The sequence below is a fragment of the Gossypium arboreum genome, chromosome 5, assembly GCF_025698485.1.
Source record: "Gossypium arboreum isolate Shixiya-1 chromosome 5, ASM2569848v2, whole genome shotgun sequence".
Classification (NCBI taxonomy): Eukaryota; Viridiplantae; Streptophyta; class Magnoliopsida; order Malvales; family Malvaceae; genus Gossypium; species Gossypium arboreum.
Genome location: NC_069074.1, coordinates 4,508,223 through 4,635,390, shown reverse-complemented (window position 1 = coordinate 4,635,390; position 127,168 = coordinate 4,508,223). Strand labels below are relative to the sequence as shown.

Sequence of the window (127,168 nt, the reverse complement as noted above, 5' to 3'; positions counted from 1 at the left end):
GCGGATTTCTAGACATAGGTAGCCACCCTGTTTTGGAACCCTTGATGGACACCGACGATATATCCCCTGCACCTCCCACTTTCGTTATCAGCACCAGGTTGAAGTAGGATTGTAGGAATGTCCATCCATGGTGGACCTAATGCCTCCATCCATGATGGACCTAATGCCACCTTAAAGATCGTGATGATTTGAATTGGGTTGTACCACCTTCTGAAGAGAACAGGAATAATTTTAGCTCGATATTCCGCAATCTGCAAGAATGCCGGTTCGACCAAATCGAAGTGTTCTCAAGGGGACTGCACCACCCGCCATTGTCACTAGATAAAGCATAGTTAGGGGGACAAAAGTTGGTGGTCGTCACGGTTATGGTTCAAATAATGCACCGTTGAGGATCATCGTTGCACCGGAGCTTGTAGTAGGCACCGCAGTTTTTTCCTAATAAAGGTTATACGGAACACATCCAAACTGATATCAAAATTATCCGTAATCATTCTAATCACTATCCATAACTCATATATCAAATAATACCTTATATTTACTCACCAAAACGCATAAAACACAATTATAAGAATCAGTTAGTTTCCTATTTACTTACATAAACATTCATATAAGTACATGTCATTTATTTAAAACAGAATTAGTGGAGATAACATATTCTTCTCCAAACTCTTAAGATGAGATGACATGTGAAAGATCCTCAATAAATTCTCAGCTCAGGTCTTTACCTATGCATTAAATATAACACGATAACCATCTTAAAACTTAGTAAGTAAAACAAAAATTAAACTTACTTTTTCATTAATTAAAGATAAACAAAATAAAAATAAATGTTGTAATAAATAAGTTTAGAACATATTTACAATAAAATTTCTATCCTATACAACATTCATTATACTTGGGTTTACTATCATTCCAATTAATTACACTTAATCTCGTCACAACATTCGTAACGTTAATTTTATCTTTTAAAATTTATCTAATGCCCCATGTAAAACGTGCAAGATATGTGAAAATAACACAGAGATGCATCGAAGTGCAATAACAGAATAGAGTAGCACCGAAGTGCAATGCTAGAACAAAATAGCACTAAAGTGCTTAATCAAAATATAGTGACATCGAAGTACAATAACAAAACAAAGAGCGCGTTAAATGCTTCCTAATAATATTACATCTATGTCCTACTAGTTCATATTGGGCAAATGTAACAAAATCAATTTCTCATTTACATTTCAAAACAGAAATTATATACTTTTAATTTCTTTTCAATTTAATCCCAATTATTTCAAAACTCAACAATTACCATCATAACATTTCCATATCATTCCATATGTAATTCAACAGTATATATCACTTCATTTATACATTAAATCATAATATTTGCCTTTTTCTATAAACTTTTATATATTTTATAATTTAATCCTTTTCTCACTATTCTTTCATTTCACTTTAACAAATCACTTAATAAATAGAATTATATAATTAATTCCATCATTCTTAATCAACTTCTTATTTATGCATACCATAATATTTAATAATTAAAAATCATGTAAACATTTATACATCTAATTAAACTTGCTCATTAAAATTATTTAAATTAAATAAAATTCTAGTTGTACTTCTAAAGGGTTGGGATTAAGCTTTCTTCTTCTTCTCCTAATGATCACTTCTCTTCTCTTTTTCTTCATTTCCATATCAAAACATACAAGATTTATTTATTAAAATTATAATCAAATACCATATTTATAATCTTTAAAATAAAACTAACATGGAATCAAACTCTTGTAATCAAACTAATCATGCTTACCTTGATCTCTTGTAATCAAATTCTAATTCTTATTTTCTCACTCCTCCAAGGCAACTATGGATGTCCTTCTCCTAAAACTAAGATAACTACTAGGCTTATCTATTGATTTTAGTAGATATTCATGAAAGAAATTAGAGGAATTAAACTTGAAAAGCTTGGAAATAGTGAATAAGGACTAAAATGTAAGGTTTGCAAAGTTTTTTGTTTCTTTCTTCATGGAAGGATGACACAAAAATGATGATAACCATTTTTTTTTCATCTTTTTATCAACTTAAAAATTAAGCAAAATAAAATAGTTCTAAATTATTCCAACTAATCATAATTTAATACAATTTAGTCCTTAATCATTATTTATGTCATTTTTATCTAAATTGAACATTGACCATTTATTCTCTTAGTTTTCTCTACAATACCATTCGTGAGTCGTATTTTTTTTTAGTAAAATTTCACCTCTAGTCTCTCCTGTTTTTCTCTTCAATTCAATCTAATAATTCTAACTTTTAGTTTTCTCACTTTTACCCTAACACTTTTCACTCTCTTACAATTTAGTCAACACCCTAAATTTATTTCTCATAATATACGAACCTTTTCAATTGCCTTCAGTATCTTTTTTCATCGTCAACTAACACTGATAATTTCTACTTTATTACCTTTTCAAATTCTAACATATTGACTCAGTTCCTTGATTCAAGGAGTATAGAGATGTTACTCAAACCAAATATTTTTTTATAATACTTTTCGAAAGCAAGGAATAACTAACCCTTAGCGGAACACTTTAAAATTTTTTTCCAAAAAAAAAAAGGTTAACATTATACAAGTGGAATGTTCCATAACGTTTTTCTCTTTCATCCGGCATTTCTTCACTTTATCCCATATAAATCAATTACTACTATCTCCTTTTTTAATTATTTTCTATTTCAAAAAAATGATTATAATTTTTGTAAAGACAATAAATTCAAAGATTAAAAATAATTAATGGAAGTTGTGATTTCATTTTCCTTTTATAAAAGAAAAAGGCTAAAGCCTTGGCATAACTTCTAAGCACAAACGCTCACATGTAATGCCAGAACAATCATAGTGCTTCACAAAGGAAGCATAAATCCCTTGTAAACATTCTCAATGTTGATGTCCCATTGACGACCTCGTAACTCCATGATGTTGCGTACTAAAGCAATGCTATTATCATCTTCATCACTACTGTTAAGCATACAAACCGCTTGCAAATTATTAATTTAGAGTAGTACTTTGCAATAACTTCACTCCGAGCTAATGAGAGCCTATCAAATATGGCTCACAACTCAACTTGCAGTGAAGAAGTGACATCTAAACTCATGAAAGCTGTGATTTTAAAAGCAATGATATTGCTTTGATGATTCTGCAAAAGTTTTCCTTTAATAGATTGGCTATTAAAAGAACACTCTCCATGTTAGTGATGGTCACCATCTCATCAGGAATTGGAATATGTGCAAACTTTTTACAAGAGAATGGATATCTTGTTATAAATGATTCTTTATGTTTTATAATGCATTCAACCATAAATTATACAAGTATGTAAATATGTAATGATGAGAAGAAGCAAATTGGAATTTGGTTTTCCTAAAACTAGCTAACGTTGTGATTCTTTTCTTGAAAGCATTCAAAATAGTTTCAATGATTAGTCAAATTCAAAACTGACTCGTAAGTACATACGTTTTGATCTACCTGTATCTCATAATAGCATGAGTTTGAATTAGGGTCAATAGGCAACTCATATGCTTCAAACTGTTTTTTTAAATGAAAATTATTTTTGTTCCTTGTGATGATTGATTATATGTGGTTCAGTGGACACAAATGGAAGGTATAAACATTTTTTTCGCCTTAAAACTTTTCAAGATAATTTTGTAAGAAGGGCAGTAAAGATTCAAAAGTCGAATTATCTTACCTTTTCACTCTTTTATTTCCTTCATTTTGTTAAGGTTTGTTGTTGTTTCTATTAGAAAAAAAAAATTAAGAAGAGATGGATAGTAACCAATATACAAAGCAGGGAAAAAAATTATTTAGAATTCACTTGTATAATTTTTAATTATTTTTTTGCATATTGAGTTTTAGTTTAGTTGGCATCGATATTTTTATCAGTACAAGAAGACGTAGATTCAAGTGCGCTAAAGCGTATTATCCCTTTATTTAAGGGTCGAGGAAGAATTATGGATTGTTTTAAACTTTCATATTGTATGAATAAGGGGTGCAATGTTTAATTAAGGATTATATATCTTATCTCTAGTCATTAGTAACAAGATTTTTTCCACCCATCATTATAGATTAACTTAATATGTGTACTTTGCAGAAGACACATGATTTTCTTTTTCCTCGTAACTGGTCGGATTTCCATGGTGATCTGATCACCTTTTTCAGCTAATGATCATATTGTCCTTGTTGGGCAGCTTGACATGCAGCGAGGTTTTGGGACGACGATGAGTTCCTTGCTGCAGGTGCTGGTAGTGAAGGAAGATGAGCTCAGCTTTAAGTTTGTTTTCGTAGGCCGTAGCACCTGTAGCAGCATAACCTTAGTTTACTCGATGCTTTAACACCGCACAAAAATGAAAAATGAACGTCTGCATGATGTTATGCCCCCATATTTTATGTTTGGTTAAAAGGCTACAAGTCCCTTCAAGTTATGTACATTTAGAATTCTGTCGTATTTTTATTTTAAGGAATTTAGTTTCTCTATCTTTCAAATTTAAAAATACAAGTCTAATTGTTAACAATGTAAATTTTCTTTTGTTAAATTTAAATTCATTACGTGTATTTTTTTGTTACAATGCTACAAAATGAACTTTTTTAATTTCAAAACTTCACGTTAACGAATTTAATAGAAGAATTTTAACAATTAGAGCTAAAATTTAAAATCTAGAAATAAAAAGACTGAATTCTTATAAATGAAATTGATAAGACTAAATTTCAAATGCATAAAGAATACAAGGACTTAGAGCATATTTTAACTTTATGTTTCTATACGTTTTCCTTCCATAAGTTATTTCATTCATAGCAGCAAAGAAGAGGCCCAAGCCCATTACAAAAAGGAAACCCTAGACCTAAATTATCTCTCTTGATTATTAATAAAAATAATTTAGATAATCGTATCGAATTTTTATGTTCTTATAAATAATACTCAAGCCGGTGTCTGCTCAGCCCTCCTCCGTTTACTTCTCTCTCTCTTCTTTGCAAATTATTTCCTTACTCCATGCTTTCGAATGAATAAAACTGGGACCTGTCCACACTTCCTTTTCTTCAGCCTCCGGTCATCAAGTAGCGGTTGATTGGGTTCCCTTGCGAAGGTAGGCTTGCGACTCCCTTCGGTCGGTTGTTTGATGACGCTCCTCCACATTTTTTGTTAAGGTTCATGGATGGGCTTTTCTAGTTTCTAGCATGATTTGGTCGTTTGGCGCCACAGCGGCAAATTTAAGGGAATTGGGCCTACAGGTGGCATGGCCCAATAAATGAAAAATCTGCAATTTAATTTCCTTATAAGTAATGAAATTTTAAATTAATATGATAAAATTATATTTTAATCTAAAAAATAAAAACAAAATTGCTTAACCTTAAAAAATATGAAATCATAAAATGATAAATAATAAAATTATGCTATATTTTTAAAAAACTTCTAATCTAATTTCTGACAAAAAAAAACCTTGGATTCGCGGTTGAGCGACATCCTTTCCATAGGATGGGCGACATTGGTTTCCTAGAGTCAACGCATTATATATGAGTTCATAGTGGCCGAAATCATGATGTAGGCTTGGCTTCTCCTCCATCGGTTTTGGGTTTCTTCTCTTTTTTTTTTTTCCTTTTGTACTTGTTCCATTCTATCCTTAAGCATTTTCCGTTCATCCGTACCAACGCAAATAAGAATTAGGCTTCATTATATCCTTACCTTAAATTTAGTGGTCTCATACAATGCAAATAATACTCAAATTTCGCACTGACAATTTTAAAGTAGCATTTCTTTTTCATTTTTACGATAACTGCTACATCACATGAAAGTGAGGCAGCTTGGCAGAAAAGCAAGTATTTCCTACTGTCAACATTGAAGATATTCCTAGAGCAGAAGAAACGATTATGATGGTCTATCGCTTGATTTGTTTGATACCTACTAAAATGAGACCATTGCAAAAGAATTATGGACAAACTGCAGACAAGATATATGATCAAAGATGCTACAAGCAAAACATCTCTTAAGCCATCTCTATAATTACAACTCATTTAGAACACAATTTCTGTTCCCACTATATGAACTGCAACGCCGACTCTCCTTTCATCATCATCATCATAAGTCATTTCATGCCCATTATTTCATTTCTCTACTGTATCATCCTATTACAACAAACGGGAAAATAGATGATTATAAAAACATGAATAGTCATGTAAAAGCGCTCATCAATGGATGATGCAACAAAGGTAAAATAAAAATAAAACGCTGCTACACTTTGTTGTAGAATTAAAAGGGAAATAAAAAATCTTTTCCGCTCTTATGTACAATGGTTTTTCTTTATGGGTATTTGTAAGGTTTGTATAACAGTCATTCAGTAAACTCAAGACGAACAAGATAGCATACACACACCAGGCCGGTAAGCCCATGCTGGTGGCAAGCGAGCGTATTTTTCCATTCCTGGTTGCTCATCATACGGCCTCTCCATTACTTTAAGCAGTCTTCGGACCTCTCCAAAATCACCAATTTCGGCTGCATCAATCGCACTCTGGCATAGGTAGTTCCTCAGCACATATTTAGGATTCACCAAGTCCATGGAGGCTTTCCTCTCCTCATCCGAGATGCCACTGGCAACAAGCTGCATAAAGAAAAAAGAGATTTTGTGAGATTACAGCAGTTGATACCAACAAATTAGAAGATGAGGAACGCACACAGAAAATCATTGTTTCCTTGTCAAATACCATAATTATAAACTGTTAATGGGACATGATACAAAGAAAAAAATAGTTATACATACATATTTACGAAATGGAAACATATGTAGGAAAGCTGGTCTTTTTTTTAACCGCCGCAAGTAGGTTTATAAGGTTACCATGGGTATTTGGCTATGATTTATTTTCAGCCAACAATGAAGGAAATTAATAAATAAAAATTAACATCACTACTGACATGCACATAATCATTGGTGAGTACACATTCATGACCAGGAACATATTGTACCTCTTGTATATAGGACTGTACCCAACTGGCCCATGCCTCCTTGCGTTCCTTGCCAATATCCAGTAGAACAGCCTTCAGTGGCACTAACAACTCACCTTCTGGAATGCCAGGATCTGCTTTGATATTGGAAAGCGAACGAAAGAAGTTTGTGTAATCCACTTTATCCACAGCCAAATTATTAAGAAGTTTGTTGACAAGCTGTTTATTGTACTTTTGGAGGCCAAGCTTTTGGGTAATTATAGCTTGATATTCGTCCATAAATTTTGTCCCATACCTGCAGCAAAACAATGTATTAATGGTCTACCATGGAAAACTTTACTATTACAGTGAAAGAGAACTCAAACCAGACATACCTTTCCACGGCATAACTGGCTTCTTTATCACTTATGAGGTGTGCAGCCATCAAAGTCGAGGCAAATTGTGTAATATTCCACGAGCAAATATCAGGTTGATTTGCAAAACAGTATCTTCTCCCAGGAAGATCTGTAGTATTTGGTGTGTAACTTGGATCAAAAGCATCCAGAAATCCGAAAGGACCATAATCGATCGTGAGACCTAAAATGCTCATATTGTCAGTGTTTAGCACACCATGAGTAAAGCCAACTCCCTGCCATCTTGCAACCAAAGAAGCAGTGCGCTCAGCAATCTCCACGATCCATGCTGGATGTAAACAAAAAAGAAGTGAAAACTAGAACTATTACCACAAAATCAACAAATCCTAGCTTACAGACAAACATGCTCAAGGCAATACTCAAGACAACTACCTGCAGTGATTGACAATAATAATGATAATTAGTAAACAAATTCAAAATTTGCATAAAGGATTGCAGGGAAGCTCTCATGCCCTGCATGGATGGGTTTATGTAAAGAAAGTCAATTCTTATCAGGTTCCTGCTTTCAAACTAAATCTAAGCTTCCTCATTGACCCAAAACCGTGCACTATGCAACAAGCAAGGTATTCTCCAAGAATCCTGGTTTGGCCACTGTACTCTATATAAAGGAAATTTAGGAATATCCTTACCGTTTCTGAATGTCACAAAGCTTACATCAAAAGCAATACAAAATTGTGTGCTCAGGGCCACTAGATAAATAAAAAAGAAATCCAGAAGTAAAAATGTAAGAACAGAGAAACAAGACCTACTCAATTCACAATCTGATTTTTCATCTATCCACTCTAATCTCGCCAAAACAACTCTATTGCTCAACATTTACCCTTAATACCACATATGATAACAAATCCTTATATTTACCTGCATACTTGTTTGAAGTCAAATCCACAACCGATTGGCCATTGTCACCAGTGCTAAAAGACAAGGTCTCACTTTTACTAATGTTCTCAATATGAGGGAAGTGATGTCTGATGGCATAGTCTGCCAAAGAACATACAATACCAAGGTCCTCTTCTCCCTTAGAAGCATGTATTTGGAATGAACCAAACCGCAGAAAAGACTGTGCAACTCTGCAAACAATTGCACCAGGCTCTTCCTTTGGATTACCACTGCAGTAGAAGATATAAACAATTATAACTGAAAATACACCCCAAAAGGTTATACATTTTATGCAGGAAATGTCTAGTTAGCCCATGGTTATCTTAATTAAAAAAAAAAAATGAACATACTCATAAAACATGTCTCGAGTTACTAATTTTCCAGTGGTGACAAGACAGAGAGCACGAGTAGTTGGGATTCCTAGAAAATGCATTGCTTCACTGCAAAGAAATTCACGGATACTACTTCGTAAAACCGCAAGGCCGTCCGCAAATCGACTATATGGAGTCTTCCCAGCCCCTTTAAGCTGCAATTCCCACCTTTCGGATTTAGAATTCAGAATCTCCCCAAGAGTAATAGCACGGCCATCACCCAGTTGGCCAGCCCATGTGCCAAACTGATGTCCTCCGTAGCATTGTGCATATGGCACCCTGTCAGAGAGAAAATCAACTAAGATCAAGAGGAGAATAAATAAGAAAGAAAGTGATAGTAATTTGTAAAAAGTTCTAGAGACAAACACTTACGCTCCTGCCAAAGGAGAAGCCCCAGAAAATTTCAGAGGAAAATCTGGTCTTTCGAATCTGCAATTCCAGTGAAGAGCTGTAAGGTTAATCACTTGGACAACACAATGCAATACTAGGGGATACAGAAAACAGCAGTCAATAACAATCAAAGCCAAGGCATGAAAGACAAAATTCTCAATACTGTGGCAATGAATTAATCCTATGGGTTTTTCCTTTTTATTTGGTATAACAAGGCAAAGTTGATAGGTACGTGATACTTTTTTTTCTTATTTTGGGGCATGCATAACAAAATGCCCTCACCTTATTTTTCATAATCCTATCTATATAGGCATTACCAATCCTCTCCCTCTCTTTAAGATGATGTATTTTATCATATATGATAATTGATCCAACTGACTTTCAAATTCTTCCATTACAAGACTCAAGACAATAACAAAATAACAAATATCGCAAGATATAAGAAGTCATCCAATACATAAGCAAACCTTGAGAAACATCTTGGTAAATCAAAATGGCATATAATCATCAGTAGCTTCAAATCCGTATATGTTCCCTCCACCCTCCCCTTCCTTCTATTTTTTCAATCAGATGCTGAAAATTAAACATTCCAAGGATAACCAAACATAAACAAACAAAATGTTTTATGGCATATCCGAATTTTGAAATAAAAATCACATCTCACAGTTTTAATAGTACTCAAGTACTATACCAAAGTCAATCCAAGGTCCCATATGCAAGCTCATAATAACAACAACAGTAACAAATAAAAAAAGTGAGAAGTAAACAGGGATGCAAATGCTAGCACGGTTTTCCTACAGAGAATCATTTCAACTAGGGTAATTTCGATTAGCATTTCAGACACTAAATCTAATACGTATAAAAAGTATAAATACAGATTACTTAGATACCCATCACCATTCATTTGCTACTGTTTTTTGAAGGACGAGTACAGTGCAAGGCAATACTTACTCATGAGAATCCAAATCAAGCAAGCCAGCCACGGAGTCTGACCAAGCAACAAGTTCCGGATTCTCTACTTCAGCCGATGGTAAAACTTTCGTATAACACGCGTGAAAAACCTGCAAATTCATTAGAAAACTTTTTTTTTTAAATGTCCATCTCAAATTATACAAATCACAGATACAAACTTTTCGCTCCTCGCTCTTTAAACAGCATAAAGATCATTTTTATCTTTCTTTAAACAGCATAAAGATCATTTTTATCTTTCTTCCATTCTGTATATTAAATTTATAAAAATGAAATTTAAACTAATAGTATAGTTTAGCCGAACAAACACTGACTACATAATAAAAGACCTAAAAATTCCAAATTTAGGACCGAAAGATATGCTTTCAACAAATTTCTATTCAACTAAGAAGAAACAATAAAACTAGAACATGGAAAGGAATTTTAGAAAAAGGTAGAAATTAAACCTGACGTGGAATAGAATCGCTTTGAGGGTCCCCAGGGAGCTCTCTAACGAAGGAATGATCCCAATTGAGATCTTCAAGGCTCAATTTAACCTTTTTGTTTTTATTTTCTTTGTTTATGCGATCATTACCTTGTTCTCTTAAGCTTTGACTTTTCAAACTGTCGGCGACGGAATCGACAGAAAGGGAGGAGGCGGGGTCGGGTAAAGAAGGGTCCATTCTAAGGCTGCCGCCGATATAAACGTGGCGTGCAAGGGAGAAGTGAGGCTCGAGGAAAAATGAATAGGTGAAATAAGTAATACGGTGGAAGAGGGAAAGAAGCAGCGGAGGCAAAAGCAAAGCCTAAGGAAGCAGAAACTGAAAGTAGATTTCTCAATTAAGTATTTTCATTCGGGATTTATATTTATATTGGAGCATGGATTAAAAATATTTTGGGTAAATTTCACCAACAGTCACTTAACTTTGAGCTAGCTAACAAAACAGTCACCCAGATTTATTTCAATCACTCAACTTTTGAAAAATAATAAAACAGTCACTAACGATATAAAAAAGTGACAAAACAGTCACTGATTAATAGTTTCTGTTACTATTTTAACAGAATTGCTGATGTAGCAAGTAAACTAGCTGATGTGGCCAGTTAACTTGTCACGTAGGTTGTCCACATCAGAAATTGAAAAAAAATCCTAAAAAAAACCCTTAACAGAGAAGAAGAAGAAGCAGCAGCAGAAGAAGAAGACTAAAAAAAAAAGTCTTATTTGCTTAATTTGTCTGGGTTTGATTCTTTTTCTATTGAAACACCATGTTTTTGCTCTTCTTCTTCTTCTTGGCTCTCTACCTCTGTAACTCTGTAACCTTCTACCATTGTTGGCGAGGTTTTATGATTTTTCTAGATTGGGGTGTGGTTTACTGTTCGAATCTCATGTGAGCAGGAGGCGGCTACAGAAGTACATTGGGGCGCCTTTTCTTCAAGACCAATGACATGGTTCAGGTTGTTGAAGCTCCTGACTCTGCACGAAACAATGTCTCATTCTCTGTTTTTGGGTTTCTTGATATAGAGGTCTCCTTGAATGGTAAGGCCACTCCCACCCTACGTTAACTTCACTAGTCATCACTTTATATAATTTCGGCATGTTTATCTTTAACTAGCACTACCATGTTGCCACATTGTAATTTTATGACTAATAACCAAAATTGACTTATGGGTTGGTTCATGCATTAGCACCTAGAATCCAATTTATTCATCTTTTGTGTGAAACTCAATTAATGTGATGTGAGATTGTGGATATCATCTCCACTGATACATGTTCCTTCATGCATTTCACAGGAAAGCTGAAGGCCTTGGATCATCAATGGATTCAAGTCATTTTTGAGCCACTTGAATTCTTTATACTGAACTCTTTCATGCATAGTTTGTTGTCCATTGTATCTATATCAGTACAATCATTGGTTTATTTTATGGAAGGAAGGCTCATGCTTTTTTCCTCTGAATTTTCATGTTCGAATCTCAAATATAAGGAACAATTATCAAGTGGCGAACGTTACCCTGTACCAAACAAATCAACTCCAATTTACATCACTGTCGGAGATGGTGGAAATCAAGAAGGTCTAGCTGGAAGGTTAGTTTGATGGCATATTGCAACAAATACAGGAATGATATTTAGCTACTTGTTTACAGTTAATCTGTTACAAACTAAATACCTCACTAAATTAAGCAAATGGTTTTTTGATTCTGCAGATTTTTAGATCCCCAACCAGAGTATTCTGCATTCCGAGAAGCTAGTTATGGTCATTTGACACTGGAAATCCAAAATAGGACCCATGCATTCTACCATTGGAACTGCAATAATGATGGGAAAAAAGTGGCAACTAACTCATTTGTATTTCACAATCAGTACTGGTGAGTACAATCAACCTTAATATGCCTAAGATTGTATGTTAAATGAGGGAGTATCAAAGTCTACAGTGAAACAATTAATGATAATTTCCAATAATTTTGCTAAAATTATCCCAGTGCACGAATCATTTTTAGAGTGTTTGAATGATATTATTAGCAAACTTTTTAGAAGAAAATATGCAGTGAGTGGTATATGCTGTAGGAGAATTGATTCACTTGAAGATATGGTTGTGTTTCGTTGAAGGTCAAGCAATCTGAGATGAAGAAAACCGAAGAGGCATCATTTGAGTAGCGTGCTTAAGTGTACTGCTTCTTATTGAGAAGATGAACTTTCGACTAAACCATTTCATCTTTGGTACATATTTGGTTGATTAAATTTCAATAAGAAGGTGAAAATGCCAAAATTAATCAAATCGAGTAAGCAAATTGTAATGCCCTGTACCCGAGACCTTCGCCGGAGTCGAACACGAGGTGTTAATAGACTTAATTCATTACTTAAACAGCTCAAACAATTTATTTTTAAAATTTCCAGACAAGCTGGCTAATTGCATCACAGTCGCTTTAAAAATCATATCTCGAGTTCCGAAACTCGAAATCCAATTCCGTAAATTTTTCCTAAAACTAGACTCATATATATATCTAGTAATTTTTTTCTAGAATTTTTTGGTCGGGCCAATTAGTACAGTTTATTAGTTAAAGTCTCCCCTGTTTTAGGGTTCGACTACTCTAACCTCTGTGTATTACAAATCAGATATCTCCCTGTACAGAGCTTCAATGACTATGCCGTTTGTCTCTAATAAAACTAGACTCAATAATGAATCTGTACATATAAATAATGACTTCTAATTATCTTTGTAAAATTTATGGTGAATTTCCAAAGTCAGAACAGGGGATCCAGAAATCGCTCTGGCCCTGTTTCACAAAAATTTAAACATCTCATAAAATATAGCTCATATACCTGTTTCGCTTCTTCCATATGAAAATAGACTCATTAAGCTTCTTTTCCATAACTTATTCATTATTTAATTCCATTTATACTATTTTTAGTGATTTTTCAAATTCATGTCATTGCTGCAGCAATATTCTGTTTTAAGGTAAATTTCATCTTTTCATGAGTTGTTATGAACTAGATAACCTATTAAACTTCCATGATATCAAACATGATCTAAATTTAACAATCACCATGACTTATCAGTATCAAACATTTTCTCAACCAATCATGGCCATATCATAAAATTATTTACACAAAATAAATATATTGCTATACATGCCATACTTAAGTTTTACAAGCCATTTACCCAGATGAAAGTCCTTTGGATAGTGTGATCGAACCTTGACCCGTCCCGATTCCCGAAATGGCTTGTTCAAAACTACAAGGAATAAAAGGAGGAGTAAGCATAAATGCTTAGTAAGTTCACATGCAAATAGCAAGTAACATAACTATATAAGCGAACATAAAACATCATTTGCATAATCATCACCGAGACATTCATATCACATTTTCATTTATCATCTTACCATATTTTTGTTATATCGAGTTTTCAACCCGAGGGTTAAGTACATACCTGTTCAAAGTATGTAATACCCTGAAAATCTTTACAGTAATATATTATCCTTGATATAATAAAATAAGGAAATAAAGTGATAAAAAGGGGAAGTTTTGAGTTATGGCAACATTGGGAAGTAAATTATGATATCTTGATTCAGGAAAGGACTAAATTGTAAAAGTTAGAAAAGTTTTGTTGTCTAAGAGTAAATACTCAAGACTTAAAGGGTTAAAGTGTAAATATGAAAAAGTTGAAGGACCAATAGTGTAAATATTTTTAAGGGTAGAATGATCTAGAAACTAAGGAAAATGGATGAATTAGGACCAAATTGAATAAGTGAAGAACTATGAGGGACTAAATTGCAATTTTACCAAATTAAATGATGACTCAAGGATGGGATTCTAAAAGATCATGAAGGGCAAAATGGTCAATTAGTAAGAGAGAGAATTCTAGAATGTAATGATTATGTTAATGATATTTTAAATTAATTAATTAGATAAATATTATTTTATTAATATTTTATGTGATATTTAATATTATTTTATTATTATTTATTTAGTATATAAGGAAAGAAAGATGAAGAATTTTCATCATCTTTCCTTTCCATGCAAACTAACGTAAGAGAAAGAGAGGAAGAAAGAAAGTTTTACTTTCTTTACAATTTGGTCCTTTACCAAAAATTCACCATTTTCACCCAAAAATCAAATGAATTTCCATAGCTACCAAGAGAGAAAAATGTTAAGGAGAACATGGGGAGTTAGAATATCAAGTTGGATTCAAGAAATAGAAGCTGGAGGAGAGAGAAAATCAAGTTAAAGATTGGTATCAAGAGAATAAGGTAAGTACATCAAGATTTCAATATGTTTTTAAGTTTGTTATTGTTGATAAATCATGGAAATAATGTTATAGTAGAGTTTTATTACATAAGGTCCTATGTTCTTGATATGTTAGTGAAGAGAAAATAAGAGAAAGTGATGAGAAATGGTGTAGAAAAAGAAAATAAGGGTGTTATAACATGGTAATTAATATCTTACACTAAAACAGTTATGACAGCAGCAGTAGTCTAACTTTGAAAAATCACCATAAATTTTATAAATTGAATTAGAAGATGAAAAAAATATGGAATTAAATCTTAATGAGTCTAGTTTCTCATAGAAGAAACAGTGTAAGCAATGAATTTGTAAATTTTGATATATAATGAATTTTGTGAGACAAGGTCAGAATGAATTCAGGTTCCCCTGTTCAGATTTTGAAAAATAATAAAAAAATTAAGAAAAATAATTAGAGGCTTAAATTTATATTTATAGAATCCTGAACGAGTCTAGTTTTATTAGAAACAAACTAGAACATCATTTGAATTCTGTAAAAGGAGATAACTAATTTTTAGTGAAGAAGGGTCAGAACTGTCAGACAGCAGAATAGGGGTGACTTTAATGAATAAACTGTACTAATTGGCTAAACCAAAAATTCTGAAAATTTTATGATAAGAATACATGTGAGTCTAGTTTCAGGAAAAATTAACGGATCTTAATTTCTAGTTCTGTAGCTTAATATATAAATAATTTAGTGACTATGACGCAAATGGACAGTTTTGAATGTACATATAAGTAAATAGTGAAATTATTGATAATGTTACTTGTTGTATGTTATATAAATTAAGGATGTGGAATGGAGAGGAGGAGGAGGAAAATATGTATGAATATTCATCTAGCATGGCTAATTTGCATGTTTTAGGCTCAGGGACTAAATTGAATAAAAGTAAAATTTTATGGGCAATTTTGTAAAAATGTCGAAATGACTAAATTGCATGAAATAGATTATTTTATTATTTAAATTACAAAAATTTAACGAAATTATCAATTTAGTTCAAGATCGGGAAAACATGTTTTAGGGATTAAATTGAAAAGTGTTGAAATTATGGAAAATTTTGATATTTTATAGAATTCATGGACTGTTATCAATATATATGAGAATAATAGTTGGAAATAAGGATTAAATTGCAAGAATTTTACTTTCCGTCCCTAAGGATGAAATCGTCATTAATTAAAGTTTAGGGGCAAAATGGTAATTTTGCCTAGAGCATTAATTAAATGTATTAGAATATGAAATGAATGAAAATGATGATCAAATTTATTTATAAAGATCTGGACGACACAAATACGAGACTTGATCATGGAAAAGAAAATATATCGAATAATGAAATAATAAACACGAGCAATCAATGAGGTAAGTTCGTGTAACTGAATTATATTCGAAATGCTTGAGATTGTATGTTATTGATGTGAATATGATTTGAATGTTCATTGTATGAAAATTTATAAAACATTGATATATTTGATAAAATGGGAAGAAATCCCGGTTGAATAAAGGAAAATTCGATGGATCTCGAAAAGGAATTGACGGTAAAAAGGATCTAGCCGGACGGGTGATCCTATCTGATATAGCCCTCCGAAGAATATGTGTAAAATGGATTTAGCCGGACGGGTAATCCGAATTAGGTCTGAATTTAGCTTTGATGGTAACTCGGATCCAAGCTCATTAGAGTAATTGTCGTTGCGGGATTTAGCTTTGACCGGTAATCCCGACAATACTCTATGAGTTTATATTGCGGATTTAGCTTTGACTGGTAATCCGCTGCAAGGATGAGGTTCATGGAGTGTGCTCTCGATATGAAATGTAAGACCATGGTTGAAAGATACCATGGCAACTGAGTGTAAGACCATGGTTGAAAGATACCATGGCAACTCGATATAAAATGTGTAAGACCATGGTTGAAAGATACCATGGCAACTGATATGAAATGTGTAAGACCATGGTTGAAAGATACCATGGCAACGTGATATGAAATGAACAAGACCATGGTTGAAAGATACCATGGCAACATGATGAAAATGAGTAAGACCATAGTTGAAAGACACTATGGCATCATGTCAAAGATAAATAAGACCGTGGATGGGAGACGCTCTAGCATCTGTTGAACAATTGATATTCGTGTAATATGTATCGATGACGAATGGTTATATGAAATAATTATGAAGATAGATAAACGAAATAAGTATAAGTACATGAAATATAATTTATGTTAAGTTTGATATAAGCTATTACTAGGAATAAATATACATAAAATATATGGAAATGATGGAGCATGAAATATTGATATAATGAAATGAATGATATATGCTTATGAAGAAACGGTAAGAGCATGATATGTTTCATGACATGTACATATATGATTATCTTTGATATGTTGATACAAGGAAATTATGTAATTGAGACTATTATTAAACTCAAGTGCGATATGTCGAGAAAATAGATATATCAGTGTTGAATTTATATGAGATATGTGCAAGTATACTAACAATGTTGCCGTTTGATATTTATACAACTGTCAAACTGTTGATTGAATGGTAATATATTTATTTATATGATGCATTGAATCGGTAAGTATTTAAATTTTTTTAGTGATCTGTAAACGGTAGTAATGCTCTGAAACCCTGTTCTGGCAGCGGATACGGGTTAGGGGTGTTACAAAGTATTCATTTCACAACACTTACCAATAAGTCCCTTTCATCTTGAGTATTCCTCCATTTCAGTAGAACTTTACCCGTTGAACACATCGGAATATAATTCGGATACATGGAAAGTTTGCACATAAGTGCCACATATGTAGCCAAGCTACCATGTAACCCGCCCATAAGCGAACTCGGACTCAACTCAACGAGCTCGGGCGTTCGCATCCATAAGTGAACTCGGACTCAACTCAACGAGCTCGGATGCCTAGTTACATCTCTCGAACTCGGACTCAACTCAACGAGTTCGGACATTCGCATCCATAAGTGAACTCGGACTCAACTCAACGAGTTCGAATGCTCAAACATCCTAGTGACATGTCACTTGTATCCTAATCCATTCCTAAGGTTCAACGGGACCTTTGTCCCAATTATGTGTCTCAACCATCTCCTACAGAATGTCGATACCGATACTCGGTAGTATTTCACATTTCATTTTCCAAGTATATCACATAATTTGACATATTATCAAACAATTGTCACAAGTATGATATTTCATAATAATTATCATATCATTTAAATAACATAAAAACATTTAAAATAATAACTATGTTACCAACATTTACATATGAACTTACCTCGTATGCGAAAATGACTACTTTTACCATTTCGTCCACAACTTGGTATTTTTCCCATTTTAGCCCGAATTTTAGTTTTCCTTGCTCTATCATTTAAAATATAGTCTAATTAGGACTCACATTATTCAAATTGGCCCAAAATCATATTTTGGCAAAATTATAGTTTTGCCCCTAAACTTTTGCATATTTACACTTTTGCCCCAAAGCTCGTAAATTAAACTTCAGTCTATTTTCTTATGTTTTATGAAATGCTGATCATTTTTCCCTTCTATGGCAACATCAAATTCTCACTCTAACATGTACTTATGACTATTAGGTATTTTTACCGATTAAGCCCTTTTGCTAGTTTTCGCTTAAAACCTAGTAGCACAAGTTGTCTAACATAATTTAAAACCTCATATTCTATCATAAAACACCAAAATACACAAATTTCACCTATGGGTATTTTTCCAAATATGAACCCTAGGTTGAATTATTGCTAGCATAAGCTTAATCGAGCTACCGGGACTCCAAAAACGTAAAGAACTTGAAAAACGGGGCTAGAATGGACTTACAATCGAGCTTGGAAGCTTGAAAAACCCTAGCCATGGTTTCTCCTTGCTATATTCGGCCATGGGGTTGAAGATGAGCAAAATTGGCTTTTAATTTTGTATTTTAATTTATTTTACCCCTAAATGACCAAAATGCCCTTACTACTAAACTTTCCAAAAATTCCTTCCATGTCCTAATTTTGTCCATGAACTTAAAATTGGTCAAATTGCTATTTAAGATCTCCTAATTAATATTTCAATGCAATTTCATAATAAAAACTTCTAGAATGCAAATTTTGCAACTTATTCTATTTAGTCCCTACTTTCAATTTAAGCACTTTATGCATAAAATTTCTTCACGAAATTTTCACACAATCATGCAATCATATCATAGACCTCAAAATAATCATAAAATAATTATTTCTATCTCGGATTTTGTGGTCACGAAACCACCATTCCGACTAGGCCCAAAATCAGGATATTACACAAATATGCAAATTCCTTAGCATGAAGCTTCCCTTCGGTGTATCTTTTTCTTCGAAATCCTGCTCTTTTTTGGCTAAACCACAAGACCCCGCCAACAATGGCGAAAGGTTACAGAGTTACAGAGGAAGAGAGCCAAAAAGAAGAAAAAGAAGAGCAAAGACATGGTGTTTCAATGGCAAAGAATCAGACCCCGACAAATTAAGCAAATCAGACTTTTTTTTTACAGTCTTCTTCTGCTTCTGCTTCTTCTTCTTTGTTAAGGTTTTTTTTAGTTTTTTTTTTCAATTTCTGATGCGGATATTCTACGTGGCAAGTTAACTGGCCACATCAGCTAGTTAACTTGCCACATCGACAATTACATTAAAATACTAATCAAAGCGTTAATCGATGATTGTTTTGTCACTTTTTTATAACGTTAGTGACTGTTTTGTTATTTTTCAAAAGTTAAGTGATTGAAATGAAACCTAAGTGACTGTTTTGTTAGCTACCTCAAAGTTAAGTGATTTGTTGGTGTAATTTACTCAAATATTTTTCCATTTTATTAAAAATTTAACTACTTCTATTATTAAAATTTATTTTCACAAATTAATAAGAATTACATACATTTTAATTTTCACAAATTAACAAGAATTACATATGACAGATAATGTGATGATGTTTAGTTATTTCATCAGTCATATTAATTTTTAATTATATAAATTAATAAAATTTTTAATCAAAATAATTAATTTATTCCTTAATTTAATATATAAAAATTAATTTTTTAATTAAAAATATAATTTGACATATATTAAAAATTAAATTAAATTTAATTTAAAAGTTAACTCATTAGAAAAACTATTAAAATTTGATTAAATAAAAACTGTGATTTTTGTTATTTTCATTTGAGATAATTTAATATTAGATAGTGTATTTAACTTTGGATTAAATTTGAAATTACCTGGAATTGGACTAGCCGACTTGGTAAGCTCTTCCAACTTTTATGTATACACAATCTCAGCAGGAAATTTTTTAAATAATACTGAATTCGTTACTTATTCAACCATAGCTTATGGTGCACTTTTACAGAACCATGTTTTTCTAAGAAATACTCGGATTAATATTATGGTGACTTTTTATATATTCAAATTTTATTTTCTAAATTATTTAATAAATACTATATTAAGGCAAATTCACGATATAATGAAAACAATTATATAATAAATATATTTATTAAAATTTTATGCAAAAATTAAATATTGTTTCAGTTTAAATGGAAAAATTAAATATTCAAAGTTTATCATACAAATTTTATTATAATTAAGATATTATTGGTTTATAAAATGTAAAAATTAAAACATAATTATAATTATATAACTTACCTTATATATAAGAAAATATTTTGATGACTTGTAACTAGATCTATTCATAGATCAGTTATTTGTCCGGGCCAAAAGGCTCGTCGAAATTCGGGAGGATTTGAGTAAAAATATTAATGCCCGAAAAATAAAATTGGACAAAACAATTAGGTCCGTTTAAAATATGAGTTGGGCTTAGGCTTGAATATTCAGGGCCTAAGTCTAGCCCGACTTGACCTATTTTAAATTTATAATATTTTATATTATATTATTTTTATATATTATATATTTTAGAAGACATTAAAAAATTTATATTAAATATATAATACTACTCTAATGTAAACATTAAAAAGGTTAAGATGATTATAAAATTTTCAATAAATAAAAATATATGAAATTATTAAATATTAAAATAAAATAATATAAATATTTAAAAATAAAAATAATATAAACAAGTATAAAATAAAATAAAATTAATCTTTTATAAATATGGATAGATTTAAGTAAAATTTTAAGCTCAAATATAAAGGCAAACCAAATTTAGGCAATATAAAATAATATCATAGACCCAACCAAAGCCAACCTATAAACACATCTACTAATAAGTTAACTCAATCATATATTTAATATAAATACATAAGTTGACTTTTATTTTAAATGTACAAAGACCAAAATTTGTATTTGAGAGATAACGAAGAGAAAAGAATCGTCAATTAACCGAAACGGCATGCAGTATGTGCGTGGAGAGCGGAACTAAAACTGAATAAAAATTAACGACATTAAATTAAAAACAGATTTCAAGTCCGTGTTCTTTCTCTATGCTCTCTCAAGCACACTCTCCCGCGATCCCAACCAAATATACTCACAAAAATTCACGTGCTTAATCATAATTTTATCTCTTATTCCCATCTCCATTTCTCCCATTAATCCCTCTAAATCTCAATTTCTCCCTTCAAATTTCAATCTGAATTCGAAATATTGAAAAACAACTGTTGTCCCTTTTGGTATCTTATATTTTATTCTCTTTTTGCTTGGAGTACGATAAATTTGTTGGAAAGCATCGTCCTTTTTCATATTGGAGCTGCTCGGAGTAAGACTGTGGAAGAGTTTGGTTGGGTTTTATTGATCTCAAAGCCGACCAGAATTGAACTTTTGGTTCAAATTTGAAGAATTTCGCTGAAATAATTGGCTTTCGATCCTCAGAATGGGAGGGGGTTTGACGGGCAAGGTTAGCTTGTTAGATTTCGTGATTTTATTTGAGTAACTTTAGGAGCTTAATATTGTGAATTTAGGGTTTTTCTTTGATGAACTTGACTTAAAATTGATTTTACTATATGTTTCCAGTTTGATTTTAAAGCGGCGAGACTGGTTTAAAACTCGTGAAGCTTAATTTAGAATCGATAGTTCGTAGCTTTGCATTATTTTCTTATTTATGATCGTGCCCTTGGGAATTAGGGTTTTTTTAACGAAATTGCTTGAATAGTTGAATTGATGTTTCTATTATATTTATGATATTGCTTTTTGAAATTAGCCTTTTGTTTCGTCAAAGCACGTTGTTTTGTAGTAAACTGTAAAAGTAAATAGTAAAAGCAAAATCATAATTGTTCCAGAAATCAACAAGTGAAAAAAGTACAACGACAATTCTAACATAAATGTTTTATTTGAGCGTTAAAATATCACGTATTTTCTTTCTTAAAAAAGAATAAAAATTTTAAATTTTCAAAATATTATTTGCCTTTGTATTCAAACGTGCATATATTATATATAAGCAAAAAGCAAGTATCGAAAGTGACAAGTGGTTCCTCTTAATTGGCATTTTGATGCATAATTAGGAGTTCTAAGTAAGACAAATTTCTCTAGCCTAGAAACCAAATCACAAAATTTCACTTGTCAAAGACCAAAAACTCTGTAACGTTGTTTTAAAGTCATTAGTTTCGTACTGGTTTGCAGCAATAGGTTGCAATTGAATTTCCATGCTTATTATATATATTTGGTACCAACTGTGCTTGATGTTTAGAGGTTTTTGGGTTCAGCTATGGTGTATTTTGACAAATCCATCGATCTAGATTATTGTAGCAAAATAAAAAATAGATTAGCAAGGTTATAGCTAGTTTAGTTGATTGAAGTTCACATTTTAGCTGAAGTTTATGCATTCATTGTATTATTTATTGTTTCCAGGTAGTTGTACCTTGTCTTTCTTAACAACTTATCAGTTTGCTTCTGTTGGTTCAGAGCATTTTCATAGACTTTTCTTAAGATTGATTTTGAAGGATCTTCATGGACTATGGGCTTTCTGATAGCAGTGGTGAGTTGAGTTAAACATTTCGTTTCAAGTTCCCTTTTGTCCCTGTAAATTTGATGATTTTAAGATGGGAGAGCACATTTTTTCCAGCTTGGTTAATTGATGATAAAGTTACCTGCTTCCTTTTTTATCTTGAGTGAAATTTTGGGGTTCATGAAACTTGTACATTGCTAGGAAGTGTTCTGTAATGTTTTTAATGGGTGGCTTGAAGAAACAATATAACTGCTGGTAACTGTAGGAAACAGTATAACCTCTAATCAGCCTTTTTCTTTTTAATCAGTTTTGTAAATGATTTTGTTATCACTTCTGAACCCTTGCAGGAACAGATGATGACCTCCCTCCTTCACATCAGAACAGGTTTCAAAGAGGGGGTCGTACTGCTGCCGGGAATGGAAGATCAGCAGTTATAGGCTCTGCTCCTTTGCCTAGAATGCATGGTGACATGGAAACACAAATCCATCTCATTGAGCAGGAAGCATACTGTTCGATCTTGCGGGCCTTCAAAGCTCAATCTGATGCTTTAACTTGGGTATTTGTCAAAAAAAATTATCAATGAATTATCCCATAAAAATCATGTAAAGCAGGTTATAAAGGTACTTAAACCAAATGTGTTTTACCCCTCAGGAGAAGGAAAGTTTAATTACTGAACTAAGAAAGGAGTTGAGAGTATCAGATGAGGAACATAGGGAGCTTCTATTGAGGGTTAATGCTGATGACATGCTTCGGAGGATAAGGTCTGATATACTGTGCCATGCTCCTATGAGCAGCTTTTATCATATAATGACTTCTGGTCATCTCTCCTTTTTAATGGGAACTATGATCTTTCATTGCTGTTAGGGAATGGAGAACGGCAAGTGGCCTCCAGCCTGGAATGCTTAGTACAAGTCAGCCTATGCTTGACCCTGTACCTAGTCCTTCAGTATCAGGATCATGCAAGAAAATGAAAACATCACATTCAGTAGCTTCATTATCCATGGGTGCACCATCTCCTGCATTGCATCCATCTATGCAACCATCTTCATCAGCCTCAAGACGAGGTCCTATGCCAGGAGCAAAGAGCAAGAAGTCAAAATCTGTGAGTTAATTCATTTTAAGATACTTAGAAGATATAATGAATGGGATATGCGTGTTCTTTTCATCTTTTATTTATGTCTGTTGTTTTGCTGCATCCCCAACGAAGTTGATGCAGCATCCTTCCAGAGGCCTTCCTGGAAAGCCCCAGGCTCCTAATCGTACCTCAACAGGAGCATTTGCTGCAAATGTACGTGCTGAAGCTGCACCATATGATCCATTAATTGGAAGGAAAGTTTGGACAAGGTGGCCTGAAGACAATCATTTCTATGAGGCTGTTATAACAGACTATAACTCAGTTGAGGTATGTTTCTTAGTTGATTATACAATAAGCTGTTAACTAATGGAGCTGTAATCCTATGTTTCTATGTTGGTAGGGGCGGCATGCTTTGGTTTATGATATAAATACTGCAGATGAAACCTGGGAATGGGTCAATCTCAAAGAGGTATAATTGTTACTTTGTACAGCTTGATTTACCTTCCATTAGTATGTTGTATACCATTTTTTACCAAAATCAACTTTTAAGCTTGTAGCATATGTGCCTCAAGAACTTTTATGTCATTCATCATACGCTGCAGAATTTATGTGCATGGTCTAGCCCTCTATCTTGAACCATATTCTTCTCTAGATAGGGTTTACATCTCATAAGGTTACAGTATATTGCCAGTGATAAATATAATTTTCATGAATTTTCAAGCAGTATATGTCTGGGAATTATGAGATTTAGGAGGCTCCCTTTTTACTCTGATATGTCTAATATGACAAGGGTAATGTGATAGAGTAATATAATTCCTCATTGTTGATCAATATATTAACTGAATTCAAGGTTCATGTCTGTATATCTTGACAACTTTCTCCCACTACTTCCATTCTTTCAAACTTGTTAGGGTTATTCATCAATTATAAGAGTCCACATTTTTAACTATTGTACTTCTGATCGCCATACATAACTTTGCTCAAGCATAGTGAACTGGTAATTTTGTCATTTGTAACAATGCTGCTCTTTTTGTTACTTATGCTTTCATGCCACACACTGATTTCTTATAAATATAATGATAGATATCTCCTGAAGATATTAGATGGGAAGGTGATGATCCTGGAATATCCCGTAGAGGTGGCCACCCTGGTCCAGGCCGTGGGATTAAGAAGTCCATGGCTTGCAGTGGTGGGGTGGCTGGAGCTGGAAGAGGTAGGGGGAGTTTAAAGGGTCAGGCTAAAAAAGATTTTCCTTTGATGCAAAATGGTGTTGGAAAAAAGGTTTTGGCGGATATTGAGATACTTCATACAGATACTCTAATTAAGGAGGTATAATTGCTACTGGAAGATCATCTAATAAACTGCAACTGTCAGATGTGGTGTGTACTTCCTAATTGTGGAAATGTTGAACAGGTGGGAAAAGTTTTTGGTGCAAGCCACCCTGATTCCATAGAAATTGAGAAAGCAAAGAAAGTGCTGAAAGTAAGTATTGTCTTCTAATGACGTTGCATTGTTCCATATTAGCTATTGCAGCAGCAATCACCATGGATATTTGTCATTACAGGAGCATGAACAAGCCCTAGTTGATGCAATTGCGAGACTTGAAGGTGCATCTGACGGTGAAAGTGGTAATAACTAATTACATATAATTATGTCGTAGATTAGTTAAAATATGGATGCTCCATCTTTTGTTGTACAATTTATTTGTAGCTTTTGGATGTTCTGTTTACCTGTCACAAGATTGTACGAGTTTTCATTTGATTAATGCTGTCCACTTGTCCTGGCCATTCCAGTTTGCATAAGAATGAAAGTACTGGTTCAAATTAACTTGTATGGCATAGCTTCTGTCTTAAGCCTGCTGCCACATTATTTAACTTGTCTTAAGCCTGCTGCCACATTATTTAACTTGTCAAGTAACTGCTCTACCTGCAACATCAACAGTAGCAAGATGAATACATACTTGCAGTATTATATTACATATGGAAATGCCACCAATTCCGAGGGAGATATTTATCTCAAATAATAAGTTATATGGCTGAAAGCAGTTAAGAGGCTGCCATTATTTATATTTATATATTTATTTGATTGGCTTCAAAGCAGATGGAGAGCATCCGTTCTCACAAGGACAGTCAATGGATCAAGAAAGAGCATGGAGAAAACGGCAGTACAATGATGAGATGGGTGAGGGTAGAATAATTGAAGGGTCTGATGGCGCAATCAAATGACGAGCGTAGGTTCTGGGTAGCGAATAACCAGCTTAGTATATCCGGTATAAATAGCTGTAGCCGTGGCCTTAGCAGTGACTGAATGAAGAACTTTTTGTAATGGCCATTTCTTTGGTTCCTAATCTTAGCAGGGTATTGTAACTTTAATCTAAACGTAGTCTAGGTAAATGCTTTGTATAAAGTTTTAAAATATATTACTGGTGATATCCCTGAGTGCTGACTATGTAAAAAGTTTATTATATTCATTTTGTTTGCAGCCAAGTTCAGTGGAACTCAATGTTCTTTTTTTCACTTTGACAGACAGGATGGAAACCGAAGGTCTAATTTCCCGCAAATTGCACAAAATAACATTATATATTATCACATAAAATTGGCATCTTTTTCTACAAACAACAACAGAGCTTAAGGAAGCAAATTTAATAGCAATTCATCAAGCACTAATCTTTTTAAAGAAGTGGCTACATGTCTTACAATGAGGAAATGAACTTAAGGATAAGCTTCACCATCTCAGCATCATAAGCAGGGCCTTCCATTTCAAAGTGGCTAACTCCTTCCATTAAATATATTTCATTGCGCCCGGCTGCGGAACTAAGCTTGTTGTTGAGCTGCTTGACACTGGTAAATCCATCCCGAGTTCCCATGACGAAGAGTTTGGGTTTTGAGGATTGGAGGATGGCTTTGTGGTGTCTTCCAAAAAGGATGGAGGCCATCATGCCAAAAGGGTACCCCAAACTTACGTACCCCACAACTTGCTCGATTTGATCAACTGCAGACCCCGCAATTGGCGCCCCTAAAAACACACAATGCAAATAATAAATGATGATGAATACAAATAGTGCACACAAGTTGCCTTTTCTCAGAAACCAACTCAACCCTCGCATCATTAATAGGATTGTCTCTGGTTAATAACTATACCAATTCCTTACAGTATCCAATTACACAATAAGTACAAATATTTCATAAAACCCACAACACATTAACAAACTATATTTTTGGCATGTTTGGTTACTAATATAATAGTACGAAGACAAAGCTTATTTAATAAGTATGTTAAAATAGTTAGACATAAAATAAAGAATAATAAGTAAAAATTTAAACTTGAAATTAAAAGATAAAAAAAACCTCTAGTAAAAAATATAAGCAAAAAATTTTCCTCTTGTTTGCCACCAACAAGCCATGTTAGTGGCTAAAATAACCAATTATAATTAGTTTATTGCTAACTTATGTACTAAAACATATGGAAAAAACAATACTTATACCAAACCTAGTATTAGTGAATACTAGGAAGAAAAACTACACATCCAATACCATATCTATCACCTGAGGGAAAAATTCAGTCCAACTTATATAATAAGCGAGTAATTTTATACATAAATTTTGATTTAATAGTATTAGTGAAACTCAAGCTTCTCCAAAACCAAATGGAAAAGAGATAAATCCCAAAATTATGAATTTTGATTTAATATGTAATTTTATACAAAAATTTTAATTTTATGCAATTTCATACATGAAAATAAACAATTTTCATAATCTTTTACATAACTAGACCAAATCAAAATTTATAGATCATACTGCATCAAAGCTCATATGTAATTTTGAGCTTTAGAAACAACAATAAAATTCCTAAAACAACCTCCAGCATTTAGAGTACTGATCTACATATCCAGAGATTTTTTAGATACTGATCATAAAGTCTGAAAACATTATTTTCCTAAAGAAGCTCAGAAGTGACCCTGAATGAAAGTTTTTGTCAACAAATAACACTGAGATCGTTTTAACCCTCTTGTAATCACAGAAACAGAACTTTACCAATCAACATCCCTTTCAATGCTAGAAAGAAGTTGCATTTTATTTTAACCTTCTTCCTTTTCGAAGTAAATCATGAATGAGATCTGAATTTTAAACAAAGGATTCTAAACACTACCCAAAACCTAACAATAATTTTTCACGCCCAAATCAAAGATATTTGCAGAAAAGAAAAGAGAGAGAGAGAGAGAGAGAGAATAATTATAACATACCTGCAGAAGAACCCACCAACAGGATTCTGTGAGAATCAAGATGTTCAGAAACCCAATTGCAGACAGCAATAACATCCTTGACTTCAGCAAAACCTGTAAGAGAAGCTCTTCCAGTGGACTCTCCAACTCCCCTCATATCAAAAGTAACAGCCCTATGACCATTTTCAGCTAATCCAGAAGCAATCCCCTTCAAAAGAGCCTGACGCCCACCCAGGATCGAGTAGGGATGGACAAGGACTACCACTAAGTTGTCTTTGATCTCTTCATTAGGTTTAAAAACTTTTGTCATCAGTTCCACTTTATCAGGAGTTGCAACTTTGATGCGTTCCACTGTGTAGTTTGACATTCTTGGAGAGAGCTCAAGGGAAAGGTTGATGGTGAATTGAATCCGGGAAGAAAATGAAACGAAAAGATGCTATGTAAATGCGTGTTTGTGTTTTTAACTTTTGAAAGAAGGTAAAGGAAAAAACGGCCCACGGGATATTGGAAGTTTGATGAGAAAAGTGGGGAATTTAATTCTTAGTTAAAACATGTTGTTTGAAATATTGGAATTTGGTTTTTATATTTATATTTTTAATTATATTTTAAAATTCATATCTAACTATTAACATTATTATTTATTTTTATTAAATTTTTAGAATATTAATTTTTAATTGCTTTGATTGGAAACTGTTGAGGTGGAAATTGTTTTGGTTATTTCCAATATTTTTATGTTTCTAATAATAATGAGGTGGTTTTTATAAAAATATATAATAATAAAATTTAATTAGTCGTGATTCAAATTTTATATTTTAAAATATGATAACTAAAATAATTAAATGAACAACATAAGCACAATACGATGATTAATAATAAATTTTGATTTTTTACATAAATTTTATGTTTACGACCTGAAAAATGACACAGGAAATTGATTGTAGTGAAGTTAAAATTAGATGGAACTATAAAGTTAAAAAAAATTAAAAATTTTATATAAAGTTAAAAAAAAAAATTAAGCCTAGATTTATTATAGAGTTGTCTACCGGTCGGGCCAAATTTAGTTTGGTCTAATAAAAATTTAAGTTCGATTGTTAGGCTGTCCCAGCAAGAGAAATAGGTTTAAATTTTTGTTCAAATTCAACCTAAATAAAATTGTTAAAATCTAGGCTTGGCCAGTATTAATTTTTTGTAATTTTTATTTTTTATATAAATAATTTTAAAATATAATACACCAAGGACACTCAAAATACTAAAACTTAACAAGCAAATGTCTCAAAAATAATAGTAAATTTAATAATAAAATAAGTGTTATATAATATCTAAATATTAAAAATAAAATAGTAATAACATAATAGTGAAATGATAACAAAACAGTGACAAAAAAAGTAGAAAACATCTGCAAAACCTGGAAAAACAACTAGAGTTTTTTTTATTAAAGATTTGAATTAGATTGGACCTAGGCTAAAAAACTTACTTGAGACCCAATCCATTTTCTAAACGAACTTTTTTTTACCTAAACTTTTTTTCTAGACCTATATTTTTTTCAAATCCTTTTATTTTTCGAGCGACTCGATCTATAGACAACTCTAAGTATAAAATGGAACTTAGCACAAGTTAATATTGTGAAATGGAATTAGATCATTTTTACCTCTCGCTGAAAAAATAAAGATTCAATTGACAAAACTAACCAAACATCAATGTGTAATGAATTTGGAGTGAAAGTTACCTTAAGAACATTCAATGTGTTAATGTGTTTTTTGTATCAGAATGAAATTAATGGTGGATTTGGATGGACGACGAAGTGCGGTGTTGTGCGTTTAACTTACTTTTTATCTCAGTTACAGTATCAAATCTCACTATCATCGTTATTTTTACATTAACCGCAAGTAAACACACCGTCTATCTAAACCACCCTAAGTTAGCAAGGAACTTGGAAGATAGCAAGATTTGTAAATGTAACAAAATAAGTTAATAGTGAAATCTCTCTCCAATAATTTAGTTGAAAATTCATAGTTATGAAGATAAAATGTACTAATTTAGCGAATTAGATAAAAAAATAAAAAAAAGATAACATAGAGATAATATCACGTGATGATATATTTGGTCCTAAGCTTGTTTCTTATTAGTTGTTGGTATAATGAGTTGTCTTATATTGTACCAAATAGAATTGGTAGTGCTCATGCTTATTGTTTACTGATTATTAGTTTAATAGATAGTCTCACATTGTATGAAGTAGAGTTGATAATACTTCGATAACTAGCATATTTATCTTTATTCATATTATGATCTACCATAATAAAATTTAAAATAACTTTTAATTAAAATTAACATATGAAAATAGTTAAAAGTTATTGAAAATTAAAAATAACTCCTAAAACCTAAAAAATTACATTTTAAAATTAACATTTAAATCCCGTTAATGACATTCTGACATTCAATTTTGTAATACTTGCACTGTAAAAAGAAAATACAGGTGATTGAAAATTTTGAGTAACTTAAAAATGTAAAAATGATAATTTATAGATTTTTTATTTTACATTAACTATGACCGGGGCAAGATGATACCACTCAGAAACCTTGGTCCATCAATTTGGTGCCCAAAGCCGAAGCCATGTTGATATATATATATAAGAGAGTACTGAAAAATTAGTAGCGGGAAAGTGAGTATCGAAAAGAAAGAATGGGAGGGAGAAATTAAAATGTTTTAAACTGTAATCATTTTCAGTTCTTTTTTTCCCCTCTCTTTCTCTCTGTTTTTTCTTTTTACTGTTGATTTAGAAAATCTTCTTCCGTTGGTAATTTCTTTGTCTAGGGTTTTGGTCTGTTCGTTAGTTTTTTCTTCTTTTAAGACTCAAATTCTTTGAAATTATGAGGAGAAATGTGAAGAAAGAAAAGCAAACAGATAAGGGCGATGCAGCTGCTGAACTGGTTCGAGCCAAGGTGGCGGGAGTTGCCCGAGATGAGTCGGCGGATGTTGAGTCGAATCAACCGAATCGAGAAGAGGATGTGGCAGATAGGAGGGTTCTTCGCTCCAAATACCTTGCCGTGATGACCAAAATAAACGGTTTTTCTTTTTTTTCTTCTTCTTCTTTTCCTAAAAGGATATTAATCTCCTTTCACAAGTTATTTTTTTTTGTTTTAATTTTCTTTCCAGATTTTAGCTAATTTTTTTTGCTTTTTCTAACTTGAATTTTTGGCGGTGCAGATGCAAGGGATGAAATATCGAACGTGGATTCTAATAAATTTAACATCATCATTAATGAAGTCGACAACTTACATCAACAAGGTTTCCCTATGCTTTTCCTTTAAGTTTTAGAGAATTTGTTTTCGTTTACTTGTTATGTCTCATTTTGTTGTTCTTGAATAGCTTTTTAATTTTTGAACATTTTCATAAATTATCACATTTCTTTTAACTTCTTAAAGGAAGTCCGTTAAGCGTTAATTCGTTGAATTTGTTTGAGATTTTCTAGATTTTAGTTTAATTAACTTAGTAGTCTTTGTTCGTTTTTTTTTATGTGGAAAAGTCGAAAGAATTTAATCTGCAAAACTGTTGCTGATAGACTCACATTGGTCATAAAGAAATATATATATTATTGTAATTAATTTTGGTGCTTCTCTTTTTCGTGCTTGTAGTGTCGAAGCCACGTGAACAAGTAGCCGATGCGGAGGCATTGTTAGACTTAGCCAATACATTGGCAACTTCTGTTAAGTCCATCTCTTGTGAAGGAATCAGCCTAGCAGACTTCGTCAATTGTTTAATTAGGGAGTTTGGGAAATCCACCAGGAGCCTTGAAACACAAGAAAATGAGCAGATATCGATTGATTGGAAAGAAATTGGGGTGGCTGTTTCGCCATTCTTTAGAACCTGCAAAGGAATTTGCACTATGTTAGTTCTTTTATAGATACTGTTTTGAGTTTTCTTTTTGGTCTTTAATGGGTTGGGTGTTAAGGATTGTTGGATTCTTGCTGAATTGTTTTGCTTTGTGCTGATCTTTAGGCTTGGACCTATGAGTAATGAGTTAAAGCAACGGAAGCCTATGGTTACTAGAAAGCGTGCTGTCAGACCAACTGATACTACTCGGCCTGATGAGGTGAAGTGTGTTCTCTGGTCTTTAGTTTTTAGGCATCATTTAGGGTTGTGAAATATAGTTGAAGAATCTCAATAAAATCATTGTGCTCGTTTCATTTTGTTTTTTGGTCTCTTAGTTTAAATTTCTTTTTTCAAGTTATGATAAAACTATTCAGTTCACTTTAAAGTTCTTGTTATTAAAAACTGAAGTATGTTCATGCCATGCCTAACCTAACCAACTTGACTTTTGTTAATCTATTTTTTTTTATGAAATAAAAATAGTATTTATTCTTTGTGTCACTAGGTGAATTATATTATCGAACTCTTAACTATTTTTAAGTCTAAAAACTGAATAATGAAACAGAACTGTATTCAATTTGTTGTGGCTTACAGAGAGTTTGGTTTGATTTGTTTTCTTCATTTAACTACAATAATTTGATTCAGTATAAACTTCTGTTAAAATCTTGCTGAATTTAACGGAATACACTAATTTTTAAGTGAACGCATGATCAGGAAGGTGTATAATTTGGAGCTGAGTTACTTGGTAATAGCCATATCTCATGGAGATGGTGTGTTTTTGAGTTATTCACACCCTATCTTTTGGGAATATTCAAACTTCCCTTTCTTGTTTGGTTTCTATTAATTGATGGTTAGAGATGTTGTGGAAGTAAATGAAACGTGTATCCTGATGTGCAGTGTTTAGCGTTGTGTGGTTGAATGTTTACTGTTTGGTACCATAAGCTTAGCAATCATAATTTGTATTGTGTCTATATACTCTTTTAACAACCATTGTTGACAAAGAGTTATGTCGTTTTCTACAGGTTGATGAAACTGGTGCTGAAGAGAAAACTGATACTGACAGGAATATGGCAGTGATGTTTGAAATTTTAAGGAGAAAGAGACAAGTGAAGCTTGAAAGTTTGATCTTGAATAGAAGTTCATTTGCACAGACTGTCGAGAATTTATTTGCCCTTTCGTTCTTAGTTAAAGATGGAAGAGCCAAAATAGTGGTGAATGGATCTGGTTCTCATATTGTCTGTAAGTATATATCAAGACAATTGATAGACAATTCACTTAGCATTATACCTTGATAATGCTATTGTCTCATTTACTGTTTTCTTTCAGCACCTAAAAATGCCCCTGCTGCCTCGTCCATAGCAAGTGGTGAGGCTGCTTACAGCCATTTTGTGTTCAGATTCGATTTTAAGGACTGGAAGGTATGGAATGTGCTATCATCATATATAATCCCAATATTGCAAGAACTATTGAGTATTATGTTCAGTGCTTTTGCTTTATCAGTGTAACGAACTATTTTAATTGGCTAGAATAAATTATTATTTTCTTGTATAGTGTTTATAGGTTAATTTCTTTCCTTTTAGTTCTGGTTTTGAATGAACTGGCTTTCAGTTATTGATGAATGTGGTACCTGTTGGTGAGGAGCTAATGCCACATAGGGAAGGTAATGGAGAAATAGTGTATGGGTATTGATATTCTTTATAATTAAATAGTGAAGTATTAAGTTGACTAAACTCTATACATCAGTTGCTTGTTTTTACAAAAAAAAATTGCCAGCACAGTTTTAGGCTAATTTGTTTTACCTTCTAATTTACATTTTTGAATGAATGGGATTTTAGGTAATGATGAATGCGGTTCCAGTTGGGGACCAGTTGATGCCTCACAGGGAAGATTCACACCCGACTTTGTCCCAGGCGGAACCAGCAGCTAACAGTTCAGGAGCATCAACCACAACACCAATCCGAAAATTATCTAGGAACCGAGGGTTGATTTTGCAAGAATCCATTGTAGACGACTCGCCTGAACCAGATGATGCCAACAAAGGCCCTGGTATTCGCAGATGCCGGCGTAAGCTCAATTGACCAACTGACTTTCCTCTCGAGAGCACATTGTATACAATTATTTGGAATGTTGTAATGTAAATAGCTGTAGCTTAATCTCAAATCGGTAACACTCATCTTTTTTGTAGTAGATTCCTCTGCTGTACGAGCCCGGAGCAACTCTCTGACCTATTTACTAACTAGGAGCATGTTCACTTTTGGATTCGTAGATACGTGAATGCATTTTCGCTAGATTATGCTGTTTTTGGAGTAGACTAATTAAGTAATTTGATTATTCTACTTCACCATGCATTTGAGTTGCTTGTTTATGTCTGTCTCTTATTACCATATCTTAATCTTGAGTATTATGTTGGCCTTGATATTTTGAGAATTTTGACCTTCTAATATTACATATTTGATGTATTGATGAATTTGTTTTTTAACATATACACGTATTAGTTATTTGTAAAATATTTTTGAAAAATTAACTTTGAACATCTTAAATAATTAATGAAAATATCTTTACCTACAGAATTATTTATTTATCAATAAAGCAATTTTTCTGTTTTTTTTCAAATAAAATTTGAGGATCTCAAATTCGATATTGAAATTAGAAAGATTATTTCAAATTTTCTTCAAATTCCGTCACCTTTTTTCTTCCATATGGCACACCATAAGATACAAGTCTCAAGAAACTATAATTTTAATAATAATATTGTTTGCTTTTATACTATTAATAATATTTATAAATTCTTACAAACAAAGGTTATACTTTTTGCAACTAAGAGTGTATTTTAGATGAAAATTTTAAATAATTATAAAAATATATTTTAACGTTTTTCAAATATTTTAAAATTTTTATATATTTTAAAATTTTATCGAAGTACACTCTTAATATTTGCTATGAATTCTCTTTTATATTTCTTTTCCCATTCCTCTTTTGTTTTTTTTTTTTGTTTTTTTTTTTAATCTTAAGAAGTTTGTTATTTTTCTGAAGAAAGAAAAAGGAAAAAAAATTGCGAAGTAATGATATCAGTCGTAGCACGTGAGCAGTCACGTGATCATCAACGCCACTAGTATTTTCTCCCTGTCCTTTCGGGATTATAAAAATCATAATTTTCAGACACATCATTCTTTCATTCATCACCATCAACCACTTTTAAACCTATTTCCACCCTTTTCCTTTCTCCTCCCTCCGCGCTTTCCCTTCTTCTCCGAACCCTAGCTTTCCATTTTCTCTCACTTTTGTTTCTTTCTCTTGGATTTCGTTGCTCGCCCAATGGAGTTTGGTGGTGGACGCAAGAGAGTGAGGCCCGAGGCTGCCTTGAACGGCAATGGCGGCTTCAAGAAATCCAAGCAAGGTGCGAATTTTCTGCTACTTATATGTATGTCAAATTGTTTATGTTTATGCTTATATGACTTGTTTGTGCTATATTTGTGATGAAATTGTGATTTCTAGGGTTTGGAGAACTTTCCTTTCACTTTTATTTTGCCTTCTCTTTTTTATTTATGATCTTTCTTCGCTTTCTTTCTCGAGGTACTGAGAAAGTGGGAAGCTTGGAATTTCCGTAGCTTAAGAGTGTTTGATTACTTGGGAAGTAACTAATGGAGATTTGAATGTTAGATTTAGTTTTGGTAAATGGATATAAAAAAATTTCTGGGTATGCATGATGATAAATATCAATTGATTGATTTATGCTCTAGTTTAATTCTACTATCGGAACTTAGTGAAAGGAGAAAATAAACTTTATAAAAAAAAGAAGACATTTTGAGTTCAGATTTAGCTTATTTTTATCCCATTCAATCACAAACACAGTTGTGGAGTTCTGAAACTCTACGAGCAGCTTTATGCATGCTGCGTGGAGTTATAGAAAGCAATGTAAAAAGTATTGAATTAGCAAATTACCTGGCACTGGGTAGACGTATGAACTCTTTTTTTTTTTTGGGGGGGGGGGTTACTGCAAATTTCCTTTTCTTTAAACATAAAATTTAAATACTCCAAAATGGGTTGTTGATTGTCAGATTCATTTAATAGCATGTGCTGTTTACTTATTCATGGTTGTAGCAACCAGTTAAACTTGCTTGTAGACATTTTGAATCCTTTGCCAATGTGTAAGTTATCATCCACTCCCCGTGTGTGTTATCTCCTGTAGTTTGGGTTTCCTGAGCTTAAGCAGTAGTGAATTTGCATATGATTGCTCTTGTATTTTGGTGATGATAATTAGCATCTTGTGTCGTTGCATAGCTTGGCTTGTATTGGTTGTGGTGATGAATTTTTTTCTGTCCCTTGTTCCTTTATCCCTCTATTATTTGGGTAAAAGATTGAATGTTAAGTTCATTGATCCTTGTCATTATGGTTAAGATTTTCTTACTTGATCATCAATGATGTCTTACTTTGTTAGTGAATGTAGTATTATATTTATACATGATTTGGCGCATGTTATAGTCTTGATTTTTCATACATAACATTGTATTTGAAAATTTAGAAGATTTCTCTTTCATGGTTATTCTTGTTGAAGTTTTTGGAATTAATGTCTGAAGCGAATAGATATTTGCCTTAAATCTGATTTCTCCATCATGGAAAAAGAAAAAGAACAGAAAGCTGTTTTCTTTAAATCATCTGAAACTCAGTTCTTGGGAAAATAGGAAGCTCAACTTACTTTCAAAGTCACAAAGTTGAGTTTTTTTTTCTGGGAACCAAAAATATAAAACAATGTGTTAAAATATCTTTTTATCCCTTTATTTCCTCATTTTCTTGAAGGAAACAAAGTATTTACTCAGTGGACAGAACATTTTTAAAAGTATGTAGTGGGAGTAGTTGCTAAGTTGTTAGCTAACTATCCAATAATTTCAATTTATTAGTAAGGTTAATGACTCTAAAAATTATCTAGACCAACTATTCATATTTAATAAAGCGCATTTTTTCTTTTATAGTAGGATAAGAAATGTCAACAGGGTATTAAATACTTTGTAAACTTTAAAAATTAATTATCTCTGAAATTGTAACTGAGATAAATTAATTAATGTTCTGCAACAGAAATGGAGTCCTTTCCAACTGGTATAGGAAGCAAATCAAAGCCATGCACAAAGTTTTTCAGGTTCAAATCTTAACTTATACAAAATAATTAGCCTAATGCACTTCCATCTTTTTCTAATTTTTATAAGTTACAAGTAAACTTTTCCTTTGACAACAACCTTCTGAAGTAAAATTTATGTGATTATGACTAATTAATTGGTCAGTTAAGTGATGATCATACAGGTAACGCTCTTGGCTCTAATCATGATAAGAAAGACTATGGGACAAAAATGGTTTGTTTCTTGGTGAATTCTTGGACTAACTACATACTGGCCTATATGTAAACAGAAAGAAACCATGCAGGATTCAAAACTTTTCTATTATAGTGTACTTCTATAATCTTTTCAATTAAACATAGGTGTTACGTGTGGAATATTTAGTAAGTACCAGAAAATTTGGTACATGGTAGTCTATTTTCTAGATAATGGAAATAGAATGGCTTAAGCCTAAATTTACTCTGGAATATAATGTTGCTTCTTGTATTTGAGGGCTCCTTGTTCTGATGCAAAATTATGGGCTATTAAGTTCTAAACAGCATATGTAACATAATAAGGTATTTCATGGATTTGATAATGGGCTTTTTCCAACTAAATATTTGGAGGCTGTCCTCCAATTCTTTGCTTGAGTAAGCTTTACTTAATTCCTTTCTTTTACTTAATTGGTTTATAAATTTTGAGGATTTTCTTATTGAAGAGGGAAGGAAAAAGTAGGAAACGCTTGTTATTATATATATACATATATTGTTGTGTAATTTGAGATTTTTTTTTTCTTATTTGATTAATAATTCATGCCCATATAGAATTTTGTTTTATGTTATGAGTATTGTTTTCCCATCTTGATTAAATTTTCTTTGTCAAAAAATAAGGCCAACATTCTTGGAAAAACTTTTTTGGATGTACTCATAGAGTAGCATGTTTATCTAGGGCCTTTATTCATTTGTTGCATTCTTGTATATGTCAACTTATTTTAGTCAAGTTTGCTCTGGAAGGTTAAAGATTTAAGTTTCTTGAGTCTCATATATCCTCTGTAAAAGCCACACAGACTTCTTTCCTTTACTTTTCAAAATACATCATAATCATTTACATATTGTAGGACTCATACAAGACTTTTAAAAGTCATACATCTGAACAGTAATTAATGCTTTTATGGGAAACTATTGAAACAAGCTGGGTTTCTTTTTTGTAAGTAAGATTTGATACTAAGTGAATTTATGTACTTGGTTTTGTGTGCATTTATTTTACCTGTGAATCAATTTATATCTTTTTCTTGGGGGGAAAGATAATGCATATTTGCATTTTTCTAGGCACTGGAGCTTGTTTTGTTTGAAAATTTTGCTTATAGACAATTGAAGTTTGTAAGCAGTTCAGTTAATGAAATGTAATTGAATTTGATAAAACTCTTCTTCATTAATTTGAGGATGATAGTGCGATGGTATTTTTATGACTACTGTTATTACATTGAGGGCATCAATCTCTCTCTTTCTCTCTCCTAGAAATAATGGTAGTTATGAACATTTTTCTTGTCTGTGTCAAACAGTTTGGTAACTATTTATCCAGTGATAAACGCATTTTTAATTTTATAAACATGAAAATGCTTGAGAAATGACAGCTAGAGTAGGATGCAGAGTAGCTGTTTTTTTCTGGGTGTATGGAATTGGCAGTGCTTCAGTACACTAATATCGATCCGAACTTTACAGCAAATTAGAAAAAAGTGCATTAACTGAGATAGCTGATATATTTTTTATTTTTAAAGAGGAAAGTTATTAATTTGATCTTTACTGTGCTTGGAGGGGTCCTTGGTATATATTTTGCATGGGTGCTAATTGATGGTAAGATTAGAAAGATATATGATGAGTGGCTTGATTGATATGAGCTCTGTTTTTATTCTGGTTAAGCTCTCAAAGCATGGATTAAGATCAAAATATTTTGGATTGATATCACTGGATGCTGGGTGGATTTATGACATTTCTAATTGTTTATCCCCTGCTTCTTGATGATCGAATTATCCCTGATAAGCTGTCTCAGATAAGTTATCAAGTTCAAATCCCAAACAATCCAAGAATTCATAGCAATTTGCCGTTGGCACAATTAATTGTAACATGGATTGTTGCCACATTATTGTAAAAGAAGATATGATGTGTCCTGATCAAGTGAGTTGTGCATTAGGTTTAATGAACATATTAGTAGTGTAATCGTATAAGACTAGTGCTGCTGGTGAGATGTTGAGTAGGAGAAGAAAGCATTGATTTTAGGATGGATTCAAATGTTGAGTAGGAGAAGAAAGCATTGATTTTAGGATGGATTCAATCTGTCAAGACTATTTTTATCATAGGGATAAGCTTATTACTGGCTTTTCTTATTAGATGCACGGGAGATTATGAATTTTCCTTTAGACTGATATGGAAAACTTTTCTTCTAATCTCTTCAGTTTTAGGACTATATTAAGGGAGAGGAATTGATTGCTTGATTGAAGTGTCAATTAATATGATATGCTTTTTCTATATATACATTCAAGAAAGTGGCTTTGTGGAGAAAGGATTGCTGATTTGCTTGGTTCTGGGCAATAGTTAAGGGTTGTGTCATGTTCTTAGTGCTTGTTACTCAATGATGTAGTAATACATAAGATTCTTTTATGCGTGATTCCTGATGTTACATGCAGTAAGACCAATTTCATTGTATTGTATGAGCTATAGTCTCTGCACACAGAGCTTGAATAAATTCATAATTGCGTCTCATAGACTGTACTAGTACTTATATTACAGTATTAACAAAACGGTATTGCTTTGATATTAGCTTTGATATTCTTGAGTTTGTTGATTTCACAGCACTTCTGGGTGCCAATTTGGTGAGAGCTGCCACTTCTTGCATTATGTTCCGGGTGGCATCAAAGCAGTGTCTCAGATGCTCGGTAACAACCCAGCTCTTCCTGCCGCTGCCAGAAATTCAGTAGTCCCACCATCCTTTCCTGATGGCTCATCTCCTCCAGCTGTAAAGACCCGCCTGTGCAGCAAATTCAGCACCCCTGAAGGTTGCAAGTTTGGTGATAAATGCCATTTTGCTCATGGCGAATGGGAGCTTGGAAAGCGGACTGGTCCTCCTTACGAAGACCCTCGTTCCATGGGACCAATGCCTGGGAGGATGGCTGGCAGATTGGAGCCTCCCTCACCAGGTTTTGGTGCTGCAGCCAGCTTCGGAGCATCTGCCACTGCCAAGATCAGCATTGATGCATCTCTTGCAGGAGCTATTATCGGGAAAAATGGTGTGAACTCGAAGCATATTTGTAGGGTTACAGGAGCCAAACTTTCTATAAGGGAGAATGAATCGGATCCTAGTTCAAGGAACATTGAGCTGGAGGGAACATTTGATCAGATCAAGCAAGCCAGTGCAATGGTTCACGAGCTGATTATAAATGTTGGTTCGGCCTCTGGAAGTAGCATGAAGAACACCGCTAAGAGTGGATCCGGTTCAGGGAACAACTTTAAGACTAAGCTGTGCGAGAACTTTTCTAAAGGATCCTGCACTTTTGGTGAAAGGTGCCACTTTGCGCATGGGACAGAAGAATTGCGCAAGCCAGGAATGTAAATTCCTCAATAATGTTGTTTTGTGTTAGGTAATCACTCTTGCTTTAGCCGTTGGATTATATTATAATTTTGGTGTAGCTGATAATGTCTTTTTGCCGGATGCAAAGGTAGCTTGGAGTGCAACAATTTTTTCTTCTAGGATTTTTTTTTTCTTTCCTCTTTATATTTTATGGATAATGATTTTCTCTGTATGAATGAATGTATGCATGTATGGATGGGCTCTAGAGGTGCCTAATATGATTTTCTAACCTTACATCTCATTGTTTGAAACCAAACTTTCTCTCTGGCTTTCTCCTTTCTGTGATAAATTTCAAAATTGCCCTTTGTGTCCTATGTTTTGATTTTATGCAATTATATAATTCTAGTTTTAGTTGAAATATTGATTCAATTGTATTAATGCAAAATTTGTATAATGACAAATTGTCACTTTGGCCAATTTTTTTTTTTTGAGTCTGAAAAATTGAGTGAAGTTAGTATGTTTTTTTTTTTTCTTTTTTGTGTTTGTGTGTGTGTGTGTGTGTGTGTGTGTGTGTGAAACTGGAAAGTGTGTACTTATTAAATTATGATTTCCTTACATTTTTATTCAATTGTTTAGTTTGGTTAAAAATTGTTCTCTTAGTTTAGTGTTGTGACACGTTGTCTTTTATTTAAATAAATACATATTAAATTTAATATGAAATAAAACTTAAATTAAAATATCATTTAGTTCTTAAAGTAAAATAAATAAATAAATAAATAAAACCGCCTTGGATTTCATACTGCGCCACTAACCGTTAGCCTGGATCATAGATCATAGTGGATGAGGACACTAACAGTTAGCCTGGATCACAGGTCATGGTGGATAGTCCTCCTTGGTTAAGAGTGTACGAAGTCATGAAATAAGTATCCTAATGTTCGTAAATACAATTGATCTAAAGAGTAGTATTTTGTCAAAATTTAAGACGGTGGGTCATATAAAATAGCTCATGAGCCATATATATCATATTCATTAATAAAATGCCCTTACGCCAAGCAACGAAAATGCAGGAAACAATTTATCTAAAAATATATTTGTTTCTAGCAAGGACTGAATCAAAGGAAAGGACAATCCTCCAAATACATGGCCTTAACCTCTTTAAGGTATGTTTGGAACCGACACATCATTCCTATTTGTTCCAAAAATAATGGATTACTATATATTAATTATTTTAATTATTGGTCATTACAATTTAATATTTACTGTTAAAATTAAGTTATTAAAATTTTACTATATATTTGTTCAAAAAAACAAAAGAGATATATTAAATCACATTTTTATTTATTAAACTTTATCAATATAAAAATCTTTTTTCATGTTCTGAGAGATTTTTTATTCTTTTTAGAGACGTAAGTGTGGTTCTCTTGAAATCGACGAAATCTTTCAACAAGTCTTATATTATCTCCAATGAGAGCTTTGCCAATCCATTTTACCAAAAGCTTAAATGCTTAAATAGGTAATGAGAGCGAGTCTCATTATATGCCTGAGAAGGTGAATCATACGTAGCCCATGCCCTATAGCATTTAAGATATTTGGAGGGAAGAACGCTACCACCTTTTCAAGCACTTAGAATGTAACACCCCTAACCCATATCCATCGCCGGAACAGGATTACGGAGCATTACCAGAATATACATATCAAATACAAACATTTCATATTATTTAACATTCATGTTAGAAATTAATCATAAAGTCCCTTTTATGATCCCTCGAGGCCCAAAACATACATTAGAAACAAGACGAGACTAAACCAGGTACTCAGAGATTTTTCGCGAAATCTCAAAATTTTTCCAAGATGCAGAGTGTAACGGCGTAATTTTCAGTGGTGTCGAAAATAGTGATTTGAGATTAATAAATTAGACAAGTAGGATTGAACAAGATAGTAATTTAATATTTATGAGTCAACTAAGAATTTAGAAGAATTTGTAATTGGTGAATCGAGTGAATTAAAAGAATTTAATAGGCTAAACGGGTCAAAAATGAGGTATCGAGACCTTGAATTTGAAAACCGAGTCATAAATATTTTTATAAATATTTATGGAGTATCACTAAGTTAGTATTAAAGTTTGGTTGAGAAATTTTAACGTTTGGATAGTCAATTAAATAAAAAGGACTAAATTGTAACAAATGCAAAATTTGCTAGAAGGATTAAATAGCTCAAGTGTTAAAATAAAGAGGATTTAAAGGTAATTAAGCCTAAAAGTGAATAGGTTGGACGGAAAGGGAAAGAAAATCAGCAGAAAAATAAGAGAAATAAGGGCAAAATTGGAAATTTCACAATTTTAACATATAAAATAAGGATAAATTTGAATAATCTAGAGATCTCTTCATATTTTCTCAGCCAAAACGCCATAGGAGGTCTGGAGGAAGATTTTTTTTTCATATTTTTACATAATTTGAGTTTAATTCTTGCTTTTTCTTGATAATTTTTATGTTTTTATGACTTTTACAATTAGGTCCACTTATAGAATTCATTAGTTTTTGATTTTGTGGGTGAAATTGGAAGTTACCCTGGCTGAGTAAGGGAATTTTATGATGAATTATTATGAAATTTAAGTTCTAATTTCATATTAAAGTGGTTTTATTAAGTGATTTTGATAGAAAATAGTATTTAGGACCTAATTGGGAAAAAGTTGTGAATTAGAGGTTGGTGTTGAAATTCAGAATATAAAAGGTTTTGAAATAGTTTATAATGATAAAATGAAGTGTTAATTGAGAAAAATTAGTTCAATTGATGGGTGAATTGAGCAGGGACTAAATTGTAAAAACTATAAATTTTGGGGTACAAATGCAATTTCAAAAATTGAAGAGCATAAATTATGAAGTGAAATATAAATGAAATAAATGCTAATGAGTGAAAATATTTTACATTATAGATCAAGAATCCAAAGAAAAACGAAGAAGTGGAATAATCCCTAAATTTCAATATATTCTACAAATCAGCCGGGTAAGTTCATATGGTTGAATTTACATGTTTATTTTTGAATAATTGAATGATATAATATGTTATTAAATATGAATTTGCTGTGGGATTGTGAAAATTTTGATAAAATGAAAGAATAAAGGTGGAAATTTAAATTAGGAAAAACACAGGATTAAGTACATTTGCATTGTGACATGTGATGAATTGACGGATAAGACCATGTTTGATCCATGGCAAAGTGTGAAACATAGGTATGGTATTAACCATACTGAGTTGTGAAACGTAAGTATGATATTATCCATACTGAGTTAAGAAACGTAGATATGACATTTTTCATACGGAGTTGTGAAATGTAGGTATGATATTTCAATGAGGAAAACCATACTGAGTTGTGAATCGTGGCACTGAGCAACAACGTACTCAATTTCGTAAGAAGTTTCCTAATTTGATAATAAGTAATATATGAGGTGTGAAATAAAATGAAAAAGAATCGTGTAGTTGCTAATGTTGAGCTCAACTATGTGAAGTATTATAACAATGGCTGTGAATGGCAGGGAACTTTAGTAAATATTTTGTTATTGTTTGGAAATATTATGGGTAAGCATTACTTTTAAACCTATGAACTTACTAAGCTTCAACAGGCTTATTTGTGTGTGTTTGATATTTTTATGTAGATTGAATTAAAGGGAAGTTGGTAGATCGGATCATCACAACAAAGCTCACTATCCAGATCAATTTCATTAGCTTTTGTTTTATGTTTAAAGATTTATATGGCATATATAGGGTTTATATGAAATGAAGTAAAGATGTTATAAACTAGTTAACAATATTTTGTACTAAAATAGTTTTTGGTTAGTAGCAGTAGTTCGACTTTGAAAATTCACCATAAATTATGGAAATAGAGTTAGAGGTTGAATAAGATATGAAATTAAGTGCTATTGAATCTAGTTTCATATAGAAGAAATGGTGGAAGCAAAAGACTTTCATATTAGGAGATATTTGAATTTTTGTGAGACAAGGTTAGAGTGATTTCGAGCTCCCCTATTCTAACTTTGGAAAATCATTAAAAATTGTACAAAAATATTTATGGGTTATAATTTATATAAAAAATCCTTAATGAGTATAGTTTCAAAAGAAAAAAATGGGAACATCACCCAAATTCCATACTATGAGATAATTAATTTTTAGTAAAGAAAGGTCGAAGTTGTCAAACAGCAGAACATGGGTAACTTTCAAGAATAAACTGTACTTTTTGGCCAATCCATAAATTCTAAAAATTTTATGGTAGAAATTTATATGAGTTTAGTTTCAAATGCTTTTACAGATCTTAAGTTATAATTATGTAGCTTAAGATATAAATAATTTAGTGTATATGACTCAAGTGGAAAGCTTTGATGTGACTATAAGTAAATAATGAAATTTATGTGTAATTATTCTGTAAATTTTAGTAACATCTTGTAACCCTGTTTTGACGACGGATGTGGGTTAAGGGTGTTACATTTATTGGTATCAGATTTTTTGTTTAGTCGATTCTCAGGACGAATGTGATATGTAAAGTGTCTGGAAATACATGCCATATAAATCTGTGATAATGTGATGTGAATGATCCGATCTAACTAGTAATTTTTTATATAGATTGTAAAGATGTCTGATAGACCCGAGGGTGCTGGTTAAGAAGAGGAAGTTAATAGTAGAATACAGACTTCTAAGCAAGGAACAAGTAGTAATGTTTCGATTTCTTTGATGAGAGAGAAGGAACTTAAAAATATGATTTACGAGTTAATGAATCAGTGGTATAAAAGAAGAAATCAAGTGCAACCACCTCCTCCTCCCCCTACTGTACCACTAGTTACAACTCCGGTTGCTCCCCCTTTAATAGATAATCTAGCAAAAGAACACCGATTGAGAACTCAGAAATTTTGGAGTTAAAGAATTTCGAGGGAGATCAGACGATGATCTAGTTAAAGCAGAGTATTGGTTAAAGAGTTTGGAGAGAGTTTTTAAACAGATTATGTGTTCTCCGAAGGATTATCTAAGGTGTGCGGTTTCACTATTGAAAGAAGAAGCGTATAATTGGTGGGAAACCATTGAGGCAGTGGTACCTGCAGATAAACTTACCTGGGAATTCTTCCAAAATGAGTTTAAAACGAATTATGTGGGAAAGAGATATTTAGATAAGAAGAAGAGGGAATTTCTTGATCTTCGACAAGGGAATAAAACAGTGGCTGAATATGAAAGAGAATCTGTGTATCTCAGTAGATATATTCAGGAAGTTGTACCGATAGAGGAAGAAATGTGCATTAGATTCGAAGAAGGGCATTATGATGAAATCAAAATAATAATTGGAGGCATAGAGATTCGAGAATTTTTGGTTCTGTCTGATCGAGCTCAAAAGATAGAAGAAGTGTATAACAAAAAGATGCAAAGAGAAAAAAGAGGTAACGAAGTTTCTCTAGACCAATTTTGACTTTTCTAGCTAAAAAGTTCAGAGATGATTCTAGTCGACCTGTTACAATTCCAGAACAATCGAATAAAAGTAAAACAACTCAACAAGATATCGGAGTAACTAATAAACTAGCAGCTAGTGCTAGTAGTGTGCAAAATATTCCAAGACCTAGATGCAAAAATTGTGGTAGATTTCAAATTGGTGAATGTTGGGGAAGAATTGGAGCTTGTTATAGATGTGGTGAAACTGATCATTTTATTCGGGACTATCCTCAATTGTTAAAAGAAGATAAAGAACAAGGTGAGAAGCAAGCTAATACTCCTAAAAAAAGTAAATGTTTGAGTCAAAGAAGTACTGCTGGGACTGCTCATTCGGGAATGAGAGATACTGTAGTCCGATCAGTAACAAGGGCACCTGCACGTACATATGCTATCTGGGCAAGGGAAGAAACTTCTGCTTCAGATGTGATAGCTAGTATTTTTTATCTTTTTAATGATTCTGTGTATGTTTTAATTGATCCTGGATCTACGCATTCATATATTTGCACTGCATTAGTGTCAGAAAAGAAAATAACTGTTGAGTCGACTGACCTTGATGTGCAAGTCACTAATTCGCTAGGGCAAAGTGAGTTAGTTAATTTAATATGTCAGAATTATCCACTGAAAATAAAAGGCTGTGAATTCTCTGCTAATTTAATGTTGTAACCTTTCTGAGAGTTTGATGTTATTCTTGGAATGGATTGGTTAACTAAACACGATGCCATAGTGAATTGTAGAGAAAAATGGATTGATTTAAAATGTCAGACAGGGGAAATAGTTTCAGCTGAGTTTGGAGATAAAAAGAATGATGTCAGAATTATTTCAGTCTTTACGGCTCGGAAATTGATTCAGAAGGGTAATGAATCATTTTTAGCTTATATTCTTGATACTTAGGGTTCTAAATTGAAGATGGAACAATTTCTAGTTGTTAATGAGTTACTGATGTGTTTCTTGAGGAATTATATGGTTTACCCCTAAATCGTGAGGTTGAATTCGTAATTGATGTGATTCCAGGTACAACTCTGATATCAATAACATCGTATAGAATGACACCAGCTGAGTTAAAAGAGTTGAAGACACAATTGCAAGAGCTATTGGATAAAGGGTTCATTAGATCGAGTACATCACCTTGGGGCGTACCTATCTTATTTGTGAAAAAGAAAGATGGCTCGTTGCGATTGTGTATTGGTTATAGACAGTTGGACAAGGTAACAATTAAAAATAAATATCCATTACCTCGTATCGATGATTTGTTTGATCAACTGAAAAGTTTTGCAGTGTTCTCAAAGATAGGCCTTAGATTTGGGTATTATCAATTGAAGGTTAAAGAGTGTGATGTGCCAAAGACTGCTTTTCGAACTTGGTATGGTCACTACGAATTTTTGGTAATACCTTTTGGTTTAACAAATGCCCTTGTTACATTTATGGATTTAATGAATCATATTAGAGGTTGAATAAGATATGAAATTAAAGTCTATTGAATCTAGTTTCACATAGAAGAAACGGTGTAAGTAAAAACTTTCATATCAGGAGATATTTGAATTTTTGTGAGACAAGGTTAGAGTGATTTTGAGCTCCTATGTTATGAATTTGGAAAATAATTAAAAATTGTACAAAAATAATTATGGGTTATAATTTATATAGCTAAAATCCTTAATGAGTCTAGTTTCAAAAGAAACAAACGGAACATCACTAGAATTCTGTACTATGAGATAATTAATTTTTAGTAAAGAAAGGTCGAAAGTGTCAAACAGCAGAATAGGGGTAACTTTGAAGAATAAACTGTACTTTTTGGCTAATCCATAAATTCTGAAAATTTTATGGTAGAAAGATATATGAGTCTAGTTTCAAATATTTTTTACGGATCTTAATTTAGAATTCTTTAGCTTAAGATATAAATAATTTAGTGAATATGATTCGAGTGGATAGCTTTGATGTGAATATAAGTAAATAATAGAATTCATGTGTAATTATTATGCAAACTTCGGTAACATCTTGTAACCCTGTTTCGGTGACGGATATGGGTTAAGGGTGCTACACAGAGGATAGACGCTCATGTGGTCAGGCCATGTGGGCATTCGAAATAGGGCACACGGCCGTGTCCTAGCCTGTGTTCGTACCCGTGTAACTCTCTGACTTGGATCACACGGCCAAGTCACACGTCCGTGTGTTTGGCTGTGCGTAGGTGCAGCAGACACACGGCCAAATGCACGCCCATGTGCCAGGCCGTGTTAGAAATTTTGAGCATTCTATTTTGAAATTTTTAAGAAGTAGGGGACACACAGCCAAGACACACACCCATGTGCTAAGCTGTGTGTCACACATGGCTGAGACACATGCCCGTGTGGACGAAATAAGGTTATTTCTAAGCCATATTTTTCAACCATTTGGTCTTCCACCTAAACTAACATTTTAACACATTCAATAACCAATCCAAGACATTTAAACTCAACCAAAACCAAGTCATAATCATGTCATATACCTCATTTCTCAACATTCAAATTTACCAGATTAATCAAAACATCTATTTGCTTACTTATACCAACTATACTATCTCATCTCATACATCAATATGCCTATAACTTATCCATCACTCAACCACATCAAACACAACAAACATGAAGAAGCCACACACACATATATATATATATATAACAAAAGTATGCCCAACTCAAGCCATTCTAATGGCTATTTATAACCAAAACACATATTTGTCATCAATGACCCAATTGCACCTATACATACCATTACACCAAAATCTAGTTTTTTACATATACCGATTTGAGCCGAAGAAGAGTGTGATGATGCTCCGACCAACTTCCAACCACTTCGTGTAACGCCCCCTAACCCTATACCGTCATCGGAACAGGGTTACGAGACATTACCAACAAGATCAAAGTCAATTTGGTCATTAATTAAAATAAATATTTACACACATCCTAGTTTTAAGATGTCGTCCCTTTAATGGGCCATCGCGGTCCAATATGAACAGTAAATTCAATTCGGGACTAATTTAGAATCACTACGAATTTTTAGTAAATTTCAAAATTCATACTACATACCGTTGCCAACCATAATTTACTCATTTCATGAGTACATCTACAACCTAAATGACTCTCATAAAACATCCTAGGTACATGCCATTACCAATAATTAACACACTTTATCTTAATGAATTCGGGATCGAACTGAGATGCTGATTCAACGTTCTATCTTTACTAAACCTACGCACGGAAACAAACCGTACGCTGAGTATGGTATACTCAGTGGTATTTCCATAATCCGAACACTTAATAATATAACAATTAAACTTAAAATCACAATAACAATTATAAGTATTCATTTATTTGTTTTATAGATAAAATTTCAATTACTTACCATATAAATTCTATACAAGTCATATAACAAACACAATAACATATTTGTTCAATTCTTTTCATTTACTTACCGTATAAATTCTATACAATATATTCACAATTCACTTGTTTTCACACTTTACTTCTTAACAATATACCATTTTAATTCATTCTAACATCAATCATCATCCATTTGAACTTTACTCATTTCATGAACCTTTTGGTTCATGTTTTCAATCTTATATCTCAATTTCAATTCTCAATTCAATTTCTCATTTCATTCCAATAGCTTAATCAATCAAATTCACTCGACTTATCTTTTCACTTATTTACCCCTATTAACAAGACTCGGACCTTGGCGGATACACGGATCCAACTAAACACACCAATATGGCACCCAGTGCCTCATCGGATAGTTCGAAGCAATATTTGACACCCAGTGTCTCATCGGCCTAGCCGAAGTAAAGTTGGTACCCAGTACCTCATCGAATCTATCCAAAGAAATATAGTGACACCCAGTGTCTCATCGACTCGAGGTCGAAGAATCCCTGAACACTTCCCAATCCTATGGCATGCCAACTATATCCGACTCAGCCCGATACTGTTAATAGGGTATTCAATTCACTTTCAATTTTTTTCAATCAATACACATTTTAATTAATCACATAAATTCATAATTCAATACAATTCAATTCACTTTTCAATAACAAATATCCAAATATCACAAATCTCATATTTAAAATTTTCAAACAATTTATATTTCAATTCAATTCAAATAATCAATATATATTCAATATTCAATATATATATCTATATATATACGTAATTCAACCAATATAAATTCAATATAAATTCAATAATTCATCACATACTATATCAATCCATTTCATTTGCAAAACACAATAATTCTTACTTCAAAACACTTAATATACATATTAAGAAATAAATTCAACAATTAAGTATTAGGTTTGGATTATAGAAATACAAACCATAATTTTCGAGCTAACTCCCGTTGACTTTGTCTTGTCCTTTCTTAGCCGAGATTTCTGGTACCACATTGACTACGAAATTAATACAATTCATAATCATTAATACATTACTAATTCATATCTTGGGTTATAGAATTCTAAATTAAGATACGCTAATTTTTCCTGAAACTAGACTCACAAATATTCTTACAATAAAATTTTCAGAATTTTTGGTTTAGCCATTAAGTACAGTTTATTCTTTAAATTCACCCCTATTCTGCTGTCTGACAGTTTCGTCCCTTCTTCACTAAAAATTAATTATCTCACAGTACAGAACTCGGATAACATTCTCGTTGATTTTTAATGAAAATAGACTCATTATGGATTCTAAACATATAACTTTAAGCCTCTAATTATTTTTATTCAATTTTGGTGATTTTCCAAAGTCAGAACAGGGAACCTGAATTCATTCTGACCTTGTCTCACAAAATTCATTATATCTCATAATTTACAATTCAATTGCTTATATCGTTTCTTCTATAAGAAACTAGACTCAATAATATTTAATTTCATATTTTATTCATCTTTTAATTCAATTTCTACAATTTTGGTGATTTTTCAAACTTAGACTACTGCTGCTGTCCAAAATAGTCTTAGTACAAAATGTTGATTTACTTTAATTTCAATTTAATTCTAACTAAATTCACTTACTTTTCTATCTTAATTCATACTTTATTTCTATTCAAATTTCATCCATACTCTCATTTAAATATTAAATTTCCAGCATACTTTCCTAATTTCAAAATTTCATCAATTTAGTCCCTACAACATAAAACTTATAACTTACTTTACAATTTGATCCTATTATCAATTCTAGCTTGAAATTTACTCAATTAAACCCTTAATTCACTATTTTATTCAACATGAACTATACTTGAAAATCTATAAACTCTCAAAATATCAACTTAATTTCATCAAAGTCTTGTTCCAAAGCTTCTAAAACATCAAAATTTAAGAAGAAATGACTTAATTGACTTACCAAATTAAACTTTGAGCCTTGAAACCCAAATTTTTCTTTTTCTTTTTCTTTCTTTCTTTCTCCCCTGTTTCTTCTCTGTTTCGTTTGCTTTCATTCTGTTTCTTATGTTTCTTTACTTATTTATATAATATAATATATAATATAATATACTATAATATAATAATAATTTAATATATATTTTAACACATAAAAATCTCAGATTTTTATGTTTATGCCGCCTCACTTAGGACAAATGGCATAATTGTCATTTTGGTCCTCTTCATTTACTTTTAATCTACAATTCAACTTTCATCCTTTATTCAATTTAGTCATTTTTCCTAATTACTCTTAATTAAACTAAATTTACTTAATTAAACTCTAATTAACCACTCAATTGACTTCGTAAATATTTTTAATAAATATTTACGAATCCATTTTTCAGAAACGGAGACCCGAAAATATACTTTTTCGGTAACGGTAAAATTCGGGTCGTTACACTTCGAGCTTCCAAATTACTATAAAACAGGAAAAATAATATAGGGTAAGCATATTTTGCTTAGTAAGCTCGTATAACGGGAAATTAACTTACCATTTTTTTACATTTAAAGTAAGCATGCAAAATTCATCGAAAGAAATTTGACAGTTTGCCTTTAACACACATATAATCTCAAGAAACATGTTAGTCATGTAATTCATGTGAATATCAAGAAACAATGATGAGCTCATCATGTAACAAATTTTCATGTACATATGTTTTCCACATCATATATTCATATAACATACACATTTCCATAATAATTTATCTCAAATTCAGATTATCCCATATCGGAACTTTGCTTGTTGAATTGAGTAGAAATATTGATGAATACACAGGTACTGTACAAACTGTAATCTATCAATTCATATTCGGGAATGCTTCTTAGAGCACATAATCGGGAAGCCCTCTCTCTAGCCATATAACAGGAAGTTCATGTGAGTCATCTAACGGGAAGCTTATCCGGGCTGTATAACGAGAAGCTCATAAGAGCCATAGTCAGGAAGCTCCGGATAGCCATATATTGGGAAGTTTAAGCGAGCCATATTGGGAAGCTTCGAAGAGCCATTAGTTGGGAAGCTCACAAAAAGCCATATATCGAGATGCTCATAAGAGCTGCGATGTGTCCACAACACATGTAGGATCACAACCGATCGAGATCCTCCAAAGAGCTATTAACGGGAAGCTCGCAAGAACCATATAACGGAAAGCTTGAGAAGGCTAGTAATGGGATGCTCTTTTGAGCTATGGTGTGTCCGCAACATATGTAAGACCACAACCAATTCGAGATCTTGTATCCATCGTATTTCATTTATTCAAACGAGACTTAACATTTATCGGGCTTTGTCAGATATGTAACCAATTTCATGTACATGGCAATTACACAATTCATATATATACACAACATTCAATTCAAACATATAAATGTACACAATTTAATTATATGAACTTAGCTTGACAAGTATTCGTTGATTTGTTGTCTACTAGTCCAACATTTTCTCTTTTCCTCGATCTAATTCCGTATTTTGTCTATCCAGATCTACACGAGTAAATTTAACTCAATTCAATCCAATTCAAATATTATAAAAAATTACTATTTTAACCTTATACTTTTATTTAATTACGATTTCGTCCCTATACTCGGAAAATAAAATTCATGCACTTTAACCCTCATTCCAAGCCTAACCGATTTTTACATGTAACATTAACAGCCCATGTATTTTATAAAATTTAGAATTTTTTCATGAATTTTATATCTTTACAATTTAGTCCCTAAATCATAATTTCATCAAAATTCACTTTACAAAAGTTATTTATGTAATAGCCTAAATTTTCAGTGGTGTCGGAACAGTGATTCGAGATCACTAAATCCAAAAAATGAGTAGAAAATATTATTAATTTAGTGAATATAAGTTAAATGTGAAGTTAGGAAAATTTTTGAAATAGCGAATAGTGTACTAGAAATAAATATTAAAAAATAAGAATCAGAAACGAGGTATCGAGACTTTGAAAATTTTAAACTGAATCATAAATATTTTTATAAATATTTATGAAGTGTTAATAAGTTATTATTAAAGTTTCGTCAAGAAATTTTAAAGTTTCGATAGTTAATTGAATAAAAGGACTAAATTGTAACAAATGTAAAATTATAAGAAATGATTAAATAGCTTAAATGATAAAAGAAAGAGGGTTTAAAAGGAAAATATACCCAAGGTCTATTTGGGCTGGACGGCAAGGGGCATGAAAACAGCAGGAAAATTGATGAATTAAGGGTAAAATTGGAATATTGCAAAATTTACTTAATAAAGCTAGGACTAAAGTGGAATTACCTAGATTTCTCTTTATTTTTCTGCATTCTCATCAGAAAAAACACCATAGAAGGGTTTTCTTAAGCTGGTTTTTCATATTTTTACTGCAAGTAAGTTCAATTCTTGATTATTTCTTGAAATTTTTGTGTTTTTATGACTTTTACAACTAGGTCCACTTGTTGAATTCATTAGTTTTTGATTCTATGAAAGAAATTGGAAGTTTCTATAAATATGTACTGGAATTATATGATGATTTAGCATGAAATTAGAGCTTTAAATTGTTTATATGATGATTTTATTGAAAGAATTGAATAGAAAGTGAATGTTTGGGACCTAATGGTGAAAGAGTTTGAAGTTAGGGTTTTATGTGGAAATTATAAATTTAAATAGTTTTGAAATAACTTATAATGTATAGCTAAAGTATTAATTGAGAAAAAAATAGTTTAATTAAGGGGATAGTTGAGCAAGGACCGATAGTTGAGCAAGGACCGAATTGTATGAACTGTGAAATTTGGGGCAAAAATGGAAATCAACATTTTTCACTAAAACAGTTTTGGACAGCAGCAATAGTCTAACTTTGAAAAATCACCAAAAATTTTAGAAATCGAATCAGAGGATGAATAAAATATGAAATTAAAGTTTATTGAGTCTAGTTTTTTATAGAAGAAATGTTGAAAGCAATGAAGTTGTAAATTACGAGATATAATAAATTAAGTGAGAAAAGGTCAGAATGATTCTGGGTTCCCCTGTTCTGACTTTGAAAAATAATCAAAAATTGGAGAAAAATAATTAGGAGCTTAAATTACATGTTTAAAATTATGAATGAGTCTATTTTCAATAGAAACAAATGGGAACATCATCCGAATTCTGTATGAGGAGATAATTAATTTTTAGTTAAGAAGGGTCGGAACTGTTAGACAACAAAACAGGGGTGACTTTAAAGAATGAACTGTACTTATTGGCTAAACCAAAAATTCTGAAAATTTTATGATAAAAAGATATATGAGTCTAGTTTCAAGGAAAATTAGCGGATCCTAATTTGGAGTTCTATAACTCAAGATAAAATAATTTAGTGATTATGACAAGGATGGACAACATTGAATATACATAGGTAAAGAGTGAGATTGCAGATAATGTTACTTATAAGCGGGTTATAAACATTAAGGATGTGAAATAGAATGAATGTGAAGTCAATACTAATAAGTGAAAAATTTTATATTACAGATCAAGAAATCGAGGATAAACGAGGAAAAGAGAAAATTCTGAAATAGTTCCAGAAATCTCTACAACTACTGCAAATTGTTCTGGGTAAGTTTGTACGGTTAAATTATTAAATTTAAATATTATTTTATATAAGTAAATTATGTACAAAATTTACGAAATTGAACTGAGTATTTCGGAGGAACGGAACGCAGGAAATGAGTACGATCGTTCAGTGAAAAAGATGAATTGACGGTAAATTACTCAAGTAAATCGAGATTCAGCATTTGTTGCGAATTCTCGTGTTTGCTTTCTGTTTAGCTCGTACGAGCTTCCGTTAACTCATATGAGTTTCAGTTAACCCTTTTGGGGTTACAGTTCAACTCTGATGAACTTCAGTTAGCCTTCGGGCTTCCGTTTAGCACTTATGTGCTTCAGTTAGCTTTCGGTATTCCGTTTAGCACTTATATGCTTCAGTTAGACTTCGGGCTTTAGATCACGATGTACTCAAATCCGTAAGTCGTTCTTTAAATGGACAAGTTTGTAAGACGTAAATGTAACGTGTGAAAAAAGAAATGTAAGTAATGTTATCATTATTATTATTGAGCTCAATTAAGTAATTTTATTTTTAAAATGAGATTATGACTTACAAGATGAAAGTAACTTACTTGAAATGTCCATATGATTTGAATTTTGGAAAACTAATATTTGGTAAGATTTATGGTTAAAGCCGACGAACTTACTAAGCTATAGTCAGCTTACTTGTAATGTTTATTGCTCTTTGTAGATTAACGGGAGGGTCAAAGGATCGGATCATCACGCTCAAGTCACACTATCTCGATTTTTCGGTAGATTTTGTTATAAATATTTTAAATGGTTTATATGGCATGTATAGGAGCTTATATGACTATGTTTTCTATTAACTCATGAATATATTAGTTAAGTTAATATAAGTTGATATATGATATGAATGGAAATTAACTAAGATGTTTAAATACTACTTGAAAGTATGAATGGATATAATGTTAGATAAAATAAGGATTAGTGATATTGTTATGAACCGAATGTGATTTGGATGAAGATTGTATTTGTTGAGTTGTTGTTGCGTTGAATTGGTTGCAAATTTGAAATTGCAGGGAAGGTTAGATGTTTCTAAAGGGGTTATATTGAATTTAAAAAAAAAATTATTATATTACGAAAAATTTCCGGAGTACTTGAATAAGTCTCTATTCATTTATGATACGTGATTTAGGCCTTAAGGGTTCATAAAATAGACTTAATGATTTAATTTTAATATATTTGTTGTTTATTCATGAATTGTTTGTAAATTAACCAATATGTCTATTCCGACGACGATTTGAGATTAGGGGGTGTTACAGTTTATCTATCAACAACCTTTCATTTTCTACCATAAATTTCATAATTAATACATACTCATCCATGGAAAAACCCTAGTACTTTGATAACTTTGGAAATTAATCCTTGAGATAGCTAAATTAAGCTATTACGATCTCGAAAATATAAAAATTACTAAAAACAGGACAAGATTACTTACCCAATTAAGCCAAGTAAGCTTGCTTGAGTTCTCTTCTCTTAGCTAGGATTTCCATGTATTTAATTTTGGGAAAGATGATATAAATGATGATATTTTTTTTTATTATTTATCACCTTTATTTATCATCTTTTCAATTTTGTCCTTTTCTTTATTTGATTTTCTATAGATGAATCATCATACTTATGTACTAACCCCTCTTAATGGTCTTTTTTCTATATAAGGATCTCCAATTTTGAATTCCATAGCTATTTGATACTTATAGTTACTAGAACTCAACTTTTGCATTTCATGCAATTTCGTCCTTTTATCAACTAAACATGTAATCGGTAAAATTTTCCTAACGAAATTTTCATACGATATTTCTATCATAATTCAGACCATAAAATAATATTAAAATAATTTTTCTTACGGACTCGAATTTGTGGTCCCAAAATTACAGTTCTGATTTTACTGAAAACGAACTGTTACATAGAACTCCTTAATGACGTCATGAGATAAAATCCCCACTAGGATAATGCTTGATATGTTGGGGATTTGTTCTCAACAACAACCAAAAAAAAATGTGAACTATGCATCTTACATTAAATTGTAGGGCATACGTATGGTTTGCTTTTTCAGGCATTTGACGAGGTTCTCTCTCTCTGAAGTTGCCACCTCTTTAAATTCTTAGTAAAGGCAAGTTCCATCAACTTTACAAATTGCTTCGACTATAACTAGTTTATTCAACTTATATATATAGGCTTTTCACGCGTGTTCATGTTTCTCCTAAAAATCATAATTATTGATAAAATAAATATAAGGTGGGAACTCCAATATGTTCTCCACAAGGGGAAAAAGTCTTAATTAAAGATAAGAGAGGTATTCCCTTCTATTTAAAGCATTTAGGAATAATGCTGAATTTCGCAACTATTTTGAATTTGGTTTTTACATTTTTTTATTCATATTAATCTTTGAATTTGGCAAATTTTTTTACTTTTGGTCAATAAAATGATACGGTATTTTAAGATTGTATCACATTATCATTTATTTTTCTATAAAAATAATTATAATTTTTAAGTAATAACGTGACACAATATTAGAGTATCTCATTATCACATATTTCAAAATTTCAAGAAAAGATTGTCAAATTCAAAGACTAATGAGGACAAAAACAATTTAAGGACCAAGATAAAAAAAATTGATAAATTTAGGGACTAAAGTTCCATTATCCCTAATATTTATTCAAAGATAAATTCATAGTCAACCAAAATAACAAAGTAAAATTGTTCGCATACTGTGAAGGAAATGTTTTCAGCAGGAAAAAGAAGAAGTTCTAAAACGAAATTGCAAAACGGAAGGAAATATTAATTATTCATTGAGGTCGAACTGTTGCTCCCCGTCTCTCCCTTCTTTAGTCTTTCTTTTCTCCTCTTCCTTTCGGTACTTGATACCACAGGCATTACATAATGTCTGCAATTTAAAAAAAATATATATATATAAATTAATGAATATAAGAGAAAAAAAAGTTGGCAACTTATTCAAAGTTTCCATCATGCATTCACGATGTTTAAATTAGATGGACTGATCGATAAAACTAAACTTCAATCAAATAAAATTTCCTCCATTTATAGTAACTGAAAATATCTTTTAGATGCCATCACCTTTTATTATTACTAAATCTGATGGTTCATAAATTACCATCATAATGTAATCCATTTTAATAACTGTAGGGTTTCGCTATAAAGTTCCAGTGATTGATTATGTAATGGAAAGATGATAGCATTGTACCTTGGGGCCTAGTGGTCCTTTGCGCCACATAGGAGTATCATTGGTGTTGCAGTTGTAGTTAGTGCACCTCTTGTTGGGATCATTGTAGAGGCCATAACCACGTTGGCCTCGTCCCAAACCCCAGCCGGAGGAGCTTTCGAACTCCCTTTGTTGCAGTTGGGCAGCTCTCCTAGGAGGGACGTCGAGCAGGGTGTAGCTGTTCGGAGGCAGCTCGTGAAGAGGAGGTGGAGGCGGAGGAGGGACATAGTTGTAGGAGTTGATGGTGTCATAAGGAGGAAACTCAACAGAAGGGCCTGAGAAATTGTTGAATACATTCGGATAATTCATGTTATGGGCACTGCTACTGTTACCTATTTGATCTGGTGATAGCCATGCTGCATATTGGCTGCCATTGAAGTGTTGTTGTGGAGCTTCTGCCATTGCTCCTTCGTTAACAGGTCCTTGCTGAATCATGCAAATAATTTAAAAGAATAATTATGGAATGACAAGTACTAAGCTAAATGGAAATTAATTTAAGATAAATTACATAAAGTAAATAAATAATTTGCAATAACATTTCATATTGTAATTAGCCAAAGCCCAAGTGTATTTATTTGCAAAATTGCAATACATATGCTTTCTATTTTTCAGGCAAACTTTTCTTCAAATATTAATCAACAGTACTATTAATATATATATATATATAATGATAAATTTGATATCATAAAATCATCACATCATATTGTTTCTAACCACAACTTAAAAAGATGAATTTCTACAAGGTAGTACGTATTGTATGATTTTAGATTTATTACTATTTTTGGAAATATAAAAATATTTATAAATATTAAATAATGAGATAAAAAATTTTCAAATATAAAATATTCCTCAATTATATAAAATATTTTTAATAAATTTCACAAATAAAATTTATCATTAAATAAATCTAAGATAAATAAGCAAAAGAGAATTATTTCAGAGAACAATAAGATCATCTCAATACTATACATATTCTAATCAATACAGGCAAAATCAACCAATACAACAATTATTAATTAAAGTTTACATTGAAATGGAACCTAGAATTTGTTGTTCCGATTTATTATCAAAATAGAGCGTTTTGACCAATACAAGTGGTATCGAACATAATTGATTACCTTAATTTTTATTGTGTTATAATTTTTATTTCACTGATTAAAATAATATTTTTAAGCTAAAAATTAAATTTGACAACGCATTTTTTTACTATTATGGTTAATATCCTCGCTGTCATTATTATTAATTAGAAAACAAAATTAAGCTGTATCCAACGTGTATATCGTTGTTTCCTTATATATTTAAAAAATTTACTTAAAATGAAAGCGCGCGTTGGCACCCTAAATATTAGAATTTAAATTCAGATTATTGTTTCTTTTACTGAAATTGACATAAAAATAATATAAAATTTTTTATATCTCCATATATTTTTGAAGGATTTGTAACTAAAACTAGAGAAAAGTCACTATAAAATAAAAATAATATAAAATGAAAACAATAAAATTTTATACGAGTTTCATTTTCTAATAAGTTTTATTAAAATGAAATGAAAAGGTAAGAAATAAACTTATCTAATCTAAAAATAAAAACTTTTGATTTTATGCATTTGGGAATTCTCGTTATATATTTCATAACTTTTTTAACAAGCATTTCATAAAAATCAATTTAAATTTTATAAACTTTGTTTTATTTTTATCATTTTAATTTTATAAAATTTTCAAACACAAAAAAAAATCAATTAAAAATTAACCCAATGAATCACTATCATCATAAAAAAAACCACTCAATTTAATAAAATTGTATATATCTATTTTACAGAAAATACTATAATCAAATTTTAGATCAAATAATTTTTTTCATATTGTTTATTTTAAATGCCACTTATATATACTCAAAATAAACCAAATTTTATTCGAAAAAAAAACTTGTAACCTTATATCATCATGCATGGGGAGAAAAAGAAAGAACCATAGCAAATTTCAGCTGAATATGAGAGGATAAAAGATAAATAACCTGAATGTTATGGTAGAGTGCAGGATTTTGAAGAGAATCAAACAAAGGCAGTCCCAACTTGAGAGTAAGATCAACCCTACTATTGCCTGCATTATTGTTGTCATTGTTTTGGCCATTCATTTCAGTTGCTGCTTGATTGAACCAAGGTGAATTATCCATGGATTCACTGGTTTTTTCCCTTTGATAAAGAGATGGACACTAAATTAAAGCTTAAAAATATAAAAAATTAATTATAAATAAAAACAAAAAATTGTTTTAAATAAAATAAAATAAAGTATGCAATGAAATGGAAAATTCGATGCAATGAAATGAAATGGAAAATTCGAAACGGATACAATGAAGAGATATAAAACAATAAGGATGATCTGGAAGACTGACAAACATGAGCAAATGTGCACACTTTTTATGTGATGATATACTTTTTTGATAACAAAAGAACAAAATTAATATAATAAAATAATATTAAGACTGAAAAAAAAGTATTAATCTGAACTGAACATGAGTATTCCACAATTTTTTGTGATTTAAAATCGATCTTATAATCATCCTCGTCCATATCAATGACTCCCACCACCGAAAAAAAAATCCATAGGATTTTTCATTTTTTTTTTCAAAATATAAGAAAAAAAAAGAGAAAAAGACAGTGAAAATGATATCATCAGTAAAAATATTACCAGAGATAAAATCACCGTTTAAACACTATTTTATATATAAAATTTTAGATTTTAATAAATCAAAATAAGAAAAACAAATAATAGTATTTACCAAAAAGAAAAAAAGTTTGACATGAAAACCGTGGGAAGCATGTGCAATGAATTAACCAAGAAAACACAAAAGAAAAATATATATGAACAAAATTATGTTTGGCTCCTCTTTACTTTGTTATCTCCAATATTCCTCTGGATTTGATATTAGATCGTCGTTAGAGAGAGAAGATGATGAATAAGGAGCCAAACAAAAGACATAAAATGTAAGAAAAAAGAGAGAGACTTACAACTAAAACTATTTTCTGCTATGGATGTCTAAAAAGCCTAGAGATGGTGGTGTGATTGAAACTAGACCGAGAGATTTATTTATATATACCATGAAAATGGTCCCTATATATATATATATGAAAGGTACATAGGAAATGCTTCTTCTTCTTCTTCTTTTTATATATATAGATTTTAATTATTTTATTTATTTTAAATATCTCATCCCATCAATAAATCTGATAATCATTTGTTGCAACAAAAACTGTCAATTTTAATTTAATTTAAACAACTACCATTGTTATTTCAAAATAATTCGTTTTGCATGTATAAATATATTCCAATTATCAATTTAATTATAATTTTTATATTAATTTTGGTTGTAATTATTTTGATTATGATTTTACTTATAATTTTTCGAGAAAAATGTATATATTTTCAAAATTATATCTGTTCAATATATATGGTAATTTTTTTTCTGTTCATTGATATATTTGGTAATTCATACGTGTATATGGTGTATTTATCAATAATAAAAATATAAATTATATAATATGAATTATTAAAAGTGTTCAACTTCATAAAACAATACGTGAATTCATATATTCTTAGAGTGTGTTTGAAAAACCGAAAATTTAAATGTTGAAAATTTAAGAACCAAATTTTTAATACTGAATTTGATAAGTGTTGAATTCATATTAGAAAATTATTTGGTAAATTAGTAAATATAAGTACGGAATATAATTATGTTGTTTGATAAAAGTATTTTTCTGGATAATTTTTAATTTTAATTTTATTAATGTAATATTTTATATTATTTTGGATAGTTTTAGACAAAAATAATTATGGTAATTTAAATATCCCATACTAAAAATAATTTATTTTAATTTTTAATAAAATAAAACAACTTAATATTTCCTACATTAGGTGATAATAGCTATCTATCTATTTATATTATTCAATATTTTTTGTTGAAAATTTTATATTAAATAAAAATTAAAATAATTATTAAACACATATAAAATATTAAATGTTGAAAATTTTCATTGTTTTATCAAACTCACCTTTAATAAATCATATAAAGACTTCGTTAATTCTGTAAAAAAAATTCATTAATAAATAAATAAATAATTTTGAAACCATTAAAAATTATAATATTTTTAACAAACGATATCTTATTATTTTGTAGTTGGTGTATAATTTTTATATAATGTTTAAACTATTTATAATGTTTTATTTTTTAAATACAAAGCTTAAATTATTTATAATTCTCTTAAATTTTGAAATGAAAATTGGGCGCGCTTCAAATTATTACAACAATATGAACCGAATTAAAATTTAAATTTTAGTAATGATGAAGGGATTGCTTGTTTTTGGTAAAGCGAGATCAGTTTTACCTATTTTTGGATATCAGCCTTTATTTTGACAACAATATAAATCTTATACATGGCAAGTGATTAAATGTAACCCACCGTTTTGTTATGGTCTAATAACTATAGATCATTTATATATTCGAATGTTTGTTAAATCGATAATAATTTTTTGACCAAATTTGTTAAATTTAAATATTTTAAAGTAATTTATTTGTTAAACTGATAAAATTAAGATTAATCTCAGATTTAAGATCAACTTACCAAAATATTTTAAAGAAATTTGTATGTGTTTATTCAAAAAACTAAAATCTTAATGGTTTTATTTACGTGACTTCAAATTAATGTGTTGACTTCGACGAAATAAACCCGTGGGACCTCAACTCTTGATCTTAGTATATTGGTTGCCGTAATTTCTTCTCTCTTTTTTTCTTTTTATTAAGCTTAGATTGATTCGTGTAATTCATTAATGCTTAATTTGGATGGGTAGCTTAATTATTATACAGTGAGATATGTATTTAGATTTAAATGTAATGATAATAGTGATATGTATTTGAATTCAAATGTAATGGTAATAGTGAGATAAAATATTAAAATATTGTATAAATTATATTTAAATTAGATAATGAAATATAAACTAAAATTACATTTGTGCTGAAATATAAATAAAGTTTATAATTTTTTATTGAAAATTAAAATATAAGAATATTTATATTATACTAGTTAATAATGTATTTTATGAGTATCTATGTTGTTTTCACAAGTTGTGATGGACAGATGAGAGTGCTTTGTCGTTCACTAAAACTCTACCGGCCACCAGTAGTTTTTCTTGGAAAGTGGATGGCTCTTTGTCAGATTTTTAACTTGTTTCTGTTTTTAGAGTATTTCAGAATAATAAATGATTTCACGAGTCGATTTAGATCCATGTTGTCTTAAGTTTTATATGTTTTTCGTTTGTTTTTCCATTATTTAATAAGTTTTCAGTTTTAGAAGTTTTTATCTACTCTTGTAGCATATTTTTTAGTTTTGCTTATGCATGTAACCTTAGTTTTATATGTAAATTTAGGGATACTTTTGTTGTCGTCCTATCTAATTTGGTAAATGCTCGACTCTTTTGTCGATTTTTACTCGCCGCTTTGGACCATCCGAGGCTGATTTCCTTATCCTATTAAGTGCTTGCAATCACTCCAGATATGTTGTGTTTGAGTTATGACAAAGCTAATTGTTAACGTATTATGATGTTCTATTGATACTGAAACTAAGACTTTTATTGTGTTGATGGAGCTTATCCTTCACTAGTGTTTGTTGTTTTTCCCGTAAATTGTATGGTTCAATTGAATGAATTAATGAATTTACTTTTAAAATAAAAGAAATTTTGTATTAAAATGAAATAGATAATAAGTACAATATTAGGAGGGTAAAAGAATAATTACTCCTATTTTTAAGAATAATTATTAGATTATTATCCTATATACTGTCAATGAAATATAAAAACTCTATCAACGAGTTTAGATTGATTTTTTGTTTTAAGATACTATAAAATAATTATTAAATAATTTTTAAAAAATATTTGACATCATCTTAAATTGGCTTATAGAGTTTTTTTTAATTTATTAAGAGTGGATAAAATAATTACCCATAATTATTCATGTTAAATAATATATATTAAAATTATGTTACATTAAATCTTAATTAAAATAGTATAATATTAAAATAAGCATTAAACTATTTATATCAATAAAAAATGGTTTTGCAGTGCGGTTGAAAATCATATTAGCATCATCTAAAATACCTCTAGTCAACTAGCGTTTCAGTTTAAAAATCTTTTTGACTAAAAATTCTAAAGGGAGCCAATGCACCCATCTGATTTACTCTTCTACCCCATAAACCTTCAATTTATTGCTTTCAAATCACAATTATACCATTTACACTGCATTAGAGGAAAAAAAAGGAAAAAACGCAATTATACTGCTATTTCTTGCTCTCTTTTTTCACCTAAATCCTGTCAACATTTAAGAAATTATCCTTATTTAGTATAGAAACACGTATGCACCAGATTAAAGTTTCCTTATTATTAAGGTTTGTTACCATATCAGCAAAATTCTTGCTGTCTAACATAAATAGCTCATTTGATATAATGAGATCACCTTGCTGACCAAACTAATAAGATAACAATATTGAGGACTAAGTTAAGACGAAATTAAAAATTTTTGGGTCAAAATTAAATTATATATATTTATAATAGTAAAAACATGAATTCGTCATTTTAATAACATGTATTTTATAATTTTAAATGATTAAATTAAATTTTATTACTTTTAAACAGGTCAAAGTATAATTTTATCATTCAAATTTAAAATTTTATAAATTTTTTTTTTGAGCCCAACACTCTTAACAACCCCTAGATCTGCACCTAGAATTTAATATAAGAATGGTTACTAATTCTCTAATGGGATTATCTCTTTCGTATATTCTTTTTCTCACGTAATCTCATTTTACCGTACATTCTCCATTACTAGAACTTGGATTGACAATGAAGAAAATAAAGTAAAATGAAATTATGAAGAAATAAGATTACATGTCCTCAATGCTTAGTGTCAAAGACGGTTTTTTCACTGATTGGTTTGTAAGACCATCCTCGTTGTACCAAATTGAGCTATTACTGCTTGAAAATCGGAATTTTACAAATATAGTGTATTTTCATTAATAAAATTTAAAACGATAGTAACGTAAATATTTATTATTGTACTCAATAATTATATGATAAATCTATTTCATAATAATATATCAGGTCCACATAATTTCATAGTAATAGTATACAGGTATCAATCATAAAGCGTGGAATTGGTCGAAAATTAAAGTCTTTAAATAAAAATTTCTTAGAAGTGTGTATCTTGTAATATAATATATATATATATAAGAAAATTTTAGTTTTGTTGTTACAGTTGAAAATTATTTTAAAAAGCGTGGTGAAAAAGTATAATTTGTTAATTTAAATATTTAGTATTATTATAAAAATTACAATGAAAAATTAAAATATTATTTTTAAATATGATATTAAAAAGTAAAAAAAATATATTTAAATAATTCAATATAATGATATAAAATATAAAAAGTAATTAATTTAAATTAATTGTAAAATTAATGATAATTGATAAATGTATTTAAATAATTAAATTTAATAATACAAAAATACAAATTAACTATCTTAACAATTCACTTCAAAACACAAAAAGCGAAAAATACCTAAATCTAAATTTTTATGTTTTGGTGAAAAATCATTGTTTGATGAATACACTTTTTAACTAAAAAAAAAACCCAAATATTCTTCGATGCTTGTGCCGTGACAAAAGTGCTTTTAGGTCTCCTAGTATAATGAAATTGTTATTATTATTATATATTTATGTTGAGTTAATTCAAAGCATAAAATGCAATTTGTAAATTGCTATAAACAATAATTAAATTTGTCACTAATTCTTTCAAAAAGAGTTATCATGAAATTCAACCATTTTATCAAGGAATCTATTTGATTCGCTAAGACATTGTTTACGAATTTATTTTTTATAAACCGTTATTTATGGTGATTTTTTTATTGATAATAGGAGGAAAACTTTAAACAAATTAGGCTTCGTTTGGGGCGGCGGTGCGGTGCGGTGCGGTGCACTGCGTTTAGCTTACTTTTTGTCTCACGCTACAGTATCGCTGCAGTATCTAATCTCACCGCCACTGCTGTTTTTACACTAACCGCAGGTAAACGCACCGCCCATCCAAACTCATCCTTAATTATACATTAATTTCGAGAATGCATTGCATTCCTCGTCATGAAGTTGACAATAGCCTGCACAGTAGGTGTGAATAGTCGATCGAATTGAGTTGAATCGAGTTAAAAATTTTTGAGTTAATTGAATTGACGAAATCTATTTTAGAAAATTTAACTCAATTATTTGAATTTTTTTCGAATCAAGTCAAAAAAATTTCGAGTCAAATCAAGTCTAGTTAATGAATCCCATTTTTTATACTTAATGTTCCGTTTTACATTGAATGATTATTTAACTAGTAGACGAAATACAAGATTATTTAACTACATAAGTAAAGTTTGTTGGTAAACATTTATCAAAACGACATAATTTTGCTTTTTAACTTAATGCTTTTTACTTTTAACCTTAAAAAATGTAAACATTTGTCAAAACGACGTAGTTTTGCATTTTCTTATTTGAATTTTCAGATAACTCGAATTATGTAATTCATATTCAAGTTAAACCGAAAAATTTAATTTTTTTTATTCGAATTGATTCGAATAACTTGAATAACTTGAATAACTCAAACTATTTAATTCAAAATTTGAATTTTTATCGAGTTTTTCAAATTGAATCAAATTTTACTCACCCCTACTATGAAGGATGAATAAAAACTTGAATCCTTTCACAATAATAAACTTCTTTTCATCAGCCAATCAACCAACCCTTAAATAGATGGATAATATGTTTCAATAGACTTAAATCTACGTTCTCTTACACTGATAACAATCCCAATACCAATCGAATTAAAACTCAATTCGTCTTACCAAATGTTACTTATATTTATAATAATTCATGTCAGTTTAAGTCTACCTATACTTTAAAAATAAAATAATTTTTTTTTATCAGTTTATTTTTTCTTGGATAATATATCTACGTAATAATGTTAAAGGAAAAAAAGTATTAATTGCATAAAACTGTTGTATAATATATGATATATATATGTGCACGTATAAATGAGAAAAAGATTATTACATAAAACATTATCAATTTTCTACTATATTATGTAATTCGGTGATGTATATGTAATATATAAAAATTTAAAAAAAACATAAAGCTTTACAATTTACAAACTTCCAAATGGTTTATGGAATTTCGTAATAAATAAAACAATAAAGTACATATTACATACATTACAAACCATTATAAGTAGTAAAGGAGTTGATAAAATAACTTCCTAAAAATTGATTAAAAAGGTATTACTTAAAATCTTTGAACCTTTCTAATAATGTATATGAATTTGTAAAATTAAATCTTGTTATACCAACCCATCATTGTTGGAATTTGGCCCATCCATTCACATAGCCCAAAAGGCCAATCATTACCGAAGGACAAAACCTAAAGATCGACTCAGCCGTAGGCTTACCAGGGTTGCAATTGCACATTGCCTCTGACCGAGGATAATGAGAATGGGGCCAATCTTCAAACGTTCTCGGCAGAGCTCCTAAGTAATATATAATTCCAAAGACATTTAATTAGGAGTGATTAAAATTGATAATTTATCTAAGAAAAAATAAATTTTTGAAATAAATAACTAAAATAAGAATGCAGATAAATTTAGGTGACTAAATAAGTAATTTACCCAATAATTTATACAACTTTTTATTATGTAATTTTGATAAATACAATATATGTTTGTGAAACTTATTTTTGTTATTTATTGAAAAAACAAATGATTATAATATTTATGAAAAATATTTGGTACTATATCAGTGAAGTATTTAGACTTTATAAACAATATTAGAAAATTGATAAATATCCTAAAAATATGTAATAAAATATTAAAAGTTAAATATTTAAAATAAAAAACAGATCAATTTTTAAAATTTATTGTAGGATAAAAAATACCAAATATTTATACATACACGTAAGATGTAATAAAATGAGAATAAGTGCAATATGACTTTGATTTAACTTTTAAAATGAATATGTAAACCAATTACAATTTCATTAAGAATCCCCCAATTGTATAATTTACATTTGGAAACTTGTTGTCCACCACAATAACAAGCAAACATGGTATTGACAGATAAGCAATCAAATCAATAGGGGTCCAAGATAAATTACCAAAAAGTACGGTGCAAAAAAGAAAATTTCCCTTCGAAGAAAAGGGCCATATATACGAAGTTCCAGAACATCAAGGCCAAAAAAGAGAACCCGAGTAACAAACCAATTACTTGTCGATCTTTACATGGACACGGAATCAGATCTTGGCCGTCAATCTGTAATCCTAAAAATCTAACCGTCCAGAGACTCTCCTCGTCCCCGATAAAAGCAACCATTGGCCTCGGTGCGTCGGTATATCAGACTTTTCCAGATTTAGGAATTCCGAAGCGGAACATAGGGGAAAAGGCTTCAATTCAAAGCAATTGAATCTTAATTTTCAGTTTTAGATTGAGGAAAACTAAAAGAACCAAAAGGAAATTAACGGATCAGTAGTAAATCGTTTGATCTGGCTGCAAATTTCAATTCTAAAACTGAAAAATTAGGGTTTCTTTTTTCTCTTCGGATTTCTTTGATTTCGTTTTTCATTTTATTTTATAAAAGAAAATGAACGATCAGGCTCAGATGATGAATCAGCCACCGCAAATGATGATGAACACGGTTCAGGTCCAAGTTCCAGTTCAGCAGCAGATGATGAATCAGTCTCATCAGTTGATGGCGTCGGCGGCTCACTCTCAGGCGATGAATCAATTGGCGGCGTCTCAGTCGCAGCCTATAAACTCCGGTCCTCAGATGATGACTCAACAACCACCTCCGATGATGTTGAATCGAAGCTACAAGCCTTGGCAATCTCAGGACCCAAACCAAAACCCTAACCCTAACAAGAAATTCTCTTCTTTCAATCGTAATAACAATTGGAAGGGGAAAAAAGTTTCATTCGGTAAAGATTCTTGGAAGTTCGAGAATAAGCCTTTACCCATGGGTTCTGTTTCTGCTATTTCTTCTGTTCCCGCTGCTTCCGGTAGTAATACTCAAGGTTACAAACCTCCAACTCTTAACGAGCTTCAAAATCAGAATCGGTTAAAAGCCAGAAAATTCTACGGCAACAAGAAGAAATTCAATAACAGCAACAACCGGTTTGCTCCTTACGCTCCGCGGAATACGACTTCGTTTATAATCCGAGCGAAAAAGTCAGGTGGAATAGCATCTTTAGTGTCGCCATGTCCTGTGACTCCCGCCGTTCTTCCTACGCCAATATTTTCACCATCGAGGGAGGTTTTGGGTGATATGGCCAAGGAAGAATGGGGTGTGGATGGTTATGGGTCGATGAAAGGGCTGATTCGGCTTCGATCACCAGAAGCTGGTCATGATGACGAGGAAGATGACGATGGGGGAAATGGTGGGGGTTCGAGTGACAGTGATGTGGAAGAACATGTGGAAGTGGAGAGGAGATTGGACCATGATTTAAGTAGGTTTGAGATGATATATCCAAGTTATGGAGGTGATTATAACAATGTTTTGGAGAATAGAGTGGACGATCAAGATACCCATATAGCACAATTGGAAGAAGAGAATTTAACGTTAAAGGAAAGGTTGTTTTTAATGGAGAGGGAATTAGGGGATTTGAGGAGGAGGTTGCAGTTTTTAGAGAGGCAGAGTCAGATAGTGGAAGATGTTAATGAGGAGGTTGTAGAGAATGGGTCTGATAACGAGAGTGAGGGTGGTGGCTCTGATGTTAGGGTGGTTACCAGTGCTGCTGCTAATGATAATGTGGAAATGGTGGGGTTTGCTACTCGAAATACTAGAAATGTTGATGTTGTTATGGAGGAGAACAATATAGGTGGAATGCCACGGAATGAAGTTCTAATGGATGTTTTTATGGATGAGATTGCAAGAGGAAATGAGCTAAATAATGAAGGAAGAGTGGATGTTGAATTAAAGCCCCAAGATGTGAGGGAGGAAATAATTCGAGACAAAGAAAATGAAGCTAAGGGTGAAGAAGCTGGTGGCAGTGAGTTTGTGGAGGAGAAGATTGTTGAAGAGGACAAGGATTTGTCGAGGTACGAAGAAACTAGCAATGAGGCTGCTGACAACACTAAAACAAAGAATGAGGAAGTGCACTTGTGAACAACAGCGGTGAAGGTGACTGACTGACTGGTTTAACTTGCCCGGGGTAATGTATGAAATTGGGAATCTTTCGATTTGGGTTACCGGAAGGTGCAACTTCTGGATAAATGTGGCCTAAGTAGGTTTAGTTCAGTATAGTTCTTAACGTTCTTTTTGCATTTTGTTAGTTTTACAGGGTAAAAGAGGATGCATTGACTTTGCTATCCTTTTACTGCCCTCATATGCTCTAGGAAGTAGGTATCCTTTCTGGCTTTTTTGCTGCTGCTTTCCCCCTCTTTTTGTCTTTCTTTTGGTTTGGAAAAGGATAAAAAAGGAGGTGTGGGGAAGGGGGGATGTATTTGTTAAGCTGGAAGAGGGTTATCCATAAAGTTTCTTTTGTTACAGGCATATGTTTGTGTTGATTTCAACTTCTTCACAGTTTGAAAAAGAACCTTATAGTATGTAAGGTAAATTTGTGCATGATGTATTTGCATTTGTTTTGCGTAGTAATGTCCTGAACCAAAACTCTTTTAACATATTTTATCTATCTTGTATGAAACTATTTTACTCGTATCTTTCAGACAAGTATTCTGGTTTGATATTATTGGTCATTCTCTTTTCCTATTTCTAAGTTAACAAACTTATCAAATTAATTGCCTTGTATGATTCATATGGTGTTCTCTGCTTATGCATCTAAATCCACACAGTAGACATCTGATTTGCCTTGTCTTCTGTTAATGAGAAATTTTTTTAAGAAAAATCTTATTGTGATCTCTCCCTCTGTTAGCATGCTGAAGTGAACTCTTCATCACGTGTAAGTTTTAATCAGTTGTCTATTGTTCTATTTTGATAATTAGATGCTGCTGAATAATTTAGTGTGGCTAATGGCTGTGAGAAAGCGTGCTTCTCTGCTAATAGGTAATTTGATCTTTTAGAGGTAACGGCTATACTACTTTTTGTGCATCGTTGCACACATCATCTTGTAGATAGTGTTTGTAGTGTAGCACTAAAATGCTATGTTACGTTACTCTTGTATACTAGTTTATTCACAACTTCTTCTAGGTTTTTCCATGTATTTGGAGTGTTCATAGTCATAATTTCCAGATATGCATTTGTCATAAGTGCAAACACGAGAGTAGTTGTAAAAATATGAAGTCAGAACAACATAGGTGAGAGTGTTGCAACCAAGTCTGCCATTTTCTTTTTGTAGTCATGATGAACGAAAAGGTCTCATCTGTGTCCGATTTTTCTGAACTGATGAATGGAACAGTTGTGCGAATTGTGTTTTATAGGGGAGGCCATGCTATCTACCTGGAATATTCAATCGGTCGCCCTCGTTAATTTTTATATACAACATGAGCTTATGCGTGCAACCTTCCTCTTCAGAAGATGGAAGTGGCGAGATCGAAGCTGAAAAGGCTTTTGTTTCGCAGGGGCAGCTATAGACCACCCCGAAAATTTTTTCTTTAAATATATACAATTCTGGGCTGATGTACAAAGCTAGTCATAATTATAGCATAAAAACCTATTAGCTTCATCTGTTGCATCAACTTGCATTGATTATTATTATTGAAGTTTTACCTGGTTAGTGAAAATGTGAAATCTCCTTGTGGTAACAATATTGGTTTTGTCTTAATCCTAGAGGAACATGTATCAAGGATCATGTTACATGTTAGGTTGTCAGATTTTCTGTTTGTTGATTTTATGGATTTCCAGAAGTATGATCATTTGAGAGTGATTACTATGGTTTTCTTCTTGGCACTGGCAATGCTAAAATGTCAAACTTCAAAGATTATAGGAAATCTGAAGTAAAAGATCTTTTCTTTTCAATTTAGCATTGGGTTCCCATTTTATTTATCAATTGTAATGGCATTTGAACTACAAAATGGAAGTTATATTGAATTTTTTTTATACCTAAGACTAAAAGTAACTGAAGTCACTAGGTTGATATATGGCAAGCTTACAAGTCATAAGTATGAAGAAGAATGTTCTGAAAGTGTTAGTGTGAAAGTGATTTGAAAATAATTTTGGTTAGAGCTTTCTAGTATTTTTTGGCAATTCTGTGATAAAATGCATGAGAATATAAAATATTTATGAAATACATTAGGTTAAAATGGATTTTAGTAGACTATTTTAATAGTAATTGAAAATGTCTTATGAAAATTATTTTTGAAATTTAATGTACTTATTTTAGGTGTTCTTAAAAAATATTTTTAAGATGTATTTTAATATATTTAAAAAGGGAAATCTATTCTCTTACCTTAATTAATGGTTAAGAGTTCGATCTTCGTCTTGGGTATGTAGCAGTTTTAAAACTCATGATCAGCATTTACCCCCTTTAATGAGTTTATAAAATGTAGAGGATTAGTTACTGGACTCGCTCCGCTTGATACCTTGATAAAAAAATAAAGAAAGGGTAAAGCTCTATAAAGGAAAAACACTCAATAAAGTATGAAACCTAGATACTGAGAAGTGGAGTAAAAAAAATGAGAAGAAAGAATTGTGGTGAGAAATGAGTGAGCATAGAATTTTTTAAAGTGTTTTAATTAAATTAAATTTGAATTTTTATCATTTAATCTAATTTTAATTTTAAAATGTTTAGTATTTCAAAATGATTGGTTAAGAGTTTTTCAAAAATAAAGTATAATTTAGAAATTACTTATGACAAAAAATAACTAGAGCTTTACCTATCATTAATCATTTTATGCAAAGTATATATAAAGAACGAAGAAAGTGATTCAAAGAAAAAATGATACGAGTATTGAACCAAGGTGAGAAATGAATCGAAATTAAGGTATAAAAACAAAAAAGAAACTCACATGAATCTGGGTTTTGTAGCCGAAAAATGGGTTTAGATGAGTTTTCAATGAGTTTTTAAAATTTTTATCACTAAAGTTCTAAAGTAAAGAATAAAATAGATAAATATGTTTATAAATTTTTATAAAGAAAAGCTTAAAGAAATAATATTTAACTTTTTTAGTTTTAAAAGTGTTCACATGTCACAAAATGATTGGTTAAGAGATTTTTTAATTGTTAGGGTAATTTGAGTAACAAAATATAATTTAAGTACCACTTGGAATAACAAAGTATAGCTTAAGTATCATTTGTGACAAAAAAAATAGATACTAACTTGAAAAAATGGTATTTTTAAATACCATTTTGTGATTTAAATCAATGTATTATAAGTGAAGGATAATGTTTTATATTTAAAATAAAATCTAAAATACAATTTTGTACATTACTTACCATGTATAAGAGTAGCTACTGAACTCTTGATTCAACGTGTAAGATGTGTTGAGAATTTTGAGGTTTTATAAGTGAGTTTGGTGTACATTAAAGTTTTATGAATGGGTTTGGTGTAAATTTATTATGAACAGTTGAGTAAACATGATTTGTTAAATGCAGAAACATTTTTCTGATCAAAATAAATAAATATGCAGAAACCTTTTCATTGAATTCGGCTTGAACTGTGGAGCAGTTTTTGGCCAGAACAATCAACGGTTTAGAATAGCTTTTCCTGCATAAAATTTTGAAAATTTTATTTTACTCAAAATTTGGTATAAATGATATATATATATATATGTAAGTCGAAACACATATTTTAACCACGCAAATCAAAACTGAAAACTGCTGCAGCATCTATCACGAATTCTAGTGGATGAAAAACCAAAATCAAGCACTATTTTGGATGCATACATACCACCTTCACATTTTTCGTACTAAAAGCTGTTATTTATGGCTTAATACTAATAAAATGAATTACATCATGAAATTATATATGTTTAAAAGTTGGTTATTTCTTTTCGGATTTAATTAAAAATATAAGTTTGAAAAAAAAAAAAGATTAAAACATAATTAGAGTTAGAATTTTCAAAATCCAATGCTAGAAGTCAATACGACTTGGACTAATGAATACTTTTATTTATTTAAAATATAATGTTTTATGACTTGGGCATTTGGAAGAAATTAACGGTTTAACATCTCTTTATAGTTATAATTGTTGGTTGGGTGTGTGTTCATTATTTAATTTTAATCTAATAAATCTATTAAAATTTAATTTGAACTGAATTTATTATAAAAGTAAAATTCGATTATAGAGTAAGTTGGACCAATTAAGCAAAACTGATTGATTTATCTGAATTAATCAAAACTTGGATACTTAAATGATCCTAGTAATGATCTAACCTTCCAAGGTTTTCGTACTCTTTTTAATTGTATTAGAATTTTACAATGTTTCAATTTGGCATTTAAAAGTTATTTAAGCCTTGCATTTAAATACTGATTTGTTTTGGCATTTTGGTTTCATCAAATAGGAAAAGTTAGAAATATTAATTTTGATTGATTAAAGGAAAACCAACTAAATTAATTGAAATTATTTTAATCCAATGAATCCGTTTCATAACGACTAATATTTTTTTAAATTTCAATTAATAAAAATTAACCGACACCACCTATTAAACACCAGTTCATAGTTACAGCTGTCCGTTCACTTCAACTCGCGTACTCAACGTTGAGAACCTTTCCGGTTTTGCAGAAAGAAAATAATTGGTCAACATGTAATGGAATGTAACGTATTCGCTATTGTTTGATATGCAAGCGTATGCATGTATGTGCCACCAAAACACACCCCAAATACAACTACCACGCACAAAAAATGAAAAAGAAAAACAGAACAGGTTCATCCAATTGTGAACCTGCATTTAAACAATCAAGAGTAAGAGATATGGCAGTCCCACATATATAAATATAGATACATAAGGGAACCACATCAATGGTTCCCTTACTTCTACAACTACCATCACCACTAGTCCAAGTACAAGTTCACACCAAAATCCAGCATTCTGAACCCAATAGTTACCTTCTATCTGGAAAATATTACGTAAAGGGTGAAAAAAAAAATGTAAAATACTGATACATACATGAATTATATTTAATTTCTTACTGCTTCCCTTGCATCCTTCCGTTTATCGTCGTCTGTTCTCCACTCTTCCATTCTGGATCAGTCAATTGTCATTGGTTGAGTCATGCAACACCTGAACCGGGCTTTACGCACGGTTGTCAGTATATCCGTTTCAGCAATTTCAAGCATCTTCACAATGTCAGTGAAGGGAGGACGAACTTCTGGGTTTGTGTCCCAGCAACGTGTCATGATCTCACGCAGCACTGGGAGGCAATCGTTTGGAATAACTGGCCTTACACCCTTGTTCACCACAGCAAATGCTGCCTGAACTGCAGTCATGTTCTGGAAAGGAAGCAAGCCAGTGATGAGCTCCCAAAGGACTATTCCAAAACTATACACGTCTACTTTTTGCGTGTAGGGTCTATGCTGTATCATCTCTCTGCAAGAGCCAAGACAAGCACAGAATCATAACCAATAGTATTATTAATATAAATAAAGAACAAAAATGAATAAAATACTTACAGCTGCAAATCAGATACCAATTCAGGGAAAACTGATGATAAACTAAATGTCAAAACAAATGCATTAACAAACACCGTTAACATAGTTATCATATATAAGATGCAAACCAGTTCCCAGTACTCGATTTGAAATAGGAGAGCAATTGCCTTCGACAAATCCAAGTACCATGGCAACTAGAGTATAACATGATGAAGTGATCCAATGTTACTTGACTATTTTCTCTCTCAGTGGGGAATAATTTAGCAGTGGATATTAAGTCAATAACACAAGAAAGAGGATTCAAAAGTACAGAACTTATCACTTACATAGGGTATTAAATATACTCGAGTGTATCACGTCTGCTCCTCAAGCAGCAACGTTAGTTAACTATTAATGTTTATATATGATAGAAATAACTGACATGGCATTCTGCCTCATCAGATATGGTTATATCAACTAATGCATACACTCTCAACTTTACATCACAGAATCTTAGAGATCCAAATACCTACTTCAAAACAAAGTCTAGAAAGGCGTTACTTCAACTAAAAACCAAGATACTAAATCAGAGGAAACACAAGAGAAATTCTTATATACTCAAGCTTTGTCAGCAAAACTTATTTTTGGTCAGCGCTCTCTTCATTTCATGGCCATTGATGTCTTCTCCAACTTCTAGCAAGACCAACAAGACCTGATTTTATATTTTCACTTGCCTTTCCTCCTCCTCACTTCTATCCTTCTAGTGATTTACATTTTGTCCCAGTAAACAACTAGGGTGGTTGCCACCTTTTTATCCTTCATCTACTCACATATGTATCTGGTCATGCTTCAAGCTTGGTTTCCAGCATATTTTTGAAGAAATCAGTTGCTGTCCCACAGATAATATTCCAATTTGTGGATAGCTGACCAAACAGAGCACATTCACAGTTTGCTGTCTCATTTTGAAATGCAGTAGAAACTGTCAAACGCTCCATTCAAATATAAGGTAAGAGACCTCGTTCAGTTTAAAGCTAGGACATTTCTTGGTAAAGCATACTTGCACCCAATCTCCCTATTTGAGCAAACTCCAGAATAAGCCATTACTAAGGGCATTAAATCATTCCTTGTTTCAACTTTATTAGGCCATTATTAAGTACATTGATTCACTTTATTTGTCCTACTCCCTTGCTTCAACATGACACAACAAAACTAGTAACCATGTGAAGGTAGATTCCCATGCTTGGCAATTAGCCTCTTTAGAATACTACCATTTACATTCAAAGAGACAAATCATAAGCAATGTTGGCCAGTCCAACCTCAGTGCTGTACAATAGAATGTTGCAAACATAAGGCATAAATTCCAAATAATCTCCAGGGTAGCCTTTGCAACTCCTCTATTGCTGTGCTGCTGCAAAAATTAGTCATTGAGCCAACGGGAACCCTTGCTCACAACTCTCAAATAAAAGTTACATGATTTATTAAATTAGAAACAAACTAATGGCAGTGCACAATAGCACACAACAATGAGACAGTGAGGTATAAACTGATATAAAACAAAGGATCACTTTAAATACATCAAACAGAAAGTACATGCATAACGGGTGGAAGAATACTAGATTTAGATTCTAAGGAAAATCTTTCAATACTTCCAAATTGCGCTGAGATCTAAAGGTAGAAGACCTGTTCTCTCAGCCATCTTACATGGAACGAAACAAAAATCCCAAAATATGGAGAAACAAGATGCACTGCAAATAGTGGCAGCAGATGAAAACAAGCTAGTCATAATCTCTGTCTTGCTACTGAACTGTTTAAAATCTCATAAGAACGCTCACTCTTAGAAATTAATTTAGGACATAAAGAAATGAATGAATGAATGCCTAATAAGTAATTATCCATCAAGTATCCACTTAACCGTTGTTCCATCTTCTTTATTTTACTTGAGAAGAAGCCTAATTCACTTTAAACTGCAACACATCTAGATGCCAAACATTCACACCTATGTTAGAGAGAGACTTCAGAAATCCTATCTTCTAAGGTAATACATGTACTTTCCCAATAATCTACTCAAACTTTCCTCACAATAACCAATAACAATTTCAAATTTTCAAGAACCTGAAATTGTTTAAACATTAAATATTCAAACCAAAAAGAAAGAGAACTCAAACTATTTAAATAAAATCATATTCTCGAAGACAGTACCTTCAAATTATCAAACAAAAGCATCAGCTATTAGAAGGAAGCTGCTAGTCGGCATAATGAAGTTAAGAACTTCATAATCAAAGTCACAATTCCAATAAAGATGTAAAAGAAACTATTCTTGTTGATGATTTCAAGCAGCAAACTCATAGAATATATATAATTACAAGCTCCAAAGACTCACTCTCTAACATAATTCACAACAGAAGAATATCATAGATAATCTGCAAATCGTTAAAAGTTAATTAAACAAAGGAGTGCAAAATAAACGCAAAAAGAATGCCCAACTTTAAGGGTTTTCTTGGAAAAATAAAAAAAAAAATCCATAGAGCTCATGCAGATTAGAGAGAATCATCTAACAAAGACGAAAAGTTCCATCATTTTATTTCACAAAAAGATGCAAATGTCATATCGTAACAGGGGAAGAAACTGTAACATATACGGCCAAAAGACTTACGGAGCCATCCAACGGTATGTCCCAGTCTCTGGAGTCATGCCCTCAGTCTGCACCTCAATACGTGCAACTCCAAAATCTGCAATCTTTATTGATCTATCAGCAGCTATTAGAAGATTATCCGATTTCAAATCCCTGTGAATAAACCCAAGTCCATGCACATAGGCCATCCCTCTTGCAACATCCAATGCCTGCTTAACTGCCAATTTCAAAGGCACAGCACGATTCTGCCTCCTTGTTAGAAACTGTCGAACTGAGCCACCCTTTGCATACTCTGTCACAATGCACCAAACCATTGGTTTGCGACAAGCCCCAATAAATCGAACAATATTTGGATGCTTCAGTGTAGCAAGCATCATAACTTCCTGCTGAAACTGCTGTTCCATAACTTGTGCCTTCTCAGGGCTATTCTCTGGCCTTTCTAATATCTTAATCGCAACATCCTCACCATTATATGTACCTTTGTATAACTTGCCAAAGGCTCCTTGAGCAAAAGCTGAACCCATGTTAAGTTTCCTTAAATCAATAGTCCACTCATCATAATTTGGCAATCCCTCAGTTGGGTACCTATTATCCATCAATGCTTGTGCTAATGCATCATCATTAAGTGCGTGGCCAACTTTACCAGGACGAATCACGCTCTGCCCCACAGAGACAGAGTAATTGTGGCGGTTCACAGGCTTCAGACCAGGATGGCTTAAAATGTGAGTTAGAGAATCATTAGAACCAACGCTGCTGTTTTCAACAGACATGGACACAGACCCACCAGCATTACTTGTCTGTAAACTGTCAATAGACATGTTAGTACCCTCTCCAAGCTTTTGGTAAAACCCTTGAGTAAAATCATAGTAATTGTTATCGTTGTTGTCAGTTCCTCCCATAAGTCCAGTAAATTTAGGACCCTCGACCATTTTCCCAATCATGAATGAAACCCCAAATGATAAAAACCAGGATAAGCAGATTTCCTTAGCCCAAACTCTTGACACTCATTTGATGGCACAATCTCTACACGATCTGCCCTAAACCAACAAAAAATGAAAGCTTGTGAGTTACCATCTAAAGATTATGGACGAGCAATGATTGAGTTTTACGAAAAGTGCCAGACAAAAGCGTCCACTGGCAAGAAAAGGGACGTAAGTGAAAGTTTGGAGATTTCAGAGGATAAGAAATATTACAGGGAGAAGATACATCGGGAAAGAGTGTCCAGATATCATCAGACACCCGGGTCCTTAAATTTTTCTGCTTTTTGTTTGTTTTAATTCAAATTATTTGAGAAAGGAGATACTTTTGAAATGATTGTTCTTAATTTTGGTTTTAGTATAATCGAATGAAGAAATAAAGCAAACCTATTTAGTTGCGGAAAATGAAACACCTTCGAATTCGAGCTGCTAGCAAACCCTAGACATGCAATTACTGGGATCCCGGATTGCTTAAGCTGAATCGAAGCTCGTAGCCAAAATAACCATTCAAGAAACAGTCAACCCTCAAAGTACCAGCGATAACTGAGATTGAAATGCAGGAGCACTGGTTATAATAGATAGAAGTTCTGGGCATGCTAAAAACAATAATCTAACAAAAGAAGAAAAAGCCCTAGACCCTTATGTCCTTATAGAAACCAACAGAATGAAATTTAGACCAACCGGACAAAAATAGAAACTCAAAATTCTTAAATTTTATATTCAAGTTCAACATCCTTCCCAGCCCAAAATTTTCATTTTTATTAGAAAACCAAATTATTAGAAAGAATAACATATTCCATCACACGGCAACCAACTTGAGGCATAGATCAGATAGTGAAAAGATGCTCAAAATCAAATAAAACGCGGAAAATTGCAGAAAAACAGCAAAAACTCGAGCAAGACAAGTGATAAAGAGAGCGGATTCAGATGAGATAAATAAAATGCATACCTGAAACATATTACTAAAAAAAGAGTAGACGGAAATTTAGAAAACGACTGATCGAGATGCTTTAATTTTATAAATTCATTTAAAGCCTCCTGCAAACAAGAAGAACAAGACGAAGAAGACGAGCAAAAGATTTAGCAAACAAAAAAAGGGGTAAAAAAGTTGAAGACGAAGAAAGGACCAAAAATCGAAACAACAACGACGACGAGAAGAAGAAGAAGAAGAAGAGGACCGGAGGAGCGGCATACGCTTCTCGATTACTTTCAAAGCCTCGTTTTTATTGTGACCAGACCCAACACCAGTCGTCACTATTCTCCCTACTTTTCCACTCGCTTACAATACACGTGTCGGTAAAAGCCTTGCTTTGCTGGCTTTTTCCAGGACTCTATCCTGTAATAAAGCGCGTGTAGTTCCTTCGCTCTTTTTTTAATCCATCCTCCGGGACTTCTTTTTCACGATATTTGTTTTAAAAAAGAAATTCTCGAAGCGATTTTTGAGGCGTGAAAACTTAAAGCAGAAGAAGAAATTCCTAAGATCAATAAAGAGAAGAAAAAAGGTAAGAAAGTGGAACATATTAGGAAGTTGAGTTAGATCCGATCCGTATCGCAAGTATTGAATAGTTGAAGTGGAAGTGGAAAATGGAAGGGATAAATGAGAAAGAGGAAGCACAAAAAGGTTCATCTCCGGCTGAATTGGGCAAATGGGCGGAGTATGTTCTTTGTAATTTGTAAATGTATTGATTGGATCAGGGTTTGTTGTTTTTTAGAATGTAAAATATAGGAGTGATTGAAATGACAGGATTCAAGATACGCTCAAGAAAAGAGTGATTACGGTGGATGATTTCCCGTGGAGATTAGCCTCACAGTCGGAGTCGGAGCCACAGCAGCAACAGCTCAAGTATGTGGGAGGCGTAGACGTCAGCTTCTCCAAGGAAGAGCCATCTATGGCATGTGGGAGCTTGGTGGTGTTGGACCTACTTCATGATCTACGCCTCGTCTATCAAGAGTACACTTGCCTCAGCCTTGACATTCCTTATATCCCGGGCTTCCTTGCCTTCCGTGAGGTAACCTCTTTTTCTTTAATCTTAACTTTTACAGAGTCCAGTGACAGGATAATGTAAAAGAAAATGAGTGTCTGGGAATTTGAAAATGACTCCACACTGGTCCACCTTGTCTTTGTAACTCAACTCATTCCAAACAGTTGCTGCTTTATGTTGGGCCAAATATCATCCAAGGCTACTTAATTCAATAGCTTATTCCGGCTCCAGCTGTACCTCTGTAAATAAGGCAGTTACATGACATTCCTACCTTTCTAGACATATGCTTCGATCCAAGCAACTCAAAGTGGCCCAGCTTGGATGAGCACCATCCATAGATTCCTCATTAACTAGACAAGTCTTTAAATCCCAAACCGTCCTCTGCCTTAGGATACCAACTAACTCTGCCCCCTTTTGCACATCCTTCGATTTCTTTCCACAGGAAAGTATTGCATAGTTGTGACTTTGTTTGGTAGTAAGTGGTTTCTACTCCAAAATTTGGATACTGAAAAGAACAGACTGAATATGCTGCAGATGACCTGCAAAGGATAGCTGTTTGATTGCTCAGCTCTTGATTCTTTGTGTGATTTTTTTCACCAGAGGGTTACAATCCGTCCCCTAGTTTCTTAGTGATCAGAGGTACTCCCAGGTTTGTGACAGGCAGTGTTCCGAGCTTGAACCTATCTTTGCAGCTATGTCCAACAACATCTCATCACTTATCCCTGAACTATGGATCTCACTATTGGAACAATTGAGCTACAAAGGTGAACTCACATAGAGAACTTAGTATGTTGGTTATGGCTCCAACAAATTCACTCTTCCCTTTGGTGAAGCTTAACCGCTCATCAATGAAGCACAAATACATGAGCCTCATTTTCTTGGACTTAAGATGATATGGAATAACCCCATACATGGTTGCTTGAAAAGGCAGGATAGCACATCCATCGCTATGGAAAACAAATATGGGGAGACTGGATCACCTTGTCTAGCTATCCTACAAGCCGTCCATTAACTGTTATAGAAAACCTGGATGCACTAAGGCATTTTCTTATCTACTAATAAACATTTCAGAGAAACCAGGAACATTGGTCTCTTGGATAATGAACTCCCGCTCTAGTGTATCAAAAGCTTTGTACCTAATGTGCTTTTTAATTGCTTGACTTCTACTTCTGGCATTAGCTGGGAAATCCAAAAAAATGTCTTTTTTTTTATGTCCCCTTGCATGCTTATGCTCTAACCTTGTTAATGGGGTTAAATATTAGCCATGTAGATATGTCCTTAGTGATAGAAATTGATTTCAAACTGCGCACCCATTTAGAATAGTGGTTTTTGTTCTTGATGATGCAATCAGCCAGTTTTTATGTAATATACTTTTGACCCTCTGCAAATGGGTTTTGTGGATTTTCTTCTGACATATGCCACTAGGGTTAAGTGTTGCTTTCTTATAATAGTATGTGACAAGAGACCAACAATTTGTGAAATTTTGCATAGCTTTATTATCTGGAAATCTGAGTTCGGAATAAATGTTTTTATCAAATATTAAATTACCCAATTTCATTTTTGAATCATCCTTGGTTATCTTGGCGTAACTGTTTTGTAGCATGCTTGTTGGTTACTTTATCAGTGTTCGTACTCATTTGTTTATTTCTCTACTTTTCCAGATTCTGATATATGTATATTCGGAGAATAAAGTTTCAGATGAAAATTGGAAATAAATATATTCTGAAAGGTTATTTGTTTATTTTGGATAATACATCTAAAAATATCCCTATTGTATCTACACCCACAACATCACACATATAATATCTATATTTGAAAATTTCTTGAGGGCATGTTCCTCCCTGGTTCTCTGGTCATGTGACTCCTTACCAAGTCTTCCATCATTCTATCAACTATTTAACTTAGCCAATTTAATTCTCTTTTTTCAAGGCTCCCATTCTTTTACATCTCTTGGCGAAGATGAAAAAAGATGCTAGTCCTTTCTACCCACAGGTCCTCTCCTCTGTTTTTCAATTTAAAGTTATTAGTTTTGTCGTTATTTATTATTGTTCATCTTCTCCTTAGTGTCATCTAATTCCTGCATGCGTTTAACAGGTACTTATGGTGGATGGTAATGGATTACTTCACCCTCGAGGCAAGTCAGTCTTTTACTCTATTAAATGCCCTTATCAATTGTCTCCTTCTCTGTATTTTGAGGTTTTTCCTTTGCCAGGTTTTGGTTTGGCCTCTCATCTAGGTGTTATTGCTAATATTCCAACCATTGGTGTTGGAAAGAACGTAAGTTTACATCAACTACTATTCTATGCACCATTGCATATTATTAGTCATTTCAATGAACAAACATACATGCAATATATAAATGTATATTTGATCATGGTCAATATATTTATATCTTTTTCAGCTGCATCATGTTGATGGTCTTACTCAATCTGGGGTAAGAAAACTTCTCGAAGCTGAAGAAAACAAAGCCAAGGGCATTATTACTTTAAGAGGCAACTCAGGATTCATCTGGGGTGCGGTAAGAAGTTGAGCAGGGTTTGTGTTTATCTTATTCTTCCTAGTCATAGCATAAGCAGATATGTAGTACATTTATTAAAAAAAGAAATCACGTTCTTGCAATGAAAGAACTTTTATGCAACCAATCCTAACATGCTGTGGCTTTATGCAATAACTTAAGCCGCCATGAAACTACCACCCTTTTGTTAAAGAGCACTTTCTCTTTCAACATGGGCATTGTAATTTGACTCAAAAGAGCAGAATGCAGACCCGTGCTTCTTTTTCCTTTGAAATATTCCGAGGATCATACCTTAGGGAGGTTTGTCTAAACTAAATTGCAATTCACACAATGCTAAGTCTAAATAGTAATCACATACTAATTTTAGTACAAAAAACAAATAATAAAAAGATATAGAAAAGAACATAAAAATCAAAACTAGAATAAACAATCGAATCCTCAATCAATTTGAGCAAGCAGAAGATTAACTCGCATTTGTATTCATGATCACCTTCAGATTCAGGTTTTAACAAATTAGTTAACAATTAACCTAGTTAATACCTTTCGGCTTGTGACTAAGTTAATTGATTGATTTAACCTACTTATGTTTCGACCTAATAGCTTAAATCGGGATAGATTAAGTGGTGCTTTGTAGACTATCTTTTCGATCTCATCTACCTAGGGTCGTCAATCCTAGGGTTTAATTTCGTTTAACCTATGTCAACTAATTCGGAATAACCTTAAACCCTTAGTCAATCACTCCCACTTCTGCTTGTCAATCTTTCTAGGGTTCTTAGTTCACGGCTATTCTAGATGCAATTTTCCCTAATCGAATTTTCAGCATTCAAAATAAATATGTAAAAACAAGAGAAGGGAGAAGAGAAATCTAGATCCGAAGTTGTGTATTGAAAATTGATCTGAGAAACCCGTAAATAGATGTTGATTGTAATGCGATTGGAGCAGAAATGAAAATGATCAAATAGAATTGCAAAAAGAACTGAAAACTAAACTTGAAATGAAATCGAAATTGTTTGAACAGAAAATCTGAAATAAAACCCCTAAATCTAATCAAAGAAATTTCAAAGTGAAGTAGGCATAAGCCGTAATCATGCATTTACTATACCTTGAGAGTTTCATTTCTTTTCATGTACTATCTAACGAATCTACTAGCATGTAGGTGTTGATTTATTTAATGCTGGAGTCTGTCATTCTTATGCAACTTTGAGAAGCTCAGCATATTAAAGATATCTGTAAATTTTTTTCTTTAACCTGTTGAATGTTAAAGTAGTATAAGATATCAACATGTTGCAATGCTAAGTCACTTGTTTTTATTTTTCATTTTCATTAGTTCATAGAGTTCAGGATTCAAAAATGAATGTACAGAAGTTATCTCGGCTTTATAGTCCCAAATCTTCACTGTACTTTGTCTTTTTCAATAGGCAATGAGATCAGAGCAAGGTTCACTGAAGCCTGTATTTGTTTCAGTTGGTCATAGAGTATCACTTGAAACTGCCGTTGAGATTGTAAACATGACTTGCAAATTTCGTGTGCCAGAACCTATCAGGCAGGTAATCTCAGTTTGGTGCTTTCTGGTAAAATTATGAATTTGTTCTTCAGCAAATTAGCATGCACCCAATTCTTTGAAGTGCTTAATCTTTTAGCTTTTATTTATTTATTTCTTGTATCATTGATTGTTGTTGTTCTAAATGAGAATCTGGAAGTTCCCTGGTCTTAACAATTGTTGAAGGCTTTGTTGCTTTGGTCTGATGTTATTAGAGCTACATATTGTTAGGTTTTTGAGAAAAAACACCTGAAAAGAAACTGACTTTTTATGTACATCTAAGAGGTGAATTAGAGGGATTGTCTAAGGTAGAAACCACTTGAGATTCCTCGAGGGGTGAAATCCAAAGCATAATTTGGAATGCACCCTTACTGATTCAGGGTTTCAAAATACCCATGCAATAGTAACTCCTTTCCTTATTTTGATATAATTTTGCTTGTCAATGAGATCAATTATTCAGAAATAAGAAACATGAACCTTTGAGCATCTTGTATTTGATTGTTAATGTGGTATGAAATACTCAAGCCTAGACTTGCATTTGTATATGTAGGCTGATATAAGATCCAGAGAGCATCTTCGAAACCTCAAAATGAAATGATCGAGTGATGCAATTGCTAAATGGTAGGTTATTTTGTGAACTTTTTTCTCCTTGCTCGGTTATGTGAACCTGCAAGTTAAGTTAAAGATTGTGCAGCTTTTTCTTAGATAGATGTTAAGATTTGTTCTTAAAAGCAATTAGCTAATGTGGAAAGCATCTAGGATCAGTACTGGTGGCAGTACGTTGAGCATGAGTGATGATTACTCTGCAGTACTAGCGGCATTTGTTAGATTTTAGATTTTCAGAGCAGTTTCAGGTATCAAGAATGAAGACACTGCCACACGATTGACTTCTCATGTAAGTAGTTGCCGTCCCCTGACAGCTAATAGCATACTTGAGTTTTGGGAGGGCTGACAGCAACAGTTGGCAATGTTGGCTTGTGTTTCTTTTCCTGACTGTTCTCATCATGTTTGTATAGCAAAAAGTCCAAAGGCATTGAATGATCCATCAATCAAACGAATTTAACTACAGAAAGCTTAGCTTGTACTTAGACGTGCTAGCCCAGGAATACAGAGATGCCATGTCGGTTTGCATTTGCAAGATTCTTATTTATTTGATGCGGGTCCTTTTGCAGTTAAATTGTAGAATTCCAACTACACAAGACTATGTATAACCCTCTTGATTCTTGAATGGTCTTTAATTTTGCTGCCAATAATATTAGTTAATATTGTACTTCAACCCTCAACTATATATTATTGCAAGGCATTGTGGTAGGATCGATTAAAGGTCGGTTAGCAGCCACTCTGCTCATATGGCCAACAATCACTTAACTCACAGCATACATCACAATCCCACCACAGAATGCCTGAGCACTTGATGGTGATGCTTTTGCATCACTCAGTTCAGACCTTTTCTGGTTAGTTCTCACTATCAATGCTTGAGAGGATCACTTTGATGAAGTTGAAGCCAACCGTGTAAAAGAGCTTGTGCTTTTATCTTTTTATGTATGGTTTAGATTTTTTTCCATTTCAATCTTCACTGTAATAATTTTCTACAAGCAATTTTTCAGCATCTTTATAGACTAAGAAACTAAATTGACTCATTCAAGGGGTTGAGTGCTGATTACGAAAGACAAAACCAACCAGTAGTAGCGAAGTCAAACTTGAGCAAAAGGCAAACTTGAGCAAAAGGGCATTTCAATTACAATCTTAACAATGCATACAAACAAGTAGTTAAAATATTGACAAGGAATAACCAATACAGCGACATAAGATTAGGTTGAGTTAGTATACAGAAATTATCATTTTAATACAACAAATGTGAGCATCTTATTTATTTTTAATTTTAGAGTCACCCCAAGCCCATGTGGAAAGCTTCTTGCTGGGTCTAACTATGTTCTAACTCGGCCTTGCCTTTGCTAGTTTGCCTGTTATCAGTAATTAAACACAAAGGCAAGGTTAGAACATCCAAGAAAATAAAATCATTATTTAAGGTAATTAAAACGAATACTGTTACTAGCAGCAGCAGCAGGTTAACATCTTTCATTACATCACTTTAATCTGACAGAACAAAATACAGCTACATTTGGCGAATATGATCGTTAATTTGTTAAATAGCCAGCCCCAGCCAGTTTGTCTGAATATGCTATTCCCCCTCCCCCTCCCCCTCCCCTCCCTACCATTTTCTCAGATTAAAACCGGTTGCCATTGATTCAGATTAAAAAGAATATGGTTCATCATCATGGACTTAACTGAGACAAATAAACACAAGTTAGGGAAAATAAAACAGTTAACAGGTGAAAGGCTTACCAGCTGATATGAACAAATAAGCTAATTTATCAGCTGCTTTTGGAGTTGAACCCAGTTGCTGTAATCTTGCACTAGTTGCTGAAGAAGCAAAGGAACAAGTCTATCCAGTAGAGCTTGTATCATTCTGTATTAATAATAAATCCATTTTATAATATATGCATGGAAAAATTAGCAAGTGAAAATGAAAATCCCTCCTCCCGTACTATTAACAGTACTTGACGTAGCGGATTAAGTTTGTGTCAGACACTATGTAATGCGATTTAATCAACCATACAAATTATCCTTCAATATATATTAAATGAATATACTATTAAGTAATGAAATAATAGTATAGTTAGAGAGGCTCCTTAAATCTTGCAAGCCCCAAAAGATAAATGTGCAAATGGATAGGATACGATACATAAACATAACCCTAGCATCTGTATGCTGCAATTAAACAAGATATACTTACATATTTCCCGGACCCTCCACGGCTGAAGTTGGCAGTAAAATAAAAGGTCGCGTGTAAATCTGTTTACAAAAGTCAACCTCATCCATAATGTTGTCAAAGTAAAATAAAAAATCATTGCTTAAACAGCTAGAAAGATGAGTTAATTAAACACGTTAACATACCAGAACAGAAATACAATCACATTATCATGCTGACATTCTAAAAAATATGACTAGAATCAAGATTCTACAGAAGTAAAATATAAATCGAATCATATGAGCCAGAACTGTCTAGTCAAAGGGGCTCCCAAATTAAGGTAACGCACCAGGAGCCTGAAAATCTTGAAATTCAATAAAAAGGAACTGCAAAACTTAACAATTTCATATTATTTTTGAAGGCAAAAACATATACAGATGGATATTCTGGACAACCCAAAAGAACAATGTTTTGTCACGGGGCAGAATTGAAGTTAAATATCCAGGTAACTATCATGATCTTTGAAGCCAATAAGATAACAACCTCAAGACATAGATTCAACTTCACATCAACCTCTAAAAATGGTTCAGACATATTTGTGTCCCAAGTAATATGATTTATCATAGTAGCTGCAAAAATCAAAGCAACATTAATAGTTACAACATGGTACCAAATACTCGCTTTATATAGCACAACATGCATTCCTAAATATTCTGAAAAGAAAAATCTTCATAGGCCGTCTATCTTAATTCTGGTATCAAGGATACAACTGAATGAAATCTATCCAAGCACACACAAAAAACAGGTCGTACCCAGTGCACAAGGATCTTGGCTATAAAGAGAGGCAGGTCTAATGTATGCTGCCTTCCCCTGTTCACAGAGGCTATTTCAAGGGTTTGAACCCATAACCAAGCAGATAGCAAGTCAGGGACGACCTTCAAAATCTTGCCTATTAAAACACAAAACTTGTAGCTATAGTTTGTATCCAATTGGGTGATAAGAGGATAGCAGCTAGGGACCAAATGAAAAGTTTAGCCACAGTCTTTAAAATCCAAAAGGGCATACATTTTAAGTTTAAAATGATTGGTTTTCAAACAATAGGTTTAGCACTATGAAACAAGCATTTTAGTCCATCTAAACAACATCTGTCACTCTAAATAAAACCAAACCTATATTAGCTCAGAGGTATACAAATGCCATAATAAGTACCTGAAAAATGGTCATTTTGGCGTTCCACAACTTCTGAACCCTTGAACTGCATACAATTTTAGCAATAAGTATACACGCAATTTTCACCAGTCATCAAACAGAATATGAATAACAGTAACCATTTTCTTTGTAATACTTGACAAATCTTTCATTTTCAGGATTCAGTGAAAATACACATCGTCATTCTCATCTAATAAGCACAATAGCAAAAATTGGCATTTTGATATTGATGTTACTTATTAATGTGTATGCTTCTGAGTTGTGACCAACTAGAAATGAGCATGACAGAGAACTGATGTCTTTCCATAGAGTGTAATTTTCATAGATTAATCTGTTCAAATTTTGAGCATTCTTCACTTTTGCTGTAGAGGCTTCAACGCCAAGAGGAATCACTGGATGACGCATTTTTTGGATGACATCAAATTTTCAGTAGAACTTAGCAGTGTACTTGCAAAATATAACCTCTGCTGACAGGTTCTGAAAATGCTAAATGAGTTCTTTGCATTTATTTCCTTTTCTTTTCATTTTTCCTCCTCACTGTAAGCAAACATTTTGCCCCCACCTTACTTTTACCTTACAGTATCTAAAATGTAGGATCAAAGCTCACCTTGCAAGAAAATAACTCAACAATGCAGTCTTCTTTCGTGGGGATCACTCGTAAGTCAAGTACAGGACTTGCTTCAAAGTTGAAGAGCGCAAGTTTTGGAAGTGTGCACCTGAACAGCATCGAAGAACATATATATAATCAAGAGATAAAGAAGATGAAGATAAAAAGCATCAAAGTAAGTCCTGAGTTTAGAGGTTTAGAAAGAATGAGAAACTTGGTATAAGTCAATTGAAAAAAAAAAAAAACCAGTTCCTTGATAGCCAAAGCAAAAAAGGGCATAGACTAAACTAAATACAACAAGAATGGAGTTTATTACACGCTTCTCTTTTCCCAAGGGCTGAGCAGTAATATGAGGCATAGCCGGAAAAAGGTTTCTTAAAAAAGAAATTTGATTAGTGATATGCTATGTCTTGCCTGCGGCATAGGGCATAACAGTTAAGCGGGAAGAATACTAGCAGTGAGCAGTAACACCATGAGATAAAACAGGGAAGGCAACTGACCTGTACGCATTGGTGTCAAGAAGCTCAAAATTTTCTAAGGCTCTAGTGTTTAGTATAGCTTGGATCCCAGATGGGTGGCTTAAAAATTGACTGATATGATAAGGTTGGCCGCCATCGCCCTTGTCTTTGAAAGTGTCATCATAAACCGGAAGCTTAACCCTTTGGGTCCTTGAAGCAAACAAATTTGCTTGCTTTGCATTAGAGGAAGCCACGATATTATTGTTGGCTTTAAAAGGGTGTAGTCTGAGTTTGATGGGGAGTGGAAGAGTGGCTTTCCCGAGACTGCATATATGGAGAGATCAAATTCAGGCATGAATTAGTAGTTAAATTAAAATACTAACTTTATTTGTAGAAGAATATGGAAGAAATCTCAACATGAACCTGCTGCTGCTACTCAAGTGTGGAAATAGAAAGCTCCATCTCCATCCATTGTTGCTCGCAGTTGCTACTGTCTTCATGTTATTATTTATCCTCAAACCCCAATGGATGATTTTTATTTATTATTATTTATCTATTGAGAGTGGAGACACCGAGACAATAGAAAGTAGAGACGTCCATTCAGAGGAGCATCTACCTTTTATTCTTATTCATTGAAATAACGAATTTAAGAGCCCAACTCGACCCAACCCATTCACGAGGGTAACAATTTGCGGTTTCAATTACTAGGAAAGCAAAAACAAGATTAGTGTTCATCTCGTCCTATAAGATGAAAATTTAACGTTGACAACTACCCCGGTTTTCTGTTCTTTTGGGTTAGGGTTCACCGACTATGATGACACATGTCAATACAATGGGTGGTAATAGGAAAAGAACTACGATTCATACGTGCGGAGAACTGTAAAAAAAAAAAAAAAAGAAAGAAAAAGTGGTGATTGAATGGTTTTGACATGGATCTGCGGTGTTGTCCCTTTTTGTTAAGGGAAGAGCGTATTTATAACCTTCAACAAGTTGCTTGATCATGGAGCTTCAGAGATAAGGGTAGTCTCTTAGCTTAGAGCCTATTGGATTTGTCTAGCGACTGTTTAATTGGGATTCACGTGTCAATCATGGAGGAGATAAAATATTTGTGTTGAAAAGGTATTTTTTTTTTTTAGGTGTATATATTAGTTTCAAGTTTTTGTCTCTTTGAGGAGAACATAAAAGGGTTAATCGAGGATTTTTTTGGTGAATTTAACCGTTGAAACTCCATAAATTCATTTGGTTTCTCCTTAAAGTAGCGTGGTAATAACTTGAGGCTAAAATTAAATATAAATATTTTGAAATAATAATTTAATTATTGAGAGAGTAAGACATTTTAAAGCAGATATTTACTCTCAACAAAGTTTAATATGTCAAATATACAATAAGCAAGTAACAAGAGTTACGCTAGGTGAGGATTTTTAGTTAAGCAAGTTAAATCTTGACTGTAGAGAACTTAATGAGATTCCTTAAGTGAAAAAGAGATATGTAACAAAAGTAAGTAATTAACTACGAAATTATTTTTGACATAAGCAATAGTTTCTACACAAGTTTTTTCACTTTACTACTTAAAAATTGTTTCTCACTTTAATGCATGAACTATCATTTTCATCTTAATTTACCTCAAAATAAAAAAAAATTGCTAATAAGAACCGACATTTGGTCCATTATTATTGGACACCAAAAATTGTTGGGGCAACATTGGACACGAAATAATAAATTAAGTACCAAAATGAGATGAAACAAATATTAAGTATTAATGTGAGAAAAAGAGCTAGTTTAAGGGCTAGATCTAGACTTAAATCCTTTTTTTTACTTTACCTTGATATATTATAATTACATTAGTTCGATCAAATCCGAAGTCTAGTTAGTAGAACTCCTAAAGAAAGCTTTGTAGCGTTTATTTTCTCCATTCATAAGATTCAAACTTCAAGACTTAGTCTAATATCAGGCTTTTTCTACATTAGCTGAAGTGATATCGGTCTAGTTCATTCGGATTTTTTAAATTCTCCATCATAATTTAACTCTCGATTTTTCCATATTAATTTTTTACTTTGAATTTTTAGTTCAATTTTAACAAAATAAAATTTGCTTTTATAGTTTTTAATATTATTTAACAAAGTTTCAAAATCCTTTTTCACAAATTTTTCTAAAAATAATAATAGCTTTTCAAGTAAATAAAAATAATCAATAAATTATATATATTTAGTTTAAAGTTATTTTTCAGTATTTTGAATATAAAAATTATTTTATATCATAAAAATTAAAATTATTTATAAATCAAATAAAAATAGAATTTAGTTCAATTCAATTAACTATAAATTTTAACTTGCATTATATAAATCGTCCAAACATCTTAATTTAAGTCTAATTTTAATTTTTTAATTTTAAATTAAACCGACATTAGTAAAAGTATTTTTCTTAATAAGCGATAGCACTAATCAAAAGTGGTATGTATTTGCATATATAATTTTTTTAAAATTCAATAGAATTTATTTTAAATAAAATTGTCAAAATTTTAAATTTTAGATCTGTTTTGTAAGAAATTTGAAAATTTTGAGGTTTTAAGTTGAAATACACTATAGTCCCAGCTTGATCTCAAAGTCAGGTATAAAAGTGAAGTATTACTTGCCTCAAAAATATCTTTGATTCATTAATTATTCCCTAAGCTATTTATTGATTTAAGTATTAACTTGAGGATCTTGGCTAAATCTTTGAGCCCAAATTCAACCCCTTCGACCTAACTCCACTCCCCAACTACATACTATTAATAAAAGTACATTTATCTGACTTATAAATACAGACCAAATTGGATAAAAATTAAAATTCGTATCTCAAATTGGATCAGAGACCTGTGCCAATATTGAATACCTTTAAGTTTCATATCATAAATGTGACCTATTGTATGGTGAAATTTTGCTATTAATCCTTAAATTATATTTAAGTTGTAGTTTAATCTTTTATTCCATCAATTTTTATTCCCATGCTTTTTTAAAGTTTTGAATTTCAAGTTTGAACTAATATGGTAACGATTAAATTTGTACGGTTAAATTTAAATTATGTGAATAGTGACGTGAAGTTGTGTATTTATACAGTAAAAGTATCATGGAAACCCTTATATTAGGAGTCAGATTACATTTTGTTCTCTTTATTTATAAAATGAGCAAATTAATAATTGTATGTTAGATAAAAAAAGAAACTGATTATTCTGTTAATACAAGGTACGTGTGGCATGTTATATTCAACTGTTAGTTTATTCCATTTGTTACACTAATTTTTAATAGCAATAACATTTTAATAGAAAAGACCATTTTGCTATTTAATTTAACATACTTAGACTAATTTATTTATTTTTCAATAATGAAAAAATACAATTTAAACCTTAGTACAATGATCTCCAATTTAATTATTTTTAATTTTATATATTTTAAAATTTAAAATTTAAAATAAATTAAATAATAATCACTAAATTAGGTATAATTTGCTGCATAAAATGCAAAATGAGTATATCATAGAAAACTAAAACTGACAAAATCAACAACTTAGGTATAACACGTACACTAATACGAGAATTTGACCCCTGTAGTATAAAACTACAACAAAATATTCATTTCAGTACTTTCTCTTGCAGTGTCGCGGAAGGAAGGTCTGAACGCAATTTGAAGTAGAGCAGAGTTTGGATTAGAATTTAGGGTTTTACGGAAGGAACGGACAAAGACAAACAAGAACCAGATGGATCTGGAAATGAACTTGAACGCCTCCCACTCCATGGGCACAACCATCATCGGTGTCACCTACAACGGCGGTGTCGTCCTCGGCGCCGATTCTCGTACCAGCACTGGTATTTTATTTCTCTATATCTTTTACTTTATTCTTAGATGTTTGAATTTCTAAATAATGTACTTTTGATTTTACTGATTAGGGATGTATGTTGCTAACCGGGCATCTGACAAAATTACACAGCTCACTGATAACGTCTACGTTTGCCGCTCTGGATCCGTAATTCTTTCTTTCGCTTCAACTCATTTGACCTTACTCTTTTATTCAGGATTTCTGGTCTCCGCAAAATATATATGTATATATATGTATATATTTTGTATATTTTAGATACGATGATTAAAAAGATTGTCCTGTTGCAGGCTGCTGATTCTCAGATCGTTTCCGATTATGTCCGCTATTTCCTTCACCAACATACGTCAGTTCTTTCTTATACATTCTCTTATTATTGGCTTTTGCCTTTTCTTTTCTTTTTAATTTTGATTAGTTTTGCCGTTTTGCCTTCCAGTTGCTTGCAGTCTGTATGTTCCTACATGCTAATTAGCTTTGCATTCTTTATCTAGAAATTGCTTTCTTCTATTTTTGTTATATATAAGTCATCACTGATTCTTGGATTATTATTATTTTCGGATTTCTTATTAGTACTATTCATGAGATTGCTTTTTTCGAACTTCTACCATGACTGTTTGTTTAACAGCTTTTTTCCCATGCATGAACAGGATTCAGCTTGGCCAATCTGCAACTTCCAAAGTCGCTGCAAATCTTATCAGGCTACTATCCTACAATAACAAGGTTTGAGCTTATTGCGTATAAAAATTACTCTTGACTCTTTTTTTATTCTTCTACCTTTTCCAATCCTACTATTACTCTTTTTTTCAATGTTTGCATGGTAGATTTAGTGACTATTCATTCCTCCCCTGCCTATCATACAGATTTTATGTACGGTCAAGGCACAAGCATTCTAGGAATTAGGAGTCCTTTATCGCTTAGATGTTCATGACACAGAAAAAGCTTTCACCTGAGCAATGTAAAGAGCACATGTGTAAATAAAAATATGAAATATGTGTATGAAAAACAGGTAACAGCTTCACAGCCCAAACAGAAGAAGAAAGTAGAAAAGGATAGAAAAAGAGAAAAGAAAAGAAAATCCAGGCATTGGAAGAAGAAGAGAGTAAAAAGCTTAATAACAATTGTTTTTTGTTTTTTTCAAGTACAACTGCTGAGATTGAATTTTGTCTATAAAATACTGTAGAAGACAGAAACTGGTTTCAGTTCTCTTAAAATATAATACATTTGAGCTTTCAGCTTCCTTTGTTGAAATTTTTAACACAAATAAAATTTCGGTTCTATGGCTCCACTTTTTGAGGAAAAATCTTTGGATAGGCTATATAGTACATTTTATTTATTTATGAATCTTAGATGTGTTTTTTTTCAAAAAGAACAAAGCAGAAATCCAAAAGTATTTTTACTCAGGCACGTCTTCTTTCACTTGGGCACGAAAGCTTCCTTGAGCTCAAAATGCCTTAGCCTCATCAATTGGGCCTCGCCTAGAGGGTCTTGAGGCATTAACTCTATCCGGTGATGCACCTTTACATGTGCCTTGAAAACACTGATTGATGCTTGAATTTTCAACCCTTCAGTTATTGTGGAAATCATAATTATTTTCTTTCTTCATGGGATGTCTTTTCTGGTTGCAACCATTTATTTTGGAAAGTAGATAAACTTCAACCAATGCATAGACTCATTGAAATTAGGCTTTAGTTTTGCTGCAATTATTGACAGAATTTTATATTTTTAGGAGCAAATGAGGATTTTTTAATCTTTTTCCTATAATTGATGTCTATTTGATTGACACAGTTTTGTTATATTTTGAGTAGAACATGCTTGAGACTGGCCTTATTGTTGGCGGGTGGGATAAGTATGAAGGTGGTAAAATATATGCAATTCCTCTTGGTGGAACTCTGATTGAGCAGCCTTTTGCTATTGGAGGTATGATATTCTCTTCATCTTTTAGCTTTAAGCCTCCTTTCCTTCCAATTTCAGGAGCTAAGTTTGATGCCTGTTTTCTAGGGGTGTTCAAATGGTTAACCGAACCGAACTAGTATTAACTGAATTAACCGAACTTTTTAATCCTTTAACCGTTACCCGAACCAAAATTTAAAAAAAAAATTAACCGAACCAGAATATTTTGGTTAATTCGGTTGGTTAACTGAAATTTATATGTTTTTATTTTTTGTTAAAACAAGTATTATACATATAAAAAAATAAATTTATAATATTCATTTGACCGGATTAACCGAATTAACCAAATTAACCGAACTAGTAATAGCCTAATGCATATAATATATAATATTATTTATTAAGTTCGGTTAATTTGGTTAATTACCTGATTTCAAACTGAATTAACCGTTAACCAAAATTCCAAAAAACTCTTAACTAACCTCTGACTGAACTAGATCGGTTAACCGACCAATTAACCGAATTAGATAAGTTCAGTCAGTGAATTCGGTTTTAACCAAAGTTTGAAGACCCCTACTGTTTATATCATCTGGTTTTATGTTGCTTTGCATTATTTTATATACATGCGATTATGCATGGTTCAACATCTGTATTGTCTTGTTTGGACTGATTATCTGCATATTGCTCATTGATTGCCCTCATTTTTTTCCGTCTAATTATCAGTTTCTCAAAGTTGTACATCACCTAGTTTTTACTGTCAAAGTTGTACATCACCTAGTTTTTACTGTTGACAACCTAAAATATTGGGAATTTGCTTAAGGAAATTATGGGGGCCGCTGGCAGTGGTGCAGTACTTTTGTGGAAAAAAAATTGTTATGATTTGAATGTGTGGATTGCACAGGATCTGGCTCCAGTTACCTATATGGATTTTTTGATCAAGCATGGAAGGAAGGAATGACAAAGGATGAAGCTGAGGTACGCTTTGTTTTAGTCAAGTTTGATAAATATTTTCTTGTAATTCTTCAGCTTTATGGATAGAATTACTTTGTAAAGGTACTTTTAAATTTTATTTTTTTTTGTAAACGTACTTATTGATTGGTTGACCATTAACTTCACTATGAATTGTTGTATGGAAATTCATTGTAGCAATTCGTGGTTAAGGCGGTTTCCCTTGCCATTGCTCGTGATGGTGCTAGCGGTGGTGTCGTTCGCACTGTGATTGTAAGATTGTTACACTTTTAAATGAATGGGTTTTGCATGTAAGGTGTGAATACTTTGTATAAGATCTGATCTTTGTTTTTTTTTTTTTGTCGTGTTGTGTTGCAGATCAACTCTGAAGGAGTCACGAGGAACTTCTATCCCAGTGACAAACTGCAGCTATGGCATGAGGAATTGGAGCCTCAGAATTCGTTGCTGGATTTACTGAATTCTTCTAGTCCTGAACCCATGAATATTTAATCAAATCAAAGGCCAAGGGGACTAACCTTTTAGATACCTTTCTGCTGCTGCACTGCAAACTTTTTTTCATTTTAGTTATATAGTTGAACGAACAACTTGCCTGTAGCTTTAGGTGGAATTCAGTTTCGTTTAAATGGCACTAAAACCATATTTGTTCATGAATCTTTTCTTGGATGTTACGGATTCATCTGCTATCCTCACACGTGGCTATGGTTGTGATGTTTATACCTCACTCTAATATGTTAAAAATAGACGTTGGTATCCGTACAGGCCGAAGGGCATTGGTATATATTTACGTGTTAAATTTTCTTCCCTTTTTTTCCTTAACGCGAGTTCTTTCTTTTATTCGTAATTTCGAGCAGAACGGTCATGCCTCAGCCTTTTTTTAGTCATTTCTGTACTAAACTGAGAGATATAATACCTTGGAAATGTTACAAAAGATAGTTGAATTGATTATTTTTATGTGGAAATTTTTGGGTAGATCCAAGAAATCGCTTGAAATTGATCTAACAAATCCCAGATGATTCGTCTTATAATATTTTGTTTGAATACAAGTACCATTAATATTATATTTTATATATAGATAAAATCTATAAGAAATTCATATTTAAATATATTTTGTTTGAATTAATTAATAATTACTCTCTTTTTTTACTTTAATTTATATACAACAATAATTGTTATCTAAATTTATGGTCCATATAAAAATATATATATTGATGGTTGACCAGGTTTCAGATTTCTCATGCATCATGTAAATTTTCGTATTGAAACGTTTCAACACATTTTGTGTTCTCCTTTGTATCCACTGATAGAAGGTTAAGCACGTGGGTATGTAACACAATGGATGTCCTCATCGACTAGACAAAAGTCAAAAGAAGGATATCATCGACTTAAAAGAAAAAAAATTGATATGCTCAATACCAATACCTAGGTTGTTGTGAAGCTGGATTTCTTTTTTTGTTGTAAAAAACAAAAATTGAGTTTAATATTTTTATCTAACAGTAAAATATCAAAAAAGGTGTTTGAAATTGAACAAATAATGGGATGAGTGCATAATTGTAATTGCATTTGGGCTAATCCTTTGTGTTTATATTGAAGGTGAAAAATATTGTTGGGCTGTTGGGAATGGGTTTGGGTTTCAGAGTTATAGAAGATTGGTGCTGGCAGGCAATTTGCCAATTGGCAAATCCTCAGGTTGAGGTTGAGGGAGGATTGTGGTACTAAATAAACAAAGAAAGAAAGATAATATAATCTATAGGAATCCGGATCAATCGGAACAGAAAGGTGAGAATGGGGGAAGCAGTAGTGGCAGCGCACAACGTATTCGTATATGGAAGCCTATTAGCAGATGATGTGGTCCGTGTCCTGTTGAATCGAGTCCCCACTTCCTCCGCTGCTCTTCTCAACGGCTTGTATGTATCTGCTTCATCCATCGTCAATTCAATTGATCTACCGCTCCTACCTTTTCTTTTGAATTTTAATTTCAATCACATTTTGTGCAGCCATAGATTTAGCATTAAAGGACGGGTTTATCCGGCAATTCTGCCAGTCCGAAACCGTCATGTTAGTGGCAGGGTGTTAATGGGAATAACGGATCCCGAATTGCATATTTTGGATGAATTTGAGGACGTTGAGTACCAAAGGACTCGCGTTGAGGTCTCGTTGCTGGTAATCGCCACTTCCTTCCTATTCGAGGATCCCCTTTTTCATTTAGTTTTCGTATAATACTATAGCCTAGCCTGACCCAATTCATCTCCTCTTCTAATTTCTGTGTTGTTCACCTTCCTTTTGGCTTGTCTTGTATTGGGAAATTGATTCTTCGTTCTTCAAGGTGATCAAATCTATATATGTTTTAACCCACAAAGTAAAAATTTCATAATTATGCATCGCCAACCCAAACACACCATTCTTCAACCAAATTAGTAATAATAGTCTGTTATTCCATAATGCAGGAAAGTTCTGACAAATTACAAGCCCACGCTTATGTGTGGAGCAACGCTAGTGATCCTAACTTGTACGGCGATTGGGATTTTGAGGTATTTTTCATTTTTCTTCTTTGCTACTAATTATTTGAGTGGAAAGTGATTTTGAGGTTTTAAATGATTCAATTTCTTTCACTTCTGGCTAACAAACCAAACAAAAGGGTCCACAATTCTTACTTCCTAATTCCTTCCATTCTGCCGTGTTAATGAACTGGAATTCAGTGATGTTTTTAGAAAAAAAATGGAATAAAAGTGACACTCTGATGTAGCAATCACTTAAAAACAGAAAATTCAGTGAAGTTTTATGCTGTGTTTGTGATTGTATATTCGCATGTGTTGAAAAGGAATGGAAACAAGTGCACAAGGAAAGCTTCATAAAGATGACGATGGGATTTATGGAAGAACAAGAGCTGCCTGAATCAAAGCCAAGAGTGGCCACTTACGAATCCTTCTATCAGCAAGATGCTGCTGAAAAGTGAGGAATCAATCATGCTTCCTTCTTTTCTTTTCTTTTTATTATCAAAATCTATGTAAATAATTAGAATGCTCGATCGTCGTTTGGTTATTAGTAGTATGTTTTGGTATTTGCCTTGCCTGAATGAATTGCAGACAAACTTTACTGTAATAATATCACGATTCATGAATGATGATTAATAAATAAACTCATAATCTTGGGTTCATTTCTTTGAATTCTCACGCTACACTACACTAAATCGCATTTCATTTGGTTGTAAAAGTAGCAGAAACGAAAGATGAACTCAATGGTCACAGAGCACCTAATTGGAGCCTTTCTTACGAAGGCCTCGCTCGCTCTCCAACGGAAGAAACCAGGTTGCCGTAACTGTATCTGAGGTGGGAGATTGCAACTGCATATGCAATGCTCCCCCATCTCGCCTCGAAGAGGTTAGGCTACCGTAGGATTAGCTCCTTCAACTTATGATCTTCATCAAATTCATTTCGATTCGACTTAATAATAATAATTCATATTCAAATATAACAAACATAGTATAAATGAAAAAATCGATTAGATTTACAAACTTGTTAAACCAAATACTATAAACCCTAAACTTGACTAGAAAATTATAGTACTTGATAATCATCCTACCAAATTCAAGAATGTTCTTTTTACCGCTGCACAAAGAAAATATTTTGTTGTGAATGAACAAAGATATTGAGGAATTGTCCATTAGTAAAATTATAATTATTGATATGAGTTTTTTTCACATAAAAAAGGGAATCTTTTGTTACAATAGAAGCAAAATTGATGTTGATTATTCAATAATAGAAGTTGATTTGCTTTATAAAAAAATATAAATGAATTTCTATGAAATGATTTTATGAGATTCAGCCAATTGTCTTGATCGTGGGATATCATTGAGAAATAGGAATCTATGTTATCAAAAGATTTCTTGCGATTATTTCTAGTACTTATTGATCAAAAATGGTGATATTGTTCCTCCATTGATCAAGAATTTCGATTTTTGAGAAATATTATGATCATCCAATAAGAACAGTTTCAATTTTTTCAAATGAATGATTTGAAGACCTATTGATTCTAACAACTGATTGCAAAGTTATTATTTGAACCTTTCAATTCATAGATGTAGATCTCAGATCTTTGAATGGGGATATTCTCGAAACTCAAAAAGAAAAAAAGAAGTAAGTTGGACAAAAAAAAACGAAGTAACTTAGACAAATTTTTTTGTCGATAACCTCAGACCAATAAATCAAATATTGATTAATATGTAATCAATTGAGCACTACTTGAGAACGGCTCTTCCGCTCAGAAATAAAATGTTATAATAGTTGATAATCATCGTACCAAATTCAAAATTTTCACAAATCCAACTCCACCAACTTTACTGTTTTACCTTCAGCTTATGGTTTGGAAGGTAGATGTAATCAAATCATATATGTCACAATTAATTAACTGAGAGATTGAGATTCTAGAAAGCAGACAACTAAATAATATATAATGTGAAAAATTTTCATGTAAGAAATAATACAAAGTATTGCATACTACGTCCATCCACTTCCTCCTTTATTTATAAAAATAAAATAAAAAAATCCAATCCGTATACAAGTAAACGCGTGTGGATGGAATACCAGTAAGAAAACGCAATGCTGGTGGCGGAACTAAAATTAGTTAATCAGTGGTCTGTTGATATCACCAGAGCCTGATAACCCCTCCGGCAATGGCAGATTCAGCTCTGAACATATTAGCTCTACAATCTTTGCAGTCACACCCCCAAATGACAATTTGTTCAGTGTCACTGCCATGGCAAAACGGTTCTTTACATCACAAAAACCTGTGGATCCCCCCATTCCCGAGTGCCCGAACCCACTATACGACCCGTCCCCATCTTTGGATTTTAACCTCCTAAATCCCAGTCCAAATACCCCATCTCTTAAACACATATTCTCATATTCACCCACTCCCATAAATGCCTCATGAACCCTAGGGTTTGAAAATATTTTGCCCTTCTTGTTTTCAGGACCTCCCCCCTTACTTGTATCCCTGCTACTTTTGCTACACTTCTCTTCGTCGTCATCGTCCTCCTCGATCCTGATGTAAATGTTTTGCCTACCATCACTTCTTTCATTCTTCACACCACCATCCACCTTACCCTTTTGCTTTTCATCGGTCTTTTTCGAAGGAAATTTGGGGATATGCGGATGGCTGCCAAGCGGTGGATTTGAAGCAGAGGAATGTGGTGGCAGTACCACACCGCAATCAGCTAAGGCTGCATAGTAGCGTGCAAGTGCACGAGCTGAGCAGTGTCCATTAGCAGCAGGTACAATAGCACGACGGACGTTAAGCATATTAAAGAAAGCAGGCAAGTATTCTGCAAGTTCACTAATGTTGTTTAGCTGGAAAGTCGAGGGCATCTCAGCTCGATTCCGCATTTCTGAGAGCTTCTTCAGATCATCTGTATCTAGTGTCAGATTAGCAAGTCGAGCTTCCACACCTGGAGAGAAGGTGTCAAATATTAGTAATGTGTATGAAGTGATTTCTACATAATGAATCAAGAACATAAAGACAGGAGTTTGAATTACCAGGAGGGATTCCAACATATAGCTCGCCTTCAATTTTGAGAGGACGAATTAAAGCCTCCTCAAGAATTTCCTGGAATTTCTTCCCAGAAGCATGCTGTATCACCCAAGCAAATAAATTAAAACAGATTATATGCGTTAACTTGCAAGACAAAGTTCCTACAATTTCGAGTCAGTCAAAATGTTAGAACGAAGAATCTGAGGATGATAACAACAACTAACCATGTAGGAAGCATGACATGTGTTATCACTCAAAATATTACAACAGAAGCCAACATTTTATTTCCTTATTATTGGTAAAGCCACTATCAGTACAATTGGAAAAGACATTATTTAACCACTAAGAGAGAAAAAGAGATAAAAAGAAACAAACATCCTAACGCAAGAGAGTTCAGAGAAAACATATCAACTTTCCAAAAGAATTTAACATCACTAAGCTAAGTAAAAAAAGATTATTAACATGTTTGGCCTTCCCTCCAAGAGAAGGATATCCGGATAGCTTCATTTGAATTCAAACAATACTATTGAAAGCTTATGTGTCAATAGTGAACCCTCACGACTACCAACTCCAATAGTCCTCCAACCTCTTTATTACTCAGAATCAAGCATGAATATCGAACATGGATGAGTTCACTTTTTTCTTCAATATTTCACCAATTTTGGGGTACTCGGAGAGATCTTTAAGAAAAATGAAGAGTCAGAGCAACATAGTTCTTCTCATCCCCAACAATATTGAAACATTTAAACCTTTTCATCATTCCCAGGAGCAACATAGCTCCACTCATCCCAAACAATATTGGAACATTTAAACCTTTTCATCATTCGAAACAGATACCATAATGGAATTAAAACAAACACAGATATCAGGAATGTAGCATGATATAAAATCTTAAGGCTCAATAAGTATATGGGAAAGGGAAGGAAAATACTGCTTCTGTCTCAAACTTTAACATTAGCACCCTGTTTTTCTTTTCCATTTGCATCTTAAAAACACTGAGGTATAGTGATATAATCCAATGAGTGAGCATGAGAAAATACCTCAATTATTCCGCCACATAGCCAGCCAAAAGATAGATAATGATACAACTGCTGCTTCCCAGGTTCAGTCTCAGGTTGTGATGCTTCAATCAGTTTCAAACATGCATCCCACTCGGTCATTAGGAAAGCATTTTCTCCTCTAAGGTCAGCCAATGCATTGTGCAAACCAGATGTATGGTTAAGTATATGATGAACCTGAAAGGGAAACACTCAAAGAATTATTATGAATTCTAAACGGTGGTTATCCAAACTTAATAGGTTTTTTATGCACATGATTGTAACCTTTATGTGCTCCTTTCCATTTCCCCTAAATTCTGGCCAAATATTTGCAACATTTTCATCAAGTTTGAGTTTTCTGCAAGACAAGTTACCATTTGTTAGAGACCAAAAAATTTGCATAACTTTTGACTTTTTCTAAGTTTCTTCTATGAAAAAAGTTGCATGTTATTTGCAAAATTTGAACCACTTATTCCTTCATATACGACATATTTTGAAGACATGCTAATTTCTGGATTTTGCAGGATAATGCATCCAAAGACATTTTTAACATTAAACTTTACCCATTGTCTACCAGCCAGTGTAACATTCCTGCAGTTATACCCTTTGTCGCAGAAAAGACAGAAAAAAGTGTATCAGGCTGAACTGGGCGAGGATCGTATCTTCCAAGTACTCCAGCAGCAGTGTCAATAATAACCTCCCCATCTTTGTATGCACATACCTTAAGATAAAAATTGAAAATATTATCAGAATCAGCTGTTTTTAAACTACAGCCTATGCTTTATGATTGTAAATTAGCAGTTAAAATACCAAAAGCGCTCTTAATTCTATAATGGAACAACAATAAGTATGATGTCCGCTATTGCAAAGCATATTACACATATTTTCCCTTATTTCTTGCTTTTATTACATCTAAAATGTTCATCCAAGAAGGAATTCTAATAGATTCTAAGGTTGCATTTGGTAGATAGGTAGGAATGAAGATTTCAAATTTAATATAAATTGTGTGATAAAGCACATGTAAATATGATTATTTCAAATTCATGGATTTATTAAATTCCTATTTAGTGGTGATTTGGCAAGATCTATAGGAAATTGTGAATTAAAATTCATCTTATTGTATCCTTTCAAAAATATAAACAGATTCAAGTGTACGTATTTCATTATTACATTTACAGTGTATTCCAAACCATATACAAATCCACTCTCACATTCATCTTTGCAAACAAAGAATAAATGCATTAAAAAACAACTCAATCCCAAATGCTTTTCCAGGAAAACATGGACGGCAGTAGGGTTAAATCTATACATTAGATATATCAACATATTTTGAGACCATACAAAGCATGCTAATGTGCTCTCAAAGATACTTATAAAGGTTTACGTAATCCTACTGCACTGCATGAAATAGAAATACTATGGGGTTTCAAATGCTTGTTTAAAACAGTCTCAACTATTCAAGCAATTTCAAGGCACAAATAACTGGGTTGAATAAATCACTAGATAAGGAAGAAGAGTGGAAAAGAAGAGGGAGAGCCTTTGGATGCATAAGCGGAATAAAGAAATATAATACTAAAGGCCAGTCATCAAGCTTGATTAAAAAAAAGAGGTGCAGACCTGAATCCCTAGTATTTTATCATTATTTCCCAACTCAACTAAGAGCTGCCTCAGCTTGGTCTCCACATCAGAATGTACTGGTGTGTTGTAGATCCACTGTGCATTTGCTGCTGGTGTTTTATTAATGTTTCTGACAATGTAATTACACACAATCAAAGATGAGAATTTGTTTCATAAACTTGACCTTGTAAATTTTAAGATGGACTCACCCTAGAACAGCTTCAGCAAATGGTTTCATGATATCCATATATACAATGCGGACATTCATAGTGGATGAGAGCCCTGAATTTAAGAAACATAAACGATGAATTAGTGAAGGGTGCAATCATTTAACACAACAAGGTGAAGATAGGAATTTCTATTACAGACCTCTCAGAAGATTTAAAACCCGTCCAAAGATTACAATATCACCCGGAAATGCATCAACCTAGAAATAAATCATACTTCGTTAATGACGTATTAAAATAGTCCATAAAAATACCTAAAAAATAAACCATACTTACTGGGTTGAAGCGTTTAACTTCTTTTTGGTTGAGTTGCAACTTTTCCTGTATGGCCTTCATGTTTTTTTCTCTTTGTTCGGCCAAAGATTTCAAGTTTTGCTTCATATAAAAAGAAATATCATCAGATGGACTCATTGACAGAAAATTGAGAGGCAAGTAGTGGATCCTTACCTGAGCTTCAGTTGCTGGTGTAGAACTACGGAAGAATACACTTGTTATCTCCATAACCTGCTCAGGCATATCTAGGCGCAGCCTGAGGCCCATTTCTGAGAAGGCAGACAAAAGAGCCACATGGTCACCCTGCAAATGTATTATTTCATAATCAATTGCAGTCATTTCAAATACTCTGGGAAAAAAAAATGTTTGTATGATTGAAACTAGAATAATAGAGGAATATCAAAACTGAAATGAGAACCATATCTCACCTAAATATTCACCTCGCAAAGATGGAGAATTTGGAGAACTAAATTATATTTTAAGGTATAGTGTCATCAAGACCATAAATAAATGGTTTAGATATGAAATAAGAAGAGAACATAATCCTCACATTTAAAGTCCAAAGAAAAGAAACAAGGATAAGATGCAGTTTAAACGAATAGTGGTATAACATGAATTAGATGAATGTTTAATGGTAAAGCAATGGAACATAAAATATTTGTAAAATTACTGCTCAGGGAAAAAATTTGAGTCATCTGTTATCTCCCTAATGATTTGGGAAAATTACAAAAATATACACATAACAGACAGACACAAACCTCGGCAGAAGCCAAAAACATCTTTGCTAGTGCATGCTTCAGAGAGCTTGATAGTTTTTTTGTAAGACCAAAATCGAGTAAAATTGGACGGTGAGGAGCTTCTTTGCTTACAAGGAAATTTCCTGCAAATAAGTTAACAAGAAATATTTTAAAAGGGAAAAAATTCGCGAGGAAGTAGTATCATGAGGAACAGAATAAACCTGGTGAATAATTTTAACAGAGAAACTGAACCGAGGAAGATACATGGATGAAAAGATATATAGATACATAGACATATGATAGATAAATATATTACAAATAACAGATCATAGAACCAGGATGAGACTAGCTATTAAAATCCATCAACATAGTTGGCAAGACAGAAAGCCATACCAGGATGGGGATCACCATTAAAAAATCCATCAACATATATTTGGTGGGCATATGCACGAGTTATTTCTTCAACTATCTTTTGTTTGTCAATACCAAAAGCTTCCAAAGATGCAGTGTCATTCAGACGAATTCCATCCATGTACTCTAAGATGAGGACACTTTTGGTTGACTGTCATTAAAGCCAAAAGGAAACAGAGTGAGCTTTATGAACTTAAAAGACAACGTAAACCCACAAATGAAGGAATAATCTTTGTATGCTAATCAGATCAGAGGTACAATCAAAAGGAGGAAACTCTTCCTCACATGGAGATTTCACCAAGCAAAAGCAAGAATTTTTATGCACGCAATTTACTTCATTACCACATTCCAGAAAGAGCAAAATATAATGGTAAAACCTAGATCAGCTAGACGTCTCTATAAGGAGATAAGTGCATTGTCAAAGATAAGCAAGGGTGCTGATAACATTTTTTTGGTCTTAAAAGAAATCATAAAAACACTAATCTGAAAGCCTCGAGATTTTTTTTTTATAAAAACACTGATCTTTATCTGACATCAGATCATTTTTGTTTTATGTGAAGTTAATCCAGCACTTCTATTTGTAAGCTAAGGTTTGCTTTTCCAGTTTTCAAATTATCTAGGTGCTTCTTTGACTGTCAAAAAGGTAACAATTTAAGAAGTCATTAATTCAAAGGAATTTTCAATATGTATTGCTCTTCCATGTTAGTACCAATGGTCACAAAAACCAAAATTGTTTCCACTTCTAGATCTTTCATATTCCAGCCCTATCTCTCTTTAATTTACATGATGAAGCATGATATCAGACAAATAATATTTTTGGATGCTCAGATGCTCAAAATCCTAACAGTTTATATGCTCGGATCTCAAGCACTCTGGAATATAGAAGAACACTAATAATATTCAAAGGTTAGCTCGGAATATACCTGAATAACTTCTGGAATCAAAACATTCACGCGGTTGGAAGAGTAGCTCTCACCAGGTGACTTTTTGCAGCCAAGATTTGCAGCCACAGTTCTAGTATTCTCTACAAGACAAATGCAAAATCTGTCAATATATTTGTCTGACAATATATTTGCATGGCTTGACAGAAGAAGGAATTTTGGGAAAGACAATTTAGAAGCCAGACTTGTCCATCTTTCTCCTTTTTGACCTTGGTATTTTAAGGCCCAAAATCTGGTATTCGCATAAAACTTAATGAGGTATTCCATTCCCATGATCCCAATTGTTTGGCTACCTGACCACCTCATGGTCAAAGAATACTATTAGATCTCCACAATACCAACCAGCCACCAGCAGCCATTGAGACTTCACCATGAAACCGATGTCACCACATAACAGTTACCACTATTATCATTACTGTTATGGTCATGACAAAAAAAAAATTCATTTGTCACTGCTTTTCAACCATGACCAGCATTATACCACAATTTCATTACCAGTTCATGCACTAACACCACCTACTGAGCAATTCCCAAAAGCATTTGAAAGCCAAACATCACTGTTCCCTACTGTCACTGAACACAATATTAAAGCTGCCATCACCATTACTACCGGCATTACCACTGATGCATCATCAACTACTAACAAGCACCATTAATCTATCGATCACTGGAAATCAAAGTAGATGAGGAACTATACAAAATTTGAAAAAGAACTTCCTTTCCAGTAATATCAATTTTCTACTTGAAAGCTTCGCCAGTTTCACAACTGTAACTTAACTTTTTCCTTTCAGTGAATTTACAAAACGTATAATCTAAACAGAAAAGAAAACCCATCCTTTTCCCAAATAAAAAAAATAAATGCATAATAAATCATGTTAAATGGTGCATACCAGCTTCATGATCAAAATCAAGCTCTTTAGGGGCTTCTTTGCACCATTCATCTATCATTGGATTAAAGTCATATTGTGGTTCTGCCCAAGCTATCCAGTTCACAATCGACTTTGCATTCTTTAAGTCCTGCAAGATAAAAGCATGTCCAACAACCATATAATGACAGCAACTCTTACTTTCACTCCATCATCTAAAATGCCAAAGCATGCAAACCTCCAATATGATTGCTTTGATGCCATCATGCTGAACTTTAACCACCACCTCTTGCCCATTGAGTAAAGTTGCTCGATGGACTTGCGCAATCTGCATAGAATAAAAGATGTCCTCATTTGTCAATAAGATTTTCAAGGAAATTAGTTTAATTTCCCTCAGGAGAACAAAGAAAACACTATGGTCCTTACTGATGCTGTTGCCAAAGGTTTTTCCACAAATTCAGCAAAGAGATCATCCATGCTCTTGCCAAACTCTTTCTGTATAGTCCGACAAACCTGTGTAAATAAAAAAAATTATAAATAAGCATTAAATCAATAAGTGCATACGGAAGGACTGATGGGAAGACTAACAAAAACAATCATATATGAACTTTCCATTGAGCAATAGATATGTGTAGAATCAATTGAAAGTTACACATAAATAGGTTTCAACTGCATTGTTCTTCATGTTACTCCCCTCCAATTTTATCCACATCTTAGTAGGATTTCTTACGGCTCCTTTACTAAAGCCATTGGAGATCATCTAATGCACTAAGCTACCGCTTGTATTAGCTTTTTAAGGAATTCTAGGTCTAACCTTAGGATTATATCAAAATTTCTCTCACTGCCAATATAGTGGTCGGCAGGAAACCATGTCAGTCTTCATTCCTTCTTATCCTTCTCTGAACCACAAAGGGTTAATGTCTTTTATGAATTAAAAGTACTCTTGATTACATGTAAATTAAATTTCTGAAATAAAAGTCTACTAGCAGTTGCATAATTTCTTTAAATAATTTACAAACATGGCCTTTACTCAAATAAAATGGAAAATGGATGAACGCAGCAAAATCCAACTAGTTTGAGCACACTGCGATGATTCCTCAAAGCCATATATGTAAGACTTAATTTTTCCCAAGCTAATAATTTTCCAAATATAAGTTAATTTTGTATAAGCAAAAGCACTAGGTAACCAAGTTATATCCATTCATGGTGGCATATATGTACACTGCAAACAACCTGACAATAACATCTAGTCCTCACACTGCACATGGTGACTAAAATCCAATAAGCATGGCAGTTTCCATATCTTGGGTTGGCAAACCATGGTATTACTTGGTCATCAATCATCACCATAAGATACTTTGTATTTTGTAATACTTACATGCATAAACTACAACGTGGGATCATAGGCATAACAACCTAAAACCAGATCAATTGAGCAGGTAGGCAATCGAGGAGAACTTCTAAACCACTAAATCCCATTCTCTTGTTAGTCAGAATGATAATACAAGGTAATAAATTGATCTCTGAGCATCAAAATATAGAGTTATTACCTCTTTTAAGGGACGAGGAGGAAGAGAATCTTGTAGTTGCTTGAGAAGGGATATATACGCTTCAGGAAGCACATCAGCACGTGTGGATAAGTACTGCCCAAGTTTCACCCATAAACCTTCCAACTTTATTATCAAACTGAGAACACGCTTAGCATTGCGCTCGTGAGCCTTTTCCCATAAAGCATTTCTTTTTGATTTGCTAGTCCACTTCCCTCTTTGCTGTACAGCCTTCAGAAAACGTAGAATGCAGGTGAATTTGACTGTCCAAGCATCAACTCAGAATAGAAGTGAGAACCAAGAAATTTTACCTTATAATCCAAGTAGATTATCAAAGCAGCTGTGAATACTTTCATACGTCTTCTATAAATGTTTCCCCACCCCATAATGTTCTTCACAGATTTCTGGGGACGAAAAGGAATGATCAGATTGTATTACAGTACACAATTGGATGAATGAACACCAGCACGAGCACTCATGGTTGGGAAGATCAGCAAGAGTTGGAAACAGCTAAGAGTTAAGTTTATGAAATATAGAATATGAATTAAATTGATTGCCATTTTATCAACATCAATAGGTACAACAATGTAAAATTTACTATTTAGTTCCTTTTATCCTCGACTCATACACTGTTTCACCAGGATGCATCTAAACCCTCTATTGAAGCTCAAATTAACTAACAAAACCCACACCTTTTGCTCATTCAATAATACTCATATCTATATCTGTATATTCTGTGCTCTTTCTGGCAGAATGAATTATTAGAAATTTAATTACGTAAAAGAAAAAAAAGCTTATTAGAAGAGATCAATAATTAAAAACAAAATTAACCTTTAAGATGCAATACTCTTGAGTCCCAGTCAACAAAGCAGACAACAAATAACAATTGGAACTCCCTAAATAAATTATTTATTAGTATCATTTATTGGCAAGACACATCAAAGGGTGAACAAAGGAACACGCTCGGATTGAAATTTCAATGAATTGAAGAGAAAGAAACAATTTGCAACAATTGCACAGGCGAATACAAACATGTGTGCGTGATCGCACGCGTGTATATAGATATGATGATGAAGATGAAAATAAGCTTACTGAAATGGAATTCAAAAACAGGAAAGTTCTGGATGGGGAAACCCAGACAGCGTACACCACAACGCTAACAGTGATACTTAAGAAGAGAAACCAAGCAAGCATCACCAACAAAATTCCCGCAAATATGAATGATACAATCGTAATTATGTCGGTGGAGGATTTGGCATCAGAATCTTCTCCTGCTTTCCCTTTCCGCAGCAGCGGGCATCTTCTTCAATCTCAATCTTTAATTAATTAATTAATTAATAATCGCTATTCGAAACCAAACCGACGAAGATTGACCACGTCATCCTCCTAATTTTCAAAGACGACCACTCGTTGCGTTCAAACTCTTGCTGTTTCTAGTTGAGGCCCAAGATTTTTGACCATTAGCGTGGAGTCTCAGGGAAGGGTACAGCCGTTGGATGAGGAATGTCGGAATCCAATCCAAGCCGTTAAGTTTGATTCAACGGCCTGCCTAGACTTTTTCTCTCTTTTCTCTTTCCCTTCCGCACTCATGAATTGCTTTGGAAATTCATAAAACCAACAAAAAGAAAAACTTTTTCTTTTTCTTACACCATATAATAGTAATAATAATATCTTATTTAGCGTTTGCCGTTAAGGTGGTTCAACGGCGTGCCTAGACTTTTCTTGTTTGTCTTCCCAGGCATCACCCCACTGCACATGATTCACGAATTTCTGGAAATGAACAAAATTCTTTGACCTTTCCTTTTTCTTTGGTATAAAATATGTAAGGGTTAATTCCACCCAAAAGTCCTGAAACTATCGTTCAAATCTTAAATTAGTCCTTGAACTTCAAAAAGTTCTAATTAAATCCATAAAATATCAATACTTGATAAACAGGTCTTTTCATCAACCTATCTACCATCTAGACATCAAATGCCTGTTCAGATCTAATATAAAACTATTTAAAAATTTTGAATCCAATTAGAAAATATGTGTATACCACATAACATATTAAAAACAGAAAAAAGTATTTTAATTATTTCATAATTAAATATCCAGTTGATTCATAACTTTTTATATTTTTCATATTCATCTATATTTGAGATTTATGGTTATCTCTTTCAGTAATATCGTTTTTAATATTTGAATCTATATTCCCTTATTTAATCGCGATATAATTAAGATATTTTAAGTATAGAATAAAGAATAAGAATTTGAATAATAATAATAAAGGTAAACTATTAAAATAGTCAGTTTTGTTTATCTCAGGTTACATTTTAGTCAATTATATTTGAAATGTTAAGTTTCGGTTACTTACATTAACATGTTATAACATTTGAGTCACTAGGCCGTTAATTACCATTAACGGTGTAATAGTAAGTTGACATAGCACGTTAAATCATCGTTTTTGTTTGAAATGATGATTTAACGTGTCACGTCAGCTTACTATTACACTGTTAACGCCAACTAATGGCTCAATAACTAATATTTACAACACGTTAACGTAATTGACTGAAACGTAACATTTCAAACATAAATGATTAAATTGTAATATGAGGTAAACAAAAGTGACTATTTTGATAGTTTTCCCTAGTAATAAATAAAAGGAATGGGTTTTAGTGTATTTGGATTATTAGACGAACCTTGGGCAAAGCTCGAACCGTCAACCTATAGGAGTTGAAAGTTGGCCCAGTTAAAATTAATCAGCGAGAGCAGCCCACATTGTTCGGGCCCTCAAATAAAATTAATATTAAATTTATTATAAAATTACATCTTATAATAAAAATTTTTATTTGAATATTAATAGAAAAAAAATGTTTAATTTAAAATAAACTGAACACTACAGAATAAATTAAATTATATTAATTTGATATAATTATTAGAATATAGAATAGAATTATCTAATAAGGTTTAATAGTATTTTTAGAATTAAAATATTTTTATGTTGGTTTTATATATATATGAGCTATCTTTACTGTCAGTTAAATTTTTATCTCTCAAAATGTAAAGTACCAATTTACCATAACTTGGTTAAACTTAGTAGTAGTTGAGATAAGTAATTATCTAACATATTTCTGTATACAATTAGGTGAGGTTTTATTTTTAATTGCCTCACCAACCCCATCCTATCTGCCTCATTTTTTGCGCCATTCAAACTCAATAGTAACAGCTACGATAGCAATCTCAAGTTTCAACCCTACGTCCTCATCGAACGCCACCACGTGTTTGCAAGGGCAACCGCAAATAGAATAATGAACCAAGCCAACCATTCTTTTCCGCTGCCGCTTTAGCCCTAGTGCGGAGAAAAAACTAATGTAAAGTTGAAAATCGACCAGTAGAAATATTATTTTAGATATTGATTATTTTTAATATTTATTAAATAATATCCAAAAATTATAAAATAATAAAGTAAATCTGAAAATTCAAATTTTAAAATTACTATAAAAATCCAAAAACTTGATTAAATCGAATCCAATTATCATAAATAATTCGAAGCAAGTATCCATTCTACATACAATCAACTCATATCTTCAGTAAAATTCAGTGTAAATTGCCACGTTTGTCTAGACTGACAACACATATAGAGCAAAAGAATTTTCTTTTTCTTTTTCTTTTTCTTTTTTCTTTTTAAATTTTATTTTTCATAATCAATTATTAGATCTCCTCCATAAAGATTATCGATATCGACCTTCAACAAGAAACAGCACATCCCCAATAATACCGAGGAAGAGGAAGTTGAAAACCCTTGGGCTGTCCCTTGGTGGGTGTTTCTTTAGGTTTTCTTGGTCGCGACGATTTTCAGTGGCTTGTAAATGGCAGCGTATAGGCTCCTGATTTTCTCCCTCTTTTTGGCCCTAGTTTTCACCAAGATTGGAGCCGATGCCTCAACTGAACCGCTGCTTGAATCGGACGCCGCCGATTCTTCTGCTCTTAAGATGGAGTTGGATCAACTGAAGTCTAAGATCCGTCTTCTTGGTTAGCTTTCTTGTCCCCGATTCTCATGATTACTCCTCTTGATTACTTTTTTTTATTTATCATTTTCTCTGCTATATTCTATTTCAGATTTAAAGACTTTTACTTTAGACCCACTAATCTAGATTACTTTGTTTTATTTATTCTACTAGTACTGACTCTTGTGATGAATTGACTTTCCAATTTGGTTATCTACTTACTCATCTTCATGCTGTAATCGTTGCTAGTCTATCAATTAGAGTGGTTAAGCTTGGATTTTTATTTATTTATTTATGTATTTTTATTTGGTGAAAGTTCAAACGTTTTCAAATGCGGACTTCTGGTTCATCTTTGTTCGCTAATTACAATCTTTTTTTTTCTCCTCCTATAAAGAATCAAATGTTGAGGAGAAAATTCGAGAACTGAAAACCAAGGATGAGATGATAAAGCAGAAAGATAAAATTATAGAAGAAAAATCTGACACCATGGCATCGTTGCACTCTGAATTATCATCTCTTCAGGTGTGTAAATTCTTTACTTTGTTTTCTTGTTTCTTAACTATAAATTAGTTGCATGGTGAAAAGAACGAGATTTACTGATGGCAAGGGCTTACTCCCATCCTTCGGATGCTAAAAGTTATACTTCGTTGTTTCTTAGAAAAAAGGAACCTCAGATGCTGAGGAACGGGTGGGAAAAGCTCATGCGAAAGCTCTTGAATTGCAGAAACAGGTATTTTCTTATCAAGGATGTTTCTAGTTTTACAGATAAATATAGCTTTTATGTAACATTCTGATATTACTTGTTGTCCAGGTTGATAGACTTAAAACTGAACTAGAAGCAAAATTGAAGGAAAAAGATTATTTGGAATCCCGTGCAACTAAAGCTGAGAACAAGTTGAATGAATTGAATTTGCAGCTAGAGAATGTAAGTTTCTTCATCTCTTTTTCCTCTTTGTTTTGCTATAAGCGTGAGAAACTCCAATTGTTTTGTTGTTTTGCTCTGCCATCATTTTACAGCTTCAAAAGATCAATAAGGAACAGGAGAACAAACTAGCAAAAACTGAGCGAGCTCTAAATATTGCAGAGGTATGTTATGGCTAAATACGTGCAATATCATACTTTGCTCTAGACAATGGTGCCGGAGTTAATTTTCTGACTATGTAAATATCTTTTTTTAATAGGAAGAACTGATAAAGGCAAAGTTTGATGCCACTTCAAAGGCAAATGAGTTGATGGAGGTATTTTTATCGGTTCACAATGCTGAGCTATCTGTTTGGAATTCTTTTGGACCTCCTTGTCACAAACATTTCTAAGTGAACTTAGTAAATTGTGTATACGATCTGCTGGTTGAAGTAATCTTTCTTAAGCTAAAGGAACTAACAAATATTATGGGTTTTTGCTTTGGGAGGTTCATTAGACAGGGTTAATACTTTAAGGACAGCAATTGTTGCTTTATTTGATTTGTCCCTTACAACCTTTGTTTCGATGGGTTTTCTTTATCTGTAGTTTCTATTAATTGGAGCTGTCTTCGATATCTGAAACTGTAAATTAAAAATTTTAATTAGAACTAGGATGTTAATTTTATCAAATTACCTGTACTAGGTCAAAATAGTCCAACATGTACTCTTATTGATTATTAACTGGAGATTTAGCAACAAAGATGGAAGTCTTTTTTTTTTTTTTTTTAAGGAACATGGTAATACGAAATAGTCTAATAGTGATGATTGCAATCAGGTTCACAGCGCATGGCTTCCACCTTGGCTTGCTACACAGTTAATTCGTGGTCAGGTAAATTTAGAATGAAATTTTATGTTTTGTATTTACTACAGAAACAGATCTCCCGTGTTATTCTATGAACTTTCTTGCTGTAGGCCTTCATTCAGACACATTGGAATCAGCATGGAAAACCAAACATGGATATGGTGATCCAGAAGGTATTGTTTTTATTCTCCTTTACTGCCATGTGGTGCCTTTTAGATCTTACAGGTTAAAACAGGTATATATTTTGTCATTTTAGGTTTCCAATCTCATAATAGGTGCAACATTGCTGATGAGCATATACATCATATTATTACAACTACATAATGTTCATATTTTATGCAGGCTCTAGAGAAAAAGGCCTTAGCTAAAAAGTGGGCTGAACCCCACATGGAAGCAATTAAAACCGTACGATTCTTCTGAAGCTGCTATTTCCAAAGTTATTATGAATTTCTTTCTAATCAAAGCTGCATTCTTATTATCTTAATCTTTACTGTTGAAGAAATGGGTTCCAGCTGCTAAGGATCAGTGGGTGGCGGTAACTACATATGCTGAACCACATGTGCAATCGCTCACTGCAAAAACTGTTGAAATTTATGAGGTATCGAAGGCTACAATAACTCCTCATATTATCAAAGTTCAAGAAACAGTTGATCCTTACTTCCAGGTATGTGATACTCCACATCTCCACCATGTCTTTTTTCTGTGTTGACATGCTTCCTAAAGCACAGGTTTCTTGATTACAGGAAGCCAAGAAGTTCAGTAAGCCATATATTGATCAGGTTGCTACTTTAGCAAAGCCTCATGTTGATAAAATTTCTGTGGTGGTGAAGCCCTATACAAAGGAGGTAGTTAAAGCTTATGGGAGGTTTTTGGAATTGGCAACAACATACCATCAACAGGTACATTGTGAGAAACAGGGCGTGATCTGGCAAAGGGATTGAAACTCTAAGCATGATTTGTCTATTTGTAATCTTTAGTTGTTTTATTGAGGTCACCAAAGTGAATTTGAAGGAAAGGTAGTTATGGAAAGTGAAAATATGGGTTATCATTTGTTACTTTTTGAAGTTGCCTTGATCCATTCATGCAAGGAGGTATTCACATTATTTTTATTTCCTGTTGAATGTTTTAGAGGGTTAAGAATTGCAATGGGTAATGAGTTTAAGTTTTCTTTTACTAGTAGATTAACTTGAATAATTTGCTCGACTTTGGTGTAATGGTCTCCTAAATTTTGTGGCATACCATGTTGGCTGCACTACAAAAAATGTGGTTCAAGTGGAGCTTTCTTCTTTATTAATTATGTTGCAATCTGGTATCTGAATATAGTATTTTTTTCAGATTGTTGTTACCTCGTTGCCTTTGAAGTGGTGTTATTTTTTAAATATATCATAGTTTATCCAACTGTTGCTGCTGTACTCTTTAGGTTCAAGCCTCTGTGCAAGAAAATTTGAAGAAGCATGAGCTGACAAGACCTCTTGCAACCAAAGAGCTTGAGTGGTTTGCGGTAGGTATATAGTAGTTGTGTAGCGTACCTTCCTATTTCTGTCAGCTGAAATCAGATTATTTAATCCTTTCTTACTTGGCTCAAAGAAAACAACTTCTCTTGGTTTAATGTCAGGCATCTGCTCTATTGGCTCTACCTATTTTTATTTTGTTCAGAATATTTTCAGCAATTTTCTGGTCAGTCTCTTAATTATCTATGCTGTCTTTTGGTGCATTTTCTATTGTTCTAATAAGATTGATGTAGTTTGCCGTAAATAACCTTGTCTTCACCATGTCAAAAACTTTAATTTTTGCAGCAAAAAGACAAAGAAGCGTGTTCGACATACTAACGCAACCCACCATGGTCGTCGTAAGGGCAAAAGGGGGCACACAGACAAGTAGACTGCGTGTATTTAGGTTTTGGTCTCTTAATGTTGGGAAATATTAGAGGTATACTTCTGCGGTTGCGTAATAATGAGACTTAATATATGATAGGTTCTGCAGCTGATGTAAAAATTTGATTTCATGGATTCCTACCGTGTTGTTCTGCATAGATTTGCGACTTAGATTGCTACTAACTATGCTGTTTGTATTTATGGCAGGCTAACTGCACGTGTGTTTTTACTTTTTAGGGGCTCTAGGTGATCATGTTGGGTATGGAGCTGTGGTGTCGCAATTGGAAGTATTTAATCTTCTCTTACCTCTCAAGGTCCCTGGTTTTAATATTATTATTATTTTTTGGGGAGGGTGTGGAATTAGAAAAAGTTAAGAACCCTAGTGACGCTATAAGGTTGAAATCTTGAGATTCCTAGTTGTAGGAGTTGTGTATTTTATTTATGTTAGTGTAATTTTATTTTATTTTGTTTTTCTTTCTACTGGATTCACAAACGAAACAACTCAGTCTCTGTTTCAGAAATCATCATATACTTTTTGAGACATCCAAGAGGTTTTATACTCTTTATCTTGTCTGTGTCCAAGGATTGCTGTTTGTTTATTGCCTACTTTAGCTCGTCTCTGGATGGGATTCCATGGGAGAGCGTTGCAATTTCCACTTTCCACCGACTCTATATGCAAAGGCATAGACCATTCCAAGGGATTGCCATGGCCAGCGAGGCCAACTGCTTCGCCAAGCTTCTGTATTCAATAGCTGTTTTTGCTATGATCCATTATCCATGTTTGAAAGAGTAGTATCTTGAACCATATAATTAACTAATTATAAAATTTAAATATAATATGGTGAACTAATTGAAATTTAATGTCCTGCAAATTGAGTTTATTTATATTTATGCTATTATAAAATACTTAAAGTTCGTGTTTTGTTTAAATTTTATTGTTTTTGATTTTTAAAGAAAATATTACTAAAAGCTACTTTAATTAGAAACTTATCATTTTATCAAAGATGTTTTTTACCGAAGTTTTTATTGTGATTTATTGTAGTCATTTATAATTTTACATAAAAGAATTTTTTTTCTTTTTTTGCTAAATGGATGGTCGATATTTCATTTGTATCTGTTAGTCTAAAATTTTTCTTTTTTGTTCCGAGTCTATATTATTTCGTAGTAGTAAAGCAGTTATTGTACGTATACATATATCTAAAACGTTCAATTTTCTTAGTTTTAAGGGCAGTCCATAAACAATTTTGTAGAGATTGTATAGATTGTTTTACATCTTTATATCCTTATGTATAGATTGTTTCTTTCTTCAATCCATGATGACTAGATCATGTATAGGTGTAATAGGTAAAAGATGCGTATGTTAGCATGAGTATGGATGTAGAACATCGCAGCGTACAAAACAAAAATATTATTTTTTGCGTACAAAACAAGAGTAATAGCGTGGGAATAGATTTCCTCTGCCCTTATTGCGTTCTCTCGAATGCTATGCGGCCACGTATAATATTTATCATCTTGTTTTAACGTCATATTATTTTTTTAAAGGACAAAATATTAACAAAAACATTTTAGTTAAATCTCAAAATTCAATATTAAATTTCAGAAAAAAATTACAATACTTAAATCTATGAAGGAAAATAATATAAAAATGATTCAAGATCTTGAAAGACAAATTTCTCGTATATCACTTAAGTGACTAAAGATTTTCTATTGATGATGAATCTTGCACTAGAAACTAACTAAAGCAAGAGTTGCTTAACAATTATTGCTGGACATTAACTGGGGCTTTGAACCCTTGGAAAAATTTTTAGTTAGGTTGTTTAAAATTTTAAATTAATAAAAGTAAAATTGTATTTTGATCCCTTAAAATGATAAAAATATAGTTTATTCAAATAGTAAAACTATATTTTTACTACTGTAAAAATTATAATTTTAATTTTGGTTCCCTAGTTTTAGGTTTGCCTTTAACATTAACAAATATATTTTTCATAAAACCTTCTTTTATCATTGTTTGATGGCATTTCTTAGAAGTATAGATTTATCAAAATCTGAGAATTCTTGATTCTCCATACTAAAATTAAACATGATAAGAGATTGACTTTCAAGATCTAAAAGCATACAAATTTAATTGAATATAGCAGTGTAAAAATATGAGAGCTGGAAAAAACACTAAATTGAATGACGTGAATGGATAAAATTCAAAGGGCACTAAAAGAGGCACACAAAAATGAGAGGAAATGTAGTCATGCGGTAATGTTATGTATTGAGGTAAAGTATAGTCCAATCTAATCCAAAAAAATTTCGGTCTCTTCATGACATGGTTATAAATACTATGCGGTGGAGAAAGTGAAATGTGAAGGGTAAAGTGGGGAAAGGGAATAGGTTTGAATGATTCTCGAAGAGAAGTTGAATGGAGGAAGGAGAAAGTTTCGGTTATGAAAGGAGGCATTGCATTACTTTAATCAATTTTTAGGAAATAGGAATTATAGACAAGCAAGCCAACTATAAAAAAATGCAAATATGTTCATATCTGTACACATATGTGCATGCACAATGTTATGTTATATTAACGCGCACGTACTTCCTCAAATAGAATTATACAATCATACAATCCAATAGAGGAGATCGCCATTTGGCGATTGGCGTTTGCTTGCTGCTACACTTACTCTGATCTGATCTGATCTGATCTGATCAATTCAATCTCTCTGCATTTCCAAATTCCAGCTCCAGGTAGGTACTCTTCCTTCTTCCTTTCTAAATTCTAATCCTTGCTTTCAATTTTCTTCTTTTTTTCTTTTGTGAAAGCGATATCTTTTTCCTTTTATCTGATGAGAATATTTCTTTTTTCTTTCTTCTATGATTCCACCTTCTCATATCGCTAATCGCTATTCCAATGCGGGTTTCATTCTTTTTCAATTATAATTTATAGAATTCTCAATCGGAGTATTTATTGAATCCGCTGATAAACACTGCTTGTAGGATCCAATCTTCAAATCCTGTAGCTATACTGATATTGCAATTCTCAGTTGTAATGTGTAATTGTGTATGCCTTCAAACGTTTTGGCTCTTCCTACAATCCCTGTAGCTGTATTGTATATTATTATAAATATATTTCACCAGCAGAGATTCGTTTATATTACTGGCGCATTTTAAAGTTGGTTTTGGATGTTCTTTTCTGATCTTCTACGATTTAATATTTACCTAAAATAGAAGCTAAGGAGTATTTTCTGTGTAATTTTATCTTATATTTAGCTCCTTCAGTCTGCATTGTCGACATGGTGTGTGTATTTGTGTGAATGAAACAAACAATAGTGGCCCTGTCTTACACTCAATATTTTGCTATCTGAACACATGATTTGTAAGGTTTATTATGATGCATGCATCCATCGCTTTGATGCTGATTTTATTTCCCATTTTGCCCTTTTCAGATTATGGTCTAATTCCAATGTCCTGATCGGCATACAATAGTGGTCTTTGCACTCGACAGTGAAGCTGTAAGATGGTGAGATAAGGTAACTGAGCAGCAATTTGAGATACTGGCACGTTGCCTTCAATCTAGATGAAGACAACTTGTCCATGGCAGCTAAATGTAAAAGATTTTCGTATCATGTCTGGTTTAAGAAAGCGCCCGCATCTGAAGAGGCCGTTGTGGATTATTATATTGGTAACTTTTGTGATCATATTCTTGATTACTGCCTATGTTTCTCCTCTATCAAGTTCGACAGCCTGCTATTTCTTTTCATCTGGAGATTGTACTTTGTACCAGTCACCATCATTTCCAGCTAGGGAATTGAGTGATGAAGAGACAATATCTCAGGTTGTAATTAAGGAAATCCTCAACACACCTCCTATCCAATCAGCGGATTCAAAAATTGCTTTCCTGTTTTTGACTCCAGGAACACTACCTTTTGAGCTACTGTGGGATAAGTTCCTTCGCGTAATACTTTGTTCCTTGGTTATCAGTTCTTTTTTTCTTTACTTTGCATCAGTTATGCAACTTTTCATTTGCAAGTATCGCTAGTACTTCTTTTTCATTCTATGTAGATGCTTAGATGTTTTATTGTGATCATTGATTTTCTAGTATGCTTCATGGACTTCTGTATCTGGTTTAGAGAGAGTTATAGATGCTGGTTCCTGATGAACAGTGGTTTTCTGGAGGCTTATACACGCTTTAATACTTGTTTTTAGATTAATTAGTTGAGAAACAGTTCGAAATTACGAATGCTTGATTGAGTTTTAATTCGTGGCCTGTAAGAATTTGTGACTGTTTTATAAGTGCAACTTCTTATCCTTCTCCAAAGTAGGTAGAATTCGATGCTTTAGAAATTTCAAATTTTATCACATCGTTTAATCTTTTGCTACAGGGCCATGAGGGCAGATTCTCTGTATATGTACATGCTTCCAGAGAAAAACCAGGACACACAAGTCAATATTTTATTGGTCGGGACATTCACAGTGAAAACGTAGGTGGACTTTAGCCTTGAAAAGTTTCTTCGAAAAAGTAACTTTAAAGGATGGGCGTGCACATGCAATTTTGATTTTGATGATAACCCCATTTGTTCCCCAATTTTTGATGAATTATATCTTCTTCTTTTCCACAATTTATATCACATGCCTGCTTGAATGTCACTATGTAGTGCCTCCTAAGAAGTAGCTATCACATGCAGGTGGATTGGGGGAAAATTTCCATGGTTGATGCTGAGAGGAGACTGTTGGCACATGCACTTTTAGACCCTGATAACCTGCAGTTTGTGTTGCTGTCAGATAGGTAAAGAGGCATCAGTTTCATGCATAATATTATTATGATCGGTATTTATCTACAATTCTCTTTGTTAAATCTTCTCCTATAGCTGCGTACCACTACACAATTTCGACTACGTCTATAACTATCTGATGCACACTAATGTCAGCTTTATTGACTGGTGAGCATACTGAAACTCCTTTTTATTCTGTCATGTAACTTAGTTCGAATGCCTTTTTCATTGCTTTCCATAAATATTAAGATTTTATAAAAACTAATTTTCCTACATTTGATCTCTCTGTCATCAGTTTTGTGGATCTGGGTCCACATGGAACTGGGAGGTATTCAGAGCATATGATGCCCGAAGTTGAAAAGGCTGCTTTCAGGAAAGGTTCACAGGTAAACCCTTTTACTTGGTATATAGCTTTGAGCTTATTTACCAATCCCAGAAAGATGAGATCAGTTGTTATTACCACGGTCTTTCCAGTTGGCAGCTTTTAGAATAGCTCTGTTGGTTGTTATTGAGATATTGCTATTCCTGCCTGGCTTGCTAATGCAATTTAGAAATATTTTCTTGTTTGAAGTAGGAGCGGCTTCCCTTTTTTCTCAACCAGGCAAGCCTGAAGACTGAAAAATTGACTGAAGTGCAATTGAACTTGCACCTCTTTTTGTAGTCACCGTAGCTTTTATAAGTGATAATTGGTGGCTGGGATGTTGAAACATTTTTTGGTACTTAGGCCGCTAGGGATTGAACGCTAGTCACCAAGACTAAGAATTCTGTACCCTACCAATGACCCACGCAGCTGTTGGCATGTTGGTACAAAATTAGTATGCTTTTTAAGGCAATTTGTATAAAATGTAAAGAGGAAAAGATACCTTAGCTTTCTTTGTTCAGAATTATCACTTCTTTTTTATACTTGTTTGCCACCAACATAAAAACAGAAGAGTCACTATAGATGATATTATACATAAATATGATTCTTAAAAGTTACTTGGACCAGAGGTTAGGATCTATTCTCTCTTAATTTCGTGATCAAAGAAGTTAAACTTTAAACTGACAAAATTTATGGAATCCTAAATCCTCCAATTGGGCTTCTTTATGTCTGATATAATAAAGTGTACCACATTGCTGATCCTGTTCTCTCGTCTTTCCTTTCTATTTTTTTAAAGATGCTCTGCTATATTCCTCTAATTGTTTCTCAGTATGGTAACACTCCTCGTTAATAAAAACGTGTAAATTTTTGTGAGTTGGAAGTTTGTAACAGTGTGTTGGCAGAACACAGTAAGGTTTCGGTGCTAAATATGTTCTCTTTTCAAATAGAGGTGTATTTTTGCAACAAAAACAAATCATGACATTGATATTTCTCATGCATTTAGTTGGTTTTGGTTCATATTTTATTTCAGTGGTTCTCCATGAAGCGGCAGCATGCTATAATAGTTATGGCTGACAGCCTTTATTATTCAAAATTTCGGCTTTATTGCAAGGTATTCTACCCATCATAGTTACTTCATATTGCTTACTCAATGGATAATAAGTTAATTTATCCATGTTCTTAACATACCATCCCATCTTGTTGTCAGCCAAATTTTGAAGGGCGCAATTGCTATGCAGACGAGCATTACTTGCCAACCTTTTTTAATGTTGGTAACATCAGACTTATTTCTACTGCTTGCACGAATAACATACTCTTAATTGTCATTTATTACATACATACAAGTATGACCAACCTCCCTCCTTAACCCAAATATTTTGTATTCTTCAGATGATTGATCCTGGTGGAATCGCAAACCGGTCAGTGACATATGTGGACTGGTCTGAAGGGAAGTGGCATCCCAGATCATTTAGGGCTGAAGATATTTCATTTGAGTTCCTCAAGAACCTTTCGGTACATGCTACATACACTGCTTCTTTCCCAAATGATTTTGGTTTCAGTTTGTTTATAATTAATTAATAATAGATTTCGGTTTTTGCAGTCTATTGATGACGGCATACATATCACAAGTGATCCAAAGGTAAAGAAATAAAAAAAAGGCAATTTATTTTTATGGGTTATTTGTTTGGAAGAAAATAGTAAATAACAGAGTAACAAAGAGGTATTGTGTGTGACATTGTTTGGATGCAGAGGAGAGTCTTTTATGGGCCATGCTTGTGGAATAATGTGAAGAGACCCTGTTATTTATTTGCAAGAAAGTTCTATCCAGACACCTTAAACAGATTGTTGATCAATTTCTCTAATTATACAGCGTTATAAGCTACGGCTTTCCACTTTTGGCCTTGGCTTTTCTGGTAATGTTATTATTCTTTCTCTGGGTTGCTGGGATGAGATGAAATTTCATTCAGCCAGATACCCCCACTCCCACGCTTCCCATTGTTAATTAATTAAGACAAAGTCCCCCATAGTTTTCAATATTTCAATGGTAAATTTTGATTTTATTATTTATATCTATGCTTAATTATATTATCATATATAAATTACATTAATTGTTTGTTTTATATTACGTTATTGTTCTACATATTTTTGTCCAACTATACCAATATAATTATGATTGAACTCGGTTTCTTTAAATGCAAAAGTAATTGTGGTGTAGTTAGGTGAGTGGTAAAAATAGTCTTTAAAAACATTAACACTATATAATAGTTCCTTTTATCTATTAAAATCTGTAAAGCAATTTAATGTTATAAAGAGATAATTATTGTAAATTTAATTTTTATAAAAATAAAACTATATTTTAATTCTAATTTTTAATTTTATTTATATTTATATTTTATTAATAAATTAATAATAATATTTTATTTGAACCTATTTAACTAGCAATTCAGTCATAAACCTAATACATATATTAGCCCAAAAGGTCATGCTCTTTCCATCCTAAAAGCTGCATAATTAAACAATTACTTACTACAATGTAAAAATACATTCCACTATTATTAAGCCAACTATTAAAGTTTAAACTTTTAATACGAAATTATTATTAAAATGAGTAATCAAATTTGAAAAAAAATTGTTTTTATGAACGATATAAATGACATTTTAATTCTATTCAAAAAATTATCAACATAATTAAAATTTCAAATCAAACAATTTTATCTAATTATAGATTTTATCCTTTCATTTTACGAAATTTGGAAAAGCTAATTTATCTATTTTAATTTGAGAGAATGTAATCATCATAGAAATTTATTAGTTCAAATATTGTTAAACAAATGAACTCTGTGCTAATACATACATATATATTGTTGAAATGTAATGTTGTGTTGTTTTATTACGTGTAAATTATTGAATTGTTAATTTTAAGTTTATGATTTAACAATAAATTTTAACAATATTATTCAATTGAATTAATTTATCAATTTTATAAAATTTGATTGTAGTAATCATATTTTGTTCTAGTCAAGCTTGAATTGAAATTTGATTTTTTTTTTAAGTTGTAGAATTTTATTGATATTAATATTATTATTATTATTATTCTTATGGCCACGAAACTATTATTTAATTAAAAGAGAAATGTGATAAAAAAAATTGTGATTGGTGAGCCATTTGCCACAGCTAAAATAAAAAAGAAAGGAGAGGGGAGATAGGAAGGAGTTTGTAAAAGAGGGGGGAGACCATAGAAAATCTAGAGGAAAAAGCTTCAAAAAGAGAGACGTTGAGAAGGAGTCACGATTAAGGAGAGACTTGGGACGTCGGGCTTGACCATCGATTAAAGAGGGACGGTAGGAGCGATAGCAGATAGGAGCAGAAAACAACAGAAGTAAGGAGAAAGAAAATGGTTTACTGGTAGAGATCTACACTGTAATGGGTCCTTGTTTATATAATTTGCATTGCATGTGATGAAATTAGTCCTATACTTAAAGACTTTAGTTTGTCGTATACTTAGTTCTTTAGACTATGTGTTCCATTGGTTGCTCTACTTATCTATTTTAATGTGTATGTGTGAATATAGAAATCATGGCTTTGTTGAAACTTTCCTGAGTAAATTTGTTGAGATAAGCTACGTTTTAAGTTCATTAGTGTTCAATTTTAGTTGCCTCCGTCCGATTTTTACCAAGGATCTTTGTTGCATGAACATTACATATGTTTATCTTTTATGCTTCTTGGTTATTAAAACGTATCCATGCAAATTGCAAGCATTAGAAATGTCTTTTTTCTACGCATAGGATAATGGAGGCCATGCTTGGTGGCGCTTGTCTTTTTTAAGCATATTTCGAATCTTTGCATCTCATGACATTTGTGCATGCATTAATAAATAATTAAGTATATAATTTATGTCTTCTAATATATCTGTATAAGGTTATATGGTGAATGAATATATGAATATATGTGTACATATATATATGAAAGGTTGTATATGTATACATGTATGTGTACATTAATTTGTGTTGTTCAGTTGATACATTAAATAATTTTTTGAAGTTCCTAGATATCAGAGATTAATTCATTGTTAAATAAATATATAATTTTAATTTAGTTTCTTTAATTATTTTTAAAGTGTAACACTCCTCACCCAATCCAGTAAT

At 32.5% G+C, this 127,168-nt stretch overlaps 15 protein-coding genes and 2 long non-coding RNA genes across 47 annotated transcripts; 10 read left to right on the top strand and 7 right to left on the bottom strand.

Annotated features, from left to right (window-relative positions):
* Positions 1 to 5,958: 5,958 nt before the first annotated feature.
* On the bottom strand, positions 5,959 to 10,808 carry LOC108470464 (uncharacterized). Its single transcript, XM_017771781.2, has 8 exons — positions 10,434 to 10,808; positions 9,970 to 10,079; positions 9,001 to 9,057; positions 8,608 to 8,907; positions 8,240 to 8,487; positions 7,343 to 7,649; positions 6,990 to 7,263; positions 5,959 to 6,627 (listed from the first exon to the last, which is right to left on the bottom strand). The coding sequence occupies exons 1-8, from the start codon at positions 10,647 to 10,649 to the stop codon at positions 6,373 to 6,375; spliced, it is 1,767 nt and encodes a 588-aa protein (XP_017627270.1). The 5' UTR covers positions 10,650 to 10,808; the 3' UTR covers positions 5,959 to 6,372.
* A 10,330-nt stretch (positions 10,809 to 21,138) lies between these two features.
* On the top strand, positions 21,139 to 26,218 carry LOC108473702 (protein EMSY-LIKE 3-like). Of its 6 annotated transcripts, none has more exons than XM_053028187.1 (11): positions 21,139 to 21,599; positions 22,604 to 22,676; positions 22,994 to 23,202; positions 23,298 to 23,407; positions 23,511 to 23,748; positions 23,863 to 24,048; positions 24,122 to 24,190; positions 24,805 to 25,050; positions 25,135 to 25,203; positions 25,286 to 25,349; positions 25,822 to 26,218. In XM_053028187.1, exons 2-11 carry the CDS (start codon positions 22,649 to 22,651, stop codon positions 25,944 to 25,946), a joined length of 1,344 nt encoding a protein of 447 aa, XP_052884147.1. In that variant the 5' UTR covers positions 21,139 to 21,599; positions 22,604 to 22,648; the 3' UTR covers positions 25,947 to 26,218. The 6 variants fall into 6 exon arrangements, with proteins under 6 accessions (XP_052884147.1, XP_017630900.1, XP_017630898.1 ...); XM_017775411.2 differs by having other exon boundaries at positions 25,819 to 26,218; XM_017775409.2 differs by having other exon boundaries at positions 23,854 to 24,048; positions 25,819 to 26,218.
* A 52-nt stretch (positions 26,219 to 26,270) lies between these two features.
* On the bottom strand, positions 26,271 to 28,471 carry LOC108473703 (uncharacterized). Its single transcript, XM_017775413.2, has 2 exons — positions 27,965 to 28,471; positions 26,271 to 26,736 (listed from the first exon to the last, which is right to left on the bottom strand). The coding sequence occupies exons 1-2, from the start codon at positions 28,308 to 28,310 to the stop codon at positions 26,414 to 26,416; spliced, it is 669 nt and encodes a 222-aa protein (XP_017630902.1). The 5' UTR covers positions 28,311 to 28,471; the 3' UTR covers positions 26,271 to 26,413.
* Positions 28,472 to 30,492: 2,021 nt separating this feature from the next.
* On the top strand, positions 30,493 to 34,152 carry LOC108471026 (non-structural maintenance of chromosomes element 4 homolog A). Of its 2 annotated transcripts, none has more exons than XM_017772588.2 (8): positions 30,493 to 31,007; positions 31,149 to 31,229; positions 31,577 to 31,829; positions 31,941 to 32,034; positions 32,834 to 33,050; positions 33,138 to 33,229; positions 33,647 to 33,875; positions 33,997 to 34,152. In XM_017772588.2, the coding sequence occupies exons 1-8, from the start codon at positions 30,812 to 30,814 to the stop codon at positions 34,083 to 34,085; spliced, it is 1,251 nt and encodes a 416-aa protein (XP_017628077.1). In that variant the 5' UTR covers positions 30,493 to 30,811; the 3' UTR covers positions 34,086 to 34,152. The 2 variants fall into 2 exon arrangements, with proteins under 2 accessions (XP_017628077.1, XP_017628078.1); XM_017772589.2 differs by adding an exon at positions 33,420 to 33,471 and having other exon boundaries at positions 30,494 to 31,007; positions 33,647 to 34,078.
* An 802-nt stretch (positions 34,153 to 34,954) lies between these two features.
* On the top strand, positions 34,955 to 40,778 carry LOC108473963 (zinc finger CCCH domain-containing protein 14-like). The gene is made up of 3 exons (XM_017775801.2): positions 34,955 to 35,208; positions 36,885 to 36,945; positions 39,748 to 40,778. The coding sequence occupies exons 1-3, from the start codon at positions 35,127 to 35,129 to the stop codon at positions 40,502 to 40,504; spliced, it is 900 nt and encodes a 299-aa protein (XP_017631290.1). The 5' UTR covers positions 34,955 to 35,126; the 3' UTR covers positions 40,505 to 40,778.
* Positions 40,779 to 48,926: 8,148 nt separating this feature from the next.
* Positions 48,927 to 51,465, bottom strand: LOC128292581 (uncharacterized). The gene is made up of 3 exons (XR_008282567.1): positions 51,289 to 51,465; positions 50,271 to 50,342; positions 48,927 to 49,149 (listed from the first exon to the last, which is right to left on the bottom strand). It is a non-coding gene; the product is annotated as an uncharacterized LOC128292581 (long non-coding RNA).
* Positions 51,466 to 57,519: 6,054 nt separating this feature from the next.
* Positions 57,520 to 58,559, bottom strand: LOC108473253 (GATA transcription factor 29). Its single transcript, XM_017774769.2, has 2 exons — positions 58,133 to 58,559; positions 57,520 to 57,814 (listed from the first exon to the last, which is right to left on the bottom strand). The coding sequence occupies exons 1-2, from the start codon at positions 58,550 to 58,552 to the stop codon at positions 57,713 to 57,715; spliced, it is 522 nt and encodes a 173-aa protein (XP_017630258.2). The 5' UTR covers positions 58,553 to 58,559; the 3' UTR covers positions 57,520 to 57,712.
* Positions 58,560 to 68,427: 9,868 nt separating this feature from the next.
* On the top strand, positions 68,428 to 70,933 carry LOC108472459 (uncharacterized). Its single transcript, XM_017773985.2, has one exon. It carries the CDS (start codon positions 68,849 to 68,851, stop codon positions 70,367 to 70,369), a length of 1,521 nt encoding a protein of 506 aa, XP_017629474.1. The 5' UTR covers positions 68,428 to 68,848; the 3' UTR covers positions 70,370 to 70,933.
* Positions 70,934 to 71,231: 298 nt separating this feature from the next.
* On the top strand, positions 71,232 to 72,259 carry LOC128293089 (uncharacterized). The gene is made up of 2 exons (XR_008283134.1): positions 71,232 to 71,266; positions 71,641 to 72,259. It is a non-coding gene; the product is annotated as an uncharacterized LOC128293089 (long non-coding RNA).
* Positions 72,260 to 75,003: 2,744 nt separating this feature from the next.
* On the bottom strand, positions 75,004 to 81,245 carry LOC108472460 (serine/threonine-protein kinase STY13). 12 transcript variants are annotated; one of them, XM_017773987.2, is made up of 5 exons: positions 81,115 to 81,233; positions 80,287 to 80,375; positions 79,725 to 79,880; positions 78,382 to 79,397; positions 75,004 to 75,687 (listed from the first exon to the last, which is right to left on the bottom strand). In XM_017773987.2, exons 4-5 carry the CDS (start codon positions 79,299 to 79,301, stop codon positions 75,348 to 75,350), a joined length of 1,260 nt encoding a protein of 419 aa, XP_017629476.1. In that variant the 5' UTR covers positions 79,302 to 79,397; positions 79,725 to 79,880; positions 80,287 to 80,375; positions 81,115 to 81,233; the 3' UTR covers positions 75,004 to 75,347. The 12 variants fall into 12 exon arrangements, with proteins under 12 accessions (XP_017629476.1, XP_052884388.1, XP_052884387.1 ...); XM_053028428.1 differs by lacking the exon at positions 81,115 to 81,233 and adding an exon at positions 80,532 to 80,652; XM_053028427.1 differs by lacking the exon at positions 81,115 to 81,233 and adding an exon at positions 80,516 to 80,649.
* LOC108472462 (uncharacterized) lies at positions 80,719 to 86,627 on the top strand. 7 transcript variants are annotated; one of them, XR_008283135.1, is made up of 10 exons: positions 80,719 to 80,992; positions 81,082 to 81,346; positions 83,249 to 83,311; positions 83,414 to 83,453; positions 83,532 to 83,596; positions 83,721 to 83,837; positions 85,253 to 85,381; positions 85,925 to 85,995; positions 86,134 to 86,269; positions 86,391 to 86,627. XR_008283135.1 is itself a non-coding variant. In XM_017773992.2 (9 exons), the coding sequence occupies exons 1-8, from the start codon at positions 80,922 to 80,924 to the stop codon at positions 85,970 to 85,972; spliced, it is 798 nt and encodes a 265-aa protein (XP_017629481.1). In that variant the 5' UTR covers positions 80,719 to 80,921; the 3' UTR covers positions 85,973 to 85,995; positions 86,134 to 86,627. The 7 variants fall into 7 exon arrangements, 3 of the variants coding, with proteins under 3 accessions (XP_017629481.1, XP_017629484.1, XP_017629485.1); XR_008283137.1 differs by having other exon boundaries at positions 80,854 to 80,992; positions 85,253 to 85,377; XR_008283136.1 differs by having other exon boundaries at positions 80,854 to 80,992; positions 86,140 to 86,269.
* Positions 86,628 to 87,091: 464 nt separating this feature from the next.
* On the bottom strand, positions 87,092 to 91,340 carry LOC108472463 (uncharacterized). Of its 5 annotated transcripts, none has more exons than XM_017774000.2 (8): positions 90,824 to 91,340; positions 90,443 to 90,724; positions 89,943 to 90,051; positions 89,336 to 89,381; positions 88,670 to 88,755; positions 88,172 to 88,230; positions 87,721 to 87,844; positions 87,092 to 87,338 (listed from the first exon to the last, which is right to left on the bottom strand). In XM_017774000.2, the coding sequence occupies exons 1-7, from the start codon at positions 90,898 to 90,900 to the stop codon at positions 87,742 to 87,744; spliced, it is 762 nt and encodes a 253-aa protein (XP_017629489.1). In that variant the 5' UTR covers positions 90,901 to 91,340; the 3' UTR covers positions 87,092 to 87,338; positions 87,721 to 87,741. The 5 variants fall into 5 exon arrangements, 3 of the variants coding, with proteins under 3 accessions (XP_017629489.1, XP_017629488.1, XP_052884395.1); XM_017773999.2 differs by having other exon boundaries at positions 90,818 to 91,036; XM_053028435.1 differs by having other exon boundaries at positions 88,700 to 88,755; positions 90,818 to 91,036.
* A 2,607-nt stretch (positions 91,341 to 93,947) lies between these two features.
* LOC108470593 (proteasome subunit beta type-6-like) lies at positions 93,948 to 97,898 on the top strand. Its single transcript, XM_017771952.2, has 8 exons — positions 93,948 to 94,241; positions 94,323 to 94,399; positions 94,540 to 94,595; positions 94,897 to 94,969; positions 96,055 to 96,166; positions 97,038 to 97,111; positions 97,283 to 97,357; positions 97,463 to 97,898. Exons 1-8 carry the CDS (start codon positions 94,133 to 94,135, stop codon positions 97,592 to 97,594), a joined length of 708 nt encoding a protein of 235 aa, XP_017627441.1. The 5' UTR covers positions 93,948 to 94,132; the 3' UTR covers positions 97,595 to 97,898.
* A 497-nt stretch (positions 97,899 to 98,395) lies between these two features.
* LOC108471205 (AIG2-like protein D) lies at positions 98,396 to 100,269 on the top strand. The gene is made up of 4 exons (XM_017772817.2): positions 98,396 to 99,009; positions 99,100 to 99,265; positions 99,550 to 99,633; positions 99,924 to 100,269. Exons 1-4 carry the CDS (start codon positions 98,888 to 98,890, stop codon positions 100,056 to 100,058), a joined length of 507 nt encoding a protein of 168 aa, XP_017628306.1. The 5' UTR covers positions 98,396 to 98,887; the 3' UTR covers positions 100,059 to 100,269.
* A 1,254-nt stretch (positions 100,270 to 101,523) lies between these two features.
* Positions 101,524 to 112,111, bottom strand: LOC108473359 (uncharacterized). The gene is made up of 19 exons (XM_017774870.2): positions 111,380 to 112,111; positions 110,599 to 110,691; positions 110,291 to 110,518; positions 109,167 to 109,253; positions 108,979 to 109,068; positions 108,765 to 108,891; positions 107,857 to 107,957; positions 106,916 to 107,084; positions 106,544 to 106,665; positions 105,960 to 106,088; positions 105,789 to 105,887; positions 105,655 to 105,712; positions 105,495 to 105,567; positions 105,286 to 105,415; positions 104,232 to 104,389; positions 103,954 to 104,026; positions 103,672 to 103,866; positions 102,637 to 102,730; positions 101,524 to 102,548 (listed from the first exon to the last, which is right to left on the bottom strand). Exons 1-19 carry the CDS (start codon positions 111,479 to 111,481, stop codon positions 101,722 to 101,724), a joined length of 2,955 nt encoding a protein of 984 aa, XP_017630359.1. The 5' UTR covers positions 111,482 to 112,111; the 3' UTR covers positions 101,524 to 101,721.
* A 1,346-nt stretch (positions 112,112 to 113,457) lies between these two features.
* Positions 113,458 to 118,454, top strand: LOC108473360 (uncharacterized). Of its 2 annotated transcripts, none has more exons than XM_053027751.1 (15): positions 113,458 to 114,301; positions 114,671 to 114,798; positions 114,935 to 115,006; positions 115,088 to 115,201; positions 115,294 to 115,362; positions 115,458 to 115,514; positions 116,011 to 116,064; positions 116,148 to 116,210; positions 116,380 to 116,442; positions 116,537 to 116,701; positions 116,781 to 116,936; positions 117,458 to 117,538; positions 117,653 to 117,714; positions 117,834 to 117,966; positions 118,149 to 118,454. In XM_053027751.1, the coding sequence occupies exons 1-14, from the start codon at positions 114,139 to 114,141 to the stop codon at positions 117,916 to 117,918; spliced, it is 1,332 nt and encodes a 443-aa protein (XP_052883711.1). In that variant the 5' UTR covers positions 113,458 to 114,138; the 3' UTR covers positions 117,919 to 117,966; positions 118,149 to 118,454. The 2 variants fall into 2 exon arrangements, with proteins under 2 accessions (XP_052883711.1, XP_052883709.1); XM_053027749.1 differs by having other exon boundaries at positions 113,802 to 114,301; positions 118,119 to 118,454.
* A 1,445-nt stretch (positions 118,455 to 119,899) lies between these two features.
* On the top strand, positions 119,900 to 125,131 carry LOC108472515 (glycosyltransferase BC10). 3 transcript variants are annotated; one of them, XM_017774054.2, is made up of 11 exons: positions 119,900 to 120,642; positions 121,337 to 121,845; positions 122,273 to 122,371; positions 122,576 to 122,676; positions 122,759 to 122,830; positions 122,958 to 123,048; positions 124,054 to 124,134; positions 124,231 to 124,290; positions 124,413 to 124,535; positions 124,624 to 124,662; positions 124,773 to 125,131. In XM_017774054.2, exons 2-11 carry the CDS (start codon positions 121,468 to 121,470, stop codon positions 124,899 to 124,901), a joined length of 1,173 nt encoding a protein of 390 aa, XP_017629543.1. In that variant the 5' UTR covers positions 119,900 to 120,642; positions 121,337 to 121,467; the 3' UTR covers positions 124,902 to 125,131. The 3 variants fall into 3 exon arrangements, with proteins under 3 accessions (XP_017629543.1, XP_017629542.1, XP_052883712.1); XM_017774053.2 differs by having other exon boundaries at positions 119,973 to 120,638; XM_053027752.1 differs by lacking the exon at positions 119,900 to 120,642 and adding an exon at positions 120,694 to 120,951.
* The last annotated feature ends 2,037 nt before the right edge of the window (positions 125,132 to 127,168 follow it).

Bases quoted from the DNA above. Each gene is read 5' to 3' on its own strand.
- LOC108470464 (XM_017771781.2), bottom strand. From the start codon at position 10,649: ATGGACCCTTCTTTACCCGACCCCGCCTCCTCCCTTTCTGTCGATTCC. The intron at 9,058-9,969 runs GTAAGTATTGCC...CTGGAATTGCAG, and splicing joins CTTGATTTGGATTCTCATGA to ATTCGAAAGACCAGATTTTC. The intron at 6,628-6,989 runs GTACAATATGTT...TTCTTTATGCAG, and splicing joins TACAGTCCTATATACAAGAG to CTTGTTGCCAGTGGCATCTC.
- LOC108473702 (XM_017775409.2), top strand. From the start codon at position 22,649: ATGGACTATGGGCTTTCTGATAGCAGTG. The intron at 22,677-22,993 runs GTGAGTTGAGTT...GAACCCTTGCAG, and splicing joins TGGGCTTTCTGATAGCAGTG to GAACAGATGATGACCTCCCT. The intron at 23,408-23,510 runs GTCTGATATACT...CATTGCTGTTAG, and splicing joins GACATGCTTCGGAGGATAAG to GGAATGGAGAACGGCAAGTG.
- LOC108473703 (XM_017775413.2), bottom strand. From the start codon at position 28,310: ATGTCAAACTACACAGTGGAACGCATCAAAGTTGCAACTCCTGATAAA. The intron at 26,737-27,964 runs GTATGTTATAAT...GTGTGTTTTTAG, and splicing joins GTTGGTGGGTTCTTCTGCAG to GGGCGCCAATTGCGGGGTCT.
- LOC108471026 (XM_017772588.2), top strand. From the start codon at position 30,812: ATGAGGAGAAATGTGAAGAAAGAAAAGCAAACAGATAAGGGCGATGCA. The intron at 32,035-32,833 runs GTGAAGTGTGTT...CGTTTTCTACAG, and splicing joins ATACTACTCGGCCTGATGAG to GTTGATGAAACTGGTGCTGA. The intron at 33,230-33,646 runs GTATGGAATGTG...ATGGGATTTTAG, and splicing joins TCGATTTTAAGGACTGGAAG to GTAATGATGAATGCGGTTCC.
- LOC108473963 (XM_017775801.2), top strand. From the start codon at position 35,127: ATGGAGTTTGGTGGTGGACGCAAGAGAGTGAGGCCCGAGGCTGCCTTG. The intron at 35,209-36,884 runs GTGCGAATTTTC...GTTCTGCAACAG, and splicing joins CTTCAAGAAATCCAAGCAAG to AAATGGAGTCCTTTCCAACT. The intron at 36,946-39,747 runs GTTCAAATCTTA...TTGATTTCACAG, and splicing joins CCATGCACAAAGTTTTTCAG to CACTTCTGGGTGCCAATTTG.
- LOC108473253 (XM_017774769.2), bottom strand. From the start codon at position 58,552: ATGGCAGAAGCTCCACAACAACACTTCAATGGCAGCCAATATGCAGCA. The intron at 57,815-58,132 runs GTACAATGCTAT...TTTAAATTGCAG, and splicing joins AAGGACCACTAGGCCCCAAG to ACATTATGTAATGCCTGTGG.
- LOC108472459 (XM_017773985.2), top strand. From the start codon at position 68,849: ATGAACGATCAGGCTCAGATGATGAATCAGCCACCGCAAATGATGATG.
- LOC108472460 (XM_053028430.1), bottom strand. From the start codon at position 79,301: ATGATTGGGAAAATGGTCGAGGGTCCTAAATTTACTGGACTTATGGGA. The intron at 75,688-78,381 runs GTAAGTCTTTTG...TGGCTCTTGCAG, and splicing joins ACATACCGTTGGATGGCTCC to AGAGATGATACAGCATAGAC.
- LOC108472462 (XM_017773992.2), top strand. From the start codon at position 80,922: ATGGAAGGGATAAATGAGAAAGAGGAAGCACAAAAAGGTTCATCTCCG. The intron at 83,312-83,413 runs GTCCTCTCCTCT...TGCGTTTAACAG, and splicing joins CTAGTCCTTTCTACCCACAG to GTACTTATGGTGGATGGTAA. The intron at 83,838-85,252 runs GTAAGAAGTTGA...CTTTTTCAATAG, and splicing joins CAGGATTCATCTGGGGTGCG to GCAATGAGATCAGAGCAAGG.
- LOC108472463 (XM_017773999.2), bottom strand. From the start codon at position 90,900: ATGAAGACAGTAGCAACTGCGAGCAACAATGGATGGAGATGGAGCTTT. The intron at 88,756-89,335 runs GTACTTATTATG...TGATTTTTGCAG, and splicing joins CCAAAATGACCATTTTTCAG to CTACTATGATAAATCATATT. The intron at 88,231-88,669 runs GTTGTTATCTTA...TTTTGTAAACAG, and splicing joins AGTTGAATCTATGTCTTGAG to ATTTACACGCGACCTTTTAT.
- LOC108470593 (XM_017771952.2), top strand. From the start codon at position 94,133: ATGGATCTGGAAATGAACTTGAACGCCTCCCACTCCATGGGCACAACC. The intron at 94,242-94,322 runs GTATTTTATTTC...TTTACTGATTAG, and splicing joins CGATTCTCGTACCAGCACTG to GGATGTATGTTGCTAACCGG. The intron at 96,167-97,037 runs GTATGATATTCT...TGGATTGCACAG, and splicing joins GCAGCCTTTTGCTATTGGAG to GATCTGGCTCCAGTTACCTA.
- LOC108471205 (XM_017772817.2), top strand. From the start codon at position 98,888: ATGGGGGAAGCAGTAGTGGCAGCGCACAACGTATTCGTATATGGAAGC. The intron at 99,010-99,099 runs GTATGTATCTGC...CATTTTGTGCAG, and splicing joins GCTGCTCTTCTCAACGGCTT to CCATAGATTTAGCATTAAAG. The intron at 99,634-99,923 runs GTATTTTTCATT...TGTGTTGAAAAG, and splicing joins ACGGCGATTGGGATTTTGAG to GAATGGAAACAAGTGCACAA.
- LOC108473359 (XM_017774870.2), bottom strand. From the start codon at position 111,481: ATGCTTGCTTGGTTTCTCTTCTTAAGTATCACTGTTAGCGTTGTGGTG. The intron at 110,519-110,598 runs GTAAAATTTCTT...CGTTTTCTGAAG, and splicing joins TAATCTACTTGGATTATAAG to GCTGTACAGCAAAGAGGGAA. The intron at 105,416-105,494 runs GTGAGTCCATCT...TTACATTGTCAG, and splicing joins TTTGCTGAAGCTGTTCTAGG to AAACATTAATAAAACACCAG.
- LOC108473360 (XM_053027751.1), top strand. From the start codon at position 114,139: ATGGCAGCGTATAGGCTCCTGATTTTCTCCCTCTTTTTGGCCCTAGTT. The intron at 115,007-115,087 runs GTATTTTCTTAT...CTTGTTGTCCAG, and splicing joins CTCTTGAATTGCAGAAACAG to GTTGATAGACTTAAAACTGA. The intron at 116,937-117,457 runs GTACATTGTGAG...TGTACTCTTTAG, and splicing joins CAACAACATACCATCAACAG to GTTCAAGCCTCTGTGCAAGA.
- LOC108472515 (XM_017774054.2), top strand. From the start codon at position 121,468: ATGAAGACAACTTGTCCATGGCAGCTAAATGTAAAAGATTTTCGTATC. The intron at 122,372-122,575 runs GTAGGTGGACTT...TATCACATGCAG, and splicing joins GGGACATTCACAGTGAAAAC to GTGGATTGGGGGAAAATTTC. The intron at 122,677-122,758 runs GTAAAGAGGCAT...CTTCTCCTATAG, and splicing joins TTTGTGTTGCTGTCAGATAG to CTGCGTACCACTACACAATT.